Raw genomic sequence first — 144179 nt, 5'->3', positions numbered from 1 at the left:
TGGCTAAGTAGCAGTTCTACAGAAAAGGACCTGGGGATTATAGTGGATGAGAAGCTGGATATGAGTCTACAGTGTGCCCTTGCAGCCAAGAAGGCTAATGGAATATTAGGGTGCATTAGGAGGAGCATTGCCAGCAGATCCAGAGAAGTGATTATTCCCCTTTATTCGGCTCTGATGAGGCCACATCTGGAGTATTGTGTCTAGTTCTGGGCCCCCCACTATAGAAAGGATGTGGACGCATTGGAGAGAGTCTAGCAGAGGGTGACCAAAATGATTAGGGGGCTGGAGCACATGACCCATGAGGAGAGGCTGAGGGATTTGGGTTTGTTTAGTCTGCAGAAGAGAAGAGTCAGGGGGGATTTGATAGCAGCCTTCAACTTCCGGAAGGGAGGTTCCAAAGAGGATGGAGAAAGGCTGTTCACAGTAGTGATGGATGGCAGAACAAGGAGCAAAAACTATTTCACTAGGAGGGTGTTGAAGTACTGGAATGGGTTACCTAGGAATGTGGTGGAATCTCCATCCCTAGAAGTTTTTAAGTCTTGGCTTGACAAAGCCCTGGCTGGGTTGATTTAGTTGGGATTGGTCCTGCTTTGGGCAGGGGGCTAGACTTGATGACCTTCTGAGGTCTCTTCCAGTTCTATGATAAGGAGTTTCTTGCCAGACAAAATGGTATTACACTAAGATTTCTCTACCTATCTTGAGTTCTGTTTCTTTATCTGGTGATAGTGGTTACCATTAGGACAGGAGCTTCTAAACAAAAAGTATTATGATATTTTGATGCAATTTAGATAGAATGTATGTGATTCCCTGCTTTACAGCTGATGGTTGCTGCTCTTTCAGTCTGGCTGCAGATGAAGGCCATAGGCTTTAAGCCTTCCAGTATGGTTACAGAAAAAAGCCGTGTCCTTACATTGTGAGGATAAAGATTGTGTGTCACTCAGATATTACATTAATGAGGGCCATACAAGTACATAGGACAGACAAATAAGAATTGATGTTTATACTTGTGAGGGGGTGCACTCACCACCGTAACCCCCCTGCCATCTGTCCTCAGGAATTGGCTCCCTCGGCGGGTAGGGTGCCTTCTCTGGGGTGATGTCTCCCCTCTTTACTCCCGGCTGCGGCGTCCTCTTCGCCACACTGCCCTCCGGCAGTGCCCAAGTCTGTCTCTGAGCCCCCCTTCCGGGGGTTGATGTTCCTTCATCGGGCCTTCTTTCAAGCCCTGCAGTCTGAGGATTTGCGGGCCAGAGCTCCCCTAGCCCTGCCTGGCCTCCCCAGCCCTGCCCTAGCTCCAGGGAGCCTCCTCCTCCCTCAGCAGCCAGGTTCTCACTGCTTCCCCCCACAGCAGCAGCCCATTCTCTATTATAGCGCCCAGCTGGGCCCTAATGGGCTAGTACAGCCTCAGCTGGGCTAAACTCCCCGGCCCTGGTTCAGGCCGGGGTCTGCCCTTAAAGGGCCAGTGCAGGGCGAGCGCCCTGTCACAATACTAATGAAATGTGGATAAAAGCATAAATACTTTTGCTGGAAGTTTGCAAAGTACAGTAAACTTCCAATAATCTGGGAGTGCCGGATTATCAGATATGCTGGTCTATCGGAAGGGGGGGCTATGAGGGATCTGGGGTGGAGTGGGGGGGGATGCGCCCCACGGCGCTACAGGACCAACCCGGCAGCACCCCAGCTGCTCTGCCCCAGACTTCCCCAAGTCAGCCGATGCTGAAACTGACCAGCGGCTGACTTCGGGAAGCCTGGGGCAGAACAGCTGGGGTGCTGCCAGGTTGGTCCCGCAGCGCCGAGGGGCGGCACTACGGGACCAACCCGGCAGTGCCCCAGCAGCTCTGCCCCCGGCTTCCCTGAGTCAGCCGCTGGTCAGTTTCAGCAGTGGCTGAATCGGGGAAGCCGGGGGCAGAGCAGCTCCAATTGTCCAGCTGCCTGGAGCACTTCTGGGTTCCAGATGGTGCCGGACCATCAGGAGTGCTGGACCATTGCATGCCGGACCACTGGAGTTTTACTGTATAAAAAAAATAAAATAAAATAACAAAAATGGACATTATGTAACAATGACCTTGTAATATGCTGACAACTAAAATAAACAGTAATCGCTGTAATAAGAAGCAAATTCTTTTGTACTATGGGGAAGAAAACAATCATAATAAATCAGCACTGAGCTGAGTGAGGCTGGAAAAGGTGCCATGTTTTAAAACATGGTACAGTAGTCTTCCGATTATCCGGCACCTTTTGGACCCAGGTGGTGCCGGATTATCAGATTTGCCAGAGGATCAGGAGGCCCAGTACAGCTGCACGGCTTAGCAGCTGGCCAGGATACAATCTCCCTCCCTTTCCCCTCCCCTTTTCTCTTTGGTCTCCTCCATGCTGAAACCTGATTCTCCTCCCTCTCCCCTCCCCTTTCCCCTTCCCTTAAGCAAAATGCTCTTCTCCATACTGTAACACAATCCCCCTCTCTCTCCCCCCAACCTTATGCTCTATCTGATTTACAGCCAGCCTGTGTGCTGAGCAGCAGGTTTTTTAATCAGCTGGTCAGGAGCGCTTGGCATTTTGATGCCGGAGTATCGGGAGTGCCGAACAGTTGGATGCCAGACTATTGGAGTTTTACTGTAACATTACTTTATTTCTTCGAATTCAGCACACACAAACCCCCCAAACATACAGAAACAAAGCAGGCTGCTCTCTAAACAGAAGCACAACTAACATCACCTTCTGTACACTGCAAACTGACTCTGCTAGGCCCCTTGCATAGAGCCTCTTAGTCTGTAAAGGATGAGGCATTATAGTGGCAGCATGTCATATTTTTACAGTATTCAATACACCCTACAATTACCATAATCTACCTAGACAGATGGGGAAGAGTCTGAGATTGTTGCCATGGTTTACAGCCTTCTAAAATTGAAGACGTTCTTGCTGTTTATAGCTGGCTACTTCTTACAATTAAATAATTGCAACAGATGTGGCAAATGTATCATTCTTTCAAGCACCAGACTTGTAGAAATTTTCTTATTTAGTGCTTTATTTCTTTTTTATTCAAATGTTTGTTCAAACACAGTTATAGTAGGATAATCAAAGGAGCTCAATATGACAGCAGTAGACTCCAGAATGAATTTTTAGTGAACAAAACCTCAGTACTGCCACTGAGTCATCAGCTTTCCTTTCCACTGTGATGTTAGCTCAGTCTGTAAATATGAATCTCGAGGTTGCCATTGTTTACTTGGTCTGTGATCTATTGAATAAACTGGATTATACAATCAATATGAGTTCCACAGTTGAACTTTAATAAATACTGAGCTATTCATCATCACAAATATGGTAAAATAATATATGATGTTGAAAATCGTATGCATATGTGATGGCAATACATATGCATAAGACAAAGACTGAGTACCCAGTCAACAAGCCTAGCTTTTTAGTCTGAGAACTCAGTTTCCTCATATATTCCACCCTGCTCCCATAGCACAGTCTTATTGTGGGCTTCTGCTGCCTGGACCAAATCCCCTCCTCCCAGTGAGGACACTGCTTAGCACCAGCTGAAGAGGTGACTCTATGCTGTTAATGTAGTTTTAATGGAAATCAATGGGATGATCAAGGAAGGAGCATTATACAGATAAACCCTCCCCTTTTATCTATGCAATAATGCTAATGTCATGAACAGAGACATTTCTGAGAATTTAGTCCCTTTATTTTTTAGTTTCATAAATCTAATTTATGTTGGCGTATATTTGATTCAAATTGGCTTTTAAAAAAAGGTGTTTCAAGACAGGCAAATCCTGCATGCTCTCAATTAATACAAGTGTACATTTAAATCAACTCCACTAACTCCTCTCAAATGAAAGCATAATCGTTACATTCACACAAAGAAGTTAGATAAAAGAATAACTTACCTGGGCACTCATTAATGGATCTCAAAGTTTCAATATTATCACAAGCCAATTTTAAAAAACAGCTTGAAAGGGAAGCTGCAGAGCTTAATTTCATTTACAAGTTTGATACCTACAACAGAGGTTTAAACAAAGACCTTAATTGAATTACCCGCTATATTCCACATCCTAATGACATAAAAAACCAAACACTGGGTTCTTAAGATCACTTCGTACCAACTCCGCCAGCTTCATCTAGCATGAACACTCTAATTGACAATATTCCCCCCCCCCTTTTTTCCTTCTTCTTCCTCCCCCCCATCCCTTCTCTTTCTCTGCTATTTATTTGGAAACTGGATCTCTTAACTCCATTCATCTGAAGAAGTGGTTTGTGCCCACAAAAGCTCATGATACCATCTACATTTTTGTTAGTCTCTAAAGTTCTTCAAGACTATTTGTTAGTTTTCAAGTTTTTTTAGCTAAAAGAATTAATCTCTTACTGGAAGGTTGCAATATCACACTACTTTATTTATTAAAATTCAGAAAAATAACACACAAAGACCCCCCCCAAGGAGAGAAAGAGAGACAAAGAGACTGATCCCTAAAACAGATAAGCACAACATATCCCACCTTACTCTAAGCTGGCTATCTCCAGACTGACTCTTATCTCTTATCTCTGCCGCGTCCAGTGAACGCATCCGCTTTTTCAGAACAGTTTCTGAAAAAGTGGGCACATTCTTTCAGCATCTCTGTATTCCTCATTTTATGAGGAATAAGGGATCCTCCGAAAGAGGAGGTTTTACGGACATTTGTAGCTGGGCCAAATGTCAGAAAAGCCTCTTCTGAAAAAAACAAATAGAAAAAAACCTGCAGTGTAGACATACTAGTCTGCAAGCAAAATCAGGATACCCTTTACAAATTAAAGTATCAGCCTACAATTCATTTTTCAAATTCACCACAACAATCTGGCACCTTACCTTGAAATGTAGTTATCTCGATCCAGGGTCTTAGCATGTGATTTCAAAAGAAGAAAGGCTTTTATTTTTGTTTTAAATTCTGGTGCACTGAAATTCCATATGATGAAACTAATAAAGGAAAAAACAAACAAGGCAGTTGGATTTTTAGCTGTAATTTTACAGAAGATAGTTATGTGGAATGTAATATCTGTTAGATAATGTGCATTGTCCCCAAAGCATTGCTCTCTCTGGAGGTAAAAGGGGAGACTTAGAGTAAGTCTACACAGCAATGTTATTTTGAAATAACTTAGTCTGTGTCTACATAGCTGGCAGTTATTTTGACATAATGTTGACATAAGCTGGAGGACTTCTTACTCTGTCTTCAATAACCCTCATTTTATGAGGAGTGAGGGAAGTTGGAGGAAGAGTGCTCTATTTCGAAGTAAGTGCTGTGTGGACAGCATCAAAACTTGAAATAAGCTATGCAATTGATGTAGCTCAATTTGCATAGCTCATTTCTAGTTAATCCCTGCAGTGTGGTCATGTGAAATCTAGCACTCTTCCCCTGACTTCCCTTACGTCTCATACAGTGAGGTTTATAGGAGTTGGAGTAATTACAAATTTATTTCAAAATAACAGGCTTGCTGTGTAGACATGCACTATGTTATCATATATATATTGGCCCGATGTCTGTGACTCTCTAATGCTGAAATGCTGGCTGTTCCCTCTGGGCGGCACTATTGCCTCCCGCCATGGCACTCAGCTGACTTCTGCACCGCTCAGCTTGGCTGCTGCGGGGGAGCAAGCAGCGCAAGCGGCCATTTGGGCCCCGCAGCGGCCCGGCTGAGCGGTGCGGAAGTTAGCCGAGCGCCCCGGTGAGAGGCAAATGGGGGCAGGGCGGGGACATGCAGTGTGACAGTGGCTCCAGGCCCCACCCCCTGGCTGTGAACGTCACTGCCTCGCTCCCCTTCGCCTTCCGTCGTGGTGCTCGGCTGACTTCTGCTCCACTCAATCGGGCCACCACGTGGGAGGAAGAGATGCAAGTGGCCGTTTGGGCTCAGCGCTTCTTATGCAGCACAGGGAGTGTGGTGCCCAAACAGCCAGTTGCGCCGTTTGCTTCTGCACAGGGAGCACAGAGCCCAAACGGCCACTTGCGCTGCTTGTTCCCGCATGGGGAGTGCGGAGCCCAAACCGCCATTTGGGCTCCGTGGTGCCCCGGATGAGAGGCAGGAGGGGGAGGAGAAGAGAAAGAGAGATGGATAGAGAGGCAGGAGGCAGAGGAGAGCTGAGAGAGAGAGGGGGAGGCAGTAGGAGGAGGAGAGAGAGAGAGAGAGAGAGAGACATGGAGGAGAGACCCGAAAATCCCATCTTATGATGGGCTATTGGCTAGTTATGAAATAATACTGCTGTGTAGACATACCCTAAGGTGCCACAGGACTAGTCACTGTTTTTAAAGTTACAGACTAACACTTTCATTTAATCAGTTCTTTTTGCTGTGCCTCCTTAACATTTTTCATCTCCAGTAGGATTGCTAGACAAATCGAAGTGGTGCTATCACTCTTCTAAATCTGTTTCTCAATCTATTCCTCACAGGACTGGTATCCCTGGAACACGTGGCAGAAAAAAATCCATTATTATACTGAGGAACAGCTTATCATATACATTTAATAACTTGAAAAGAAGAGACAGGAAGATTACATTTTACCTCCTTTGGTGGAATCCATGCTAAAAATCAAGCACTAAACCATCTGTAAGGAAATCAAAAAAGATCCTTCCAGGCAGATCAATATCTTCCCTTCACATTGTCATCCTTACTGACTGGAAGCAGATCTCATACACTGTGCATGACAATTGCATCCATTCAGGGGGCCTGCACAAGGGCCTATCCATAATTTAAATCCGCTTGAATTATAAAAATAGGGTTTAAATGGGATTTAGTTCATATATAAAACTTGTGCTGGCCATTGTCTCAGGGGTGAATTTCACTTTCAATGAGGAACCAAATTATTACTTGTTTTTCATATATAACACAATATCATCATCTTACAGGCTATCTGGATTCAATATTGACTATTTGACAGAAAACAGCAGGATGAAAACTTGGCTCTATTAAAGTCAATAGGAAAAATTCCAGTGACTCCACTGAGGCCAGTATCTTGCACCTAGTGTTGTTATCTATTTTTTAAAGTGAAACATCAAAGCCCCACTTAATCCAGAGTTTATGCTTTCCCTTAGAAGGAAAAAGTTGGGGACAATTTTAAAGTAACTCCTGATTTCAGGAAAGAACATTTAATGAAGAGTTTTATTACTTAGCATTGAGGGATTGGATACCCCTTCATGCTGGTTAATAGTTGCAGAATATCATTTAGATGATATAGTACCATGATTTCACAACTAATAATAAATAATCCATTAATAGTTCAGAACAGCAAAGCCCTATCAATACCCTGTTAACTGGCATTAGAAACAGTGTTAAGGCATAATATTCTTATATGATGGGAAGCATTTTCATAGTAGCATATGTCAAAATCCCTTAGATAAACAACATGTATTGCTTTGATCTTTTCCCTTAATCCCTACCTGTAGCATCCAGTGAATGTTTTAATCACTAATCCTATAGTGACTAGATTTACATGAAAAATTAGTTTCAAATATGGTCAAATAAATCTCCACAGAATACATCCAGTGTGTGTAGCAGCTTTTAAGAAAATTACATTATTATCTCAGACCAATCCATCGTATTAGAAAATATAGTGAGGTGGAAATTTAATTGTATGTTCTGTGTTAAAATGTTAATTTTATCTTTCCTCTCTAAAATTTTACTGCACATGCATCATTTTGCAAGACAGATATTTATTTAGAAGGCCTCACTCAAATTTTCTCATGCTAGTTTTGCCAATCCAGAATACTTAAAGGTGCCATGAACATGCTTTTAAAAATGTGATGACCATGCAATCAAATGCAGAATGTCTCAAGTAACAAAGATAAAAGGGGCATTAGCACAAAAATTATTTTAAATGGAATGGTTTCTCTGGCTATCTTATGTCCTTTGAAATCATTGCTGGCTAGCTCACGCCTATCCTGCTGTGAAGTTGCAGTTAGCGGGAGTCAGCCTGTAATGTGACATCTTTTATTATAGATAGATAAGCGTATTTTTTGTGTTAAACATGCAGTTCAGTTTTGTAAATATTTTATTATTGACATAGAAGTTCATAGGAAATGTCCTGTGTGCGCCGGGATGCATTAGTTTGAACCAAACTCCTTGGTTCGAACTAATGTATTCTGATGTGCACTTTCACTTTCGAAACAGCTGTTGATCGGAGTAACACGCTGGCGAGATCGTGCTAATGAAGTGTGGGATATTTAAATCCCCACTTCATTGACTATTTCGAATGCCTACATTTGCATCCCTAGTTCGAACTAGGGTGCAAGTGTAGACATACCCATAGTGATAATGAGATACCATTGTGTTTTCCTGTACTTACATTAGGAGATAAATGCAATGTGGTGGTTGTAGTAAACAGTGGATATTCAGTCATAATCTCTGTAAGTGAGGGTGTGGAGTATTATTCTTATGGAGATGAGAGACTGATTGAGGTATTCAAACAGCAGGGCAAAGTGATGGAAAGGACTGTGGGAATCATAGAGAAAGACTAAAACTTCGAGTATTTTTTCAAGAAATTAAACTAGGGCAGAGGGAAACTGGGAAGGACAATGGAGTTGTCATGGGTAAAAAGGCAGACGAGGTGGATGAAAAGAAAAGATGATAAATCAGTTTGAAAGTACTGAATTTCAAGATGGCAGCAGAATAGCTGATTAAAAATGATCGAGGCTAGTTCTCCAGATGTCTCTATGGTTTGTTTTCCTATGCCTATCCCCTCACATACCACAAACTAAGCAGGGTCTGCCTTCCTTTTTACTGTCTGAGAGCCCTCCCTGAAACAGGAAGTGATTTGTGAGGTAATGGCCAGTGATTTGCCATTTCCTCAAATTTGGATGTCCAACTTGACATATTTTAATGAGGCATAGTTTTCAGAGGACAAGTGCTCAGCACTTACTGAATAGCAGGCTCCTTTAACTGTACCTTAAATTGGGCATCCAGAATTATTAATCACTTTGAACATACTGATTGTGGTATTTTGAATTAGATTTCAAACCAAAGTCCTGATAATTTGTGATCATTAAAAGTCCTACAGGACTTTTAATAAGAATAAAGTTGTTCCCTCTGATCTTTGTCAACGTCCACTATGACTAGAGCTAATGCACTGCAGGGTAGGGATAGGGTCCAGAGTGACCTGCACAAATTGGAGGTTTGAACACTGTGAGGTTCAGCAAGTCCTGCACTTAGGATAGAAGAATCCCAGGCTGGGGACTGACTGGCTAAACAGCAATTCTGTAAAAAGGTTCTGAGGATTACAGTAGATGAAAAGCAGGGTATGAGTCAACAGTGTGCCCTTGTAACTAAAGAAGGGTAAGGGAATATTGGGCTACATTGAGAGGAGCATTCCAGCAGATCGAGGGAAGTGATTATTCCCCTCTATTCAGCACTAGTGAAGTGGTATCTGGAGTATTGCATCCAGTTTTGGGCCCCAGCATGATACACAGGGGACAGGGAAAGAACCGGGGGTAATACAGAGGTTCTGATAACAGGTATTCTGTCTCTGTGCTCTGGTAAAATGATAACTATTGTCCACCTTTACATTACCTACATTTCAGTAGTGGATGAAGTATCTTTTGCACAATTTGTAGATAAGTTTAAGATTGAAAATTGTCTTTGGAGCAAATAAACAGAACATAATATCTGCTGTAAAACCCCTGGGATCATTTTATCTGCCAAAGGCCATTTCCTCCACTGGAGTAAATTAACTGAGGCAAAGTTTCCCTAGCTGAGGGTCTAACCCTTAACTTTCTGATGTCAGAGAAATTTTCATTGGTTTCAGTTTTATGCTTTTAGATTAATAATTACACACATTTAGCTTGAGTGCTACAGTTAGACTAGTGGTATTTTGTAGCGTGTTTAGGATGCAGTTTTATACCTTGTAGATTTTCTGAGTCATTCAGTTAGTTGGTGTACTTTATTTTTAGCAGGAATCTAAAATTGATCTAAGAGTAAAACAAAAACCGTCTCTGGCTGGAATACAATGGTAGCAGTTACAGCTCTAGTCCCTTGGAGGTGTTTTTAAAAGCTAGGTAGAAATCATGTAGTGTGAGAGCTCCATGATATTTATGTCTACAATTTCAAGACAACCATCAAGTCATATCACAAATCAGTATCTGGCATACTGTGCCTTATGAAATAAATATACTACATAGTAGTTTTAATATGAAGCCATGCATTTTAACATGTACCGTGCCAATGGAACATTTTGCTCTAAACAATCTATTAGCTTTTTATGTTAATTGGAAGTCAGGTGAATTTCCACAGATGATATTTATAATATGGGAATAACAAATTTGAGCTACATCTATATCTGTATATCTATCTATGCAACACGCTTTCTAAACTCTTACTCTTAAGAACGGATACATTAAAAATAACAGTTTTGAGAGTTCAGAAAATGAACTTAGCAAGAATGCTCATGTTTTTTGTTAAAAATATTAATTTGCAAATTTATGAGCATTTGGAAAGTTAATTAAACTCACTAAATACTTTCTTTCATCTTTATTTCTGTTGTTAGTATCCTGAAAAGGAACAAAAATTGAGCTGTAATAGGACATATAGCTAATCACATTGCTTACTAAAACAAACCAGGCTGCTTATTACTAGCTGATGGCTTGTGGATTAGTCCCATAGAATTTTAAAGACAGTAATAACTTTACTATTGTTTTGTTGGTACTATCTTCAGAATTCAATAGAATTTTATGTCCCTGCTATAGAATTCCATAACACAGTTCAAAACTCTATAAAAAGAGATTGCTTTTTGTTAAAGATTTTGAAGTAATTTCTATAGAACTGTATGTGCCAGTTATGGAAATTTTCTGTAGTATCCTTGAAAAAACTTTTGGAATTAAGTTAAAGTAGATTTGGTGTTCAATGTATTAAAATGCAAGACTTATGTATAATTCTGGAGCTGTATATTCATTTTTCAGGGAAGAGATGTGACCTAAGTAAATCTAGGAAGTATTATAAGTTTCAAAGAGCTATTTGAAACATTGTGACATAGAAAAATGAACTTTTGAGATAAAGTGGGTTTCCCAGGAAATCTGGAGGGCGAGGTAATGCAGTTTTGTTCCCCTTTGGCTTTGCAAAACCCCAGCCTTTGGTAGTTATGCCATGAGAAAAGATTTTTTTTGCATATTACCAGTTACATGAGGACAAGATCAAAAGCTGAAGTTGTGTAACAGAAAGAATGAATTGTTCATGGTTGTTCTTGTTTTGAGGTAAAGTGGCTAAGCATTTGTAGTCACAGAAAAACTCATACATAATTTGAAGGATTGGCCACTTACCGGAGTCCTTGCTGGAACAAGAGTAATCTTTGGTTAAATGATTAGCATGTGTATTTTATTGTTTTAAATATATTTTTCTAGAATGCTTTCACCTTAAAAAGAAATGTGCTTTCTCAGAAGGAACTAAGTTTTATCTTATAATTGAGCAGAATAACAAATGTTCATAACCTTTGAGGAGAAAGTAAAGTACAGACACTGGACTATTTAGGCAATCTAGCCTGTTGGGGAACTCACAGTGTAGGCGGGGAAGTGTGGAGCCTGGAAAAAAACCTAGACAGGAGGCAGAGAGGTGAGGATGTCTGTTCAAGGGAGGTGAATCCCTTAATGAGGGTGCCCTTGCTGAAACACAGAGGGGAAAATGCAGGTGCAGATGCCATGAAATGTGAGACATTATTTTTTGCATAAACTATTTGGATTCACTCCTACTTCATTTCATAGGACTTTCTCATATTGGGTAGTGAACGGAGGACTGATCTCACAAGTCAAATGACCTGGTGGTCATAGTGCAGTTCCAACTGGGCCATATCACTGAAGTCACCATTCCACTTAGCACAAATTGCCTCTGTATCATTCTGGAACTGTATATAAATTTTGTAGGGAAGAGATGTGACTAAAGTAAACCTAGGAAGTATTATAAAGTACCTTAATGGGGCAACCTGGGAAAGCATGTGCTGCTTATGCCTCCGGTATACCTGAAGAATTAGCTTCCTCCAAAGCCCTGTGCTTCTTGGGAATGAGCTACTACTGAGATCAGGAGATCATTAGACCTTGCCAGAAAGTCAACAATTTCCTATACAAAAATTACCTGAAAACTAGTTATATGGAGTGTACATTTTGAAGGCTGTTTTCAAAGGCTTATTATATTTTTGTTTGATTGGGGTTGATAAGTTTTAACCCAAAACCCTAGTTATGATGGAATTTTCATGTTTACAGTATTACCTTATACTATAAACATCACTTATAACAGTGACGTGGACTCTGATGCTTCCAGCATTTTGAATACCAAGAGCTTCATTCAAAGAAGCAAGCAAATACAGATAACACTTACTTGTTCCTAAAATTACACAGAATTTTATGGATGAAAGCTATTTTACAACCTGGGAAAGGCTGGTTCCATTCATGTGTAAATCTCAGCAGAATAGCTTGTTGCAACTCTGGATTATATCTTGGTGGAGAGTAGAAATTCTTTGGATTCTACTGTTGAAGATGTTCAAGTGCTCTTACTTTTAAAAGTATTGCAGTGTTGTGATTTGTCACCCTGCAGCCACTGTACCCCTCATGCACACAAATAAAGTGAATTTGTTGTGCACTGCCTTCCCTGGTAAACTCAGTCATGAAACATATATTTTACACAGACAAGTCAAATATGCTGTTGCCAAGAAACACATATAGCTTTTTCACTCTGCTATTTCTAACTTTATAAAAATTAGACAAGAACTGATTAAATTTATCATTAAAACAAATTAATTATCAAAGTTTCAATTAAGAAATGGTACTGATCTTTATAAAGAGGTATTTATTTCAAGCATTTTGAATCCAATCCAAAGATCACAGAAGTCAGATTCTTGTTCACTTTCATGGGCTTTGGATCAGGCATTTGAAGAGCAAAAGTTTTGTCCCAGATTGCTTTGCTTGCCACTGGTAAATTCTTCTCTTCAATTCTTCCATAATGTATAGGATAACTACTCATCCTAAACACGTTCAATGGGCCTTCATAAAGTGGGTCCTGTGGGAACTTTTTAAAAGATCCTATTTATTTTGCACACATAAAGCAAAAACATTGAATTACTTGCCTATAAACTGTTTAGAAATTTGTATCTGAGATTGTAGGTATACGATGCCTAGTTTTTCAAATGTGGAAGCATTATTACTACATTCCTTTGACTTTAAATATTAGTAATACTGTTCAAAGGTGCTTTTTATCCACTGACCCTAAGCACTTTACAAAGGAAGGAATCAATATTTCCACTTTGCAGATCTTAGTGGAAAATCCTGGCAGGTGGGTGGGCACAAGCCCACCCACTTCTCAAGGCCCCTCCCCCAGAGAGATGAAGGATATATATATATATATATATATATTGCTTATCCACATTGTGCTTTCATTTTTAACAGGATTCAGAGGATAGCAAGCTCTCTGCTGGGGTCAGGGATTCAGCTTATCTCTGACAGAACTCACAAGGGGAAACAAGACATCTCAGGTTCACCTGGGACTAATTAACTCAGTGAGTAACTGGGAGGCAGTAGTCAGAGAAGCTCTTAGACATGATAAAAGGAAGATACTTTGACTAAGGTGAGGCTAGAGAACAGTTTCTCTTGGATGAGTGGAACAGGCTCCAGAACACAGTAAGGAAAATCTCCAAAGGGGAAAGCTTGCACTGAGGTGACAGAGGACCTAGAAAGGAAGCTAAGGAAGAGTGCTGTTAGGTAAGGGAGGCTCTCAAAGAAGGCTCTACGAATGTTAAGTTTCAGCAAAACCTGGCCACTGTGAAAGGCCTTCACCAGGTAAGAGCAGAAGCCCTCAATTAGAGAATTGTATGTTGTTCTATAGAAGGCTTGTTGTGGTTGATCCAAGAGGGAAGGGAGATCCTTTCCCATGTGATAAGAGGCTGTGGCTTCAGCAGAAGGTTACAGATCAAGAAAGCCTTGTTAGCAAGTGACCTGGATATAAGTGGGTTTGATAGACTAAGATTAATGTAGCACCCTGTCCTTCCTCCTAGAGATGCTGGGGTGGAGGCCTATGTGTATAAGGTACTGCCTTTGAGTTAAATAAACTAATGCCTTGAAGGGGCACTGTTCAATATATATATGCTTTATTGAAAGCCACCTGAGGAAACTGAGGCAGAGATGTAATTGCGATTCTGGGTTGGGCTGCCAGGAGGTGCACCAGAAGTAAGAACACATTAGTGGTATGGTAACATGACTATTTGAACTTTGTCTTATATATGCTGACTTCTTTATCTAATTTAATTTCATTCTGAAGAAACAAATGTTAAATTCTTTGTTCTAATTATCCTAAAATGGTTGTTGATTTTAAACAAAAAAAGATGTGGCATGATGGGGTGACTAAACAGACTTGTAAAGGGATATGTAGTCTTTTTCATGTCTATAGTGTTGACCTGAGCTAGACCATATTGCTACTGACTTGACAGTAGCAAGTGCCTCATGCCTGTTTGGTGGTCTATAGGAAGTGAAACTTTGGATCTAGTCTATTTCCTAGTGGATAGGGAACACCATCACAAACTAACTGACATCCTATCTTAATAGAGGCCAAGGTTTGAATGTGTATAGAGACTAAATTACTGTGCCACAATGCAGTAATTTAGTGGGATAATAAAGAGAAGCATGACCTATTGTTGGCTGTGCTATACCTCTTTTGTGACTAAATAGAACTCCAGACTCCAGGTATGAATTACGGACAAAGGCATGGGTCTATACCAGTTTCATTAGTTCTAAATTGCTTTTAGTGGCTTCACAACACATCTATTTATCTTAAAGTTTAATGGCTGCCTATCACCATAGTATCTGAGTACTTTCTGCAAAATTGTCATAGCAAGGCCCACAATGGAATTCATTGGCTCTCTTCAGTTACAGGAAACTGTGATTAGGATGGATTCTCTTTTGGGGAGAGTGGGAGACACTTTTTGTAAGTGGGAATTTGCTAACTCTTTCCCCTCAAAATCCGAAGAAGGTCTTTTAGAAGAAGGCCTTTTAGGGGGCCCTAAATATGGTGATATAACCCACACACCTTCTGGGTGTGGTGTACTGTCCCATCCAGTGACCCTGAGACCAGTTATGGACAGAATGACGAGTCTGCTCTACAGCCTTAGCTTCCAGACAGCTGGCTTTTAGCTCATGGAATAGAGGGGGAGGTCCCAGGTTTGGTTCTGCCTGCAGATGAACAGTGTCTGTCCACATTACAGTAAGACTTCACTTTAATCTGCTCTCCCTATACCCTTCATCTGAGAATTAGTTTTTGACAGCTCTCAAGTGTGTCCTCTGAGTCTTTACAATCTGAATGATCTCGGGGAAGTGCAATTACATTAGTGTTTCACAGAGAGAGGAAATCTTAAATGTAGCTGGGATGTGTCACATTACTGGTCTCATTTTGGTACTCCCTGGAATCTGAGCATTTAAAAAGTTTCAGTAGAACACTTTTAAATACAGTTGTCTTACTGTACTAGGGCTTTTTGTGCTAGAACATGTATATCTTTACTGACATCTAATCCTCTCTGCCTAATTTTTTAAAGACCTTTAGATTTTTTTGGTCAGCAGCTGTCTTGATCTATGTGGGAAAGTTATGAAAGCTGTATTTGTACAATCAAGTTACAAATTTTTTTTGACAATTTAGTAACAAGGGTTTGGCAGTGCCTTAATCTGTGAAAGCAGTAGAATAATGTACTGCTGTCTCTGATTATCCACTTATGTTAAAAGGGACACTGTTGACCACTCATTTTAGCGTGTATGGAGAATATCTGACTATGACTTCTAGTCAGGAAAATAATTGTCACTTGTACTCTTCAGTCCTCTTGGTAGTACTCTTCAGCTGACCTCTCATAAGAGGGAACTGTAAAATTAATACTGTGAATGAGGAAAAGTTATGGTCTAGTAGCAGCACTGCATTCAGATTCATTCTTGATCCTGCTATAGGGTGACTAAGGTAAAGTCACTTTACCTATTTTCACATTTGTAACATAGGAATGGTACTACTGACTGTTGCAAAGCAGGCTTTTTCTGACCATGGCCTTCGCGTATAGCCCATCCTGGGCTCCTCACAGAAAACCCAGACCGCGAGATACTCAGAGGAGCATGGGAAGCACAATGCAGCTTTCTGTAAACGGAATTTAACCTTACAGGCATCCTGGGACTTACAGGCTCAGAAAAATAGGGAGGTGAGCATGAAAAGAGAAAACACAGCTGCAAGAAATAGTTAAGACTCTCTTGACCGGTCCTTTAAGGTAGGGAGGTAGGCATAGGAAGATAAGACGCAACTGCCATGCACATTGACCATGCCCGCACCCGGCACTGTCCATGGGGCCATCAGGTGGGCATCATGAAAAATCCTATAGGGCAATATTGCACATTACCTCTTTACCAGCCTATAAGGCCCGGCCAGGGAACAAATCCTAATAAGGTACCGGATATCAGGTTATGTTATAAAAGACCCTCGACCCCTTTGTTCAGCAAGGTTCCAAGTGTTGAGGGCACGTGTCTTTTTTTGCCCAGCTGAAGGATTGATCACCCTGAGGATGCCTCCCCACCCGTCAAGTCAAAGATAGGGGTGCGCGAGTCCTGAGCATGCTCCTAGTTCTAGTGTGTCTTTACGCTATTATTGTTGCTGGATTTGTAAGTATTGCTTAAATATATTAGTTATTGGTTTAGTTAACAGTTGAATCGTGTTAATTTCACTGTGTAATTCTGTAAAGTGTAACTGAGTTCTATTAACCACACTGTGTAAATTGTATAATCTTGTGTTGTGTAGTGGTGTTGTATTTAGGCTAAGTAAAAGTGTTAGAAATAATAACCCAGGAGTTGTTAAGTTGTAGAGGTAGATTAATAACTAACTCCACCAGCTGCCTAAAATAACCATAGAGGGGCTGGCTGTGGACGAAGTTTTTATTATCATTATATTGTCTTTGTTTCTGTATTTTTTGCTTTCATGCTGCGCTGCCTTAAGAGAATTAGAAACAGTAATTTGGTATAGTTGAATTGTAATCAAAGAAGTTTGTAATTAGCTAAGTTTCCACCCTGTATAAACATTAGGTAATTGCTTGTTTTTAAAAATTATTTTGAAAGTTATTTGGTTTTGATAAAAGAATAATTCCATTTAATAAAAAAACATTTGTTTCACCATCATCCAGTAGTTTTCTCTGGGTAGTCGGCTTTAACACTTGAGGCTCCCACCACATCACTGAACCAAGGTGTAACATTGACCTCCTTTGTAAAGCACTTGACTTTACTACTGAAATGTGCTATGTGTGAACTAGATGGTGTTACAGAAATGTATTATGTTCTCCAAATGGATTTCTTCCGCAGATCCAAACTGACCCACCCTTCTCCCTGCAGCATTAGAGATCTTAAAAAGGAGGTGAGGGGCAATTAAAACTCCCCCAAAGCAGCACTGATTTGCACCAATGGAACAATGGTATGTCCAATTCCTCCGACAGGTTAAGTAATCCAATCAGGACTAGATGTTGAGGTTGTATTTAAACCCGTGCAGAAAAGGCAATCTTTAGTCCCCTGAGCCCAGTGTATCTTTTCAGAGGGGAACTATGGTGTGTAGTATCCAGGAGAGAGGTAGGAACATGTCCTTGGCAGGACTGCTTTTTATTTTTAGAAGTGGCAGCCCCTTGAAAATGCCATGTGATTTGGAATTCTAGAGTGTCCCAGTGAGAGATGGACTGAGTGTAGGTGTGGAGTTCAAAGCTGAGTGATAAATTGCATTTTTTTCCTTGGCTGTTACATTCATTGTAGCTATTATCACATGGTTCTGTAATTTATCCTGTAGCTATAACCACCAAATACCTGTACATAGTTCTCTCTCTATGTTTGTAACATATGAGAGAGAGCTCTTTATCTCTAATGTATAAAGGAAGAATACTAGACATTCTTATTTCAGGGCTCTGAATCCTACTGTTTGCTGAATCTATTTTGGAAGACAAGATACTGGCTGATTGTTCTGACCCAGCATGACTGTTCTTTTTTCTTCTATCCTAACAAAGTATTGAATGCTTCCTATAATGGGACTGACAACTAAGTACATTTGATATTACTATGGGTACTGTTCTTCAGTTTTCATGCTGCTAGTCAGAACAAATCTGCGTGTTCAGAACTTTCTAGCTAGCCTGTTGTAAATAATGTAAATGTAATTACTAGAATTTCAAAATTATTTCATATTTATGTCGTTAGCTGCTGGAAGACACTTTAAGTCATCTTTAAGACTGAGTTTTCTGGATTATTAGGCTATGTCTATACTACAGGCTTCTTGTGCAAGAAGCCTTTTGTGATAGATTATTTGTGCAAAAGCTTCTTGTGAAAAAGCATGTCCACATATCAAAACACCTCACTTTTGCGAGGCGTTTTTGCACAAGAGAGTGTCCACACTATTGAATGCTCTCCCGCATATAAAAGCCACCCAGAACTACTTCTAGCCAGACTAGAGGTCACCAGTTGCTCTTGAGTACTGTTGCCGGAGTCCTCCAGAGATGCACGCTTAAAGGGACCCCCCCTGGACAGCCGTGTCTCTGTCTCTGCTGCCTCCAGCAGTGCCTGCTGTGTTTGTCCTTTGCTCTTTGGGAACCACACAGCTTTCCACTACTCTGCCCTGTGCTATGGAGCTGGAGCTGCCTCTGGGCATGCCACAGACCCCCAGGGCCAGGCTGCACTCCCTGCAGTGCCTGCTTCAAGCAGGGACTCTCTTCCTCATGGAGGTAGACCCTGAGATCTTCCTCCTTAACCTCAGTCTGGCTGAGGGTGCTCCACTATGGGTGCCCCAGCCTACCATACCCAAAAGAATTTGGAGGCTGGACACCAGCTCGGAGTGGTGGGACCAGCTGGTCATGGAGCAGTGGGACAACCAGCAAATGGGTGTAGAACTTCCCCATGTGGAAGGCCACCTTTCAGGAGTTCTGTACCTGGCTGGCACCCGCCTTTCCACGACGTGACACCCACCTGCGGCCCGTCATCCCACTCCAAAAGCAGGTTGCCATCACCACCTGGAACCTGGCCACCCCTGACAGCTACCGCTCGGTGCACACCAGTTTGGGGTGGGGAGGTCCACCATCAGGGCTGTCCTTTTGCAGGTAAGGACATCACTGGATGCAGCCTCCGCATGGAAGAGGGGGATGTTGTATAAGGGGGACCCTCAGGACGGGGTGGGTGGAAAGCCTTGACCCTGCAAGCTGGTGCCTTCTCACCCTCACACTGGCCTGGTCGGGGTGGGGAGTGGGGGCACGGGCAAATGGGGGGGCTCCTGTGGGGTGGAGGCCAATGGGGGGGCAGGCACACAGGTCCTCTCTCAATCTCTGTTGTATGGGTTCCCATCTCTCCTTCTGCAGGTCATCCGGGCCATCAACTCCCTGCTGTTGTGCAAAGTCATCTTGCTCCAGGTCCTGGACGCCACCATGGATGGGATTCCTCAACTACGAGGGAGCAATTGATGGCGCGCACATCTCTATCCAGGCCCCGGAACATCGAGCGGCTCAGTTTGTCAACCGAAAAATCTACTTCTCCGTTGTTCTGTAGGTACTGGTGGACCACCAGGGTCACTTCACAAACATTTATGTGGGGTAGTCGAACAGGGCTCATGATGCCCGAGTTTTCCGCAATTCCAGCCTGTGTGCCAAGCTGGAGGCGGGCACCTTTTTCCCCTGACAGGAGTTCCCTGTGGGCGACCAGACTATACAGTGTACGTAGTGGGGGACATGGCATACCCACTTATGCCCTGGCTAATATGTCCCTATGCCAGCCACCTGGAACGCACAAAGGACATTTTCAATGCCCATCTGAACACAGCCTGTTTCCAGGTAGCGTGCACCTTTGAACGTTTGAAAGGACGGTTCCGCTGCCTCCTCACCCGCCTGGATGTTGGGGAGTAGAATATCCCTGAGATGGTGGCAGCCTGCTGTGTGCTCCACAACTTGGTGGAGGGCAAGGGGGAGGCCTTCCTCCCAGTGTGGGTGGCAGAGGCCACCCATGAGGGCCGAGGCTTTGAGCAGTCCCGCACAACTGTGACCCGCCAGGCCCATGAGGCTGGGGTGCGCATCCCGGAGGCCCTGAAAGAAGGTTCTCGGAGGAACCACTGTAAATCTCCCCAGGGCCTCAACCCTTCCTCCTCTCTCCCTTCCCCCTTTCACCCTCAACCCTTGACCCTACCCCGACCTCCCAATAAACACACCTGTTTGGTCTTTTTTTTGTTTAATAAACATGAGGGTGGTCAGGGGGAGGGGGGCTGTGTGAAATGGGAGGGGGGATTATCATTGGGAGGGGGCATGAGGACTGGGAGGAGTAGTGGGGTGGATAGCTGAGCCCCCTCGTGTGGAGGCATGTTGTCGGGGTTGGGTGGCTCTGGGGGCTCCAATGTGCTGGGCAGGGGAGTGGCTAGAATGAGGCCAGGGTCAGTGGGGGGGGGGGGGGTCAGGAGGAGGAGGAGCCATAGGAGGGGCCATAGGCATGACTGGGGGAGGAGCCATGGGGAATGGAGGGAGGGCATGGCATGGTGGGCCATGGAGATAGGAAGGGGGGCAGGAGGGTGGAAGGCAGGAGCAGTGGTAGCAGTCACCTGTTTCCGCTGGGTAGGACAAGATGTCCAGCAGGGTGTCACAGCGAGCCACCCGGTCACTCCATGCCTGCTGCGGACAGCCCAGGTGGTGCGACAGGGTGGCATGTATGTTGCGCATCACCCCGATGTGCTGGCACATCAGCTCCTCCCCAGGCCTGGCTCATCTGCGGCTTGTCCAGACTCTGGGTGGTGGCTGCAGTGGTGGTGTGGCTAGGCCCCCCATCCCGGTTGCTCCAGCTGTGGAGAAGACACAAGAAAGAGAAGTGGTCAGTCCACCCTGCACACACATTCCCTGAGGCTGTGCCCTCCTTTATGAGTGGCAGGTGCAAGGCCATGTGTGGCATGCACAGCACACCCTGTGTCACAGGGGCTTCAAGGTGGCCAGAGGTCCATACTGCCCGTCCCGCCTCCCCACACACACACGGCCAGGCAGGCAAGGGTAGTGCCCTGGGGTCCTGCAGGGAGTCCTCCTCACTCCACAATTCGAGTGAGGGCTGAGACTGTGTGTAGATCTTGGTTAGTGACAAGATTTCCAGATTGGAGCCCTGAGTAGTAGACAGATCTAGATTCCTTTAGCCACAGAGCAAGTGGCACAGATTGGAAATTGCAGAAGATGACCTGGGGCAGTGTTTGGACAGCTGGTCCAGAGGGACTATGTTACCCTAGAAGACTAGAACTATGTCATGATTTGTCTGGGTGGCTAAGGCATGGAGAGAGAAACCTGGAGTCTTGGAGAGCAAGAAGGGCTGCGAGTGCTGGAAGGAGGTGCTAGACTGGATGAGAGCTGATTCTCAAATGCAGCCACAAGTGGGTGCTCCCAGAGGTGAGCAAATCCTTAGAAGACGCAAGACACAGGTAATGGAACTTAGTTAGATTTCCTTTTGAGAGGCATACGTGCATCTGTCAATGATTGGGAGACAGAGCAATTCATAAATAGAAGAATAGCAGCTCCAAGATAAAATCTTTACAGCTAAATTTTAGAGCAAATGAGAGAGAACCCGGAGAGTGTCTCTAATATATCCTCCCTAACCAATTATTGAATGGCAAATTTCTAATGGCAATAATAGCTTTTAAAAAAATGTTGGAATGGCTTTCTTGGAGAGATACTTTGGACTTCTCAGGGTTACATTATTTTTTCTGAAGACCCCTTTTTTTTACCTCCCCCTTCTGCATTTCAGGTTCATTGGGACAGGGAATTTTTAATATTATGTGATTCCAATGAGATACTACTGCCAGAGAGCTGGGGTGGGAGGACTATCAAGGGCCAGAGTTAGTTTAGTAGCACATGGGTTTCTCATGAGTTGCCCTACTGACATGGAGATGGCAGAATATTATTTTGGATTGAGTTCTGTGGTCTTTCACCAAAGTGCAACAGGACAGTGACCGGAGAATAACTCTCTGATGGAATCATTACTGAGACTTCCTGCACTATGACCTCTCCTGAGGGACTGAACACAATTGTGGAGCCAGTTTTGAGGGAGGCTATTTGGTCTGGCCCTTACAAGGCCCATGCAATGTTAAGGAAGGGTCCATCTTCCCTTCTGTCCCCTTGTGATAAACCCCAGGTATGATGTGGCTCCTGTCCATAGTGTATTGAAGTCAATAATCTCTCACTGATCATTACTATAAAATATGTTAACCTGGAGAAGCTATGCTTATGCCATCTAAAGGATTTTGGTTAAAATACCTTTGATCACACTCCCAATCCTTGTTTGAAATTACATTCCGGTTTCTAAGCCTCTTGATTACTTTGTCAGCCTCTGAAGTTATCCTTCTCCACCATTGGATTCTTTGATCAAGATGTAGATGTGTTGTCAGCAGTCAGTAAACTTATAGAACTGCCTGTCACTATAGAATTTGTCAATGAATAGAAAGATGGATGCTAGGAATCTTGTTCTATGCCTCTATTTTTAACAGGAAACTTAATAAAGATTAATATAAAAATCCTGTCAGTCCTCATGATAGAAAACTTATTCGTGTGAAATGGGCCAGGGAAAATAACCCATTCAAAGAGCAGTTCTTATAGAATCCATCATGTATGACCTTGAGCAGAAGTGGCTTAAATGAAACCTCTTCTCGAAGCACTAAAGCCCTGATTGTCAGATACCTAGATATTTTTAACTTTGATTTCAGTGGAAATGAGGACTTTGAATACTAATTGAGAATATGGACCTTAGAAGAGGTTTGAATCAGCAAGTTTCTAGTCAGTGTCATATACTGCAGTACTTAACCCATTAAACAGTTAATTCTCCATCTTCTTTGGTCCACTTCACACACACGCACAGATCTTCAAAGGTATTTAGGGTCCTGACTTCCACTGCAACCAACCTGTTAGAAGCCTAAATACCTTTTGATCTGAGCATAAATGTATCAGCAATTTTTAAATTTAAATCTATAATCTGTTCTACAAGCCCTACTATGAGCACGTTAGGCAGTGCAACCGGTGTGAGTCCTTCCCAAGGGTGCATCTAGACTACATTTCTCTTTCGAAAGAGACCAAGTCTAGCCTGCTTTTAAAAAACACTTTTTTCAAAAAAGCGATCGTACGTGGTTATGCAAATGAAACATGAGACTTGTAAATTTGTGCTTCATTTGCATTTTTGACTTCCCTCATTTGCATTCCTCTTTCAAAAAAGGAATGTAGTTTAGACACACCTTATGTATAGTTTTGGAGGTGCAGAAGGGAAAGAACTAGTAGATCTGCAACTACTCTGATTAAAGATAAAGGTCCTAAGACACAGACCTTGCTGAGAAATCATTGCTATCTGAAATGGCTGCTTTTTTTTTTTCCCCTGAGTTGATAAATCTGTTCAAGCCTTCATACATGAAGGACAATTAGGCTGTGTCTATACTGTAGCCTTTTTGCGCAAAAACATACACAAATGAGACGAAGCATGGAATATCGTTGCACCTCATTTGCATGATTAATGAGTTTTTACACAAGAGGCTTTTGTGCAAAAACATCCTCTTGCATAAGAGCCGTTCTTCCGTATTTTTTTTCCTGAAGAATGGCTCTTGCGCAAAAGGGGGGGTTTGTGCAAAAAGGAGCCATGTAGACAGCTCCTTTTTGCCCAAAAGCCTCTTGCGCAAAAACGAGCACTCATTTATTATGCTAATGAGGTGGGGTGATATGCCTCGCTTTGCCTCATTTGCACATGTTTTTGCATAAAAAGGCGATAGTATAGACGTAGCCTTAATGTTACCAGTCTGTGCTTCAATTCCAGACGGACTGCTTTTTTTTGTTTGACTTGTCCTTTGCTGTATTTTTTCTAAGTACATACATTTTTCTGTCCTTTTGATGTAAAATTTCCTGACTGGTAACTGTGCAGTTTGAATCTTTCTCTGGAAACCACTGTGGGTAGGAATGGGGAGGATAATATATATTTTTTAAACATAAATAATAACTTAAAGGAACAAATTCAGATAGAGACCGTTACTAATAGTAACGTAAGTCAAAGAATTAGTTCCCTCTTTTTTTTTTTTTTTTTTTTAAATCAACAGGCTTGAGTCCCATCTAGGTAAGCAGCCTGTGACTGTACATACAAACACTACACTGACCAGGAAGCTACTGAAGAGCCGCTAGGGGCTCAAGCAGCCCTGCCCTTCTGCACCTACAAGGCATGTGCAGGCCTGGAGGCAGAGCTTTATGGAGGGAAAGGCTGGCTCAGTGTGGAGTGGTACTAGGAGGAGAACAGACATGTCCTCCGCCTTCTTTTCTCTCTGGGAACATAGACTATTTGCCTGACTTTGGCCCAGTTGCACCTCCTGAGTAAAAGGTGGGCCAGACCTTGAGTATTTGCTTTGAACTACTGTGGGTTCTGAACTCTTGGATGCTTGTGGGTCAGAAAGAGGGACTTCCTATGGTTAGCTACCATATACAGTATACTTGTTCATGGCAAAATGCTATGACCCTTTTATAAGCTGACCCTACAGTTCAGCGGTTTGTAAACTTCAATTCCCAGACTGTCAGGGTGAGCTGCTGGCACGCCAGAGGTTTTGTTTTTTCTGGACCATCTGTAGGCAAGGAGTGCCTCAGCTCCCAGTGTCTGTGATTCTCTATTCCTGGCCAACAGGAGTGGCAGCCAGCACATCCCTTGGCCTGCATTACTTCCTACTGCTCCCACTGGCTGGAAATGATGAATCACAGCCACTGGAAACTGAGGTAATCCATGCCTGCAGATGCTCTAGATAAGCTAAAACTCTTGGTGTGCCAGCAGCTTAACCCGACGGGCTGGGAACAGAAGTTTTCTTTAACCTTTTTGTAGATCATCGATGATGGAACATCAATTCTGGTCTCACTACTTTTAAAAAATGTGTTAAAATGTTATTGTTGAAATTGTATCTGCATGAAATGTGACCCTTCCATTTAACAAAATGCTAGACTCTACAAGTCAGTCAGAAAAACACAGTGAATGATAGTACTATAGTCCTGGTGTCAATCTGCTATTGTGTAATATGATCTCTTCATGCATGTTGACCGCTGGACCTTGTAGGTCGCTAGCCAATCTGAAAATATAAAATGCCGAATCAACTAAATTGGTATTAAAATTAAATAGCCTGTTGTTACTATAGACGTGTCAACCTACAAGGCTGCTTTGAAAAAACAAAGAACGAGTATAATTTGACAGTGATAAAGCAGGTGGCATTCCTCTCACAGTGGTTCTCAAACTGGTCTGCAGACCACTAATGGGCTGCAGCTCAAGGCTCAGCTCCTCACACCCCCAGCAGGGAGCCCTGTGCTGGCACTCCAGCCCCATGTCCCTCCCCCTTGCAAACCAGCACCAGCGCCAGCTTCCTGCTTGGGGGGTGGAGAGAAGAAGCCGCAGCTGCTGGATCTGGCTCGCAGTAGGGGAACAAGTGGCTCTGTGAGCTGCTGCTACCTCTCCGGCCGGCTGGAGGAATGGCAGTGCATGGACGAGCTGCCTGGAGGTTTTCCCTGCTGCTTCCATTGTTCAGAAACATAGCCAATGCGAGCAGCAGGAGAAAGTGCATGGAAGCAGTGGGGGGAAATGGAGGGAGTACAAATCTTGGTAAGCACCCTGTGACAGGCCGAAGGTGGGCCGCATGGAGGAGCACGAAGGGGGGCTGGGAGAGGCAGCGCCCCCGACTGCGGCGCTCGGCTATTGGCAGCCGGCGCGCGGCAGACATTGGCTGTAGGAGCTCCCCCCACGGCTTAGAAGCTGAGCCGTGGCCAGCCCATCTCCCGGCGCATGTCCGCCAAGGGCGGGCACTAGGGTTGCCGAGTTGGATGAGGCAGGAGCGCGCGCGCCGATGCAGGAGGGGAGGCGCGCCGGAAGCACGTCATCTCTGGCAGGCCATTTGAAAAGGGCCCGCCAGCAGCGCGGGAGGGGGCTGTTTCTGAGGCCGGCTCCCGAAGGGTCTGGGGCCGGGTGTGGGGCAACGCCACCCCCAGGAAGCCCGGAGCCCTGACACAGGCCCCCGGAGATGGGAGGCCAAAGACCACCACAGCCGCGGGCTACCGACGGTTCCGGATCCTGCTACGGAGGGCGGACTCCTCCTACACCGAGGGACCGAGGCATGGTAGGCTACGGCGACCTCACGGGAAGGGTAGCGGGATACGTGAGGGGGAGGAAGCAGCCCGGGGCGGGGCCCTTCTGGCGACCGTGGGTGGACGTGTTTCGGGAGTGCATCCCACGTCTACTGCACAGGGAGCAAGCAGAACCCTGTGCTTAGGGCCCCGGGCTGGGACCCGGTGGAGAGGGTGGGCCCGGGTCTCCCTCCCCTCCCGCCACCACAGGGAGTTGAGTTGCTCCAGCGCCGGTGAGCGGGAACCTCCAGCTAAGACCGTGGGGGAAAGCCCCGCGCAAAGGGACAGGCGACCCCTGGGTTCGCAGATCCCCCAGACTCGACTGAACGGGGTGATCGCACCCAAAGACGCTAATCCGGATTAGACTTTGGGACCAACAGGCCAGAATCCAACGACTGGGTCCGCTGAACCCCCCTTCCGGGTGGAAGGGGGTGATCGTACCCCTCGATGCGGTCACACACCCCCTCCACCGAGAGCTTGCACCCCCAGCCTGCTCCTGCATCCTCCCTCTGGCCAGACATCCCACCCCCCAGCCTGTACCCCCATGTACACCCATTCCTATCTCATTCCTTGGCAGCTCTCTCCCACACAACGAACCCCTTATTATTGGCTTTACCCCAAAGCCTAGGGGGGCCTCACAATCTATCAACCCTGGGATCCCAGAATAGTTAATCTGGCCTCTGAACCTTGGCCCTCCCTGCTCCCCTTCTCCCATGGGGGCAGGAACACCAGGGGAGTGAGATGTCTCAGTTGGGAATTGCATCAACAGGGACTGCAGGTTTTTTTGGGGGAGGGAGGTGCCTTTCACTTTTGTGTTCAGTGGTCCCTGACCAAATAAAGGTTCCCCACCCATAGCATAAATTAAGACAATATTGAAACCTTTTTTTATGACATGCATTAATATTTTACTTTATTTAAAACATGATAAAGCTAACATGATAAAGTTAAAGCACTAAATTTGTTTACTTTGATTTTAATTAATATTTCCTTTCTTACTGATTCTATTTCCCCCTTATGTTGTAGCATCAGTAACCTACTATTAATAATTTAGTATTTATTTAGAGATAAGCAAAGGCATATTACTGTCATGGATGGTTGTCTGGTGGTCCACAGAAAGGTTTGTGTTGAGTAGGATGGGCCACAGGTCAAAAAGTTTGAGAACCACTGGTCTATAAAATCCTACAAAATCTATACATTATTTTCATACTAGTATTTAAAACAAACAATGAAATCAAAAGAGAACTTTCTGCTTATGATACAGTTTTCAATCTTACAGTTGTTGAATATGCAGAAGCAAATAATAATTGTGCTACTGCTAGTGATTTCTGTGGCTATGAGAAACAGGTAAGAGAAAGGCAAAAAAAGGCCAGGAAGCAAGATATAATGTGCTTCATTTCCTGGGCTGGAGAAAGATAGCAAAGATTGGGTTGTTGAAAGTTGACAAAATGAATACCTACTCACTAGAACTGGAATTTGTCTGTGTGCTCTGGAAATGTTGAAAGACAACAAATACAAGCCAGTGAAGTCATCAATATTTGTCACAACTGTGGGTTGGTGTACTTGCTTGATGAAACATCATAGTCTTGGTCTTCGTCAGCGAGCAAAGATTTCCCTAAAGCTGCTGAAAGACTTTGAAGAAAAAATTGAATCTTTCCAAAGGTTTATTATAAAACATCAAAAGGAATATGCATTTGAGCTGTCACAAATAGGAAATATGGATGAGCAACTGATGACATTTGATTTCCTAAGCAACAGAACAGTAACTAGTGTTGGTGAAAAGACAATCTTAATTAAAACTGCTGACCATGAGAGAATCCATTTTACAGTGATTTTTATCACATTTAGCCAATGGATCAAAGCTCTCTCCTGTTACTTTTTTAAAGGAAAAACCTTGCCTAAAACCCCAGTTTCCATTGGGTGTCATTGTATGCACATATGAAAAAAGATGGCAGAAAGTGGGACTATTGAATGGCTGGAAAAAGTGTGGCAGAAGAGACCAGGAGCTTCTTAAGAAATCTTGTATGCTTGTTTGGAACATATTCAGGCACACAAGACAGACGAGGTGAAGCATGTGGAGAAAGTGAAAAGTAATTTGCCTGTAATACCCGGAGGCCTAACTTCTGTCTGCAACTGCTTGATGTCTGCCTGAACAAACCCATTAATGACAGGCTACACAAAATGTGGTCCGTCTGGATGTTCTTAGACATGGTGAAGTTGACAAAAGTTTTGAAATCCCACAATCAAATGGTCAAAGACGCATGGGAGTCCATTCCCTTGGAAATGATGAAAGAATCATTCTGGAAATTCTGTATTTAGAAGATGTCACCATATTTGCTGATGACATGATGGAGACTGGTAAAGTGTCTAAGGACAACACTGACTTTTGCGATGATGCAGATGCAGCTATGACTGAAGCTGAGTTTAATGAACTGTTTGGTGAATTGGAGACTGATTTGGACTTTGAAGTATTTTAAGACTTTTAAAATAAATGCATTAAAATGATGAGACTTTAAAACATGCACTGTAATTTTGAAGGTATGTGAATATATATTCAGTATTACAGGTTTTTGTTGGATTACATTACAATAAAGTTAGTAAAACTTTTGCTTTTTTTCTTGTGATTCCAACTTTTAAACAACAGCAGGGTCAGCAAGCTTCAGTTCCCACCCCAATAGGATAAGCCACTGGCGTGTCAGGACATAATGTACTTGGACCATCCACAGGCACAGAGCCCCTCTGCTCCCAGTGGCTGCGGTTCACCATTCCCAGCCAGAGGGAGCTGTGGGAAGCTGTACAGGCCGAGAGATGTGCTGGCTGTCACTTCCCATTGACCACGAATAGTGAACTGCAGCCACTGAGAGATGGGGGAGAGGAACTCTGTGCCTGCAGATGATCCATGTACACTAGATGTCTTGGCACGCCAGCGGCTTACTATGACTGGCTGAAAACTGAAGTTTGCCAACACTTAGTCTATAATGACAATGTAGACCCATTGAAAAGCCAAATCTTGGTCTTTGATGCATTACTTCTTTTTTTTAAACCAAAAAACTTCTGCTTATGAATGAGTATATACAGCAGTTTTCTTTCTTTTGCCATTTTGTCCAAGCCCATGTAAGCCAGATGGCTTAGTCCTGTGTTCGGGCCAATCAATAAACCTCCGATAGCCTGACCCTGCGTACAGGGCAGGGAAAGCAAACAAGCGCCATTCAACAGTGTAGGTAGGCCCAGGCCTTGGTGCAGGGTGGGGCAGGTAAATAAACAGAAGTTAACTTGCAGGAGAGGGGGAGACTGCCAGCCAGGGTATGGGGTACCAGGGGGGGACGCAGGCCCTCCTTACTCCACTGTGTCCCAGCCCAGGGCCCTGGCAGTGGCAGGACTGTCTGCCACTGGGGTCAGCAGGGATCCAGCCTGCTGACTCACTTGACTATAGTGAAATCAGCCTGACAGTCATTGGCTTCCTCTAGGCCACTTCCAAACTCCGCCTTAGAGTATACCTGGTGTCACAGCAGGTTCTCCGGTTCATTGGGGTCTGGACCCTCAAGCACAGCCATCAGGGTTTCCTCGTCAGTCTGGGGGCCCAGTGGGCCAGGTCTCAGTCTCTGTGGAGCCCGCAGCAGCCTCCCAATTCGGGGCCTCAGGGTAGGCCTCTGCTTCAGGCAGCTGGAGCTCCCCTTAGCTCCTGGCCTGGGTTTTTATACAGCTTGCCCTGAGCCCTTGGCTTCCAGGGAGTTAAAGGGGTAGGGCCAGGCTCAGCCCACCAGAGTGCAGAGAGAGGTTCTTACCCTTCTGGGTCAGTGAGCGGCCACCTCAGCTCACTACAGCCCCCTGTAATTGCTTGTCTCCATAGAAGGATCTTACTCTCCATTTTGACTGCCTCAGACACTTTGATATATTGACTGAAAGAAGTAACCAGTTGTTTGACTACACACTGACAGAATACATCTCTCTATGCACACCCTATACTATTGTAATCATGTTTTCAAGGACCTTACAAGGCATATTTTGTACCAAATCATTTGCTGAGTAGTATTGTCCTGATGATAACTTAAAATACAATGTTGCTACACATTACCGTGTGTTCCCAACCCCACAGTCCCACCCAATGAAACTGGCAAACAAAGGAATGTATGCTCTACTTAATTTGCATTTAAGCAGTAAAGATTAATCAAGGAGGAAGGTAGTGTGCTTGTCAAATGAGTGATGTTCCTTTGAACATGGCACTCTTCAATCTGGTCAGTATCTGTTATTCGAGAAATATTGCTTCATAGAATCCACTGTATTAGCTTTGAAGCACAATTATTCTTTTGCAAGAGTAAAGTGATTTAAGCCCTTTTGACAATGCTCTGCACATTTTTAATGGCTCTGTAGAGGTGGTTAGGAAATCTTCAGAAAATTTCTTCTTTCTTTGGAGTGCCTATAGTAATTTCATGTCTTCAGGGAGATGGCATTTAAGGGATGAGTGTTCCTACATAGATGAGGGATTGAAGGTTGAGTGGTGGCCTTTCGGTTCCATGCTAATTACCTTGCTTGTGAGCAGGGACATTTTATTTTAAAGCACTGATTCTGCTCTGCTGGAGAATGTCGGCTTATGTTTATCTTCCATCATTGCATCTAATGCAAGAGAGAGTCAATGAGACACAGCAGAAATAGAAGGGATTGAGAGAAGCAAGAAATATTAGATATGGAAATACTTCAGTCTGAAGAATTTGAAATGACTATCTCATGGAAAAGATGAAGGGAAGACGATAGAGGAATACAAAATGAGCAACTTGAGTATCCTTGTGATCAAAAACAAGCGACTTTCTAGATTGACTGAAGGTCACATCAAATTTAATAGTATATCGATTATATTCTTACATAGCACATACTTAACACGCTGCACTCACTACCAGTAGGTAATATTGATGCAAATAGCTTAGTAAGATTAAAAAAGGGATTAGACACTTACTAATAATGAGAACAGCAACATTAAATCATTCTTCTAGAGAAAGTCAATTAGCCAACTGGACCATCGAAAAAAATTGCCCTCTGGCAGCAGGTTATATGACAATTGTAGTAATGCAATAATCCAGGAGGCTTATTGTATCTTCTGAAGTACCTAATACTGGCTGCTGTCAGAGATGGGATACTGGAATAGATGAACCTCTGCTTTGATTTGGTGTGGCTCTTGCTATGTTTCCATTTCCATAATGCACTAATATTTAATGCTAGCATAAAATTCTATTTGACCTCTTCCCACGAGCAACAAGTAGATATAAAATCAGAACAGAATAAACTTGTCAAATACAAAGTACTAATCTAAATTTTAAAAGTTCTAAATCCAAGTTCTTCTAGAGCCTCATTCCTGCATGTCTAGAGCAAGGGGAGATTAGGCCTTTTGAAATAGGCTATATTAACAGTTTGTGTTACTTGTCTAGACACATGAAAATGAAATATAAAACATACATTTTCTCCATTCATCTTTTAGATTTTGACATGTAGATATATACCAAAAATAGAACCCATTGCACACACAATTTTGTGAGATGTGAGTCTCCAGGGTTTCTCTTTAAAGGCCCCCAACTCATCACTCCAGCTAAAAAGGGCTTAACATGCCTCTTAAAAATTGTTAATGGTGCATCTCCTGGGTCAGGAGGGTGGTTCAAGATCCCAGGGCAAGGTTTTCCCTGCATTCTGGAACTAAATATGCTGTCTTTGTGGCACTTCTATCCCCTGTCAAACCAAAGAGTAAAAGACTAAGTTTAAACAATCCTCCCAGTCTATTGGGCTGGCCCTATAGCTGGTCTTCTAGTTAAATTTTCCTGAGATGGACTGAAACATGAAAGTTAGCTTCTCAAGTTTAACTAGAGAACTTTGTTTTATTTCAGCATGCACTGTTGAGAACTGTAGCATCTGTATTTCACTTATAACAACAATGCCTAATGTTTTACTACAGACGTGCTAGGTCAGCTGCCTTTTTTTGCTTTCCTGCTCCCAATATTCTATGTATTGCTGCTGGTTTGTTACATTAGCAGGTAGCTTGTATGTGTTAGAATGTAGTTAAGCTAGCAAGCAAGATGTTTCAACAAGAAAAAAAATCTTGATTTCAAAAGCTTCAGCACACTGACTTGGACTGAGTGAACTTATGCATCATGCACTGGAAGATCAAATCAATAGATTCCCAAGGGTGCGCTACACTGTGCAATCACTAACACAACTTGTAAAAATCTCCGACTAAACAGAAAATATCTTCATGCCAACCTCACTCCAGTGAGACACAAAATATTTGGTTCATTTTAGCAACAAGTTCATTGAGGTACAGGTTTATTCTGTAAATGAAGCAAAGATATAGCCAAGATCTGCCTAGATTCATAGGTAGTCTAGGTTGTGGCTTGATCCAACTCCAAGTAAAATCAATGGAAAGACTCGTAAGTGGAGCTTTATGATATAGCTCATTCCCTGGATTAGCCTGAATCTCTGGCATCTCCATAGTGCATAGAGAAATGGTCGATTCAGGTATTCATTGACTTGATGTATAGAAATATGAAGGAGAGGGGTCATAGCCAATGATGTAGTTCAGACTTCTGTAAAGTAAAACTGCCCTTCTTCACAATTAGATACTATGTTTTAATAAACAACCTTTTATCCTTGAGTCTCATTAATAAATAAAATCTAGGGGACTTCGCTGAAAACATGTGGTGGATATTTTTGTTTTTAATTTCTGCTATTCCCTTTGCTGGAGTTTCTCATGAATAAATAACAACATTATTATCAAGTTACTGATTTTTCCGTGTTCAGTATTTTTGGTGTAATTTAGTCCATGTTTTTGTTACAAATTTGCAAGTAGGATTCGACAGCATTGACTCCACCCAAGGCATAGATTGATCTGAGCTTGCTATTTTCCTATGTTACTTCCATGTCACATGAAGAGAGCAAAGTGTCTGAGGAAGTGTCTTTTCAATAATCTTGGCAGCTTTAATTGCCACGTAGTTATTTTCAGCATTTCTTAAATTGGAAATCTAAGATGCAGTCTAGTTGGCAATCTAGCCTGATGTCTAAATAGAGAAGCCCCAAATTAGAAAAGGATTAAGATCTGAAGTTATGGAAGTATATTAGTTTAAGGGAACTTCAAAACTTGCAGTTCTATAAGCTGGAATGGAACCAGCTTATAGGGTGAAATCCTGAACATGGAACAAGTCCTACATCAAAGAGCTCTTGACTCAAAAATCCCAGGACTGAGGGAATGGAATCCTCTTCTCCAAACTGCATTAGTGGCCTTGGAGGAGCTCTGACTGCTGCTATTGAGCATGGAGAAAAATGGTGGGTGGTGTTCAATGATTATTCCTCTGGTTGGATATAGGATCAATGGACAAACAGTGTTCACCTACATAGTTGCTATGCACTATCACTTTCCAAGTTACACTCAGTCACACCCCTGCCACAGTTTAGCAGAGCCGGCCCAAGCTACGGGCTGACCGGGCTTCTGCCCAGGGTGCCCCATTGTAGGGGGTGCCGCGCGGGACTGCTGGACTGGGTGAGGGCAGGGCTGCGCATGTGCCGGTACCCTGGGGGGGGGCATGCATGCACCAGGCATCTGGGGCGGGGGGAGGGAGCACCTGGCGCGCACGAATGGCTTGGGCTGGCCCTGCAGTTTAGCCAGCATGTTTCCCTTTCTGTGAATCTGAGTTAGCACTCAAAAGATGGGGTGGGGAATAAGGAAAAAAATCTAGAAAGCATTCCATACAAACTTGTAATGAATACCCTTCCTTTTTGAAATATACAGCATGAAGTTTTCAATACTTCTAAAATTTAACAAAATATCTTTACCACTTTTTGATTAGCTCCTAGTAAATACAGTACCTAGACGCAACTTATGAGCAGAAAAAGATGGTAATATCTCATATAATTTTATATAGTGGGTGAGTAACCAAATGAACTCATCAAAGGAGGCATTTTTCTGTTTGGGCATGCCATTATTATAATTAACACCACTTTTAAGTCTTGAACTTCTCTGTTATAAAAGAATATACTTTAACTATATCTAATGGCTTACAATTTTTTTGGTTTTCATTTACAGACCCTTATATTTGAAATGGAGGTTCAAACCCATAGGCATTGTTGGACATAGTCTGCAGACCTCTGGGATCCATGGATCACCAACTGAAAATCACTGTTCTATAACAAGGGGTCAGTGACATTTTTTTCATTCCCTTAGTCTAATGGGATTCTGTATTGATAATCATGCAGTGTTTGAATGCTACACTGTGCATGCAGCACTTTGCCTGGCCAACATTTGACTTTAAAACAGTTTGCACTAGGTGGGGGAGGAGGGAAATATTAAGTGTTATTTCTATAACTACCATTTTGAGTTCTCACTTTTAGAAAGATAGTCCCTTGATTGCTGTAAAGTTGATAAGGGGAACTCACAGCAGAGGCATTAGCTGAAATGTATTTAAATGGAGTTTCTTTGAATTTGTGTACCTTTCAGAAACATATTTTTAAATAGCGTGTCTCTTTTCTTTGACTGTGAGGGATTGTGGGTTGGATACCTGCCAAAAACGGGAATCAGACAAATGTCATCTGGACTAACTATTTTCCGTTTTTATTTGTATGTGGCTGTAGCAGGCTGGCAATCAGAGTACCCGTCATCTGGCCAAGTGTGTTTGCTGTACTGCCTCTTTAAAACCCTTTTGGCTACTCAGTCCTCTGGCTGAGTCACACTCCTGTGAGATACTCAAAACCCTTCCAGAGTGCACACCTAACAGGGGCCCATCTCAGTACCCTCTGCTGGTGTCCCCCTCAGCCTCTTTCCCCGCTCAGAGAGAGTGGCATTTCCAGGGCTTCCCCTCCTGAAGGCAACATCCTCAGTCAGCCAGGTAGTCTGCTCACCTCAAGCTCTGCTCCCACACTGAGGCTACGTCTAGACTGGCATGATTTTCTGGAAATGCTTTTAACAGAAAAGTTTTCCATTAAAAGCATTTTCGGAAAAGAGCATCTAGATTGGCACGGATGCTTTTCCGCAAAAAGAAAAGCGTCCGTGCCAATCTACACGCGCTTTTCTGCAAAAAAGCCCCGATCGCGATTTTTGTGATTGGGGCTTTTTTGCGGAAAACAAATCTGAGCTGTCTACACTGGCCCTTTTGCGCAAAAGGACTTTTGCCCAAACGGGAGCAGCATAGTATTTCCGCAAAAACACTGACAATCTTACATGAGATTGTCAGTGCTTTTGCGGAAATTCAAGCGGCCAGTGTAGACGGCTGGCAAATTTTTCCGGAAAAGCGGCTGATTTTCTGGAAAAACTGACCAGTCTAGAAACAGCCTGAGGGTGTGTCTACACAGCAGGGCTTAGCTCAATTTGCGTAGCTTATTTCAAGGTAAGTCAATTGCATAGCTTATTTCGAAATAGCTGATTTTGACATTCGGAGCGTCTACACAGCACTTATTTTTAAATAGAACACTCTTCCTCCAACTTCCCTTACTCCTCCTACAATGAGGGTTACAGGAGTCAGAGTAAGAAGTCCTCCAACTTGACAGTATTTTGAAATAACTGCTTGCTGTGTAGACGCGGACTAAGTAATTTCGAAATAACGCTAGTTATTTCAAAATAATGGTGCTGTATAGACGTACCCTGACTCCTGCTGAGCTTTGCAGCTCCTTTTGTAGGCCTCCTGATTGGCCAGTTTCTCTAAAGCCTCTCTATCCTCTTGGAGGACTTGTCTATGGCTGTTTCTGGGCTTGTCACACGGACTCGCTATGCTGCTTGTCATTAAATCCAATTTGTTTTTGACAATTGAGGACAATCTCTAAGGGTTTGTCTAGATTACGCTGTTTTTTCAAAAAAACTTCACCTGCATCTAGACTACAGCTGCGTTCTTTCAACAGTAAATTAAAAGAACGCAGCAGTTTTGTTGACAGCGGTAAGCCTCGTTTTACAAGAAATAATGCCTTTTTCGACAGAGAGCTGTCAAAAAAAGGCGTTTGTGGATGCGGGGTGGGTTTTTTTGTTTGTTTGTTTGTTTTTTGAAAAAACAGACCTCCAGGAAAAAGCCCTAGTGAACACTCCATCTGCAGGAAAAACCTCTATTATTCCTGTCTGTAGCCATGTCTTAAAGGCACAGACACCATTGTGTCAGGAAGGCAGCCAGAGGAAGCCTTTGACCACACAGCTCTCCCTGCCTGTCTGCCAAAGAAGCATGGCACAAGCCCAAGACACCTGTGGCCCCCAAGGACCTTCCAGGGAGCCATCCCACGAGGCTTCTAGGGGCACCAAGAGGCGAGCACCAGCCTGGTCAGGGCCAGAGGCCCTGACACTTTTAGAACTTTGGGGAGAGGAGGAATCGCTGCAGGCTCTGCATTACTGATGCTGGAATGCAGACACTTACGCCCACACGACTGAGGGGCTGGCCAAAAAAGGACACCACCCCAGAACCTTGGACCAGGTGTGGGCCAAGGTAAAGGAATTGAGGCAGGACTATGCCAGGGTCTGCGAGCGCAGCTCCACCTTGTGGGAAGCGCTTCACCACTGTGCGTATTTCCAGGAGAAATTCCTACCTTTACCTCAGGCTGCAGGCAGGAACATTTTTCCCACAGCAAAACTTTGCTGTTGGGGACATGGAGATGCCAATGTGCATTGTGGCTGATGCAGCGTACACCCTCATGCTCTGGCTCATGAAGCCATACACTGGGCATGCTCACATTCAGATGGCCAGTGTATGGCTTCATGAGCCAGTTTCGCTGTGGGAAGAATGTTCTGAAGAGCCAAGCATCATGTGCCTGGCCTGACCACCCCACACAAATGTCAGTGAATTGTCCACGGTGGTGAAGCAGGGCCTGCAGCAACATGGAGAAGTAGCCTTTTCTGTAGATATACTGGGCTGATCGATGGGGCGGTGAGTTCCATCGAGCGCTCCTCCACAGTTTGGGGATCCCAGCCCAGCAAAGCTGGCCATGATGGTGTCCAGGTCTCCAAGGAGAACAATCCTGTTTAGCAGCTCTGAGTTGATGGCCCTCACCAACTGCAGAAATAGACACATACAAACACACAGAATAGGGGTATGTCTACACTACAGCACTAATTCGAACTAACTTAATTTGAATTAGTTAATTTGAACTAAGCTAATTCAAATTAGCGTTTTGCTAATTCGAAATAGCACGTCCGCATTGAGTGGACCCTGAACCGAAGTTAGGGTGGCCAGAAGCAGTGCTGGCAGGGTATCAGGTTAGGACTTAGAATGTGGAGCTGCTGCCTCAGGCTAGCCGAGGGCTGTGCTTAAAGGGACCCGACCCCCACCCCGGACAGACAGTTCTCAGGGTTCCCCACTTTCTTGTCTAACTTGGTGAGGGACAGCAAAGCAGTCCTGTCTTGGAGTGCCCTGAGTGCCCACACTCGGCACATCACAGCACTCGGCTATCAGCCCGGCTTCACTTGCCACGGGCTGCCATCTGGGGGGGGTCTATCAGGGGGCTGTCAGAATTCAGGAGGCCCTGCAGGAGAGCTTCCACCCTGAAGAGCCCACAGAGCCACCCCAGTCCTTCCCATCGGGGGCTCGTGCACCATTCCTCCCTCACCTTCTTCCACTTACCCTCCCTAATCCCCTTTCCTGATGTAAAAAATAAAGGACACGTGTGTTCAAAAATAGAAACTCTCTTTATTTAACAAAACTGTGTGTGGGGGGGATTAACCTCTGGGGAGACTGGGAAAAGGAGGTGGGAGCGGGGAAGAGAGAGGGTGGGAAAGGGGAGGGTGAAACCTGGGAGGAGGGAGCTGGAAGGGGGAAGCCAGGGGAAGGAGGAGGGGAAGTATAAAACTATGATACGCCATATCTTCAGTACAGCGTACAGACATGGTCTCCTCACCTTGGAAAGGGTTCAGAAAAGGGCAACTAAAATGATTAGGGGTTTGGAACAGGTCCCATATGAAGAGAGGCTAAAGAGACTGGGACTTTTCAGCTTAGAAAAGAGGAGACGGGGGGATATGATAGAGGTCTATAAAATCATGAGTGGTGTGGAGAGGGTGCATTGTGGAAGAAAACATTATCCTCACTCTGCATTTGTAAGCAACAAGTAGCCAGAGGCAGTTTTATTACAAGCTGCAGCAAGGGAAAAACTGGTTCGGATGGGGGGGGGGGAAGCCCTCCCTCCGAGGCAGATCTTCGAATACAAGTAATTATGAAGCAGTTTATATACTGTCCATTAGATATAATAACAATAACAATTAGTCTCCTTCCCATTACAAACACCAATGGCTAACAGTTATTTTAGTTCCACCCAGATGCTCCTTATCTCAAGGTCCCTGCCAGAGTCAGCATTCTATCCTTATCTCCGTATGGAGGCGAGAGGCGAAGGCAGCATCTAATTACAGATCTCGCATTGTCAGGCCACATACTTAGCCTGATTCTTGCTCTCTTGTTAACAAGACCAAGATGGCTGCACACAAATTCCCTTATTCCCTTTTCCTGCCTCCACAGCATAGTCAACCTGTGGAACTCCTTGCCACAGGAGGCTGTGAAGGCTAGAACTATAACAGAGTTTAACGAGAAGTTAGATAAATTCATGGAGGTTGGGTCCATGGTGTGCTATTAGCCAGGGGGTAGGAATGGTGTCCCTGGCCTCCATTTGTGGAAGGCTGGAGATGGATGGCACGAGACAAATTGCTTGGTCATTGTCTTTGGTCCATCCCCTCTGGGGTACCTGGTGCTGGCCGCTGTCAGCAGACAGGCTACTGGGCTAGATGGACCTTTGGTCTGACCCAGTACGGCCATTCTTATGTTCTAAGCTCAGGGTCGGGGGTCTCACTGGACCACCTTGATTTTCATGCAGACCTGCTCTTGGGTTCGCATGTGACCTTTGGTGGCCAGGCTGGCAGCTATCCTGCCCTAGATGGCCGCTTTCCTGTGCCTAGTGCGGAGATTGTGGACGTTGGAGGCCTCCCCCCAAACCTCAAAGAGGTCCATGATCTCTGCACTAGACCAGGCGGGAGCCCACCTCTCGTGGCCCCGGGTAGGCTCCTGTGAGCTTCCAGCCTGGTCCTGGGAAGAGGCGGAGGGCTGGGTGGCAGCGGGTGACTGGCTCATGCTGTGCCAGGTACAGGGCCTGCTGGCTGGGTGCTGGCAGGCTTGCAACTGGCACAAGCACTGTAGCCAGCCCGTGGCCCTTTAAGAGGTCCGGGGCTGGGAGGGGGGCAATAGAGTTTCCCTGGCTGTGCCCAGAGTGGCCACCAGGGAAAGCTGGGAAGGGCTAGCCTCCCACTAGTTCGAATTAAGTGGCTACACAGCCCTTAATTCGAACTACTTAATTCGAACTAGGCGTTAGTCCTTGTAGAATGAGGTTTACCTAGTTCGAATTAAACGCTCAGCTAGTTCGAATTAAGTTCGAACTAGCAGTTTGCATGTGTAGTGCCTATCAAAGTTAATTCGAACTAACGGCTGTTAGTTTGAATTAACTTTGTAGTGTAGACACACCCTACGAAGTTAGAGGGGTTGCCCGAGTCCTTGGGAGGTCCTCCCTCTCCTCTCCCCCCCCAGGCTCCAGGAGCCCCCCCCCAGGCGGCTGCTCCCAGCAGTAGGGCAGGGTGAGGCCAGGAGCCCTTCCCCACTCCCACTGCATTGCCTCCCCCTTTCCCTTTCCTGTTACACTCCTCCTACCCCACATGAACTGTCACCCCAGAGGGACTTACCTCCATCGACATGGCGCCAACAGTAGATCGCCCCACACCAAACTGGTGTCCCACCGATTGGTAGCTGTCGGGGTGGCCAGCTTCTAGAGGGCAATAGCCACCCTCTTCTCCAGGGGGATGGCAGGGTGCAGGTGGGTGTCCTGTTGTTGCAGGGCAGGGGTGAATCATCTGCACAGCTCCTGGAAGGTGGCCTTACGCATCCTGAAGTTTCGGAGCCAAGCCTGGTCATCCCACCGCTCCATGATGAGCTGGTCCCACCAGTCTGAATTTGTCTCCAGCCTCTAATATCACCTCTCATGGAAGAAGTTCAGTGGCAAGAACAGTGTTGCTGCAGCCTGAACGAGTGTCTGAAGGCTGGGTTTAGAATCCAGACCTGGCATGAACACTATGAAGGTCTCATGGAGTTGCAGCGGAGAGTGTAGTCTAGATGTACCCTAAGAGACCTCTTAAATAGCAAATCTAAACTACTTACTAAATATGGACAGTAGGAATTACTGTATTAACCTCTCCTCAGTCATATCCCAATGTAAACATTATACCTTCTTAAAAATGCTGCTTCTATTTTTAATTAGGTAACTATGGGTAAAGTTCCCCTGTGTAACAGCCATCTGCCTGTTAATTCATATTATCATACTTGTATTTGAAGATTCTAGAAGGGATTTTGAAAAGCGTCCTTTCAGAGGCTTAATTTATAGACTAGAAATAGCGCCACAGCTAGCCACTATATTGAATCTAGGAAGCTTTACTTTGCAGAGGCCAAATGTCACTTGCCCTCCACTCTGGGCTGGACACTGACATCTTTTTTATTAGATCTTTCATTATCTTTATCCCTTTTCCCCTAATTTGGAGTTCCAAGTGTGCGAAGGCTATTAGACAAACAGAGAAAACAGCCTTGCCCCAAGAAGCTTACTGTGTAAGCAGACAAAGGATGAAAGATGGAATGCGACAAGGTAGTGATGAGCAGCATGAATCTCAGTCCTGATCTTCTATGTTAAGATTTCACTGAAGTGGAGGAAGAGGAGGAACTGCTGCTGGGGTTAGTTTAGCTTTTGTGAAGAAATGTGAAGAAAGGGTGAAAGGGAAGACAAGCTCAGGTTTCCAGGCAGAGAGGTTCACATTTGAGCAGGTTGTCACAAGTGGTCAATTAGTTGCTTTCTTGGGACTCCCCGCAGTTAAACCGGAATGGAATTGAAAAGGGATAAGAACAGTCAGGAAGGCTGGAGGAAAATTCTTCATAGCTTTGAAAGCAAGGACAAAGGGTGGGGCCAGAATTTCACCCCTAAAGTTGGAAACTAATTAAGACAACAAAATGAAGATCACAGCACCACTCACTCAAATTTGACTTGGCTGATGGAATGGTAACAGCCCAAATTTGAGTGAGTGATGTTGCAACCTGGCATGATGGGTTGGAACGCTGAGTAGGTATGGTCTGTCATCATGCTACACCAGCAGTTGTGAGAGCAGCTGTGTGTGTGTGGGGGGGGGGAGGGCTGAAGTGTTCTGTGAAAGTGTACCATGTGCACATTGCTTAATCTGCTCTGGGGAAGCCAGAGACAGCATTTAAATGATGAGCAACAAGCAAGACATGTAATTTTGTAGGTGAGGCTGTTTAACTAAAATCCATTTTGAAAGGTCAAAAAGGCCAGCTATGCTTCTAAAAGTGTTCTGAACGCACCCTCTATGCCTCTTGGTTTTTAGCAAGAGGCAAAGCTACTGATTTTATCTGAAGTGACACTTTTAATCCAAAACCAGGATCTTGGAAATCTGACGGATTTCCAGAGCAAAGATAAGCCATGGAGGTCACAAGATGGAGCAGAGCCACACTGGCAAAATTCCATAAAGTCCCTTCCGTGAAGTGTAAGTTAGAGTACTGGTTCTCAACCAGGGGCTTCATGGGAAGGCGGGTATGTGGCAGGTTTCAGGAGAGCTTCTAAGCAAGGCCAGGATTAGACTTGCTAGGATCCAGGGCATAAAGCTGAAGCCCCACTGCACATGACTGAAGCCCATGGGCCTGAGCCCTTCCCACCTGGAGCTGAAGCCTGATCAATATAGCTTTGCAGGGACCCCTGTGGCATGGGGCTCTGGGCTATTGCCCAGCTTGCTCCTCCTAATGTCGGCCATGGATTTTGTTATATGTAGAAAACAGCTGTTGTCACACAGATGGGCTGTGGAGTTTTTATAGCCTACTGGGTGAGGTCTCAAAGAAAACGGTTGAGAACTCCCTGCATTGGAGCAGCCAAAGGAATGCCCTGCATCAGTGATACTAAGTATGGAAAGCAAAAGAGCTCATAATGGAAGATGTTGGCTTATACTGAAATGTAGTTGTAAAGCAATTTCTTTTTTATAAACAACCATATGTCTTGTAGCTATTATTTAAGATGGAATCAGTATGAGCTGGAATGTTAGAAAGCATGAGCAGAGAGAAAAACATGAGTTAGAGGGCTCATCATTACATTAAGCTATGACTGGAAATTCCAGATTCAGAATGCCAGCCATTTGGTCTGGATCCCAAGTTTACAGTGCTTTTCTTTTTGTTGATTAGCATACATCAATAGGATGATGGGCACCTACATGAAGAAAATTTAATCTTTAAGCTTGGAGGCATGTAGTAATTTCAGTAAAACATCTGTTCTAGGTTTTAAACCTCTCTCTGAAGGATATTTGAGTTTCCTGCCATTCAGTTACTGGCTTTAGTTCTTTTAATAAACTGATGTCTGGGACTTCTTGTTTGAGTCTCTAGGCAGTGGGTTTTTGCTTTGTGCTTACCATATTTTATTCCATCCGTTACTTTATATATGTTTTAATTTCTGCTCAGTTTTTGGCACTCTATCTATGAAAAGGCAGAATGTGTAGCTTTCCTTCAAATGCCTAGTGTATTCTCTGAGATTTTTCTCTTTAATTATGTTTCCATATCTCCCATTCTGTTCTTTCCCCCACTCAGAGTGTGTCTAGACTACAGGTTTTTTTTTTTTTAAAGTGACCTTTTTTCAAAAAAATTCCCCTGCATCTAGACTGCTGCCACCTTCTTTCGAAAGCAAATTGAAAGAACGCGGCAGTTTTTTCGACCATGGAAAACCTTGTTTTACAAGGAAGAACGCCTTTTTTCGAAAGCACTCTTTCGAAAAAAGGCACTATGTAATGCAACCTGTGCTTTTTCGAAAGAGAGCATCCAGACTGCCTGGGTGTTGTTTTTCAAAAAAGCAGCTTGCTTTTTCGAAAGTACTGGTTGTAGTCTAGACACTCTTTTTCAAAAGAAGCTTTTTCGAAAGAGGTTTGCAGTCTAGATGTAGCCTCAGTTATGCAGAAAATAGAATTGGGATAGGTTTGATACTTGGACATTACTAACTGAAGAATTCCTGCAAACCCAAACTAAGCAAATCTACATACTGTATATGGTAATGCAACATATATCATTAGTTCTGTTTTTAATAGTATTGATTGCATAAATATTTCATAGTAACTCAAACATTTGCACTTCTTTTGGCTACTCAGATTTGAAAAAACTTTTAAAGTGGTGCGGAATATGGCAGGGTGCCGGATTTATCATAAAAGCATTCATGCAAATCTTAAGGGCTAGATGGAGTCTATCAACTCTGCTTTATGTACAAGGGAGGTGCAGAACTATGCAAGAGTTGCACTTGAATTCTACCTCTTTTTTGACTGCGATGAAAACTCCTTGGTATAAGAACTGCTAACATGCAGTTCTTCTGAAATACAATAGAACCTCACTGACTGGGAGACCTATTGTAGATGCCTGAATTCTGTGAATTAAATCGGAATCCTTCAGTGGCTCCTTGATTCTTGAGTGGAGTCACATGCAGAACGCCATCTACTGGGCACTTATTCTTACACAAAGACCCACTTGAATCAATTGCTTCCAATACAGGCAGAAAGATCCAATCTGTAAATCTATTACAGGGCTGGAGCTGTAGGCCCCAATTCTGCAAGTAATGCTGCTAACAATCTGGGCCTACATTTATACTATATGAAGAGACGGAATGGACAATAGTCATGCTATGCAGTTTACCGGATGGCAATCTGAGTTTAGTTTTAATTACTTAGAACCATATAGAGGCAAGTGTGTGTTAATATTTGCAAAAATAATGAATTCATGGAAATCTCGGCTGGATAAAGCTGCTGGCACTTCTGAGGATTATCAAGGGTACAGAAAATAAATGCAGATTAATACAGCTCTGCTTTATTCAAAAGCAACATACATGTGTCCTGTTTTGTATAAACAGTCTGGTTAATTCACTGGGCAAGAGACAGGCAATTCCTTTCAGTTATTCCTCTTTCCAATCATGGTTTTAATTTTTCATATCAAATGACATCTCCAGGGAAGGATTTTCAGGACATTTCCAAAATAGGCTTCAGACTAATTAGTAAAATAGACTTCCTAGAACACTGTGGTTCATGTTGAACATTACACTCCATTCTGCCCTCAGTTATATCCATGCAACCTCATTACAGCCAACGACTAGACTGTTACTATGTCACCTAGCTGCCAGCAAAGCTAAGAGTTTAATCTTGGCTCATACATGGCTAAACGTATTTTCTCCTGGTTTATGCTGACCTCTAAAGTCCACAATCTAATACCCTTACTCATAGGGGTAGCCACTTACTCCACAAGAAGCCCCATAGATTTCCATAGGACTATTTGTTCTGTAAGATACTAGTCCCCTTAAATAAGGGGGAATCCATATTTGTCCCTGATTCATGTGCAGCATTGCCAATGGATATGATTAGCAACTGTTCAAATATAGTACCATTTTATGGTGCAGATGAGGGCAATGGCTAAAATGGAGCTGTATGGGTGTGCATGAGGACAGGATTTGGTGCTTGTATTGCATATGGCATGCTAATAGCCATATATTAGAAACTCTGCTCCCTATCCCAAGACTAATTTGAAAGTCTAGACCCCTGTGAAGGACTGTACCACTCCTTAATAGACAGCCTGAAGTCTACATCTGTGACAGCCTGGGGTGTAATTATGAAAACTCCCATTTCTTTCTAGCGCTGGGCTAGAGATACAGAAAGAATCTGAGCAAAAGAGGGAGTAGAAGCCCAGCAAGCTGAAGCGGGCTCTTTCCTCCTACTTTTGGACACTAGCCTAACTAGAGACCATGTGAAAAAGCTTGGGAACTTAACAAAGGCCCTGAGGTGAGACACTATATTCTAATTGCTCTTGTACTTGAAACTCTATTAAAAGGGAACATGATATTTGTAGGGTTGCCAGGTGTCCGGGATTCACCCGGACAGTCCGGTATTTTCGGCTCCTGTCTGGTAAAAAAATTCAGAGAATCACCTAAAATATCCAGTATTTTCTGAATTTTTCCGTGGCCAGGAGGCAAAAATTCTGGGCACCTGGCAACCCTACAATCACTCAGCACCCTCCCCCCCCCAACCCCTTAACACCCCCAGCCCCTCGACTCCAGCCCCCATGCTTACTTGGTTCCCCAAGGCTGCTGGCACAAAATGGTTCCTATCCCTGCACTTAAAGGGGACATGCTGATTTTTTTAAATTTTGGGGGGGGAGGGGGCTTAAGTCCTTGGAGTCTTTTTGTTTGTTTGTTTTGCTCAACAACGTTGGTCTCCCCTCCCCCCTACACTTTTTTTTCCCTTCAACAGAATTTTTTCCCTGGTGTTATTTTTTTGGGGGGGAGGGGGGGCGGTGTTCGGTGTTTTTGTTTCAACCATCTGGCAACCCTAGATATTTGTTAGTGTGTTGGCTTCTCCTAGCCATGGGCTGTTGATGTGAACCTATTGTTTCCCCATGGATGTTGAGGTGGGAGTCTCCTCTATTGCCATGCTGAGCCACAAGGGTGCATGTAGGAACTACCCACATCTTTACAATCCCAAAGATGAAGAAAATCCAGACAACAAAGTTGCATAGATGTTTGTGGACCAGGTTTGCCCTCATGCATGTTTATAGAAATGTAACTCTGGCACATGACAGACTAATTGAAGATTGGAAAGTGAAAGTTAAGGACAATATTAATCTTGACCCCTTTGGAAAGGGGAAATAATCCCCAACAGTTTAGTACAGAATGTTTCAACTGTCACTTTGAATGTTTAAATAACTTACAAAAGCCAGAAAAATCTAAATATGAAAGTACCTACCTAGAATGTTTCACAAAATCTTCTTTGTGAAAATACTCCATCTTTACTTCCTTAAATAATGCATAATTATACAGTTTTTATAATTGTCTGATATTCTGAATCTCATTCAGAGTGGAATGAAGACCCCTCTGAACTAATGGTAACAAACCAGGTAACTGCATAACCATCAGGGATAAATGAAAGAGTTGGGATTAAAATATGAACTACCTTTAACAAACTTCAAAATAAATGAACATGAATTTCCCTTTGAAAATTAAAAACCTTAAGAAAAGGAACTCTAAATTTTCAGTTGCATTTTGCTATTGCTAGTTGCAGATATACATGAAGTGATACCTCCTCTCTTGGGGGCCAATGCTGGAGGCTGCCCTAGACTTTGCTGAGGGCCCAAATCACCCTTTCTTGGATTAGAGGCAGAAAGAAAAGGGCATAAAGGTAGTAAAAACTAACCTTTCATTTAGCTTCCTGGTTTATCTTCCAGTTCTGGGCTGAGCGCACTGAACTGTCTTGGAGAAGCTAATCCAACATGTCTTAATTCAATTTCTATTTTTGGGTCCCCTAAATTTAATTTTTCTAGTAAGCTTTAACAATATAATGGGCTTTTATTTGCACAGCGCATGCAACAATGTAAAATCCACCTAATTTGTTCCATGGTCTCTCAAATCAGCAGGATTAAACAAAGCAATAACCCTCATCTTTTTAAATGAAAATGGTCTGAAATTGAATCCCCTTGTTTATACATCGTTCAGTGATTTAGATAATGGCAGAGAGAGTACGCTTTAAAAAAAGTTGATTGACATCAAGTTGTGAGGGGTTCAAGTGCCTTTGGGGATAGGATCATAATTCAAAAATGATCTAGAAAAACTAGAGAAATGGTCTGAGGTAAATAGGATGAAATAAGGACAAATACAAAGTACTCACTTAGGAGGGAACAATCAGTTGCATACATGAAAATTGGGAAATGACTGTCTAGGAAAGAGTACTGCAGTAACGGATCCAGGGGGGTCATGGTGGACCACAAGCTACACAAGAGTCAACAGTGTGACACTATTGCAGGGGAGCAGACAACCACGCCATGCCCCAGGCACGGTGGTGGGAAGCCCAGTTCCATGCTCCCAGAACAGGTGAGGCCTTAGGAGGAAGGGGTGAGTCTGAGGGCACCAGCCTTTGGTGCTGTCTGACTTACAGCTCTCCCCCTCCTCCAGCACAGCCTGGAGCATGCTGTGTGGTGCTCCTGCACCTTTGGGCACCCCTAAGAGCCACCTAGAGTGCTCTGCACAGTTCTCTAGTGGTGATTTAAAGGGCTCTGAGCTCCAGGCCTCTTTGAATCACAAGGCTATGGGGCACTTGCTCTCTTTGCACCCCTCTTCCCATCAGCGGACCTGTACTATTACAAAAAGAATTCTGGAATGTATAAACAGGAATGTTGTAAACAAGACACAAACTATAATTCGTCCACTCTATTCTGCATTGAGCCTCACCTGGATTATTGTGTCCAGTTCTGGGCACCGTATTTTATGAAAGATGTGGACAAATTGGAAAAAGTCCAGAGAAAAACAATAAAAGATCTAGGAAACATGACCCATGAGGGAAGATTGAAAGGAGTGGTTTTGTTTAGTCTGAAGAAAAAAGAAGACTGAGAGGGGACATAACAGCTTTCAAATATCTAAAAGGTTGTTACAAGGGATGGGAGGATTATTTAATATCTGATGATAGGACAAGAAGCAATGGGCTTAAAATGCAGCAAGGTAGATACAGGTTGGACAGTGGGGAAAACTTCCAAACTGCCAGAATGGTTAAACACTGGAATAAATAGTCTAGGGAGGGTGTGGAATCTCTATCACTGGAGACTTTTAAGAGCAGGTTAGAGAAACCTCTGTAAGGGTGGACTAAATGGTGCGTGGTCCTGCCATTAACACAGGGGACTGGACTTGATAATCTTTTTAGGTTCCTTCCAGTTCCAATTCTACCAAATACAGAAAACTATGAATGAACACTATCAGAGGGGTAGGTGTGTTAGTCTGAAATCTGCATAAACAGATTTATGTGGCACTTTATAGACTAACAGATTTATTGGAGCATAAGCTTTCATGGGCAAAGACCCACTTTGTCAGATAAATGATGAAGTGGGTCTTTGTCCACGAAAGCTTATGCTCCAATAAATCTGTTAGTCTGTAACAGGGGTGGCCAACCCACTCTGGGCAAAGAGCCAATATAGCAGTGCAAACAGCACAAAGAGCTGGGGCAGTTATTGAAGAAAAAAAAAAAAAATAAGAAGAGGACTGCCCCTTTAAAAAGAGCCCCAGTTGTGTTTGCTTGAACAACAACAACAAAAAGCTCTAAAAAAAAAAAAAAGAGGCTCTGCCCCTTGAAAAAACTGCAGTTAAAGGCGTTTTGAGGCTTTTTAGACACAGCAGGCTCCCACTGCCTGCCGCCATCTTTATTTCTTGCAGCTTTCATGGCTGCGTCGGATGGCTCCCCTGCCCAAGTCAGCACTGGTAGCCAGGAGGAGAGGGACATTTTTGGAGGCGTGGGGGCAGCTTCACAAGCCTCGGGAATTCAACATATGGCATACATAGCTATGTAATGACTTTGATATTTCAAATTAGAAATAAACAGATCCATTTCAGATCAGGAGTATTTGTATGGCTCAAGTGTGTCTACTTTGGTTCAGCATAGGAAATTTATTCAGTAGGCAATCAGACACACATACAAGTCTAACTTTAAGGACATTAGAAAATAAACTTTAGTTGCTGCAGGTGATAACTATGACTCCAGTTTTCATAAGCAACTTCAGCAAATTCTGATTTACCAGAAGAAATTCAGGTTGGCCATTTAAAAAAAAAAAACCTGTGTGGACAAAATTATGAACTAATCATTGTTAAATGTTTGTTTAAAGCATCAGAAATCCCCAAATCAGGGAGAATCTCTTCCTTCTACACACATGAATAGAATAGCTGAAGCAATTCATTTTCACTTGCTTTCAGATTCTTTTTCATACTGAAGGATTTTACTTTTATGGCTGAGTAACCCAGCTGGAAAATGGGGTTAATAATTAAAATGCTAGCAAAACGCTTAACTATACTGCAGTTGATGTGACACTATTATAATAAAATGGAAGTTTTATTCATTTTTTTTAATCTGCAACAGACCTTATCACAGAATTCAGCTGAGTCTCAATGCATGTTTGTAATTGACTTGTGGATTGATCTTAATAAATAACTTCAAATTTCCTCAAATACAATTATTCATAAACATAGACCAATATCTGGCACATTATCAATTTTGTTAGCGTTGCACCTAGTTTAGTTCTTCTTTGAAACAGACAAACTTAATTGAATTCCCACAATGTACAAATATTCATCACTGTGATATGTCTCCCTTACCAGCTCGTTAAATATTTGAGTTCTTGCCTCCCTTTCATCTTCCTTCACAAAACTCCTGAAATACAAGCTTAGTTTGGGAAAAAGAGTCTAATGAATCTGCCAAAATATACATCAATTTAAGATGAAGCAAAAAAAATAACAAGAACAGGAACATTTCTGTTTTCTTAACAATGCATGACAGCTAATGTTTTAAAATAAATGACATGCCTGAAGTACACAACTTGGAGTAGGCTGTACAAGCATGCTTTCTTTCAGTATCAGGCATTTTATTATGTAACTTCATTACTACAGCACCGACAGTCCTAAATCTGGCTCCCACCTTGCAATTAATAGTACAGACACAACAGAAACAGGTTTGCTGCCCCAAATAGCCAATAAAGGTGGATAGGGAAATACAAATACATAAGAACGGCCATACTGGGTCAGGCCAATGGTCCATCCAGCCTAGTATCTTGTCTTGCCGACAGTGGCCAATACCAGATGCCCTAGAGGGAGGGAACACAACAGGTAATCCTCATGTGATCCCTCCTCTGTCACCCGCCTCCAGAGGAAATGTTGGTCAGCAAGATAGGCTCTGATCTGAGTACATCAGTGGCTGAACTATTTTCTACTCTTTTTTTGTGGGCATTGCAGTAAATTGTTGAAGGAGGATAAGGCAAGGTGCTTACCTGAAACATCCATATTGATATCTCGGGTGTGGTGTAGTACAGGACACAGCACAAAAGTGCTTGTTTGAAAATGTAATGAGTGAGCAATAGAGGCTGATTAGAGATGGGTGTTGTCATTTCAGCAGTGAATGAAAGATGGCAAGTAGGATGGTGCTACATCATAAGGTTCTTCACTTTCAGTAACCATAAGCATAAGATGCTTGGAGAGGGATTTGGGTAGTGGGACGAAAGTGGGCTGTCCAGTCAAAGCCATGGTTTAGGTAAATGGTCTCTGAGTCCTGTCCTTTTTCAATGACATTGATGTATCTTTTGCATTGAGGTGCTGTGGAAGGAGTCTTACAGGACTGTGATTCTGCAACCCTTTTCTCCTTTCTAGTTTAAACTGAATGCACAGCTGTGCATCAAATCAGCCCATTGTTGCAGATACTTTATTTTGCTTCCCTTTTGAAATGTAAATACAATATTAAATACTGGAACTGATTTCTCCTTTAAAGTTCCTATTTGTGAAAAGGTGGTAGCAATGTAAAATACTGGATACAAATGAGCAGTCATTACTTGTGATAAAAATATGGTGGCATTGTGTCTAAAAACCACAGAATCTTTCAGATAACAGCTAACTGACAGTTTGGTGGACTGAAGTTCCCTATCCACAACATGTAGCAGAAGCAATAGCGTGAAATCTCACATTATCAAGGAAGGGGAAGAGCACATTTGGATACAAGTGGCTAACCTATTGAGAATGGCTTTAAATGAGGTTGAAGAGGGTCAGGTGATAGAAACTCACAAGTAAGCCAAAACCATGGAGACCTGAGAAAAGGCTCTACATTTGAGGGTGCATGGGCCATTCTAGCAGGGATAAGAGAGAGACAAGAGAACATTGTGGGGGAGGGAGGGAAATCAGATCAGTATCTTAGATGTCTGTCTATTAATGTGAGAAGTAGGAGGAATAAGGCAGAACTAGACATGCTAGAAAATAAACACAATTCTGACATAGTTTGCATCAGAGACTTGGTGGGATAATACAAATGGCTGGAATATTGTTAAAGAAGGGTACAGCTTGCTCAGAAAGGTCAGGTGAGGGGAAAAGGGAGGAAGTGTTGTCTTTTTTTATATATATAAAATTATATATACACTTAGATTGAGGATGAGATGGAAATAAGAGACACTAATTGAAGTCTCTGGGTAAGGATAAAAAGGTAAAAACCCAAAGGAGATGTCACAATAGGGTCTGCTACAGACCATCTAACATGAAGAGATGGATGAGGTGCTTTTTTTAACTTAAAAAAAATCCAAAGCACAGGACTTGGTGGTGATGGGAGACATCAAATACTGAGACATCTGTTGGTGGGGAGTGGGGGAATATGGTAGAGCACACGTTATCAAGTTCTTGGATTATATTGGAGACAATTTTTTATTTCAGAGGGTGGAGAAATCTTCTAGAGGAGAGGCTGTTCTAGATTTGATTGATTTGATTTTTGACAAATAGGGAGAAACTGGTTGATAAGCTGCCTTCTACTTACAAAATAGGTGACCATGATCACAAAATGGTAGTTTGTGATTCTAAGGAATGGTCAGAGAGAAAATGGCACAATAAGATAATGGATATCAACATGGTAGACTTTACCAAACTGAGGAGTTGGCAGGTAAATTTCCCTAGGAAGCAAGTCTAAGGGGAAAAATTGAGAGAGTTGGCAGTGTTTCAGGGTATGTCTACACTACCCTCCTAGTTCGAACTAGGAGGGTAATGTAGGCATACCGCACTTGCAAATGAAGCCCGGGATTTGAATTTCCCGGGCTTCATTTGCATAAGCGGGGCTCCACCATTTTTAAATCCCCGCTCGTTCGAACCCCGTGCCGCGCGGCTACACGCGGCACGAACTAGGTAGTTCAAACTAGGCTTCCTAGTTTGAACTACCGTTACTCCTTGTGGAATGAGGAGTAACGGTAGTTCGAACTAGGAAGCCTAGTTCAAACTACCTAGTTCGTGCCGCGTGTAGCCGCGCGGCACGGGGTTCGAACGAGCGGGGATTCAAAAATGGCGACGCCCCGCTTATGCAAATGAAGCCCGGGAAATTCATATCCCGGGCTTCATTTGCAATTGTGGTATGCCCATTACCCCGCTAGTTCGAACTAGCGGGGTAGTGTAGACATACCCTCAGAGACACGGAGCTTCAGAGGGTAGCCGAGTTAGTCTATTAGGGTATGTCTACATTAGTTCATTAGTTCGAGCTAGGTAGGCAAATGAGGGCAACCGGAGTTGCAAATGAAGCCTGGGATTTAAATATCCTGGGCTTTATTTGCATGTTCCCGGGCACTGCCCACTTCTTCAGATGACCCGAGTTATGAGTTGGGGATATTATACATAATGGCTTAAAGGTGAAAAACCCACTACAATCTACATACCCCACAGATTACAGCCAGAGATTATACCACACCGTCACAAAAAAACCTAAGGAATCACTTTATCATCATTCTTTACAACAAACAGAAGAAAATCAAGGAGGAACTCTCTACATTAGGAACTATCATAAAAAATCAAGCCTCCACACACATTTCACCTCTTCAAGAATTTACTACTATTCAACAGACCACTTACAAGGATCATTTCATCTCCCTTCAGAAGAAAAAGGACAATAAACTGTCCAAACTGCTACATGCCTCAGGATCTCTCATAACAGATACTTTCAACTCACCCAACAACATCATCAACCTATCTAATCACTCGCTCTGTCCAGCAGAAGAATCTGTCCTATCCCGTGGACTCTCTTTCTGCCCCATCACTCCCACAAATATAATTTAGTTCTGTGGAGATCTGGAATCCTATTTTTGCCGCCTCTACCTGAAGGAATATTTCTAACACACCGATATACAGCAAACTGACCTCACTGCTTCCCACCGCCAATCCCACAAGAAGATTGTGTTGACCCCCACCAACGGACATAATGAAAGTCTGGATTTCTACATCGACTGCTTCTGCAAATGCGCTCGAGCTGACATTATCAGCAAACAACAACATATAACTTACAACCTCAGTCATGCAGAATGCCATGCTATTCACAGCCTCAAAACCAATCCTAACATCATAATCCAAGAAGCTGACAAAGGAGACGCTGTAGTCATCATGAACAGGACAGATTATGAACAGGAGGCGAACAGACAACTCACCAATACCAGATTCTACAGGCCTCTCTCCTGTGACCACACTAAGCAATACCAAAAAACATGAAAAAACTGCTCATGAAACTCTCTGATGCTACTCAGGAACAAATTTATGCTAACACCCTCCTTAGTGCCCAACCTGGAACTTTCTATCTACTACCCAAAATATACAAACCTGGTAATCTCGGATGGCCCATCATCTCCAGCATTGGCACACTTACCACAGGATTATCTGGCTATCTCGACTCCCTCCTCAGACCCTATGTCACCAGCACTCCTAGCTACTTCCGCGACACCACTGACTTCCTGAGGTAACTCCAAAACATTAATAATCTTCCTGAAAATACCATCCTAGCTACCATGAATATAGACGCACTTTACACCAACATTCCACACAAAGATGGATTACAGGCCATCAGGAACACTATCCCTAATAATAACACTGCACACCTGATTACAGAGCTCTGCGACTTCGTCCTCACCCACAACTACTTCCAATTCAGAAACAATTTCTATCTCCAAATCAGCGGCACAGCCATGGGCACTCGCATGGCACCACAATATGCCAATATCTTTATGGCTGACCTTGAACTACTTTTCTTCAGTTCTCGTCCCCTAAAACACCTACTTTACTTACGCTACATCGATGACATCATCATATGGTCCCACAGTAAAGAGACTTGAAGAATTCCACAAGGATTTCAACAACTTCCACCCTACTATCAATCTCAGCCTGGGCCAGTCCACAAGGGAAATCCACTTCCTGGACACTACAGTACAGTTAAATAATGTATAAATTTCCACCACCCTATATCGGAAACCTACCAACCACTACACTTACCTTCATGCTTCCAGCTTCCATCCCAGACACATTTTTCAGTCAATTGTATACAGCCAAGCCCTACGATAGAACCGGAATTGCTCCGACCCCACAGACAGAGACAGTCACCTATAGAATCTTTACAGAGCATTCCTAAAACTGAAATACCTATCTGGGGAAGTGAAAAAACAAATTGGAAGAACCCAAAAAATACCCAGACATGAACTACTTCAAGACCGACCCAAAAGAGTTCTGGAAGCAAGAACTCCTCTTGTTGTTACCTACAGTCCACAACTCAGACCCCTCTAACGCATTATACACAATCTTCAACCCATCTTGGAAAATGATCCCTCACTCTCAGAGGCCTTAGGAGAAAAAGCTATTCTTGCTAACAGACAACCCCCTAACCTGAAACGTATTCTTTCTGATAACCATGCCACACAACCATATCATAAACCTCCAGGAACCCAGCCCTGCAACCAAAAAAGATGTCAACTCTTCCCACATATCTACACTGGTGAATTCATCACTGGAACAAACAACATAAGTCACAAAATCAAAGGGTCATTTGACTGTACATCCAGTAATTTGATCTATGCCATCAAATGCCAGCAGTGCCCCTCTGCTATATATATTGGACAAACTGGACGGTCTCTGCGGGAAAGAATCAATGGACACAAATCGGATATACATAAAGGGAATATAAAGAAGCCTGTTGGTGAGCATTTCAGCTTGCCTAACCACAGTCTGACAGACCTGCAAGTAGCTGTCTTGTCACAAACCAACTCTACAAGACAAATACACAGAGAAGCCCTTGAATCCCAGTTCATCCACAAATTCAATTCACATGCTAATGGACTCAATCTTGATTTGGGCTGGTAGAGACTCTACCTACTTAATAACCACTAACAGCTCCCTGAGTGGTATCCTTCCTGGTTTAGGAATCTATCTATTGACTTTGATTTTTATCTGCTTAGGTTTAAGAACCCATTCTCCAGATACTTAATGGCTATGTCTAGATTACATCCCTTTTTCGTAAAAGGAATGCAAATTAGATGTATCGCAATTGCTAATGAAGCGGGGATTTAAATCTCCCCCGCTTCATTAGCATAAAAATGGCTGCCGCTTTTTTTCGGCACGGAGCTTTGCCGGAAAAAAGCACCAGTCTAGACATGGATCTTTCGGAAAATAAAGCTTTTTCCGAAAGATCCCTTATCCCTTATTTTAAGAGGGATAAGGGATCTTTTAGAAAAGGCTTTATTTTCCGAAAGATCCGCATCTAGACTGGCACTTTTTTCCGGCAAAGCTCAGTGCCGAAAAAAAGCGGCAGCCATTTTTATGCTAATGAAGCGGGGGAGATTTAAATCACCGCTTCATTAGCAATTGCGATACGTCTAATTTGCATCCCTTTTACAAAAAAGGGATGCAATCTAGACGTAGCCAATGATGCTCTGTCTCCCACCCGTCCCTTTTTCTTTCTCTCCCCTCTCCTCTTCCCCTCTCCTATTTATTTATAGTTTTCATATCTCCAACTCATTACTCCAGTCATCTGAAGTTGGCTGTGCCCACGAAAGCTCATGATACCATCTATATGTTTCGTTAGTCTATAAAGTGCTACCAGACCATTTGTTGGTTTTTTTCAGAGACACCTTATAGATACAAGAGCAAGCTATTCCTTGCACAGGAAAGATAGGAAGTATGGTATCAGGAAGCCAAATGAGTAGCAATGCTCAGCACCTCTGATCCTCACCTGAATGGTTTTAGGTTGCAACTGGTGCTTGCATTTGATAAATCTGGCCCAAATATTTAAATGTGGTTATCTGAAATCAGGGCTGTTCAGGGAAAAAATTTAACCTACTTAATGCAGTAGAGCTGCCTCTCTTACTCCATATTTTATATCTATCTGTTGAACACTACACTTGCTTGGAGAATTTTGATAGAATCTGATTACAAACATTTCAGTTGTGTGTGGAATCAGTGTCTTGGTTTGGTTGTGGCTGTCATGTATGCTAGTGACTTACCAGGAAAAAAAAATCTACTTTCACTCATGTCCAAGGTGCATTTCTTGTGATCTGTCTCCTTTAGCTAGAAGGCAACATTTCCCTTTTTGTCTGCCCTGGACTTGTCAATTTTGACATTGCATTTTATTTTAGCAGGACACTTTGCAGCAAAGTGATTACATGCATGAAGACACCTCAGTTAATATACCAGTGTGAAGAAGTGACCTTTAGTTCTTTGTTCTCTATTGCAAATGTCCTGAAAAACAGGCCTGTTTGTAGCTCCCTTTTGAGGATAAATGCTTGCCTCAAGCTCAAATTTGCATGAAACAAACCAAAATGATCCTGATTGCAGTCTTTCAGACATGCAACCCATCTTTATCATTTCCCGTCTCATGATTTGTGCATGATGGTAGTGCTTAGAGGCCCCAGTCAAGATCAAAGCCCCATTGTGCTGGGTGCTGTACAAACTCACAGTAACAGAATCCCTGCCTTGATGAGATTTAAATGTAAATAGAGAAGACAGCATGTAAGGGGCAAAATTGAGTCAATGTTTCCTGTGCATGGGAAACTGAGGCACAAACAGACTAAGGGCTGTATCCACCTGGAGGACTTGGGGCTATTGATTCCATTATACTATAAAGCTGAGCATAAGTTAGGCACCTGTACAAGGCTTGGGAAGGGAAATGGGATCTGAAAAAGCCAGCAAGGTGAGGGGGTACAACCTAAGCTAGTCAATAGACAATGCCAAGATGAAGTATGGCTTATGCCCTGCCCCTCAAAGAAGAGTAAGATTGACGCTCCCAGAGTACCATACAACCCCAGTGACTTGGGCATTCCCCTGAGGGGTGGGAGATATGAGTTCAAATCCGATATAAGGAGGGATTTGAATTTAATATCCTGAGCTAGATATTAATTGAATTTAATATCATACTGGGTCTGACTAAAGGTCCATCTAGCCCAGTATTCTGTCTTCCAACAGTGGCCAGTGCTTGGTGTCCTAAAGGGAATGAGCAGAACAGGTAATTATCAAGTGAACCCTTCCCTGTCACCCATTCTCAGCCTCTGACAAACAGAAACTAGGGACATCATTCCTACTCACCTTAGCTAAAATGGCAATGCTGTGGCCAAAAGGACTAAAGCAATCCTTTATATAAAGGCCTGCTTAAGATTTATTTTTTAAAGTTAGAGGTAAAATAACCTCAACTCGCATGTGTGTGACTATTGGTAGAATACTGAGCCCAGGAGGGGAGTAAAGGATTCAAGAAGGTTGATGATGATGATGATGATAGAGTGGAGAAGGTTCAGAGAAGAGCTAAGAGAACAAAAAGAATTAGAAAACAAGCCTTATTGTGATTGAGCTCCTTGAATATATTTATTTATTTAGCTTAATAGTGAAAGCTAAATGTGAGTTCTATAGAGCTTAGAAGTACTATTTGGGGAAAAATATTTTAATAATGGGCTCTTCAGTGTATCAAAGAAAGATGCAAAACATGATCCAGTGCCTGGAAGTTGAAAGCTAGACAATCAGAGCCTAGAATGACAGCATATTTTTAAACAGCAAGAAATCATCGGAACAACTTGCCATCGGTTGTGGTAGAATCTTCACCACGGATTAATTTTCTAAAAAACAAGCTCTAAGAATTGTTTTGGGGGCAATTCCATGGTTAGGGTTAAACAGGAGGTTAGCACAGTTGATTACAATGGTCCTTTCCAGCCTTGGAATTTATGATCCCTCTTTGAGTGAGCACCCATGTGCAGGGGTGGCCCGTGGATGCAGGCAACCTCGGCAGTTGCCTAGGGCGCCACGTTGAATGACTTCACGCCATTGAGGGCTATGAAGGTGGGGGCGCCGATCGTGCATTCCTCCTAGAGTGCCAGCTGTCGGCAGCTCACTTTGAGCCACTCCTGCCCATGTGGGACCAGTCATATTTGCAGTTCGTGGAGCATACAGCAAATAGTTACCATTTCATAGTAGGACTCTCTGGTATACTAACAGCTCTGTCCCTCTTATATAATCCAGTAGAAGGGAAGATGGGGCCATGCCACCTCTCTCAGGCACACGACTGGTTAGCTAGAGAGAAGCATAAGCAGTAGGTCCCCCCCCCCCCTCTGCTAGATAGGTTGCTCTAGGAAGAATTGACTATTTGGTGGTGTAAACTCTTACAATGTCATTGAGTCTTGTGATTTAGCTTCCCCCATTTAAGGGACAGCTGTTGCAACCACAATATTGCATGAGCATTTTAGCTTTTATTAAAAAATGTTGTGTTTCTAGCCCTCATGACTGAAGAGAAATGCTTGAAAATATGGAGCACGTGCACTCTAAAGACTCAAACCAGACGGCAACTAAAGAAGCCAACATCTATTGCTTAAAAACTCACATAGGCGCTGGGAACAGTAATGACTAGTAATAGCTCAAACACATGACTTCTGCTTTCAGCACTTCCATCATATAAATTGTTCTAGCATCTCTGAAATATTATTTTAAAGCCATACTACAGTTTGAGGGAGGCATGCTCATTTTTAATCTTTAGGGCTACAGAGTCTCCTTGAGGCACAATTGGATAAATGTCTCATCATATACAAAATAGCATAGACTTGATAACTGTACTATTAGAGCTGCATATAATATTTAGAAAACAAATTAAAATGGAATTAAGAAGGATGGTATAGCATTTCATTGTCCTGCTTATGTCCAGCTTATCAAAGGGAACACTTGTATGACTGTGGTCAGACCAGTTTTAAAATTAGATGATCAGGGCATTTTAGGGCAGTGGTGGGCAATAACTGGGCCATGGGATGGATGTGGTTCACCAGAGTTAGCCCTTGGTGGGCTGTTGCTGCTTTATTTACCTGTGCCTCACGTATAGCTCCCATTGGCCATGGATTGCTGTTCACAAAGCTCCTGTTGTCCAGGAAGTGGTGTCCTGGTCTGCACCACTTCCTGCAGCTCCCATTGGCCAGGAATGATGATCTGCGGCCAATGGGAGCTGCAAGCACCTGTATCTGTGGTGGCTTAAGTAAATACAGTGATAGCAGTCTGCCAGGAGTTAATCCTGGTGAACTGCCTCCATCTTTTTGCCCTCCCCTGCTCTAAGTCTTCTAGTCCAATGATTCTCAACATTTCCATACTATTGCACTCTTTTCACAAGTCTGTCTTCCATATCCCAAGTTTCACCTCACTTAACTACTGGCTTACTAAATCAAACTTAAAAATACGAAAGTGTCACAGCAATATTGATGAAAAATTGCTCACAGTCTTATTTAACCTTATAAAATAAATTGATTGGAATATAAATATTTTACTTACATTTCTCTGTATAGAGCAGTTTAAACAAAAGTCATTGTATGAAATTTTTAGTTTGTTCTGACTAGTGCTTTTTATGTAGTCTGTTGCAAAACCAGGCAAATAGCTAGATGAGCTGAGGTATTCTGAGAACTGCAGCGCTCATGTATCCAAAACTTAGTGTGGGGTAGATATTAAACTGCACGAAGCATAGTTTCATCGATACATATATTAATAAAAAATGGAGGCTATTGATTTAGCAGAAACTAAAGCTAAAAATAGGAAGCAGTCCGCTTTTGGGCCTGACAGGATGCCTGTTAATTTTTTCTTTCATACTTACATGCTTTATTTCATTTTTGAATGGCTGAGAAACCTTTCATGAATGTTTCAACGAAAATTGATTTTTTTTGTCTTGCTGTGTTTTGGCTCACAATGACTTCATCAAAGGTTTAATAGGTACAAAAAAGCAATTGACAGCTGTATATATGCATCCGGTTTGGCACAAGAGAGGAGATTATGCCAAAAGTGATGATTTGATGACAGACTGTTCAGGAGAGATGGGTTATCTCTATTCACTAAAAGAAAAGTGATCATGCTATAGCAAGTTGTCCTTCTGAAATGTTCAGCCACTTTTACATTTTGATTTGATTGATAGGAGGGGATAAATAAGGTGGAACTGCCATTTTTGTCAATCAAGTGCCAACTTGGTTATGTAGACCTATGGAAGAGCTGAAACCATTTTAATAAGCATTCCCTTAGTATTAAGGAACATAAAACAAAATGTAGAAAATGATTGGCATATAGAAGAATAGTATTAAATAAAAATAATCAATCTTAACTGGAAAATGTGTTTTGGTGTGGTGATATCTTGCATAGATGGGATGAGATTATAGTCTGCTCTGAGATTTCTAATATGTTCCTAAAGCTGTCCTGGAAAAAAACAGATGGAGTAGAAACCAACTTATTTCTATTTCATTCAGGGAAAAGTTTAGTTTTAGTCTATTCCTCTCTGCATGTTGTAGTTGTTGGTAAAACATGGTAGACTATAGTCAGAGGAAAGAGGGCTTTTCTGCAAAGTTTTTTTTTTAGACTTTTTATTCTATAATTGATCTTGAGTTGTAATAACTGTGTTATATGTATATTTGTGGCATCTTTGAAACTTCCAGATCAAGTTATTTATAAACATAAATTAAATCTTACAATGCGCACAAGAAGTTGGCAAATATACCGTTTTGAGCAAGTCAGTATCAGATCCAGTAATTAGAGCCCAAGAGTTCTGACATTTAAGAGCCAAACCTACAGAAACGCTGCATCCCATCAACCAGTAAGTGGACACAGATGTTCTCAGCTAGTGCCAACACTATAGGCCATAAGCATTTGACTTCTGTTAGAAGAACAAGGAGATCCTTATTTATCTGATTATCAGTCTCAGCACAAGGCAGCTAACTTTTTTCCCAGGCAGATTATAAAGTCCCAAGATTGAAATTCTGGCTCCATTGAAGTCAATGGGAATGTTGCCACTGACTTCAGTGAGGCCAGAATTTCACTTTGTGAATTAAATAGCCATGAGTCACTGAATATTTGATTCAAACACATTTCCTAGTTCAAATATCAATATTTTGATGGAGATTTACTGCTCTCTTTGATTGTTCGAAGAAATACAGTATGTGCAGGTTGCCAGCTTTCTAATCCTATCCTGAATGTTCCTGCCCCACCTCCACTCGTTTCATGAGCAAAAGTTGTTACAATGTAGCTGTCTGCTTGAAGGTTTTCTGTCCTTGCAATAATCATTTGTTGAACAGGATTGGCATTGCAAAAACACAGGCACTCAAAGGCATTAAACGTTCACATAACCATATTCTAGAAGGGTAGGACCAGAACATCCTGATACATAGTTAAGGTGTAGACACACCCTCTCTGAAAATGACACAGGGACCTCTCCTAAACCTAAGCTCAGGATAAGAGAGTGTTGTATAGAAATGTTCTGATCAAACCAATAGGTACAAGGTAAAGGGAGGTAATGACTCACATCACAGGGGCAACACGTAACTTGCTTGTATCACTGTATAAAAGAGGAGTCATGTGGAAGGAGAAATCTGGTGTAAAGAGGAGCAGAAAGTCCTGCTACTGCCTGAGCTGGTCCATAGTAACATGCGTTCATGTGTTAGTGGCTCCATAGATACTGGAACTGTACTTTAATAATAAACCTGGCCAAACACCTTCATCACTGAGCAGCTTATGGCTGTCTTATAGTCTGTCTGCTGTAGCCGCTACCTTTGCAGAGCTGGTGTAGCAGTCGGAACATGTGCCGCCTCCTCCTAATATCTGCAAAATGCCTCCAGCCATTAATACTTCGGTATGATGCACCTACTCCTCAGAAATGTGTCTGGCTGGACAAGCACATTCTATATTGAATTTATAATAGCCATCTTTTTCCAGACCGCTCTGTGCATTTATTAGCATCTGCACCAAGGCTGGATTAAGAAAGGGGCTTTGGAGGCTGCCACTTCAGACACCACTAAAAGATCTTTGGGCAGCCAAAAGTGCAGATTTTTTTTTGCAAGGCCCTCTTAGCCCAGGGCCCTGGGATACAGGCCCAAAAGTCTCAGTGTATTATATGGCCCTGCCTGTCCTGGGAGCAGGAAGGTGGCTTTGCATGCTCCAACCCTATTTCTGGTCTGGAGCCACATCTCCACGAGCTCCAGGGGAAGCTCCATTCCCCATGCTGCCCCTGAAGCTCCCATTGGATGGGAATCCTGACTAATTAGCCATGGAACATGGCAATCACAGTGCCTGCAGGGCCGCATGGCCAGCACTGAGCCCCCTGCTTCTTCTACCCCCCTCCACACCAAAGGAGAGTTGCCCAAGGCAAGTGCCCTGCACCTCAACCCCTCTACTTCAGTCCTGAGCCCTGTCCCACACCTTAACTTCCTCCTAGGCCCCCACACTCCAACCCCAACCTCCTGTCCTATGCCCTCTCCTGCACTCCAAATGTCTTATCCCTAGCCCAGCCCGGAACCCTTCTCCCAATCAGAGCCCTGCCCACCTCTTGTCCCACCCTCCTGCTGCCACCCTCAGTTCCTTCCCGCACTCTGAACCATTCATTTTTGGTTCCACCCAGAGCCTGGGGAGCCCCACAAAATCTAAGTCTTGGGTTCCCAGGAGAGTTAATTCTATTCTGCTCAGTAATCCTGCCAGCAATATTAATCACTACTTGTCATGTCATTCCTCATCTTGCCTACCTTTGCATAAGAGCAATGCTTTTCATTTCATGATTATTCTATTTACCGCTGCTACTCCCAATCTTCCTTACAATACTCAAGTTGGTGCCACATGCCATAGGTTAGTATTAGCCTTTGGTGAACCTGATCCATGTCAATTAATTAATTGCCAAGTAAACAAAGATGAGTTCCTTAAGAGTATTTACTTGTCAACTTTTATGACACCCATTATTAGGTTTTTATCCATAAGTAAATATCTGTTGTTTTTTTCCACTTAGCATGCATTGCTGAGTGGGCCTCCTGTTGTCAATGTAAGCCCCCCCCCCACCTCCTGATGGGATATAATTTCTTCATCCCTGCCAGGTGGAGGGAATATTACCAAATGTAATGAAAAACAAAGTCTAAATGACTGAGGCCAAAACACACACACACATTTTCAGGAGTACAAACCTGTATCCTGTTCAAAAACAAATGACTTGACTCTAAATATTTCAATGTAAATTACTTGTACTGCACCATTACTGCATAATGATATAAAAAGGAAATACTATTAGGCTGCTTATAGTACAACAGAAATAAAAATATTCTTTATCTGGAAGGACTTTAGAAAATTATTAACTCAGTGGTGAATCAGGATTTTAGATTTATTATATGTTGTCAGAACTTTGATAATTTATGATGCACAGGACCAGAAGTTATTTATCACTTATAGCCTCCTATTTTTCCTCTGCTACAATGAGTGTGCTGATTCCCTAACTTGACCATGAACTCATAACTTGTCTGAGCAGATCACATTTTTATCTAAGTTATGTTTGTTGCTTGGAATTTAAAATCTCTGAGCCATTTATTTGCAAGTCTTATTGACTTCAGGAAGATAAGCAGCCACTTCATAAAAGGTTATTTGCAGAGCTCTCTACATGGGCATCTTTTTTTGGAAACCTTTATTTTTGTGGCTCTTTAGTTGTTAAACTGAAAATACACTAAACAAATTATACTTTAATAAAAGATGACCCAAACTTTGTCATGGATCTTATTGATGCTTGGATTTTCAGTTGCTACAAACATACTTTGTTCAGGAGAAGACATCAGCAGTGGTCACTGTCCCAAATAGTTTTTGTCAGGCTTGTAACATAGATGGTACCACAGTCTTTTAAGGGTTCTGTTGTTTTAAGTACAGCACTTCTTGTCAGAAATACTTGCTATCAGTAAGCTGGGTATGTTTGAATATTCTGTCTGAGATGCCAAGTTTTCAGCGTCCATTTTGTTCCTGTAAAAAATATTAACATATTTACAAAACAGGAAATCATTATTTTAATTAATACCAGAATAATAAAGTGACTGGTCGACTATATATCTTGCTTGGAACCACAGGTATACAATCAAGCAGCAGAGAACTCCATTCCCCCAACGTAGCAAGTAAAGCAAAGTACTATGTAAATTACTAAAAAAAAACCCCAGTTTTTTAAAATTATGGGACAAGGTAAGGAACCTTTCTATGCTACTTAAAAGCAGCATATTTTTTCCTTCATAGTAAACTTTCAAAGCTGTGTTAAGTCAATATTCATTTGTTATGGATAGTCTCTTAAAGTTTACATTTTGTTTAGAGTTATGAACGTTTTTGTGATGAACAACCTCCATTCCTAAGGTGCTCCTAATTCTGAGGTTCTACTATACACACTAAAATGGCTTCTATGTGCAGACCACTGTTATGGGAAACTACAGACTGTTTATTGAAGGAAGTGCAAACTGGGATGTATGAACTAAACAAAGGGGCTGCGTCTAGACTGGCAAGTTTTTCCGCAGAAGCGGCCGCTTTTGCGGAAAAACTTGCCAGCTGTCCACTGGCCACTTGAATTTGTGCAAGAACACTGACGATCTCATGTAAGATTGTCAGTGTTCTTCCGCAAATACTATGATGCTCCTGTTCAGGAAAAAGCCCTCTTGTGCAAATGTATTTGCACAAGAGGGCCAGTGTAGACAGCTCAGGACTGTTTTGAGCAAAAAAAGCCCCGATGACGAAAATGGCGATCGGGGCTTTCTTGCGCAAAACCGCGTCTAGATTGGTACGGACACTTATCCGCAAAAAGTGCTTTTGCGCAAAAGCGTCCATGCCAATCTAGACGCTCTTTTCCGCAAATGCTTTTAATGGAAAAGCATTTGCGGAAAATCATGCCAGTCTAGACGTAGCCAGGCACTTTGGAAATCATGGCTGACTTTCATAGCTACTAAGCACCTTCTACTGATTGGAATTCATAGGAGCCTATAGCCAGGTGTGCTGACGGGGGCGGGGAGAAGCAAAGGGAGCAATTCCCTGGGGCCTGACAATTCTAAAGAGCCCAGAGCTCCCAGCTGCCACCACCACTATTGCAAGAGCAGCGGCGCCTGGACATCGGGGCCCTTTAATTTGTTGCAGGAGAGCCGCACCGTGTGCTCCAGAACCATGTACTCTGAGCAGCTCAGAGTGCCAGTGGGAGGAGGGTTGGCATGCTACGGTCTGGGCAGTGCTGGGGTCTGGCTGCCCCAGACCTGCCCCCCTCCCATACTGCCCTGGGGCCCAGCAATCCTGTTGACACCCCTTGCCTATAGCACTGATATTTGTAGCTTTTTCCCGCTTTTTAGGTGGTATCCAGCTGGACTTGCAATTTTTAATGATTACATACCTGCTTAATTTGGTTTCCTTTTAGAATCCAGGCTGAGATGAAAAATTGAGAGGAAGCTACCTGATGTGAATAAGTATCACTTTGTACATTGGTGAGCCTTTTCACTGAATCTCTTTAGCAGATGAGAAAGTTCTGAGCACAGGGTAGAACATGAAGGTATAGATTTCACAGCTCAGCAAAGAGCCACAAATTCCATTTCAGAACCTGGTATGTCTGGCTTGTATTCTGCCTTCCTGATAAACATTCAAACGCAGTAGGTTAAATATTTGCAGAATAAATGGCTTGGTGCAGTGCTTCTGCAAGCTGGAATTACATTTTAAAAGCTAGGAAATCTTACTTCTAGCTAGTTTAAGTGGCAAAAATTTCAAGTCAGACTTTATCACACATACTTTGAGTAGTCCTTTACTAAGTCTATTACCTTACAACAGGGATAAGGGTGACAGAATCAGACTCTTACTTGTCCCATTTACTCTTAAAGGGTTAGAACACCATTACACATGTTTAAGTGCTTTAGGGTGCATCTACACTGCACCATAGGTCAAAATAAACTATGATGTTATTTCAAAATAGATTATCTTATTTCAAAGTTATTTCAAAATAGCTTATTTCGAAATTTGGCATTGTCTACACAGCACTAATGTAGAAATAAATTGCTATTCTGAAACATCTCTTACTCCTCGTGGAATGAGGTTTACAGGGATGTCAGACTAGCAAGCTCCTTATATTTCAAAATAACGGGTGTGCTCAAAAGATGTGGAATAGCTATTTTGGGATACCACTGTGCTGCAGTGTAGGCATAGCCTTAGTGAATAAAAATCTTTTCTTGAATTGGTGCCCGCATGCACTATATCTATTTTACCTACGCATATTTTATTGATGCTGTATGACTTGTGTGTGCAATGAACCAAGTATTATGTATACACATTTCTATTGCTACAACTTGTCCATAAAATGGTGTTTCTCAAATTTCTGGGAACAAGCATATATCAGTGAAATGTTTCTTTTCTTAGCAGTAAGATAAAGGTTTGAAATCAGTGTAATTTTGTTCAGTCTTTAGTATAATTTTGATTATATTTGTCTATTTTTCTACAAAATGACTTGCATTGGAATTATTTCTCTTTCCTGTCACACTTTCTAGAACAGTAAAATTATATAAATGCAATTTTTCCCACTCAGTGTTTGCAGCAGCAACACTAGACTCTCTTACAGCTCAGTGACAGCAGACCTCTGCAGCATCTCACAGGAGAAGGCATTTTGCTACAGAAACACTATTATTGTTATTGATATTAAGCAGGCTTAAGTGCCTGGGGGGCACTTGAATACCCAATTTCAAATCTCCTGTGATATGCGGTGGTAACATAAACTTGAGGGACTGTATTGCTATTCGGATGTTTCAGTGTAATAGACTTATCTGAACAAAAAGGCACCGCTTGTTTTGTTCCTGTAGTAAATCTCAAATCAAATTAGTCAGAACCCACACACACTAATTAGCCACATGACCACTCAACACCATATTGATGTTAATATAGGTTATAATTACCACAGTGTCAGTTCTGTATGCTAAAGCTATGACTTAGGAGTCTGATCCTGCAAAGTCCTATGTGCATTCTGGGATATATTGACCACCTGTCACCAGGGCCGGACCGAGCTATTCCGGCACCCCGGGCAGACAGTTTAATTGTGCCCCGGGTTGGGAGAGGGCGCATGCGTGGCCCCGCCCCCACCCGGCATGTGGGGGAGGGTGCACGGAGCTGGTGGCAGCAGGACGCACGTGCCTGGCCCGGCCCAGCCCAGCCCGGATACCGCTGCTGGTGTGCAGCCCGGGGCGGGCCGAGCCTGGCTGTGCAGGGCCCCGTGGCTGTGGGGTTAACGTGGCCCTCACCCCGGGTGGCCGCTGCATGGTGGCCGCTGGGACCTGCTGCAGCCCGCGATCCGGGAGCCAGGCGCCCCACATAGGTTGGCACCCTGGGCAGCTGCCCGGCTAGCCCATGCCTTAATCCGGCCCTGCCTGTAACCTCTAGTGATGACAGCAGACATTCTAAGTGCCTAGTACTTTCTTAGGAGGTGGTCCAAACCAGTCAGTTGTAAAACATCAGGGTATGTCTACACTGCGGTTAGACACCCACAGCTGGCCTGTGCCAGCTGGCTTAGGCTTGGTCTGGAGCTGGAGCCCAGACTGTAGGATCCTGGAAGGTAAATAAATGTGCGTGGTTTCCAGCTGGATTCCAATCATCTACAACACACTTAGCTCCTTAGGGTCATGGGGCTTAAGCTAAAGGGCTAATTTTGTGGCTAAACTTATTTGAAAACATTTATCCATGCATAACTAATCCCAGAAACATGCCAACTTGCTGTTGGGATTACTACTGAATATAGGAAACCACTAAACAATAATTTAACCATAAACTCCTGTATTAAATCCAAAGACCAAATGGTATGTATACAGTTGCTTTAAACATACCTTAAAAAGTCTAACTGTTAAGACATGTACTACATTCCAATGCTAACAAGCATTTGATCAGGATATTTGCAAATGGGCTAAACACGGGTGTTTTGACCCATACAGGTCAGCTCCAGCATGGTCAAGCACATGGTGGCAATTAGCTCTTTAGAGCTTTACTTTTATACCCTGTAACAAACAGGTGATGTCATTGCCAGGTACTGACTTCATCTAAGAACCAATTTGAGACATTACCCCCTCATTTCCAGTCTTAATCCAGACAAAGATTTATAACTGTTTTTCTTCCCAAGGCCTTTTCTCTCTTCCTTCTTTATTTCCAACACTATCTCCACTGCACCTGTGTTCATGTAGGATTTATCATTGGCATGGGGAAGGGTCGTATTGGCTCATTTTTAAGACAGATTCTCTTTGCAGATGGTTTTAAATAACACTGTCACTACTACTGGTCACAGGCCTCCTTTTCCAAAATTCCCCTTATGTCTTTAAGAACAACGATAAGTCCTGTGGCACCTTATAGGCTAACAGATATATAGGAGCATAAGCTTTTGTGGGCAAAGACCCACTTTGTCAGATGCATGCCTTATGTCTTTAGTTATTCTTTGTCAGATATCATGCCTATTTATTTATTTATTCTGGCCTTATCACTTATTATTTTCAAAGCCTTCTTTCTACTTGTTAGGGACTTTTTTTGCAACACATATATATTTCCTTAATTTATCCTACATCCTATGTTTCATTTTCTTCCTCCCATCCCCATTTAATCCTCTTCGCTTGTCCCCTTCCCAGTTCTATCCTCTGGCTGTGTCTACACTGCACCCCTTTTCCGGAAAAGGGATGCAGATTAGACCAGTTGGAATTGCAAATCCGCGGGGGATTTAAATATCCCCCGCGGCATTTGCATTTACATGGCTGCCGCTTTTTTCCGGCTTGGGGATAAGCCGGAGAAAAGCGCTAGTCTAGACGTGCTTCTCCGGAAAATAAGCCCTTTTCTGGAGGATTTCTTATTCCTACTTGAAAGGGCTTATTTTCCGGAGAATCACGTCTAGACTGGCGCTTTTCTCCGGCTTATCCCCAAGCCGGAAAAAAGCGGCAGCCATGTAAATGCAAATGCCGCAGGGGATATTTAAATCCCCCGCAGATTTGCAATTGCGATGTGTCTCATTAGCATCCCTTTTCCGGAAAGGGATGCCAATGTAGACACAGCCTCTGTGTTTTAATGAGAATAAGGGTCTGTCTACACTACAGTGCTATTTCGAATTAACTTAATTCGAAATAGTTAATTCGAATTAAGCTAATTCAAAATAATGCATTTATACACAAAAACTATTTCGAAATAGCAGACTCAAGATCAGGTTTAGAGCTCCACGAATATTTATTGGCTATGAGTCTAACATCCTCTTGCATCCCTGTGCTGCCTGGAAGGAATCCTAATCTGGTCCTAAATAGTAATGCTAACATTTAGGGTACGTCTAAACTACATGGCTCCATCGACGGAGCCATGTAGATTTGTTGTTTTGGCAAAGTCAAATGAAGCCGCGATTTAAATGATCACGGCTTCATTTAAATTTACATGGCTGCCGCGCTGAGCCTACAAACAGCTGATCAGCTGTTTGTCCGCTCAGCGCACTAGTCTGGACGCTCCCCTGTCGACATCAAAGCCCTTTGTCGGCAGCCCCGGTAAACCTCATCCCACGAGGAATAATGGGGCTGCCAACAAAGGGCTTTGATGTCGACAGGGGAGCGTCCAAACTAGCGTGCTGAGCGGACAAACAGCTGATCAGCTGTTTGTCGGCTCAGCGTGGCAGCCATGTAAATTTAAATGAAGCCGCGATCATTTAAATCACGGCTTCATTTGACTTTCCCTATGTGTCTAATCTACATGCCTCTGACGACAGAGGCATGTAGTCTAGACACAGCCTTAGATATTTTCTTATGCAAAGATGTGTGTCCTTGGACCAATCACATTCCTTTGCTGCACTATGACACTAGAGCAGGTTTTCTTCCCCCTGATTCTAAAGAGACCGCCAGTGGGGAAAATAGAAGTAATTATGATTCATTGCACATCTGAGTTGAGATTCCCAGCTGTGAAAAGCTAATACAGAATATGTATCTGCCAACAGCACCAGCCCTGGATCTGTCAGCATCTAAGGATTCATTTAAACTTTAGCAGATGGATTCTGTATTAGTATATTATATTACACCTTACTCATAATGAAGTTGGTATAAAAGGAACATGCACTCCTGGCAACTAATAAAATTTATTTATTGGATTTATTCAGCCAGTTCTCTTTAATTTTCTTTAACAGAAAATTCATTAACATTTCTGAGTCAGGGAAGTTAGCTCTAGGACAAGAAGTTTTCAATAGAGTAGATTAATGAAAAGCATATTCTTCCTGTTAGAGTGCTACTACTCGGAACATGCACATTACAAACCTTATTAATATCTGACATCTTTTAAATTATAAAGAACAAGCACTATCCATGTCAAGTACTATAACTGTGAATAATAATATTTTCTCCAATCCTGAGAGGTGCTGAGCATCTTCAACTCACATTGGCTCAAATTCTCAGTCCTTACTCAGGTAAGTTCCAACTGTGTTTACCTTTCAGGATTTGTCTTTCCACTAAATATCTTCCATCCTATACAAAATAGCTGCCTCTTTTAATAAATGCAGTAAAAGAATGTTTATTTTAGATATTATGTATAAGATTGATTGGTAATGCTTACAATAAGCAGGACACCTAGAATACTCTGGTTATACTGTTAGTACTAGCCACTGTGGAGCCAGTTTTGTCTCCTTAAACATCCCCCTTCTTCCAGCTCTCCTTCTTAGTTTGAAATACCGTAGACTTCAGAAGCTGCACATTAAAAAATTGCAGCAGGCAGCTAATAGCTGAGATCTACTGGGTGAAACTTGGCGCTCACTCCTGGCGATTGCCATCTCCTGCTTCTGGCAGCTTTCCAATTCTGAGTCTCTTCGTAGGAGTGAAAACAAGATGGGGAAATATTTATAAAAGTCAACCACTTTAATTTCATTGATCCCATTGTTTCACAGAGATGGAAGAAAAATATAACTGGAAACTTTTTTTTGGAAATTGACTTTTCTGTGTGGCCAATTCTGTTTCTGTGGGAATAGTTAAACAGGTTGGACCTCCTTGGTCTGGAACCCTCAGAACCTGAGTAGTTCTGAACTAGGGAATTTTCCAGACCAGGGGAAGTCAAGGCTACCCTCCCAGCCCTCAGCCCTGCTCTCAGGCACCCAGCCATAGGGCTCCACTCCAGGCCCTGGCTGGAGCTGCGCTCCTGGCCTCTGGCCCTGCTGCTGCCAGCCAACGCTGTGCTTCTGACCCTGGTTGTTTCTTACTCCCAGCTGGGCTCTCTGTTCTAGCAATACCTGTAGTCCTGCCAGACCAGAGAGCACCAGATTTTAGAGTTTCAACCTGTAGTAGATACATTAAACTCTTCTTTTTTAATACCAGAGGATATGTCTACACTACAATGTTAGTTCGAACTAACGGACGTTAGTTCGAACTAACAGACGTTAGTTCGAACTAACATTCATAGCCGCTACACTAGCGCTCCGCTAGTTCGAATTTGAATCGAACTAGCGGAGCGCTTAGTTTGAACTAGGAAAACCTCATTTTACGAGGATTAAGCCTAGTTCGAACTTACTAGTTCGAATTAAGGGGTGTGTAGCCCCTTAATTCGAACTAGTGGGAGGCTAGCCCTCCCCAGGTTTCCCTGGTGGCCACTCTGGCCAACACCAGGGAAACTCTATGCCCCCCTCCCGGCCCCGGCCCCCTTAAAGGGGCACGGGCTGGCTACGGTGCCCGTGCCAGGTGCAAGCCTGCCAGCACCCAGCCAGCAGACCCTGCACCTGGCACGGCACAGAGCCACCCACCCGATGTCCCCCAGCCCACCCCCTCTTCCCGGGACCAGGCTGGCGGCTCCCGGGAGCTTGCCCGGGACCGCAAGAGGCGGGCACCTTCCTGTGCTAGTGCGGACATCATGGACCTCGTCCACGATCTCCGCACTAGGCACAGGAAAGTGGCCGGCTAGGGCAGGAGAGCTGCCAGCCTGGCCACCCAGGAGCAGGTGTGCATGAAAATCAAGGGGGTCCACTGAGACCCCCGACCCTCAGCCCTGAGCTTACAATGGCCGTCCTGGGTCAGACCAAAGGTCCATCTAGCCCAGTAGCCTGTCTGCCGACAGCGGCCAACCCTAGGGACCCTGGAGGGGATGGACCGAAGACAGTGACCAAGCCATTTGTCTCGTGCCATCCCTCTCCAGCCTTCCACAAACTTTGGGTAGGGACACCACTCCTACCCCCTGGCTAAGACTACTCCATGGACCCAACCTCCATGACTTGATCTCACTTCCCTTTCAACTCTGTTCTAGTTGTAGCCTTCACAGCCTCCTGCAGCAAGGAGTTCCACAGGTTAACTATTTGCTTTGTGAAGAACAACTTTCTCTTACTAGTTTGAAGCCTGCTACCCATTCCTTTCCTTTGGTATCCTCTAGTCCTTCTTTATGGGAACTCATGAAGAACTTTTCTGTATGCACCCTCTCCACCCAACCCCTGCTTTTAGAGACCTCTATCCTGTCCCCGCTCCATCTCCTCTTTTCTAAGCTGAACAGTCCCAGTCTCTGTAGCCTCTCTTCATCTGGGACCTGTTCCCAGCCCCTGATCATGTTAGTTGCCCTCCCCTCTCCCAGCCTTTCTCTTCCCCTCTCCCACCTCCTTTTCCCAGTCTCCCCCAGTTTTGTTCAATAAAGACAGAGTCAATGTTGGAAGAAACGTTATCTTTATTTTGTACATCAATAAGAAGGGGGGCTAGGGAAGGGTAAGTGGAAGGAGGTGAGGGAGGAATGGGGTACGAGCCCCCGATGGGGAGGACTGGGCTGGCTCTTCGGGCTTCTGGGGGTGGAAGCTCTCCTGCAGCCCCCCGATTGCCCCCTCTCCCCAGATGGCAGCCTGCGGCAAGTGCAGCCGGGCTGATGGCCGAGTGGTGTGATGTGCCCAGTGTGGGTACTCCGGGCAATCCAAGCCAGGACTGCTTTGCAAGCGGGGCACCCCTTAGAACTGTTTGTCCGGGGTGGGGGTCGGGTCCCTTTAAGCACAGCCCTCGGCTAGCCTGAGACAGCATCTCCACGCTTTAAGTCTTCCTCTGATGCCCTGCCGGCACTGCTTCCGGCCATCCTTAAGCCCTGTTCAGGGTCCACTCAATGTGGACTTGCTAGTTTGAATTAGCAAAACGCTAATTCGAACTAGTTTTTAGTTCTAGACGCGTTAGTTCGAATTAGCTTAGTTCGAATTAACTAATTCGAACTAAGTTAGTTCGAATTAACGTTGTAGTGTAGACATACCCAGACTTTAATTTTTCCCCCTCTGATCCAATTTCAGCAAGCTGGATAGTTGCTATTACCAGCAGACTCCAAAGAGAGGAAGTGAGAACACAAATTTATACATTTCAGTTGCTATCTCACTTTAAGAATGAAAGACAGGGTTTGTAAATTAATATCAACAGGCACATGCTGCTTAGATACCAGCATGAGAGGTGTCATATAAATATCATGAATTACACAGGATGGAGTCTTAAATTAAATAATAGAATCATAGAATACTAGGACTGGAAGGGACCTCGAGAGGTCATCGAGTCTAGTCCCCTGCCCTCATGGCAGGACCAGGTATGATAGGATAAATTGGACAGGCTAGATTAGATAAAATAGGAGAGTAGATTTAGATAATATTAGATTCAATAGGAACTGTCGATTTAGAAACAGTAGGTGAAACTTGAGGGCTTGTAATGTCTAAAGAAAATGTTTTTGCTGTATATTAATAGCAATGTAGATGTCATTTATTTAATATCATATGCTTTATACGTTTTCTTACAGTAATTGCTTCTCTTCTGAAACGTAGCAACAGAGTGGGAATAGGGGAAAGTTTTCCTTACAAAAAGTACCGCAGGGTCTTTAGCATCCACACACAAAGCTGAGGCTATACCTGAAGGACCCTCTGCACTCTAAACTGTATGGAATTTTATTGATCACATGGCTCCCCTCTTGGAAGGATCCTACTGTATAATTCTAGGGGGTTTATATTGCTGCCATTCTAAATCTTATATCACCATCCTGCCCTGCTATCTTCTCTGATGATTCAAAACATGGTTTTGTATGTATGCCAAGAATAAACAAGGCTTCTTTACGTTTGATGATGGTTCATCCTTTTTACTTTATTTATGGACTCTTGAACAATATGTGGTAGTGTCTTTTCAGGGCAATCCAGAATATCAGTCTGGAATTTTCCTCTTAGAGCATATATTTGCTCTTAGCAATGCCAGGATGGGAGCAGCTTAATCTCCCTAGATTTTTAACAAACATCTATTAACTGAAGGTTTTGTGGCAGGGGACCATCTCTGGCATTACTCTAAAGACAAAGGGGCTATTAAGCTGTCTTAGTTGAGCAACTGAAGATTCATCCTCTATGGAGGAAACTGGCTGGGGAGAGCCAGCCATGTGTTCCACCCATTTCTCTCCCTAATCAGGCGTAGGACTTGGGTGGAGGACGCATGCTTGGGGAAGATGGCAAGAGTGCCAATGTGCCCTGCAAAACCCCAGCTGGCATGGCAGCCCCATGGGAATTTGAAATCTCCAGAAGTCAAAGAAGGACAATTTAACACAGTTCTCCACAGCATAACACTTAGTTTGCTTGTGTTCCAGCTTGCAACAGCTTGCTGAAACTCTCACTGGAGAGGAGAGGGAAGAGCAGGAGAAAAGTATACCTTCACTTAAGAAAGTGTCAGTAATTTCAGGTACTTTTTAGTATCCTGGCTAAAGACACCCTTCTAGTGCCTTTTAAAATAACAATATATCAGTTAGTATTATACGTTCGATTCATGGCCGGTAAGTCCTCTTTTGTGCCATTTCCCTTATGAAAAGCTGCTTGAGCCTATCATTTTAAAATCCTGACTCCATTGAAATATAAAGCAAAACTCCCCTGGACTTCAGCAGGGCTAGAATTTCACCCACTTATATGGATGTGGTATGCTAATAGAGGACCTCCCCGACAGCATGGGGTAATGGATGTGTGTGATCCTTGTGCATAGCAAACCTGGACGCTGGTACTGTCCTTTTTGGATGCTGTTTGGCAGCTAGTGGTGAAAGCAGCCCTGAAGTTGCTCTAGTCTCTGCTCTGGACGGGGCTAGCATAAAACCAGACTCTCTCAATTGAACCACAAATGGCTACTGTGTGCCCAAGCCCCAACTATGTCTAGTGGGCCATGGCACAGTTAAGATTCTGGTCCCCTCAGATTACCCTCTAAATAAAGGTTGCTCTTTCCATTGATAGGTTGTGGCTGGAAAGTAGGGAGTCCATGGAGCTGCTTCTCCTCCCATCTGGCTTATTGCTTTTTATCTCTGACTTTCCTCTCATAGGGTATGTCTACACTACCCCGCTAGTTCGAACTAGCGGGGTAATGTAGGCATACCGCACTTGCAAATGAAGCCCGGGATTTGAATTTCCCGGGCTTCATTTGCATAAGCGAGGAGCTGCCATTTTTAAATCCCCGCTGCTTCGAACCCCGTGCAGCGCGGCTACACGGGGCTCGAACTAGGTAGTTCGGACTAGGGTGCCTATTCCGAACTACCGGTACACCTCATTTCACGAGGAGTAACGGTAGTTCGGAATAGGAACCTAGTCCGAACTACCTAGTTCGAGCCCCGTGTAGCCGCGCTGCACGGGGTTCGAAGCAGCGGGGATTTAAAAATGGCGGCTCCCCGCTTATGCAAATGAAGCCCGGGAAATTCAAATCCCGGGCTTCATTTGCAAGTGCGGTATGCCTACATTACCCTCCTAGTTCGAACTAGGAGGGTAGTGTAGATATACCCATAGAGACCAGACAGGTATATGTTTGCATGGACGTTAGCTCTTAAAGAGCCAGTGGCGTGGCATTCAGTGCTCCCCACAGTTACAGTCTTGCTGGCAGAAGCAGGAAAGAGTTCTGGAGTGCTGTATGCATATCATAATGGGAACCTCATTTTGCAGTCAATTCTATTTCATAGTTTTCCCTGCGGCTGTATATAAGCAACCACAATCTTCTGGTGACAACTGAGAGATCCATCCCAGGCATGAAAACCCCCAGGCACAGCTGAATGATAATCACACTGATCAGGAGGCAACATTTTAATCTGTGGAAAAAACAAGAGCATGACTTGACACCTATGATAGACAGAGAATTTATCATAAACCTGAGAGTATTGTTCATATAATCACCTTACATCCTATGCACCACTCATAATAATGTGGAAAACGAGAATAAAAATCCGCTTGTCTGTCTTGCTTCGCATTTGCACTTTCCTGGCCCATAAACCTCTAAAATAGGCCCTATGTCCTTGGGACTTGTGTACACTCAGACACATTTAACAGTCTGTTAAGCTACATCCTGCGGAGCCAGAACCCCATTTGGCATATATCGGCACAGCTTCTCTGACGTCAGTGAAGATGCATTGATTTACACCAACTCAGAATCCAGCCCTGTGTCCTCAGACCACTGCACAGTGATGAATTAGAATGTCTTCCTTACTATGTACCTTTGATTAATTAATATAGATAGAAATTCAGTAAATGACTCATTTGTTATAGCTATGTCCAGAAAACACAGCTAAAATATTTGCACTGTACCCTGTGATGTGCCTTCTGAGCTATTTCTAGCGATGCAACTACATGTCCTGCTTCCTTCATCCATTGCCGGAAATATTTGGGCATTAACAATTAAGGCCACATATACTGATACTGTTTTTAACATCTGTTGTAACTTTCTGGTGCCTCTCTCCTAGGATTTACTTCACCAACTTAAAATAATCACATTGCCAATGGCCACAGCCCGCAAATAAGGAAACAGAGAAATACATATTCTCAGAGACGCTGCTCAAAATGCAGAGGGAGAGAGTGGGGTGGGGAGGGAACTGGATCTAAACTACCTGTATATTCAGACTGCCCATTTTACTGAGACGGGCAGTAAATATAGAAAGATAAAAATTGGTAGCAGAAGCCACCAATTTTATGAGATTACAGTTATTGAAGAGTCTAGAATATTTTTCTTCTTACATTCATATTTATAGATACCCTAAATTAATTAGTGATAAGGAGAAACAACCATGACGAGTTAAGAACAGGACTTCAAATTTCAATGTTAAGATTTTTAGCATAATCTGTTTATTTAGAAAAGAATGCACACACATTGCTTCATTTTTAACAAAACCTACATTAATCTTTACTACTATCATTCCCAGGATCCCAAGTCATGGACTAGAAGTCCAGCAAGACAATGGGAGAGTGCTGAGGATATTGACTGGGAGTTCCTTCCCAACCTGACGGGCAACATGCAAGACAGCACAAAGGTGCATGTTTGAAAATGTGGACGATGGCATCAAGGGTGGATAATACCTCTTGATGGTGAATGAGAGATGATAGGTTGTGAAAGAGACAAGCAGCTTTTGTTTAATGCAACAGAGAGCAGGGACCCAGTGAAGGCATGTGAAGAGAAAGAGACGATAGTCTAATGAAGGATCTTTGCAGCACATTCTGAATGGATATGAGGTGATTTGTCAAGACCAGAACAAGGAACCCTACAAGGGTGTTGTAGGAATAGAGATGCAAGATGATGAGAGCCTGCAGAGAGTCTTAGCCATGTTGATAGACAGAAAAAGCCTTATCTTAAATAGATTTATATAAAGCTAGATCTAGACATAGCTAAACATGTAATTTGGTGTATTGAAAGCTCTACTGAAATTGTAAGTTGTTAGTTTAAATGTTGAGGGTTTTTGCTGGTCCTGCTCTGTAAATAAGTGTGCAATCTGGGCCTACCAACAATCATTCAGCAGATAGCCCATATTAATCTAGGCTAAGTTGTTTTAGGAAGAATCCTGCTTTCAAGTAGGAATAAGAAATCCTCCGGAAAAGGGCTTATTTTCCGGAGAAGCGCGTCTAGACTGGCGCTTTTCTCCGGTTTATCCCCAAGCTGGAAAAAAGCAGCAGCCATGTAAATGCAAATGCCACGGGGGATATTTAAATCCCCCACGGATTTGCAATTCCGACTCGTCACATTAGCATTCCTTTTCCGGAAAGGGATGCCAATGTAGACGTAGCCGAGATGTTTGAGGATGGAATTGTAGGAGTGGGCTGCCTGAGATGGTAAACAGTGTATTCAATGAGCTTAGGGATGGAAGGGAAAGGAGCAATGGTTGGAGAGGCAAATGGAGTCAAGCATTTCTCCGTAGCACTTACAGCAAGTAATCTTGCTAGGCAGCTAGAGTGCATTGCCCCACTCTACTAAATTCATTATGTTGTTAAAATGTTTCCAGTAAATGTCCAACTGCAAATATATCTGTCTTAAAAAGGCTACTTCTCCATCCTCCCATGAAGGAAAGTAAGTGGAAGGGTGTATAACAGCACTACTCAGCCATACTTTCCCTTAGCTCTAGATATGATATATTACTCAAATAGCTTTAAAAGGCTTTAGAATATCCTTTTTTCAAAAATGTTGAATGGTCTTTTTTGTTGTTCTGGCCACTTAATATTTGCACTGATCTCTGAATATATTTTTGATTGATCCCATGTTACCCATTTCACTGAGGGTATGTCTACACTACCCTCCTAGTTCGAACTAGGAGGGTAATGTAGGCATACCGCACTTGCAAATGAAGCCCGGGATTTGAATTTCCCGGGCTTCATTTGCATAAGCGGGGCGCTGCCATTTTTAAAACCCCACTCGTTCGAACCCCGTGCAGCGCGGCTACACGGGGCACGAACTAGGTAGTTCGAACTAGGCTTCCTAGTTCGAACTACCGTTACTCCTCATTCCACGAGGAGTAACGGTAGTTCGAACTAGGAAGCCTAGTTCGAACTACCTAGTTCGTGCCCCGTGTAGCCGCGCTGCACGGGGTTCGAACGAGCGGGGTTTTAAAAATGGCGGAGCCCCGCTTATGCAAATGAAGCCCGGGAAATTCAAATCCCGGGCTTCATTTGCAAGTGCAGTATGCCTACATTACCCCGCTAGTTCGAACTAGCGGAGTAGTGTAGACATACCCCGAGTGACTACAATTGTGACTTGGTAAATGAGACGTTAGTACAGTAGACTTCCGATAATCCGGAACCTATGGAACCTAGGTGGTGCCAGGTTATCAGATATGCCGGACTATCAGGAGGTACTATAAGATGATTATATATATATACTGTATACATTATATACTGTATATAAAGTGTTCTTAACCCTTTTTTATTGTACATACTGTATACAGTATACTGTAATGTTTTAGTTTCTTTAAGCCTTTTTTACCCTTTTTGCTCAGTTCAGCTGCTGCTGCTGTTACCTTGTGACTCATTTTTTGCCGAAGCTCACTCACTAGGCTCTTTCCATTTTGATGCCGGACTATCAGGAGTGCCGGACTATTGGATGCCGGACTATTGGAGTTTTACTGTATTATGTATTCTAAAGTTGGGTTTGCAAATGAATCATGCAGTTTTGCTATATGATTATTATCCCAGACTCTATTTTTGACAAGTCTTTAATAGTATGTTAATTCTAAAGTATTATACTATGAAAAATATTATGGCATAAATTTCCACGAATTATGCTAATTCTTTGTATAGAGAGAATGGGTTTATTTGACAATTCAGTAACCTAAAGGGGAGAGAACATTTTACAATTACAACAAATCAGATATGCTTAAATAAATATTACTCTATATAGCATCTGGAAAGAGGAAAATTCAGTATGAATTAGAGCATTTGTTTAACACAAGGGTGGGCAATAATTTTTGATGGGGTGGGGGCAAACCTAGAACTTGGTAAGTGGTCAAGGGCTGTACTCTTCCATGATATTAATGGAGGAGGTGCAGAGTCTGGTATGGAGGTTGGATGCAGGAGAGGGTGTGGGGTCTGGGAGGAGGTATGGGTACAGGAGAAGATTCTGAGCTGCAGGAGGGTGTAGGAGGCGGTGCAAAGTCTGGGAGAGATTTGTGACCTGGAGTAAGGGTGCGGGGGTTTGGATTGTGACCTGGGGCAGGGGTACAGGAGGGATAGCCAAAGGCTGAGGGGAAGGAATGAATGAGGTACCAGTGCAGGCTCTGGCTAGGAGGCACTTCCCTGTGTGGCTCCAGGCCAGCAGCATCTTGATGTAGGCTCCCTGCCTTTCACACCACTGTATGCCCTCAAAGTGGCTGGCTGTGGGGGCCTTGTGTTCTCTGAGTGTCATGAGCCCCTGGGGAGGCGGGCATTGCAAGCATGGTCCAGCCAGCTCCCATTGGTCAGAAACCAGCCAACAGGAGCTGCAAGACTGTGCTGGGAGCAGTGGCTCATCGTGCACAGAGAACACATGGTCCCCATAGTCAGCCCCTTTGAGTCATGTGTGGGGACATGGAAAGCAGAGAGCCTGCCTGAGGCTCTTACTGGGCCACAGGATGGTGGCAGCAGGCAGGATCCAGTGGTGTGGCGAGCTGGATGCAGCCTATGGGTCATATTTTGCCTGCTCTTGACTTATTATGTTGCACCTTTGCTGTTGATAATGTGGTAGCTATGGGCAACAAATGTAATACTTCACAAATCTAGAAACTGATCTCTGAAAGTAGACATGGCAGTCTTGTTAGCAACTATTGATTTCCCTGAAAGTCTGAGAGGCAAAGATCATGATCTATTGTTTAGAACTAGTCATGTGGCACTTCTCGGAGGGTACGTCTACACAACCGGGCTAAAGCTGAATTAAGATGCACAACTTCAGCTACATCAATTGTATAACTTAAGTTGAAATAGCTTAAATTGGCTTTTGGTGCTGGCTATACAGCAGGAAGTTGAAGAACATTTCATTAGGAATAAGGGAAGTTGAAGGAAGAGTGAAGGTTACCATGAGTCAGAGTAAGAAGTCCTCTAGCTCAACATTATTTTGAAATGAAGGCTTGTAGACATGAACTATGTTATTTCAGATTAACATCAGTTATTCTGAAATAACACTGCTGTGTAGATGTACCCAGAGTTGCAAAGAGTTCCTTCCTTACTGTGCTTTGCAGGAATTTGCTATAAACTCCATATGTGTATTTATACGTATATCTTCAATGCCAGTTGGTTATTTGCTTAAATAAAGAGACCTTGAGAACAGGATTCCTAGAAGTGGGAGAACAAAATTTATTAAATTTACTTTCCTTGCAATGTTTGTACATTTCCTCTTCCCTTTTTGCAACAGCTGACTCTTCACTTTTAAAATCTGTTGGGTGCAGGGGCCGTATTTTTGTTATAGTTGTACAGTGCCTACCAAAATAAGCCTGAATCGTAAATGCAACTGTAATACACATAAATAATATCATTGTGAGAGAGACTGTACTTACATTGTTAACTTTTCCCTCCATCTTTTTAAGGTGGGCTGGTGTAGGCCCCAGCACCCCCTACAGGAGGCTAGTGGCCTTGCTGCACCCCATCCCAGCAGGAGGAGCGGAGAAGAGGTCTTCCAGATGCTATAGAGTGGCTGTCTCTGTGGCAGCCAATCAGGACCCAGCAGAGAGGTATAAAACAAGCTTCAGGGCTGGGGCTTGGCAGTTTCCTTTAGGAGCTTGCCCCAGCCAGATTTATACCCTGACTGGGAGATCAGCACTATGCCTAGCTCCCAGTGTGAGCTTAGCCCAGACCCATTGGCCAAAGACCAGCCACAAGCAGAGACTTACTAGCACTGTGGACAGGGCTAGTCAGGCCCTGGTTTCAGGACTTTGAGGGTGACTGGACAACCAGGCAAGGACCCTGCACAGCGCCAGTTGGCCACAGTGGGGTGCTCACCAGCTGTTGGACCCGTTATACTTTTCTTTTTAATTATTTTGCTGCATCTCCCCAAGTAGCCCAAATATAGTTGCTTGAGCACATTAAAATTACTCATAAACTCATGCATCTAGAAGCTATGGTGTTTGCTGATCTTCTATGGCACCTTTAATTTAAAGATTTCCCAAATCCTTTCAAGCACCAGATAATCCTCATAAAGCTGCTGTGAGCCTAGAATAGACTCCAGAGCACATGGGCTGTGTCTACATTGGCAAGATTTTGCACAAAAGCAGCCACTTTTGCGCAAAATCTTGCCGCCTGTCTACACTGGCCGCGAGTATTTGCGCAAGAACGCTGACTTTGTAATGTACACAATCAGTGGTTCTTACGCAAATACTCTGATGCTCCCGCTCAGGGATAAGCCCTCTTGCGCAAGTATTCTTGCACAAGAGGGCCAGTGTAGACAGCAACGTTAATTTCTTGCGTAAGAAAGACCGATGGCTAAAATGGCCATCGGAGCTTTCTTGTGCAAGAGAGCGTCCACACTGGCACGGATGTTTTTGTTCAAAAGCAAATCTTTTGTGCAAAGGCACATGCCAGTATAGATGCTCTCTTGTGCAAATCCTTTAACGGAAAAACTTTTCCATTAAAAGTATTTGCGCTAAATCATGCCAGTGTAGACGCAGCCATGATGTCCAGTCGTGTTAAGTGTTGGAAAAAACCTACTTCTCTCTTGGTTACTGTAGAGAGATCTTATATCTCACAAGGAGAGAAGGATAGTGATTTAGTTTTGCAGCTTTTTTTGGAATGTGGCTGACTGCTTTTGGTTGTTGTGGTCACTCTTCCCTGCTTCAGGAGTGCTATGAAATACCTCAATGTGGTCAAGTTGCTCAATTAGCTTTATGCATCTTGCTTGATATAGTGGTATTACATGTTGGTTTGAGGCTATTAGAGGGACAAGGTAGAAGAGTTGGTATCTTTATTTTGACCAACTTCTGTTTGGTCAAGTTTACACACAGCTTTTCTTCAGGTCTGGGAAAGATCATGCATCTTGTTTAATTACTCCACTTCATATTCCTTCTGCCCCATGTGAAATGAGCTTCACTGGTCTATTAGGGTGTGTCTAGACTACATTCCTCTTTCAAAAGGAATGTAAATGAAGGAAATAGAAAATGCACATGAAGTTCAGATTTACAGATCTCACACTTCATTTGCATAATTGTGTCTGATCACTTTTTCATAAAAGGTTTTTCGAAAAAAAAAGCAGAAAAAACCCTTTTTCGAAAGAACCCTGTAAGCCTCATTTTCTCAGGAATAAGCGTTCTTTAGAAAAAGGTTTTTTTTCTGAAAGAATCGTGTCTAGACTGCTTTTTTTTTAAAATCCTTTTTCAAAAAAGCAATCGGACATGATTATGCAAATGAAGTGTGAGATTTGTAAATCTGCGCTTCATTTGCATTTTTTATTTCCTTCATTTACATTCCACTTTCAAAAGAGGAATGGAGTCTAGATGGACCCTTAGGGTAGTTAAATCCATAAATCTAAAAGCTCACAGATGACGATTCCTTACCATTTCTATCTTTCCAATGCAGTGCGATAGCATTAAGGACACAAGAGCAATCTCTGGAAAAACAACCCAAATCTTGAACTGATTTTGCCTCTTACACTTGCTTCCCTTTGGAACTTTCTTACAAATTTCCTGAATTTGCTAAAGACTGCTTTCTTGAAATCCTTTATTTTTATTGTGCTGTTTTTCATCCTACCATTCTTTGAAATCATGAACACTACCACTTCACAATCCCTTTCAACTAAGCTGTCTTCTGCTTTCAGAGTCTCAACCTGTGCCTTCCTCTGTCAAAATCAAATCTAGAATAGCCCCTCCCCAGTAGCTTTCTCCATCTTCTGAAATACAAAATTGTCTCCAATACATTCCAAGAACTTGTTGGACAATCTGTGCCCTGCTGTGGTTATTTTCCCCCCACAGATGTATGGATAGTTGATGTCCTCCATCACCACCGTGTCTTGTGCTTTTGGGTGATTTTGTTAGCTGAGAAGAAAAAGAAGCTTCATTTACTTTTTCCCTTGTTAGGTGATCTGTAATAGAGCCCTACCATCACATCATCCTTGTGTTTTTTGCCCCTTTACTCCCTGAAGAATCTTCAAGAAAACAAACTGTTCATAGGTCACCAGATTTCCCTACCGCTAGTCACAAATAGTGTCATTTTTGTGCTGGTTTGTTTGTCCTGAGGAATAGATTAATTAGTGCTAAATGAAGTTAAAAAGACATTGAAATATTTCAACTATGTAACAGTGGAGTGGGAAAATATCACACCATGTGACATTTTAGAATTCTGAACTGAGCAAAATAGTTTTCCTAGACTTTCATGGGAGCTAATTATAAAAATGGTCTCAGCTTTGCCGCTGTTTTTCAGCTGCTATTTTTCCACTTTCAAATAACAGAATCTAATCTAATTTTTCCCTCAACAATTTTTGCAAGTGTCAATTCCATCACAAACATCTTGCTAACCGATCTATAGGCACAATCAGGTGAGAGGTATGAACAATCTGTGCATGCAAGCAAAATTAACTGCAGAAGCAATTTATTGTGGGAGCAAAATTACACCCACAAATATGGGCTGCTTTTTATAAAATCAATCCCATAAATATACATACATCTATTAAGGTTAAGAAATTGCAGTGAAAGGCACAATTTGATTACTAGTGATACTTGGCTTCCTCACAAAGCCATGCACAAGATTACATGGAAATCACCAGATGGCCAAACCAAAAAAGCAGACTCAGTATCAGTAAAAAGCATAGAAGATGGTCACTATTAAATGTTAGTCTATAGAGGGGCCACATGATAGTGATTATGATCTACAAATGCAAAAGATTAAGATTAAAGTGCAACTGGAGACAAATTTGATCATGATAAATTAAAGGTAGGAATACAAAGTGATCCCTGGAGAACATTTCAGTCCATTGATTTGTGACACCATATTACAGATCAGCTAGAAAATATTTATGGAAGGAATACAAAACACAGTGGAGGAACTTTTTGGAGGGGGTAAATTAAAAAAAAAAGAAAAGCTGAACGAGCATTGAAACAAGGTTCCTACAGAAGAGGTATAAATAAACCAAGACTGCTGGGAAAGTAGAAGTAGTAAAATCATTGGCTGTGTCTAGACTGCATCCCTTTTTCGTAAAATGGATGCAAATTAGACACATCGCAATTGCAAATCCCTTATCCATTTTAAGGGATAAGGGATCTCTCGGAAAAAGCTTTATTTTCCGAAAGATCCGCGTCTAGACTGGTGCTTTTTTCCGGCAAAGCTCCGAGACGGAAAAAAGCGGCAGCCATTTTTATGCTAATGAAGCGGGGGGGGGGATTTAAATCCCCGCTTCATTTGCAATTGCGATATGTCTAATTTGCATCCCTTTTACGAAAAAGGGATGCAGTCTAGACACAGCCATTATGTAAGTCAATGAAGAAATTATAAAGACTGGGCAAGCCTTATGTAAAAAGGCTCAGCAATTAGAGGAGGTATGACAATAACAATATATAACCAATATACAAAAAGGCTAATTGAAACATAATCAGGCCAGGGATAATGGTTTTTAAAAAGGCTACCAGTGAACTGATGACAAATTCTGAAGAGAATTTTGACAAAGAGCTGAATCTTGCAGTTTATCTAGATTGTGGTGAGCAATAATTTTTGATGTGGGGCCACTCCAAGAATTTGAAAAGTGGTTGAGGCTGCACTTTTCCAAAATATGAATGGAGGAGGTGCAGGGTCTGGGATGGAGATTAGGTGCAGAAGGGAGTTTGGGGTAAGGGAAGGAGTTTGAGTGAAGGAGGCAGTTGTGACCTGGGGTACTAGACTGGAGCGCAGGGGCTTGGACTGTGACCTAGGGCAGGGAATTGGGATACAGGAGGTGGTGCAGGAGTTTGGGTTGTGAGCTATGGTAGGAGGGGACTGTGATCTGGGGGAGGGGATTGGGGTGCTGGATCTGAGAGGAGTAAGGGTGCAGACGATTTGGGTATGTAGAGTAGAGCAGCAGGAGTGGGGGGCAGAGGCTTGGGGAAGGGATGAATTGGGTGCCAGAGGCAGCCTTTGGCCAGGAGACTTACCAGCCAGCAGCTCATCCCTGAATCAGTCTCCCTGCCTGCCCTGATCCCCACCCCCACACAGGCTGCAGCCATGTGCTCTGTGAATAAGTATGAGCCCCTTGTGCTTCGTGTCTGCCTGTTATTGAAACAGGCAGCCCCCACTGGCCAGTTTCTGGCCAGAAGCTGGCCAATGGGATTGTGCTGTGGGGCAGGAGCGGCTCCTAAAACTTCCCCCTCCCCTGTAGGCTCAGTTTCTAAAGTGAAACTATGTCACAGCCGTGTTTCTGAGCAGTGTGCATGTGGGGCAAGACATGTGGGGGGCGTGCCTGCTTAGGGCTCCCCATAATTTGCGGGCTGGATCCAGTGGCTTGGTGGGCCAAATCCAGCCCATGGGCAATATTTTGCCCCGGCCTGATCTAGATTAAAGCACTTTAGACAAGCATGATGAACATGATAGCTTATATGGCACAATGGATATCAGCACTGAACCATTGTTGAAAGAATAGACACAGTAAAGCAGCTAAAAAAAGAGAGGAAAACTGCAGGAACAGCCCATATAAAAGCTGAGTTATCAGCAGTTTAAGGTCTATCAAAGCATTAGAGAAAATGTACAAGACGGTATGGGAGCAAGAGAAAGTAACAGATTATTGGTGCAACTGTGATCTTAAGTGAGTCTTCAAGGAAGAAGATTCCGTACGTTTGAATAAATTTAAAAAGGTATAAATTATAGTAAGTGCCAGGAAAAATCATGAAGAAAGTAATTGTCGACAAGTGAGGACGAGTTGCAGAGAAAGTAGTAGTCAAGGAACAGTGTGACTTCAGACATAGCTGAAGTTGTATTGACCAAATAGTCATGGTCTCTCCGTCGATTATGATGGGGGAATGAGAACTGGGATTAGAGACCTTTGCTGCTTCCATCAATTTCACAGAGACATTCAATTTGGAGGGAAGCACTATGGAAAGTAGCACAATCATATGGAAATAGATAAAATTGCCATTAGTCAAAGGAGCCATAAAATCACTTTCTTTTCATTATGTTCTTAAGTTGGATATTTAACATAGAGTTGGAGGGCATGGCATTAGATGATCTAGAGTTGACTTCCTTAGTTTATGCAGATCAGCTTCATCTAACTGGCAGACCCATTTGAATCAATTATTATACTTTTCACTACTTTGGAAAGTTGGTGTAGTCTACTTGGACTTTCAGTAAATGCCAAGATGAAGTGGTTTAATAAATTAATAGATAAGAGAGGACAGTAATGGTTTTAAATACAGAACTCATGAAGTTGTACAACAAACAGAATCTTGTGTATACCTAGGAAACTTGATCAGTGCTGTGGGTTATTTCCAGGATGAGATTAAAAGATGTTCCTTAGCTACCGTAGCTGCACAGCAGCTCATGGCAATATGGACTCAAAAACATTGGTTGATACCAAGGTGATAATTTATAAGACCAGCATCCCAATGATATTACTTTATGGTCTTGAAGCAGGTGCACTGAATGAGACAGCAGATGGCTGGAGGCCATTGAGAAGAGTTCTTGAAAAGATGGCTAGTGTTGTATAATGGAATAATTTCTAAGACAAATGAAGTTAGAGGGAGAATAGGATGTGAGTCCAGGGCAGGACTGGCTCCAAATGAAAATAATCACAATGGTGCAGAAGGCTACCACTGACTAAACAGTATAATGCACACACAGCTGTGACCAGGCTTAGCTTAATGGAGGAACAAACCCTGAACAGGAATAAATGGTGATGCTGTACTGCTCCCTGTGCCTGTGCTCTGGGAAGAAAAGAAGAATATATGTGCAGAACAGAGGGTTTTTTTTCTATTTTGCACACAATTTATCTTAAGATACAGAAAACAAGCACAAGCTAATAGATATGCAATGTCAGAACCATGACAGTAGCTAGAAACTAATGACATTTATACCATTACAGATGTTATTGCTGAATGAGGCTGTATTGTATAGGTTGTGTTGCAGCTAAGTACTGAGTAGGAGAGAAGTGATCTACACTAGAATTTGTATGCATGTGTCTATTTTTGCAAATTAACATTCTTATTTTTTAGAACAGGATGCTAAAGGGCATACTCTAGCAAATAAAGCTATTTCAATGTGTGCAAAGAAACTATATTTCCTGTATCTCGTTCTACAGTGCTGTGAACTATAATTTAATTCAAAATAAGGTATTCACAGAGAAACTCAAAGATGGACTTCATGAAAAATATAGACTTTTTCCTATTGGAAAGTTCTCAATACAATATTTTTCAAATTCTGAGGGCTATACTAAGTCTTTAAAGTTGGCACATATTTGAGTGTTTGTTGGACCTTCGTCTCCAGGGTTTCCCTCTCTCTCCTAGATGATCATTATTGGCAAACCTTTTCTTTTGGGGGACAAGCCCCCATCTCTGCTCTGGGGTGAAATCCTGGCTACATTGTCAGTGGTAAAATTTCCAATGACTTTAATGGAGCCTGAATTTCACCTCGTATTTCTTCACCACAGTTCCGTCTGCCAGTCCCCACAGACTTGATATTCTGTGTCCTACCACATAAGTGAACAAATGCTGAGTACAATGTTTTCTGCCTCAGTGGCAATAAAATTGCAACACACTTAATTTGATGTAAATTCTTATTCTTTCATTTCAGGCCTGTTCCTTGTAATACTGCATCTTGGCTGTGCATTCAAAATAAGGGCTGGGAGGAGGAGGGGGAGAGATGTGCATTTGCTATTAAATTTCATTGTTACTTGGCAATTGTTACTGGATTTCATTACAGCACATTCATTATTTAACAGGTAATAGTCCCTGAATCCTCCTTGACATTTTCTTATTTTTGTATAATTACTGTTCAAAAACAACCAGGGCAAGCCTAGAATTTTAAGGTGTGAGTTGTAACTCACTTTTGGAAGACAAAACAAGAAGAGGCTTCATGCAACAATGTCCAACATTTGTTTGGTGAAATCAACAGAAAAAGAAAGCAGCTCATCCTAAAAAAGAAATACTTTATACACAGAAGAAACACCAGCCTCACCTCAGATCTTTGATTTGTTCCCTTCACATTAAACTCAATGGAGCTTTGAAATTTACAGAACTTGTCAAAAGTGAAAGTAACTTAAATTTCTTACGGGTACTCTTCTCTCTCTCACATACATACACACACATTGTGGGAGGTATTCAGGGCAGGGAGTTGTGGTGGGTGGGATTAGGGTGAGGATGTGGGGGGAGGGTGCAAGAGTCAGGGTAGGAGCTGGGAATGTGGAGGCAAGGGAGCTATTTAGGGAGAGTGTGGGGGGCTCAAGCCTTCCCCCAATATTCTCGCTAGGATGCTGCTTTCTGTTCCCTTTCCTCACTCTCAGGGAGTGAGAGGGAAGCTCACAGCATGGGACACTCACAGCTCTGCCCCCTCCCCAGCCAGCAGAGAGAGAAACATACATCTGGGCTGCGTCAAGACTGGCATGATTTTGCGGAAATACTTTTAACGGAAAAGTTTTTCCGTTACAAGTATTTCTGCAAAAGAGCATCTAGATTGGCAAGGATGCTTTTGCGCAAAAAGTGCTTTTGTGCAAAAGCATCCGTGCCAATCTAGACGCGTTTTTGCGCAAGAAAGCTCCGATGGCCATTTTAGCCACCGGGCCTTCTTGCGCAAAAAATCAAGGTGCCTGTCTACACTGGCCCTCTTGCGCAAGTATTCTTGCGCAAGAGGGCTTATTCCTGAGCGGGAGCATGAAAGTATTTGCGCAAGAAGCACTGATTTTGTACATTACAAAGTCAGTGCTCTTGTGCAAATTCAAGCGGCCAGTGTAGACAGCTGGCAAGTTTTTGTGCAAAATCAGCCGCTTTTGCACAAAATCTTGCCAGTCTAGATGCACCCATGCTGTGTGTTTTGCAAACAGTATCCCCATATGAATCTCAGGGGGAGGGGTGCTTGAGCACCTCTCCTCTCCCCAAATGGTACCCTGGGGGCTGCCTCATGGTTGGGGCAGTCCTGGATTGGTGGAGGAGTGAACTCCCAGCGTGGTCCTTTAACTATCCTACTTGCTGCTTGGGTCCTCCTGCAGCAGAATGCCCTAACTGGCTGGCTCTTTGTCACCTGAGTAGCTTACTTTCACCTTTGGGACTTGTTCAATATTTTATTTGCTAATGATAAAGTGCTTTTTGTATCTTAACTTTGCATTTGCTTGTTTATGACTATGAGTCAGAGGGCAAAGCACTGATCATTGAAGAAATCTAAAATGCATGTACCAATGAGATGAAAGAGCACCAGCTCTTTGATCTCTCTTTGGTCCTCTTCATTCCATTCGGTTCAGGTGCTCATCTTTTTAAATAGCTAGGCTCCATCTTTTAAAACTTCTAGGAAACATAATTTCTCTTCATGTCACCCATCTCATATTAGTTACAATAAAGTCCTTTTAAATACCTAAAGAAATAAAAGCAGGCATGGAACTGTTTGAAGACCTTCTAGTTACACACAGACAAGAATATTTTATTACTTGTGAACTATTCATCAGCTGTCACTTTTCCTTATCATTCCCCTGCTATATAGCACGTTGTATATGTGATTGCAGTGAGGAATCCAGATAATGCTTTAATTGATACTACCTTCAAAAATATCAAGACTTACAGAAAATACTCTCATTTATTTAAAACTTGTAAAGCTACATGAAAGATATAAGCATTATTTATGCTGAAAATAATGAGCTACTATATATTAATGTATTGGGACAGAGTCTGATTTCAGTTACCACCAGAGTAATGTACATATTTTGAACTGTGACTAGATACTTGACTCACAGATCTTATAAACATGGATACATATTGGTTGGTTCAGGCTACTTAATCACTTCAGTGTCTATCCTTGTGTCTGAAAAAATATTTCCATTTTAGGGTATGTCTACACTGCACTGTTATTTCAAAATAACAATGTGAGTGTCTAAAGCCATTCCATTGTTTCAAAATAGTTTTGAAACAATGGAAGGCTTATTCTGAAATCTATAAACCTCATTCTGCGAGGAATAATGCCTATTCTGAAATAGCTATTTTGAAATAAGGAGTGTGTACACGCTCCATTATTGCTATTTTGAAAAAAGCCCCTCACCAGGGCCATTCTGAGTTATTCCTCCTCAGTGCCTCCTGGGGCTCTAAATCGAGATAGCACGTCCACATTAGGGAAGCCTGCCTTGGACTAATTTTGAGACTTCCCTGCAGCGTGGGATGTGCTATTTCAAAATAAGCTATTTTGGAATAACTATTCCGGAATAGTTTATTTTGAAATAACTGTGCAGTGTTGACATACCCCTACGTATGTTTAATGACACTGAAAAAAACCACCCTGGAATATAGATAATGAACAATGACATGTGTATCTGTTAATGCTATTAGTGCTATACATAAAATGATTCATAGAACTGCAACCTGTTTTGGCAGCAGCTGTTTCAGTGAAAGATGCATAATAATTTTGCCTGTCTTCATGCTTTGCTTTAAATTCCAGTGGGCTGTTGATTTGCAAGAATAAATGAAAGTGCTGCAGAAAGAGTTTCATTCTGTTTATCAAAATTCAATACAAAAATGAAAGAACTTAATTTTCTTTCCATTTGAAACATTCTGTGAATACACCACTTCAGAATTTGGCTGGTCCCTTCATGGCTTAATATGGAGAAACAACTTGGAAAGCTAGTAGATGTGTGAGGGATCATCAAAGAAGTTTTTCCTCATTATATTTCATCATTTGGTATGCCAATGAACTGTTCAGCCTTGGTAAACATTTTTTGGAGAGAAAGAAAACCAGGAAAATGCCCCATTTTGCTTTTATGTATCTGTTTGTTCCAAAGCACTTAACCTCCCCAGTCATTGTGCTTACTATGAGACATGTCTCTATTTCCCTAAACAATTAGAGATGTTCATCAAAAGAAATTTCTGGACATTTCTAACTTTTACTCATAAGCAGAGTGTTCCCAGTTACAACTGCACCTTGTCTCTTGTGTCTCTCCAGAAGACTTGACTCTTTTTAGGTGGTCTACAAAAACAAAATATGGAAACTATTAGATTAAGATGAAAAGGTAATGGGAAAAAGCCAAATTGTAACTCCTGCTTCTGCATCACCCTGTTTTTCTTGACCCTCTTCTAAACTGATCTGAGAGAAGGATCCATCTTGATAAATGAGCTTGTATTTTTTTTTAAATGCTAAGCATCCGGTGGTCCAGCATATACTGAAATCACTGATAAAATGCTGCCATTGACTTTCAAAGGCATTGGCTCATAAATAGTTGATAGAACAATCCTAGTAATAAGAGACTACTCTGTTGGAATTGTATTTGAGGAAATGTAATCAAAGAGAAGATTGCAACTTTAGCAAAGCCTGCATTTTAAACCAAGTTACTTCTAGGGGTGTTATAAAGCAATTTGTAAGTGAATGGGTCAGGTCTGGTTTCATTCTGGAACACAGCTACTAGGATAGAATATTTAAACTTCTCATGAGAAACCCTTTAACTCAGATGCAGCCATAAAACCTTTAGGGATATACCCAATTATAGAGAGTGAGTTCACACATTATCTCATTACTTTCTGGTGTTACTTTTCAAAGGATAAATTATATTATGGGACTGTCACTATTTAATGAGGAATATTCATCTACCTGTAATTAACAAACACTAACTGCCATCTAATTACATCCCTGATTTTAACATATCTGAGCCCTCTCTAGTCTTGACAGCAAAAGAATTGAAAACAAAGCAGCTTCATAAGTTAAACCTTTCATGTTTTTACTGTTGCACAGCTGTCAAATTAACATAAAAATATATTTTTCCCTATACATTTTCAGAGCACTGGGTGAAGTTTGGCTACATGACTCCAGCCAAAGTTTGTGGTGGCTGTGTGGACAATCCTAAGGCATGTCCCTGAAAATGTAGAGGTTGACATTTCATGCTACAGTAACTGAGGGAGGGAGGGGAATGGATTTCTTTGCTGTTTTTATTTGGTGTCTAACTGTTGGCTGGAAAAATACTTTCCATTTTAGGGATGCATAGTCAGTGGCTGGAAAAATAAATATATACGCAGGTACTGTAGTCATCAATAGCTGGAAGTACTAAATTAAAAAAAAGTAGGGATATTTATATGGGGCTCAGTCTAGAACTCAATGGGATGTTATGCTGGAGTAAATGGTACAGGATTAAGCACACAAAAGACTATATTCATTCCACTGAGACTGATCCTCCTGTATGCCAGGAAAACCTATTTAGGAAGCAGAAAAAACAGAATTCCAACAACTAAAGTTTCTTCTTAGTCATTCCAGGAGGAAGGAGAGATGAGCTTTGTGCCTCACCTCTTAGGGCACCATTTAGCAAGGACAGGGGCTGCAATCCCCCCTAAGTTTCTTACTATATTAGGACACTATCTCTTGACTCCCTTCTAGCCAGGAGAGAGAACAATGCAGGCTGCTTCCTTTGTTTACTCCTCTCCCCCTCTCACTCATGCTCACAGGAGTGAAAGGAATGCAGGCTCATCAAGCATAACAACAGACCCAATCAATGCAAACTGCTGCTTGGCTCCTGGCTGAAATCAGGAGCAGCTGGGTTAGAATCAGAGCTCCTGAGATACTAGTTCCAACTTGGCAAGAACAGAACTGCAGCAGCAAATGCAAAACACAAAAGGTGAGCACTCCCTTGGCTTACTCTTCTCCCTTTACCAGCCAGCCAAAAAGCCTATCTATGCTGCTGTTCCTGTCCAGGCTATCCCCCTGGGTGGCTCAGTCACACTGATTGAAAAGGCAATTCACTCTTTGCTCTACCAACAGGAATGCAGAAGTGTATCTGGCAGATCCAATAGCAGGACTGGGAGCTTCTGCAGCACTTTTTGTCAAAATCATTGGGACAAGCAGGCTCAGGGGGTGGTGGGTGGGAAAGGAAGCTCAGAGGATGATTATTGCAGATTTCATCATGATCTGGCCTCAGCCTTATAGGTTGCTGTGTTACAAAGGCTGGAAGGAACCAAGCCGTTCCTGACTCTAGTAGACACAGGGCTGCTCAGGAAAGGGGTGGGGGGGGGGGGCTGCTGCCCCATGCACATGGTTAGCCCAACTTAGGATGTTTCAGTGCTTCACTACAAAAGCGGCAGAGCTAAAAAAATGATCACCTGGGATCTTTCCCTGCAGTCAAGAAACAAACATGAGGCATCACACCACAACCATTGCTTAAATTACACTTACAACTTTCCCATTTTTTCCAGATCTCCAATCTTTGGGGGAATGGCAACACCCCAGGGTGGCTACCTATTCTTCCATTTAGTCCCACTTGCCTGTGAAAGTTCTTCCTTTGACTACAATGGGCTTTGGGTCAGGTTACCAGGTAGGGTCCATATAGCCTGCTACACACACAAATGTAGCTCCTCAGTAGGGTGGCAATTGTACTTTTTAATCTAGGACTTTTCTATTTGCATAAACCATTCAATGCACATAAATAAATGCAACCCAAGGTTTTACTTACAAAATGTGTTTGCTATAGATCTATGCTGCTAACTTCCATTATTTAATTATGCTCTTGATAGTGGTTCTTTTTAAAGGTATAGACCAATGTGGGAATAAAGAAATTGTTTAAATAAATAGATTTGGGCTACTTTTGGGCTATGATTTTGTTTAAATGACTGTGGACTGTTGATTCAGTAGAAATCTGGCAATTGTATTTTTGCTGATTTTTTCCTAACCCAGCTGAGACCACGGTGTTATCCATTGCTTTAACTCATCTGTAGTGTTGTTCATTTTTCAGTAATTTACTTTTAAACATTCCTAGAAGATAACTCTCATTCTCCTCTTCACAATTTGGACCATAAGAGATTTAAAAAATAACAATTGTAAAGCTAAGCAGATTTTATTTATCTTTACTAAATATAGTGTACAAGTTATCAAACTTGTATTGATGAGTCAATATTGGAGCTTTAAGATTTGGGATTGGAAATATCTTGCTGTTGATTGTTCTAAATTTATAAATAAACTTGAAGTATGGCTTTGATATGTTTTTTCTTTATATAAGAATTAGATACACTGTTCCTGTCAGTTAATTTCTAATATATCACCTGCAAAAAACCCAGGGCTGTGTCTAGACTGGCAAGTTTTTCCGCAAAATCATCTGCTTTTGCGGAAAAACTTGCCAGCTGTCTACACTGGCCGCTTGAATTTCTGCAAAAGCACTGGCGATCTCATGTAAGATTGTCAGTGCTTTTGCGGAAATACTATGCTGCTCCCGTTCGGGCAAAAGTCTTTTTCTGAAAAACTTTTGCGCAAAAGGGCCAGTGTAGACAGCTCAGATTTGTTTTCCGCAAAAAAGCCCCGATCGCGAAAATGGCGATCGGGGCTTTTTTGCGGTAAAGCGCATCTAGATTGGCCAGGCACGCTTTTCCGCAAAAAGTGCTTTTGCGGAAAAGCGTCCTGCCAATCTAGACGTGCTTTTCCAAAAATGCTTTTAACGGAAAACTTTTCCGTTATAAGCATTTCCGGAAAATCATGCCAGTCTAGACGTAGCTCAGGAGTTTTCAGGTGCCTAAGTAGCTTCTGGAATAGAATCATGGTAAAGCTTCCCCCCACTTCTACCAAAATCTCTGCACCTCTCCCCTGCACCTCCCCCCATCTCAAACACATGGATAGGTCAAAACAACTCTCAGATCCTGAAAACAAACTTGCTTGATAACCAAAACAAACTCACTAGTTCATAGGGGTGACTGAAAAAGTTCAGGCCTTCCACACTTGTCTCCAGGACCCTGGACTACTCCCCATCTTTGCAATACAACTTCCTCTGCAGTCACTTTCCCATTGGCTACCAAGCGTCCACCCACCAAGTGTTTCACTGTACAGAACCCCAAATCAGGAGTGCTTCCTGGATCACTATTATCGTTACCTTGTAAGGATGGCTTCTGTGGATTGGGCAGGAGTATTGCTTCAGACTGAAAGAGTGAATATTTTGCCATCCCTGATCACAGATTGTCTTCTGTTAATGGAGTGAAGAAAAAGGTCCAGTAAACATGTATTGCTTATTTCCATATGGGTACTGATTGAGAGAGAATCCACTATGGAACATAAAGTAGGTAATACAGTAATTCCTCGCTTAACGTGCCCGCTTAACATGTTTTCGCAATAGCACGATTTTTTTGGGGAACATTTTTCGAACAACACGACCCATCCCCGCAATAACACCATTTCCCCTAGGGCTGGCCAGTGGATGGCAGCAGCGCAAGGCTTCTCCTGCCTCCCTGCAAAGTGGCAGCGGTTCTCCACGTGCCGTGCTGTTCCCCGGCGACCCCCTCTGGCCGGATGCTTCGCTCCCTCTCCTCCGTCCCCCCACTTGCAGCAGGTGGCTGGGTTTCCCCAGCTCGCCGGTCACCGGCAGCTATGCGGGGCTTCGTCTGCCTCCTTACAAAGCAGCGGAGGTTCTCCACTCACCGCGCAGTTCCCCGGTGACCCCCTCTGGCCGGATGCCTTGTGTCCGTCGTCAGCCGCTGATCAGTTTAAGCAGCGGCTGACTTGGGGACACCTGAGGAAGAGTAGCTGGGGTGCTGCCCAGTTGGTCCAGTAGCGCCAAGGAGCGGCACTGCAGGACCAACTCAGCAGCCCCAGCTGCTCTACTCCAGGCGAGAAAAGCCTGGTCTGCTGGGGGGCGCACTAGCTGCGCCCCCCAGCAGACCAGGGAAATCCGGACGGCAGGACCGCGGAGATGTGCCGTGGTCCCGCCCGTATCCTCCCCAGGTTTGCTCCGTGTCTCCCTGGTCTGCTGGGGGGTCTCCAGGAAGATGAGGAGCAAAGCCCTGCAGCCCCAGCCCCTCCGTGGCTTTGCAAAGCCTGGGGGGAAGCCGGCAGCGGGACAGCCCAGGTGCGCCTGGGCTGCCCCGCTGCCCAAGCCCCTCCGCGGCTTTGCTCCGCGTCTTCTTGGTCTGCAGACCAGGGAGACGCGGAGCAGCTTTTCTCGCCCCAGAGTACACGGGCGGCGGGACCACGAGGTCTCGCAGTCCGTGTCCTCCAGGGCGAGAAAAGCCCCGTTCGTAATTGCAGATCCGACGTAAGTCGGATCCGCATAAGTCAGGGACTGCCTGTACTTAATAAAAAGCAATGTGTTAAATGCTTTCCCCAGACAGCCATATTGAAGGATTCAGCTTTATCTCTTATCAGCTAGCATACTTTCCAGTGCTTACAAACCCCACTTGAATCTCCTTATACACAGAAAGGTAAAAAGATGAACCTTTAGTTTTCTTATTGTTGGTGACTGAAGTATGTTGAGCAATTACAGCACAGAAATCTCTGTTTTCACTCTTTTGAGCCCAGCTAAACTGTCCCTTACAGGACACCATACAAACCCTTTAAAATCTAAGAACCAAATTTTCTACTAGGATAAATGGGCTTGGCTCTTCTGAACTCAGTGGCATTTCACTCATGGATGTCAGAAGAAAACTTGAATTAATAGGCTTACATCTCTGTAAATGAGGGCAGAAATTGTCCCTTCCGGTATACCTTTGAAACTCCTGTATTTCAAATCAAAGTTGGAGTTCAGTTTTAAGGATTAATTCCAGCAACTTCTTTCTGCTCTTGGATATTTTATCTGATTGGACACCATTTGAAGTCCATGCCAAATGAAAATTCAGCAAAGTAAAATCTCCATGTTTTACAGAGGGAATAAGTTCTGATAAGGTGCCTCTGCAGACTGATCAAATTATAATTACCTCTAATTAGCAGTCCTGGAAATGGTAAGAGTCTTTACCTGCACACCAGTGGCACTCTGTAGCTCAAGTTGCACTCCTGAAAGAAAATGAAAGAAATCCTTTAATAATTTTTCTTCTTACAATCCAATTCTAACTCCTCAATAAAAGCAAGGAGTATGCTCTATAGCACAAATGGGAGCTGTAGTTTGGATGATGTGCTTTGATCCTTGATTACCAAAGTGCCAGCCCATGATCAATACTTTCATTATAATTTTGCTCAAAATAGCATGAGTTAGGAGTGCTTTTCTGGCTATTTTATTAGCTTGTAATAAATCTTTACTTTATGTAGTTGTCATTTATTGTGATTGAAAGATGCCTAAGGAACATATATCTTTACCTAACTAGGGCACTGTAGTTCCAATGCAAAGAAATCTGATGCACAGCAGCAGCGTGTACTAACTAGCTCATCTCTCATAAGGACTTGAGCCTGAATTGTGCAGAAGCCCAGGTCCTGAGAAGTATTTACTGCGGCACCAAATAGGCATTAGGAATTTGGGCCTCAGAGCTTACTGAGTAGTGCTGAACTTGCTAGAGTCACATCTGTGGGGTTTAAAAACAACTTTTAAAAATGTGTAGTCCTGTAGCATCTTGGAAACCGACTATATATATATATATATATACACACAGGGCTTGACAATTAGGGCAATCTACTTGCCTGTGGCGAGTAGATTTTAGCCTGGCGTGGCCGTGTAGCACAGTCAGTGCATGCTCAGCATGCGATTTCGCGCGGCTGGCGAGCAGGGCTCACCGCTGCTTGGCAAGCCCTATATATATTGTATCATGAGCTTTTGTGTGCAAAACCCACTTATTCTCATCTGAGGAACTAGGTTTTGCCCACGAAAGCTCATGATACTATATATATATATATATATATATATATATATATATATATATTTTGTTAGTCTCTAAGATGCTACAGATCTACTTGTTTTTAAAGTTATAGACTAACATGGCTACCCCTTTGAGACATTTGTAGGGTTTCTCTTTCTTAAGCTCAAGCTGAAATTGTCTAAATGAAAATTAAAAGCAAACAAAAAACCTGCCCCTCCTGCATCCCCTGAAATGCATCCAATTGACATCAACGTGAGCCTGATCTAAAGCCTATTCAAGACCAGTGGGAATCTTTCTACTGAATACAGTGAACATCAGGTCAAGCCCTGATTGTGCTTAGATACATTCAGTAGGCACTTCGCATCTTGTAGCAGTGGGTCCTTAAATGACTAAAGCACTGAGGGCTGAAACATTGTTGTGATTTTTTTTCTTAAAATATGGGTGATTCATAGGGACTTCGAGGAATAATAACGATTTTAACCCTGCTACCTGTAAACGCTAGACTTCCTACATCTAACTTTTCCAGATGTGACTCCAACTGACTGCCTTCTTTCCTCTCATCTATCCCAGTGGGCTTTGTATGCATGCATACTGGCTGTCTCCTCTAAAGCACTCTTGTACATAGCCTGCGTGGGTACAAACAGAATAGAAACTTGCTGCCAGAATGGAGAAGAGGAAATGCTAGAAGAAGGAGGAAAGGGACAGATTTAAAACAAAACCTAACACCAGAGATTTGTTCCTCCACTTCCTAAAGTTACTGAAATGAGAAAACCTGTTAAAGATATTCAGACTCTGTTACTGCACTGCACTCTGTGACCGACCCACTACTCTAACAATAACATCTCTGCTACTTCCCATGTTGTACTCTCAAACCACTTACAAAGAGAGGCTTGTTTTATTATCCCCATTTCACAGGTGGTGACACTAAGGCACCCACGGTCAGACAGCTAGTCAGTGTCAGAGAGAGGCATAGAACAGGGAGCTTGACTCACTTCAGTCCTCCAGATGCTAGATCATACCACCTAGCACAGTGTTGTTAGGGAACGCTTGACTCCTCACTCTACTATTATAGAGGAATCCATTTTCAAAAAGTGACTGACACAGTTGTATATTTTTAGATCCTGAGGCCAGCTGGTATAAATTGGTGAAATCCTACTGACTTCAGTACAGCCCATGCTGATGATTTATACCATCTGAGAATCTGGCCCTGAATGATTAACTTTGCCTCTTAATTTTAAGTTTATCTGTGGATTATATTCAATTTAACTGTTGATATAATTTCCTTGTCTGTGTTTGTGATAGTGAATTGGAAATAGCCAATTCTTATTCATTGCCAGAGTTAATGTTCCTGTTTGTGCCCTTAATGAAATTATCCAATAATAATTTAATTGCTCTGGGAACCTCATTTATTATGCACATCTTCCTGTTTCAACAAAACATCCCTTTCAACTTAGAGTACAGGAAACACACAAATAATGAGTTGCAGGAGGCATCTTTCAAAATAAAATTAGATTTACCTCCTCAAAGCTAACATAATAGAACTTTATGATATAAACCAGAACTTTCTGAACTTGCTCACTTTAATCACTTAACATTTTAAATCTTGTGTTTAGAAATGACTAATTTTGTTTGTATTTCATATAATGGGCAGGCTCATATTCCTCTGGCCCTACTTATTGGTGCATAGGATCCTCCATGCCTGGATTTTCCGCTCCCTGCGGGTAAGGGTGGCTGAGGTGCCTGCATGGATCCTTTCCTCACCCTCCCACCCCGGATCCTGACAAGCCCTACTGGGGATTGCTGAGGAAGGACTGGCTGAGCTGGGGCTTGAGGAGATGCATATTCCCTCCTGCCTTACACAAATTACCAAGAAATAACAGCCAAAGTTTGAAATTAATGTATCTCTGAATTCCTGCCTCTACCCCTTTGCCACCTGAATATCTGAGGGCCTCTAGGGAGTTCCTAGTAAGTAAACACTAATGGGGAGGCAAAGAGGAAGCACCAGGAAGGGCAGGTCCAGTACCTCCAAAAACAACTCTCATATCCCTTGATAGGATGATATGGGCACAGTCTCCACAAGGAACCCCTTTTGGAGATTTCCTTGCAGAAAATCCATCCCATAGTTTCAATACATAGCACATGAATAACCCTATTTGAACTTGTAAAATGACATGTACATGAGTTGCATTGTGTACCTCAACTAGTGAGTCACTAATGCATGATTTGCCTCAAATTTATTTGTCAAGAAAGGGATAAATGTTCACAAATGAAGATTCCAATTTTTAAAATCAGTTTACATTGCACAGGTCAGAAATTTACCCTTGTTTGCACTTGATAACATAAATACCAATATTGCTATATTTAGAAAACTAACTCAAATCCTGGATTACTGACTGCCCAAAGTTCTGTGGCCACCACCACCAGGTTTTATAGTAACAAACAAGAGAAAACTGGGAAGTACATCTGTCACTACCAACTGGTCTCTCTCTCTGAGGATGAGTCTGCCACTTCATCCCTCCAAGCCTTCACTTTGATGTTAGAGCTGCTAGAACTCCCCTGACATAGTAGTCTATATAGCAGGAGATGTTATCTCTGAACAAAGCAAAATAGTTAAAGCTATCCCATGCAGTGGTTATTTTGAAGGATTATTTTGTTCTAGTTCAAAGAAGGGAGGCTAAATACCTCGCCATTTTGTATATACTAAAGGATAATACAGTTCTCGGTGCCCCAGAAAGCAATCTGAGGTGCAATACCTGCTTAAAGGCATGATCCGCTTCCAATTAATGAAGGGAACTATGGGCCAGATTTTTGACAGGTGTAAATTAGTGTGGCTCCATTCATAGAGCTTTAAAGGAGCTAGACTGATTTACACAAGCTGAGGGTCCGGGGCAGGATGTGACCTCAACTGTGTCTTTTCACACATGTTCAAATCTGCAAAATAAGACAGACCTACAGGGAACAGCGTATTTCAAAAAGTTAGGGGAAAATTTGCTATAGTGCTCTGAGGCATAAATGTGACTTGTGTTTATTTTATACAAGACTGGGGAAAAAAACCTCCAGGTTCTTACAGTTTTGCCATCTGCAATGGTGAATTGTTTTTACAAAACTCTTAATTCCATTTGACCTCTTTTTAAAAGAGATGATGTTTCTGTCTCCTACAAATGACGAATAATTAGTTCTATAGTCCAAGCATTACTTTCTTGGAGCCATTTCTAATCAGCAGAGGAATATTATGACAGGATATAATGACTGTAATTTTTCATGTCTCATTATTTCACCTTAGTTTTTGAAAGGAACATTCTTAAATAGTTTCAACAGCTTTTGTTATTTTGATATTGGAAGCAGCCATATAGTGGGGGAAAAAGGCATAATATGAAAGCTATTCAATTAGTTTAAAGGTATAAAACTGATTTTAGGCAAAATGGTAAAGGCATCAATCTCTCTGATACAGACAGTATCTCAATATCTCACTTCATATTCATGGCATTTTCTTGCAAAAACATTTAGTGTCAGATGTGATGTATTGTTTCCTTTAAAGTGTTCAATACATGTCACATTGCTACAGGCAGTATTTAGGGGAATGTTGCTTTAAAGCTTTTTTTCCAAGAAGGAAAAGAGGTAATAAATTCAGATAGAATGCAGGATTTTACTTTCCCCTCATCTGTTTATCCTTCCCCCCCATTTACAGGCTTCAGTTAGTTAATTTTAGCCATTTTAGCGTATTTTTCCTTTAGAGAAAATTAACAGAAGAAACATGCCTAAAATCCTATGTCCTGGATTCTTTCCTCCTCCATACTGCTTCTGTGACTAGCTGTCTTGTTTTCTGATTCAGACAAGGCCCTGGTCTACACTAGACCAGGCAGGTCTACTTAAGGTATGCCATCCAGCTTGCAAAATTGAGTAGCTGGATTCAGCTTACCTTAAGTCAAGCTGCTGTGGTGTCTACACTGCCATTGGCTTCCCTTACTCCTTGCAGATCGAGGAGTACCGGACGCAGGCAGGGACTGCCCTCAGTGTTCAATTTGGGGGAGGGGGGGAATCTATACTAGTTCCACTAAATCGAATGCTAGGAGATCAACCTTCGGAGAGTCTCTGTAGTGTAGACATGCCCAAGGTGTTTAACTGCGGTCAGGATTTTGCTGGGTTAGGTTGGCAGCTCAGTGGAACTCTTTTTTCCCACAACCATCCATAGCTTTGATGGGGGTGATTCTTTCTGTTTTGGGGGAATGTCATTCAAAATGTTTCTGTCACACCCTCCTTTTGGGGGGAGAGAGAGAGAAACACCACACCCAGGAATCCTTTCCCCTTTCAGCTGGCTGCATTGGAAGCAGTGGTTCAGACACCATTTACATCAGCTTTGAAAGCCAACAGGAGTGAGCATCCATGTTGAGCCGTGCTTTCAGGCTACAAAAATAAGGTTTTGCCTAAAAGGAGAAGCTTTATTCATATGCTCAACCACTGATTGGAATGTCTATCAATAAATTGTGTTTTATATGCTGTAATATTTCTGTACATAACAGGACTTTTGCTGATGAATTACTGCTGCCCATAGTCTCACAGGGAGAATAAAGCTTATCCAATGCTGATCATATGTTAAAACTAGTACGATTTTGACAAGAGAAACTTGTCAAACTTTGACAAGGGAATGGCAGAGGTGAAGTGAGTTCCCGGATTTTAATTCCTATCGGGATAAAGGAGTCTCTTAACTTTTCTTTTGATAAACATGAGTGGGTGTTCAAAAAAACCACCCCACTTTAGGATCATTTAATGTGCTAATCTCTAGTAACATTGGAGAGACACCAAATAGTACTTTGTCGTGACAGTCTAGTTCACAGGGTATTTAGCTAAGCTAAATTAATCTGAGGTATAAGACAATTAACTTGCATTAGGATGATTCTGGCTGCTTGGAATCACAAACAGTTGTAGTAGCTGTAAATAAGGTTGGCCTTTCAGCTAAGGGAGAACAGAAGAAATGGAAAACATAGGGGAAGCAGACAGCAGAATGTGGAGCATTATTAGTACTGTCTCTACCTAGGAAATTGATTAAATTATTGTGGTCAATAACAAAGCAATACTATCTGTATCGAAATGTTTCAAGCTGTGATTTGTCAGCTTTTAGATGTGATTTTTCCATTGTTTTGCCTTAGAGGACTAGTCAACATTTCATGGCAATTGTGTTTTTAAAATTCTAAATGTCTAACATTGCTGATCCTTCACATATTGCTCCACTGCACTATGCATTTGCCTAAAATCTTTGTCCTAAATTTAGAACCAACATTCTTATTGTCATTTCTAGTACATGCAGTCACCTGGGAAACAGAAACTCTTCTATTGAAACACATTTAACACTTTCCCCTACAAGAATGTCCTAGCTAGATAACTGAGTGAAACCCTATCATCTTAAGTCCATAGAGATTTGGAAACCGTTTTTAGGAGGTTTTAACTCATGTGAACTTGGAACTCTCCACCAGAAACTTTCATCTGTCCGTTCTCACAGACATGGGAGTTTGGTATGGTCTTTTACCTCTGCGCCTGTAGTGTACTGGCATTGGTATACCTTTCTAGTCACTTATAAACAGTGACAGTGAAACGCTCATTGCATGGCCAACTGATGAAACAACAATATTAGATGATTAAACTGTATAAAATGTGGACAAACCATAACAATAGTAACATAACAGTATCTACATAAAAAGTATCTACAAGTTGGACCTCCGAAGTCCGGCACTCTCAGGATCTGATTGGTCCTGAACCAGGAAATTTGCCAGACCAGGGGAGGGCAATGCTGGCTCCTCTGCTGCTGGCCTTCAGACTGTCCTGGGAGGCTGTCAGCCTCCCAGCTACTGAGCTCCCATCCTGGCTGTTGCCTCTGCTTTCTTGCCAACTGCCCTGCTGCCGGGTTTCCAGCCACCAGCCCAGCTCAGCTCCTGGCCCTATCCAGGCTCTTGGCCACCAGCTCTGCTCCCTACCCCAGCTGGGTTCCTGGCCACCAGCCTGGCTCTACTCCTGGCCACCAGTTCCTCTGCCACTGTCCTGGCTCCAGATTCAGCCCTTGCCACTCCTGGCTGGACTTTTCCGCTCCTAACCGCTGGAGCTCTCTGGTTTGGCAGCAACTGTGGTCTTGCCAGACCAAAGAGTCCCATATGAGAGAACTTCAGCCTGTGTTTTAAATTTGTGCTCTTCTCTCTCCCTGCATCTTGAAGAATGAATATAGCCAGCTCTTATTGCTGTTTAGAGGTTCAGATTGTATTATAATTAAACTGAAGACTACTAAAATGTATGGGTAATTATTAGCTCATCTCAGAAATGTCATATTTTAACAGGTTTGTTTCTTCTTTATGTTGACAAGATTCAGATGCTTAACTTGTATGTTCAGTGGAGTGTTTTCTGGAATTGCAAGTTTGCATTTTGAGCCGTGTACTTGATGCTTTACAAGAAACTTTCAGTATTGGAACTGGCAGCATTTCCCGAATGTCAAAAGACAAGTCTGTGCCTTGATTTTGCATCTGCACTTACAAGTCTGCTGAATAGCAAATTTAAAACAGCTAACTCTCTTCAACCAACCCACTCTCCATGTGTAATTCTGTTTTGTTAGATGACTGGAAAGAAAACTCTGGAAGCAGAAAGTATTTGCACTAAAAATGTGGCCAGCATAAAAAATGAAAGTCCAATATAAAAGAAAGAAATAGACCTCTAAAACAAAATCACACTTGATAAATCTCCTAGATCACTGTTAATTATTATGTTTTTTATTTTTTCTCCTCATTTTACCCTAAAGTGGTTTCATGTAAACTCCAAAAGAAATATATTTTAACATTCAGGCTTGTGTATATGTTACTAAACACCATTAGAAACGATCCTAGAGAGAGCTTCCCTGGCATTTTCTACTTGGTGTCTCATTTACAAGCATCACACCCCATGCATAAATAATGAATCAATATGAGAAAGATGTTTGGTAGCAGTTTATTTGGCACGATTGCCTCCAGTGCCCATACATACACAAATCATAATAGGAATGCTGTTGTAGCATTCCACAGAATATATCCAGTGGCAAAGCATACTTATCAACACGAACATGAAAAGTGAAGAGTACAAATGTAATATTAATATGGATGAAAACCTGGCTTCACTGAAATCCATGACTAATCTCCCATTGACTTCACTGGGATTGTGATTTCTCATAATTATTTTCTCTGACCAGAGAGCGTTAAACTTGTCAAACTGTTAGAATGAGGGCTGACATTTTTATCCTATTAGCCTATATGTGTGATCCTGATTCTACAGCTCTTACGTAGCTTGGCTTGGCCTACACTGTGGAGCACTTACTCCATCAAACAGTCCCATTCACTACTTCAATGAATGAAGACTGCAGAATTGAACCCAATATGGAAAGGTAGAATTATATGGCACCAAATAAATGATTGTGTCTCGTCTCCTGCACGCTTCATTCTTTAGCTTGTTTAACCTAACTGGAGTGCCTACGTTAATAAAAAATGACTCTCTGATACTACCAAGTTATTTTGAAATAAGCTATTTCAAAATAATAACTCCGGAAATAACTATTTCAAAATAGCATGTCCACACTACTGGGAAGCCTCGAAATTAGTCCGTGGCAGGCTTCTTTAATGTGGATGCATTATCTTGACTTAGAGCCCCAGGAAGAACTAGGGAATAATTACTTTGAATAATTCTGGGGAGTAATTATTTTGAAATAACAGCAGCTGAGTGTCCACACTTGCCCTATCTGAAAAAGGCATTATTCCTTGTGGAATGAGGGAATTATTATTATTATTATGATTATTTTATTTCAAAATATCAGGCTTGCTGTGTGGATGCTCATGTTGTTATTTTGAAATAACAGGAGTTATTTCAAAATAACTCTGTAGTGTAGACATGCCCTGAAAGATAGTGTGTTGCAGCTGTGGAGGCAATACATGAACTTGCATGGTGGGTACCCAGTCACATGCAACAGAGGTACAATTTTTTTGTGGGGCTTGATTCTGAAAGCTGGTGGGGCCATGTCAGCATTAGAGTGACTGGAGAATCTCTCTAGTTTCTGTCGTTAATCCACCTCCCTGAGGGGTGGAAGCTATGTCAATGGAAGAATTCTTCTTCCAACCTTGTACTGTATGCTCTTGGGATGAGGTTGTCATAAGTATGTCTTTCAGAGGTGTGGAGGTAAGCTTTCAGAGAAAGTGCTCAGCACTTCACAGGATATGGCATTTTATGGTGACTTTTTCAGGGAAGGAATCTGAATCCAAAACTGTCCGGAATCCCAAAATGAAAGGATTTGACTTTTTGTAGATCAAAGTTCACCTGGAAAAGAAAAAGGCTACCAACAGCTCAAAGCCTAATGTACCAAGTTTTAAAGAGACCTCTGCAATCTTCAGACATAGGCCTTCTCTTTTGCCGCTGCTTATCCATCTCTGAATAATTGGACACTTACTGTCCTTTGGCGGTCCATGAAATGTCCCCGAAACTACTGTGAAAGAGTACAGGCATGTCCCTGTCTTTCTCTGTAATGCTGGCAGCATCTGTGATGGTGTCTGGTTGTGTGTGACAAGGTTTTAATTCCCACTTATCAGATGCAGTGGAGAGTTAAAACTTGTCACAAGCATTGTCATCAGACATGCCTGTCACCTCATGAATTTACTCCTCCACAGTGTGAGAAACTGGGATCTAATCCTGGCAATGCTGTCCTGGTTCAGGGGATAGAAAGATGACACCTTTCCACTCCAGCTCATCTGAAGAAATGGGCTTTGCCCATGAAAGCTCATGATACTATATATCTATTTTTGTTAGTCTCTAAGGGTATTTCTAGACTACATGCCTCTGCTGACAGAGGCATGTAAAATAGGCTACCTGACATAGTCAATGAAGCGGGGATTTAAATATCCCTGGCTTCATTAAAATAAAAATGGCCACCGCGCTGTGCCGGATCAGCTGATTGTCGAAACAGTGTGGCAGTCAAGACGCGGATCAGTTGACAGGGAAAGCCTTTGTCGACTGCTCCTGTAAACCTTGTTTCACGAGGCTTCCCTTGTCGACCGATCCGCGTCTTGACTGCTGCGCTGTGCGGACAATCAGCTGATCCGGCACAGCGTGGCGGCCATTTTAATTGTAATGAAACCAAGGATATTTAAATCCCCGCTTCATTGACTATGTCAGGTAGCCAGTTTTACATGCCTCTGTCGGCAGAGGCATGTAGTCTAGACATACCCTAAGCTGCCACAAGACTACTCATTGTTTTTAAAGTTACATACTAACACCCCTCTGAGACAAAGGTAATATTGAGGGAGCTCCTAGGTCGTGTCTGGAAGAGGCCATTGGGAGGAGTATCTGAGGGAGGGTTATTTCACCTGATGGGAAAGGTGATCAATATCTACCCTGGTTTCTGAACCTTGGTGAACTAGTACAAACTGTGAGTTTAGATAGAGTCTGAATCCAACACCCTGTTAGGTAAGTTCTGGTTTCTAGCTGAACACTTCACATACTTCAAAGTTCCCTGTGGCAGCACAGGGCTTTTGGAAGCACTTATAACATTCAGAACTAAATTGTTAACATGATAGGAAGAGCTTGATATGTCACTGCAAGCCATGGGATCAAGCAGTCAGCTAAATATTTTTAATTTTGTGTGTACATGTGTCATTTCTAGTCTCCAGTCTAATAAAGAATCATCAGAAGTGGGAATGAAGACTTTAGCTATTTTTTCCCGATAAGACCGTAACAACTCTGGGGTGAAATTTGTCAGCAGATTGTTCATATTTTCATGCATAATTGAAGTATTCTGTGGTCTTAGAAAGGTCACCACAATTACACTGGTGGCTTTTGATGTAGTACACGGCAAATTAACTTCTGCCAGCACACTGAATTTTGCCATAGTAAAAGCACTATCTGTCATCAGTACTGATCAGCTTATTTCTGTATCATTAACAACTAGTCCCAGATGTGGACAAAGTACACAGAGTAAATGTCAAGCTCCCTTCTCTGTAGTGGCTCCGTATCAAGTTGTTTTTGGAAGAGCTGGCTTCCCAGTGATGCTATAAAATCTTGATAGCATTGCAGTCTATAAGAAAGACATCCTGGGTCTTAGATCATGAGTATTTGTATAGCTCTTAAATGCTTTCCAGTTGCAGAGTCTAGTAATAATTTAAAAATGAGTATAATGTGTATTAATACAAAATGAATATTGATTACAATAGTGATGTCTCAGAGATAGATAGTGGTTGATTCAACAGTGGTGCCCAGTGGATGGGAGGAGGGGCAATAACCTTTTCCCTGCACAATCTGTCTCAGTCTCTGGATAGGATGTGCAGGAGAAATTTAGGCAAACAAAGTATACTTATCCAAACTGAAATTTGGTTAGTAAACTGTGGCTGACATCTCTGACATGGAGCACAAAAATATCAAGAATTAGGCTTTACACTTCCACAACCTACACCGTTTTCTCGCTGGGCTACACACTGACCTTGGAAATACCTCATTTAGCTTTCTAATCGATTGTTGCCTATTCCTTTTTTTAAAACATGGCACCTTTTCCAGCCTCACTCGGCTCAGTGCTGATTTATTATGATTGTTTTCTTCTTATTACAGCGATTACTGTTTATTTTAGTTGTCAGCGTATTACAAGGTCATTGTTACATAATGTCAATTTTTTGTTTTTTTTGTTTTTTTATATATATCTGATTAGCTTTCTCAAAGTTGGCTTCCACTCAGTCTTCATTTGTTTCTTCTAAGTTATAAGTGCCTGTTTCACTTTGTCAACTTGTATATCAGTTAGACAGTATAATAAACTCACTTTATTTCTTCCTTACCCCAGATGATCTTAGGTTTTATGTTCCATCTTCAAGAGGCATCACTCAATCAGAAATAAAATATAAGGCTTCTGCTGTTCCTCTCCTCCCGCCCCATATACACGTTTCTTGATGCATTTTCACATTGTTCACAACTAAATCAGCCTTTATGTTAATCTTATGCCCAATTAGCAGTGCAACAGTGGTGAATATAATCATGAAATTAAAAAAAAAAATGGTGAATTTTCCTGAAGCTTATGGCTTTTCTTTTCCCATCATATCCCTTTTTCCTGCCTATTTCTTTCACCTTAATGCTTCTTTCTTCTCCCTCATCATGTTGTTTTTAATTAGCTTCTGATTTTATGAAGAGATGGGTTTTCAAACTTGGGAAGCTACTCAGACTAGAGCATGTATTGATTTCCAACAGGATAGTCAATAATGTAAAGCCTAATACTGAAAGCCTTGCCTGACAGATTCAAACTGGGCAAGAATAGCCTGCATCACTGAGCACAGAAGGCTCCAAGAGACCTTTCAGAGGTCACGAATAAAGAAGTAGCCCTTAAGATTTTAACTTGCTGAATTCGAGGAGACTAGTTGTTGGGCCCATGTCATAGAGAAAAAGCCAGAGTCTCTGGACTAACTAGAAACAGAAGAATACATTCCCTGATATGATTAGTACCTGATCTCTCATGGAAGAGGAACAAGTTTGAAATTACTCCACAGCTTTACATTATGTTTTACGTCAGACATCTTCAATGGAGGATGAGGTCCATGTCTTGGATCACTGGCTGTAGCAATTCCATCTTTCTATGAGCTTTATCTTTGCTTAACTGAGCATCAGCCAGCCGTGTTTCACCTATGAGCGTCTCTCTTTCAGGTAGTGTGAGATCAGCAACCATACTCCTGGTATCCACGGAGATTGCAAACTACAGTTCCTGTGCTACCCTCTGTACCTCACAGTCCTGTCTTTTTTTTCTCCCTTGCAGCTTTCTTCCACTCTGGAGCATGTACCTTCCCCATGTTGCATCTGATGCTCTATAGACTCCTTCTTCCTGTGTAAGTTTTGCCTTACCACCCTTTCTTTCACCCAGCTTTGCATTATTGTGCTTCATTCCAGAATTCCCCATATCTGATACCATAATATAAGAGGATTTTTAATAAAATGTGTTTTTTAAATAATGTGACAACAAAATACTACATGAAAAAGGCAAACATAGTTTCCAGAAATAGCTGATGGTGTTTTGAGCAAAATAGATTTTGCTACCTATAGTTACAAATGTTCTGTACGATAGTATGGAAAGATGTAGGAATTCTGAAATTCAGGAACATCAATTCTTGTAAAGATCTACAGTTCAAAGTCAAATGTTAAGAGCGAAATCAATCCTTGGTGTAGTCAAGAGAGTTACCCCACATAGAAATTGAATTTGGTATTCTTTTGATGTTCATTAGTTAAGTTGAGCAATTATATATATACACACAGGCAAACAAAGCATTTCCAGGCCAGCTAGTGGCTTTCCTTTACAAGCCACGACCCAGAGTTTGAAAACCCCTGGGGCAGGACCTGGGTTCTTTTACCGTATATCAAATAGTGTTTATTATAGGTAGGGTTTGATGAAAGATAGTTTTTAAAAAAGTGGATTCGATTTTTGTTTACAACAGGGATCTCAGATTCCCACTAATAAGTTGCCCACAAGAACAATATAAGCTCTAGGCTTTAAAGGAAAATCAATATTGTTTTTGCAGTAGTCTGATCTAGAGGGTTCTTCAGTCTGACCATGTCTTTTCAGTGTCACCACTCTAAGGTCTCTATGGAGCCTGATTTTTTTTTTATTTTCTCTTTTTACCTTCCTAGTTTCAAGAGCTCTAGCTGAGTAGCTTTCTGATTAAAGTGATATGGTGTGGAGCCATGTCCACTTCAATGCAGAAAAGCTTTCATTACAGTGTTTTGAAAATACAGAGTAAATTTCATGCTCATGGCATTGAAAGAACATGGCCTGTGCCTACTATAGTGCACATTAGTTGCTGGGCAGTCTTTCAATTGAATCCCAGTGGGGTTGCCATACAAAACTGCGTCAAAATCTGTGGTGGGTAAACATAGTAGTCCTCATCCCACTTTTGGATCCAAATCCCCAGAGCTGGAAAGGCACCATGTTAATTCCCTGAGCAGCTTCTCTCTGTAAAAAGAAGCTTGCAAAGAGTGTTCCTTGCTTTCGTTCCATAACACGACCTTCTAGTCTTTTTACCACTTTATAAAGGACTCAAGTATCAGAAACATGAAAGTGGAAGCAAAGGAAATCTCTGATGACTATTGCTCTAAGGCTGGAGAGGTTATTTTCTATTTCTAATGTTTAAATCACTTTACTGTATGATGTTACCGAAGCAAGATGATGTGAATGTTGATGAGTTCTTTGGGTTTTTTTTGGCTGGATGACAGTGAGCGCTTAGGGGGTTGGGAGTCAGGTCAGGTATTTTTTCAAATGTAAATGCTAAGGATTCCATCCAGAGCTAGACCAAACTGTAGTGGCAGCTAAAGCGTTTGTCCGTCTACAGGGTCACCCAGAAAACCCATGAATTGATTTAGTAAATGTTTTAGATGCCATGTTTTGTACAGTTCTGGTGCTAATGTTTTCTAGAGAAAGTCCTTGTAAGTCTGAGTAAAACAAAGAGCTTCTTTCTTCCCAGATTGCTTTTTTAAAAATTTGAAAAGAGCAAAAGCTGAGCCTCTGTTCAATAGTAAATATGAATCAGTGATCTAGCAAAAAAGAAAAAAATAACAATACAGCCTGCCAAAAGGCACAGATTCACATTGGACAGACCTGTTTTGTATTTAAGTGCTGACCGTGTGCTTGGGCTATACAAAGCCAAAATAAGCATTACTTCTGTTCTGCAGAGTTTGCAATCAGTTTTCAAAGAGCAATTCACTACATACCACCTATTAAAAGCCAAGGATGACACTGGTCATTACTCCCTCTTCAGCATTTTTATATTGTGTATGAATGCTAATGTATTAAAATAAATAATATGTACTACTTCAGCTACTGAGAAATAAATGATAGCTATTCTGGAGTGATGGCTAGCTGGAAAGCTAGCATGGACCAGCTCATTAATCAGTTGTGACTTGGAGATGGTTGAAAAGAAAAGAAAAACATCTGATGGCGAAAGGACTTACAGAAAAGGGATGTTTCTTCCTCTTCATGTTGGCTTGCTTAGCCTGCACCTCTTATAAGGTTTTTAGCCGGTATTTGGGTAGTCTTTAATTTACATGTAATAGATGGTTATGAATTTATACTTATTTTGACTTGGATGACTGACAGAATGGTGAAGAGACAAAGGATGAAGAGGTATTATGGTCTCGCTTTTTGAGTGTCAGGCTAGTCCATCCAGCAACAGCACTCTTAAACCTTCAAATGCTACAGAGAGATGACAGAATAGTACTCAGGCCCAGCCAAAGTTTGCGGGGCTCAAGGCAGGATGGCTGAGCTGCACCACTGTATGGCTCCCAGTCAGAGCAGTGAGTGAGCGGCCGGGTGGGTGGGCCTGGAGCTGGGCAGTGTGGGGCCCTGAATGCACAGAGCTTCAGGGCCCTGAATACGCAGGGCCCAAGGCAATCGCCTCGCTTGCCTGGTGTTTTCTGAGCTCAAGATGCATTTATATCAATTAAAAAGCCTATAAAAATAAGCTATAAAAGAAATCCCTGCTTGGTGACTGAATCAGGCATTTATTATGCACCCTGCATTTTCCAGAATGAAACTATGCTGTGTCATTATCCTCTAGAGACGGTTCCTTTTAGGGCAGACTGACCTGTTTTACTTCATTGCGTTCAGAAGTGCTTTTATCTGCTCAGCCACACCAGAAATGATCCTTGAAGTGCCTGAATAGCAGGAAAAAATCTAAATTCTTCCTAGAGTTCAATTCCTCACAGTTTCTCACACCATCATGTATGACTATTATAAACTATGTATTTTGGAGGGAGCAAAAAGGGAAAGAATGAATGTACTCTGTACTCAATTTATGGCAAACAAGAACTTAAATTCCAATTAGTATAAATAATATTTGCTTTCCCACTCCCAAGGCAATGTTGGAAAGTTTGTAAGCCATTTGGTTACACCATCTGGAAGAAGAGTGAACTGTTATATAACATTCAGTGTCTATAATATTTTTTTATCATTACTATGGTGACTAGTGTGGAGAGAGAATCCTTGGTAAATTGCCATTCTCACTATGTTTGGCACATGCAAGCCACAATGATGTTACATTAGAAAAGACTTATTTATTCGGTTGGGAGAAATCGCACCCAGATATAGCTGGGGTTGAGGTGAGTCATTAAGCATTCTTCTGGCTATGCTGTTGAATAATTCCTTTAAAACCACTGTTGGGTAGGAGGATGAAAGATGCGAAGGGACTCCATTGTGCAACTTGTGCTCAGGTGAATAGTTCTGTTTGAAATCAGTGGGGCCACTGGCAGAAGTACAGGGTGCAGAATTGACTTCTTGAGCGTGTGGCTCAGATTGATAAAAATGGTTTTCAAATATGCCACTGAATCCCAGATATTCTTCAGCCTGGGACTGCAGAAAACTTACCATGTGATTTCTTTGTACCTTCTGTGTCTGCCAATTCTTCTGAGCTACAAGCTGTAGCCTTGCTGTGAAATGACAGATGTGATAGGTTCACATTGCTGGCTAGTAAGTATAGAAACACAAATGTTATTTGAATACATATTGAACCATCATAGTCTTCTTGGCTTTTTCTGTTTGAACTGGGGAATTGCAGGAATTGTTTTGTACACTATGTAGTGTGTTGCTTAATTATTTTTTCTGATTTTAAAATTCTTTAAATGTGTAAGATTTAAGTTAGAAAAGTTTGACCGTCTGATTGACTTTACCATATAAATGAAATTCTGAATAGGCCCAAACCAAGCTCTGGATCCAAATACTTCTTAACTTTAGGGAAGTTTGGTCTGGGATTCAGATCTTTGCTTTGCAGCTTGGGCCTACCATTGCTAGCTCTTCATTCAGTATAGGTTCTGAATTTAAAAAAAAAAGGAAGTTTGGAAACACTATTTACACAAATCAAATATGATTTTAGATGTTGAACAGAACAATGTGAATTTAAACAAGCTGAAACCAGGTAAAATTCACCAGTGTTGGGTTTCATTCCACAGTTGAAATGCAGACCATGTCTGAAACGGCTGGCAAAACTGTGCCTCACTTTCAAGTGAAACTAATCAGCTTGGTGATTTTTGATTGCACATTGTAATGGTGATTTTCTTGCATTTTATTTCCCTGCTTTTGATAATGAAAGAAGGTGAAGCTGGTGGGTTTTTTGTTTTGAGAATTTGTTTGTTTGGATCTAAGAGAAATGTGAATATAAATGGATTAAAACCAAAGAATTATTTTCATATGCTCCCATGAGAAGAAATCTTAGTTTTAAACAGCTCTAATCCTGCCCTTATAAAGGCTGCAAGAGGCATCACAGCTTTATTTCATTTATGATCCCATCTGTCAAAGAACCCTTAAATGCAGGGAGTCTGCATAAATCATGGCAAGTGAAGAAAATTAATTTTTAAAAACATTTTGGAAACATTAATAACGACTCCCCCCCAGTTTCTCTAATGCCCTGCAGGCCATCCCATTGCTTCAGTAAAACTCCAAGGTAGCTGAGATGATACAATAGAGGGAATGACACTTGGAAGACCCCTAGGGGACCTTTGCTAGTGGTAGCATTTAGCACATAAAAATGCATTTACTAGAACTGATTTAGTACAATTTGCAAGTCACCTTTTACAGGGAACAATATATCATCCCTATATCTTTAATGATCTCTAGCATGTATTAGGAATAGATGAACCAGTTACTGGATACAGGCAGTCCCCGGGTTACGTACAAGATAGGGACTGTAGGTTTGTTCTTAAGTTGAATCTGTATGTAAGTCAGAACTGGCGTCCAGATTCAGCCGCTGCTGAAACTGACCGCCAGTTCTGACTTACACACAGATTCAACTTAAGAACCCCAAGCTTCCCCAAGTCAGCTGCTGCTGAAACTGATGACCGCTGATTCCAGGAAGCCTGGGGCAGAGCAACTCTGCCTCGGGCTTCCTGTAGTCAGCGCTGGTCAGTTTCAGCAGCGGCTGACTTGGGGACGCCTGGGGCAGAGCAACTGGGGTGCTGCTGGGTTGCTCCAGTAGCACCCCTCGGCGCTACTGGACCAACCCAGCAGCACCCCAGCCGCTCTGCCCCAGGGGTCCTGATTCAGCCACTGCTGAAACTGACCAGCAGCGGCTGAATCAGGACCTGGGGCAGAGCAGCTGGGATGCTGCCGGGTTGGTCCAGTAGTGCCCAGAGCGGGTGCTGCAGGACCAATCCGCAGCGCCCCAGCTGCTCTGTTCCAGGGTCCAAAACAAAAGCCTGGTCTGCTGGGGGGGGGGGGGCACACTATCCGCGCCCCCCCCCCCCCAGCAGACCAGGGACACGGGGAGCAGAGCAGCAGCGGCAGCGGGGTGCCGCGCCTCTGAGGCTTTGCTCTGGCAAAGCCTCAGAAGCGCGGGAACCCGCCCGCTGCTGCCGCTTGGGTCCCAGTGCCTGTGGTCTGCTGGGGACGGTCCCCAGCAGACCACAGGCACTGGGTCTCAAGCGGCAGCAGCAGCGGTTCCCGCGCTTCTGAGGCTTTGCTCTGGTAAAGCCTCAGAAGTGCGGGAACCCGCCCGGTGCCCCTGGTCTGCTGGAGATGGTCTCCAGCAGACCAGGGGCACCGGAGCAGCTTACGAACGGGGCTTTCTCGCCCCGGAGCTCGCAGGTAGCAATCCGCTACCTCGACCTCCGGGGCGAGAAAGCCCCGTTCGTAAGTGCGGATCCGACATAAGTCGGATCCGCATAAGTCGGGGACTGCCTGTAATTGACTCCAACCTTCATCACAAAACATAATCTGTTATTGAATGTAGATTTACTGCTAATTTTTGTTTCTGGGTTGTAATCTTCCACACTGCTTGATTTCTGCCATGGTGGGAAACAAATATTGCTGACCTAGGTTGAGGAAAGCTATTCTTGAGGCATTTCTGACCCAAATAAAACCTGGCAATCTCATTAAAATGCAGCGCTTCGTGAGATGTCTTGTGCTATGTCTAGACTTGAAGAGGTTCAATTTTCACTGCAGAGCCCAATATATATTTGAGCTTGGGAGGAGGGGAACGGATCTAATATATCTCACATACTGCACACCTGAATTGACAAGTGTTTAGGATTACTGAAGAAGTCTAAGACTAAGCTTCAGAGCATTTTAGCAGGACAGCGATGCTGTAAAGATTTTTTAGAAATGTACTACTTAGGAGCAAGCTATGTTCAACACAACATGTCATTAAGAGATAACACAAAAGGACTTTCATTTTTACATACACACATGTATTTGCGCACATACCCCTTTGGCTCTGAAAAGCAATGAATGTACTTCTCATTCTATTAATTTAAATTTGTTGCTTTCCTCATTATTCCACGAGTTTCCCACTTTAGAGGATGCATTTTTGAGTCATGCCTGCAGCTTATAATGGTGGTATCACATGAGATGGACTTGTAGATTTGGAAGGAGAAGTCTGTCGCCTAAAAGGGTTGTTATAAAGGGGATGGTGATCATTCACTCTTCAGATGCACTAACGGTAGGAGAAGTAGTAATTGGCTTAGTCTTCAATAAATTAGATTTTGGAGAAAATATTTAAACTATGGGTGGGGAACCTAAGGCATGGGGGCCAGATATGGCCTCCGACGCTCAGGGCTCCCCACCCCAGAACTGGGGCACCTGCGCTGGTGCTGAAGTCCCTCAGCCACCTCCCCACAGGGCTGGAGCACACAAAATCTACTAGCTAGGCACCACTAGACTCTGGTGTGTGAGGGGAATGTGGGGAGTGTCTTTCTCCTTCTTCGTCAGGAGCCACGTTAGTGAGGATTTTCTTTTTTTGTTGGGTGGGGGTTTTTTTGTTTTGGTTTCTCACTTTGGTTTCTCTCTCAACTGATTTTTTTGTGTGGCCCCCAGTCCCAAAAATGTTCCCCACTCCTGATTTAAACTATCAGAATAACTAAGAAGAGGAGTAGGCTTCCAAGGGACAGTGTGGAATCTCTATCACTGGAGGTTTTTAAGAATAGCTGTAAACAATTGACCTACTGCAGGTTACATTTGGGAATGCTGAGTAATATAGTTAACAAGAATCCTTCTCCAAGGCTCGTATATTAGCATGGCTTCCATGCATGTCTCATGTTTTTCCAGTCATTGTGCTTCCTTCGGAGAAAATTGGATCTCAGTTATGAAGTTGTCAATCCTGAATAACTCTATTGACTTGACTTCAAGATTTAAACTAGTTTAATTCAGAGGAAAATCTGTCCCCATACGTCTCCTTCTAGCACCAATCCACTCACTGTTGTTATATCTCTTCCTCTTTCATCCTTACTAAATTCACCAAGACTTTTCACTAGGCATACTTAAGTAAGAAAAAGGGAAAGGTGAGAGGGGGAAAAAAGAGATGAAAAACTTTTTTTAAAAGCTAGTGAAACCTCATTTATTGAAAAAGGGAGGCAAAGCAAGACTTTCAAATTCTGCCTCTAGCATGTCAATAGCTTGTAATCAGCTAGTGCATTATGCAGTGGAGAAAAAGAAACATATATACTAACTAAGGGTTATTTGGGGATTTTTATGTGTGAATTGTAAGGGCAATCGATTGCTTCATGTCTGTCTTCCCTGACATATACATATTTTAATAAGGTGTTATGTGAAAGGAGTTTAATGGTTTTACATCCTCATTTTCTCTATTGTAGATTGAGGGTCTTTAAAATTAAGTCCAGAATGTAACAATGGTTAAAATACAGATTTGTGTATCTTTTGGTTATCATGGCAGCATCCAGACTGCTCAATTAACCATGTATCTTTCAAGTGTTGTACAGTTAACTGTCTGCATCAAGGTTGATTTCATGCATATCTGAAAGTACTACCACTGCAGCATCAGAAGGAAAAACCAATAACAGTATGGCTACGTCTACACTGGCCCCTCTTCCGGAAGGGGCATGTAAATTTCACGAGTCGTCGTAGGGAAATCCGCGGGGGATTTAAATATCCCCCGCGGCATTTAAATAAAAATGTCCGCCGCTTTTTTCCGGCTTTTAAAAAAGCCGGAAAAGAGCGTCTAGACTGGCCCCGATCCTCCGGAAAAAGTGCCCTTTTCCGGAGGCTCTTATTCTTACTTCAAAGTAAGAATAAGAGCCTCCGGAAAAGGGCACTTTTTCCGGAGGATCGGGGCCAGTCTAGACGCTCTTTTCCGGCTTTTTTAAAAGCCGGAAAAAAGCGGCGGACATTTTTATTTAAATGCCGCGGGGGATATTTAAATCCCCCGCGGATTTCCCTACGACGACTCGTGAAATTTACATGCCCCTTCCGGAAGAGGGGCCAGTGTAGACGTAGCCTAGCAGAAAGAGAGGAGTCACTCAGGCAGGGTTATTGAGCTCATAGAGGTATTGTAGCATGATTCTTTCTTACATTTACTAAATACAGCAGAATACTTGGAAAAGTGACAAGGAATCTTGTGGCACCTTATAGACTAACAGATGTATTGGAGCATAAGCTTTCGTGGGCAAAGACCCACTTCATCAGATGCATGTACTGGATATTTCCACTACATGCATCTGACGAAGTGGGTCTTAGCCCACGAAAGCTTATGCTCCAATATATCTGTTAGTCTATAAGGTGGCACAGGATTCCTTGTCGCTTTTGCAGATCTAGACTAACACGGCTACCCCTCTGATACAGAATACTTGGGTGGCTCTGGCAAGATGATTAGGGTTGGCAGAAACCTCAGGAGGTCATCTAGTCCAACCCGTGGCTCAAACCAGGACCAATCTCAAATAAATCATCTCAGCCAGGGCTTTGTGAAGCCTGGCCTTAAAAACCATGAAGGATGGAGATTCCACCACCTCCCTAGGTAACCCATTCCAGTGCTTCACCACATACATAGTGAAAGAGTTTTTCCTAACATCAAACCTAGACCTCCCCCACTGCAACTTGAGACTATTGCTCCTTGTTCTGTCACCTGCCACCATAGGTGTCAACTTCATGGGTGCTCAAAAAATAATAGCATGTGCTTAGCACCCATGGGCAGCCAGTTCTGCTCAGTGCTTTCCATTGATTAATTCCTCCTTTCCCTCTCAGCGTGTTCCATCTGCCATAATCAGTAGTTTTGTAGCATGCAGGAGACTGTGGAAAGAAGGGGGGAGAGTGGGCTTGGGAAGAGGTGAGATGGGAGCTTGAGGAAGCAGACAGGTGGGAGGTTGAACATCCCTGGGCCTGGAAGAAGCCAGTGCTTATGTCTGTCACCACTGAGAATAGCCTAGCTCCATCCTTTTTGAAACTCTCTAGCAGGTCATAGAATCATAGAATCATAGAATAATAGGACTGGAAGGGACCTCAAGAGGTCATCGAGTCCAGCCCCCCGCCCTCAAGGCAGGACCAAGCTCCGTCTACACCATCCCTGACAGATGTCTATCCAACCTATCCAAGGTAGTTGAAGGTAGTCTATCCAAGGTAGTTGAAGGCTGCTATCAAATCCCCCATCACTCATCTCTTCTGCAGACTAAATAAGCCCAGTTCCTCCAGCTTTATGCAGCTTCCAAAACTGGACACAGGACTTCAAATGTGGCGTCATCAGTATCAAATAGAAGGGAATAATCACTTCCCTCCATGTTCCTACTAATGCAGCCCACTATGCCATTAGCCTTCTTGGCAATAAGGGCACACCGTTGAATCATATCCAGTTTCTCATCCATTGTAATCCTCAGGTCTTTTTTTGCAGAACTGCCACTTAGCCAATCAGTTCCCAGCCTGTAGCAGTACATGGAATTCTTCACTTTTCCTCTGCACTTTTCCTTGTGGAATCTCATCCGATTTCTTTTAACCCAACCCTCTTATCTGTCTAGGTCACTCTGGACCCTATCCCTGCCTTACAACATATCTACCTCTCCCCACATCTTAGTATCATCCATGAACTTGCTGAGGGTGCAATCTATCCTATTAGACACATTATTAATGAAGATGTTGAACAAAACAAGACTGAGAACCAGACCCCTGGGGCATGCCACTTGATACCAACTATTGACTATTTGATTAATCTATAAGGGCACATCCACCTTTGAATTGTAGCAAGAGCCCTGACAAACTCCCTCGCTGGTCCCATGCTCCCTGTGGCACCTGAGTCTTTGAAATGTACAAGAGACCTGGCGGGGCTCTTGTACATTTCAAGAGGAAGCCCCGCAAGAAGCATGGAGCCACTGGAGAATCCCCCACTAACCCCACGCTCCCTGCAGGGCTTCTGCTTTTGACATGTACAAGAGCCCTGCTGGGGTTCTTGTACATTTCAGAAGCAAAATCGCAGCAGAAGCGGTGCAAGCAGAGACTATTTCAGTCCCTGCTTGCACCATTTCTGGTGTGCCTTCACCTCCCCTGCCTCCCACGGAGATGGGAGCTCCTGCTTCCCCCCCTTGCTGCCTTTCTCTGATAGAGGCAGCCAGGGGAGAGAGGAAGCGATTAGTCACATCACTATTGGACTATCTGATAAGCTTCTGCATATCAGATAGTCGACTAGTCTCTTAGGGTATGTCTACACTATCTCGTTAGTTCGAGCTAGGTAGGGTAATTAGGACAACCAGAGTTGCAAATGAAGCCCGGGATTTAAATATCCCGGGCTTCATTTGCATGTTCCCGGGCGCCGTCATTTTTAAATCCCCCTTAGTCCGAACTCCGTGCCCGCGGCTACATGCGGCACGGAGTAGGTAGTCCGAATTAAAGATCCTAATTCGAACTACTGTTATTCCTCATTCCCCCATGAGGAATAACAGTAGTTCGAATTAGGATCTTTAATTCGGACTACCTACTCCGTGCCGCATGTAGCCGCGGGCACGGAGTTCGGACTAGGGGGGATTTAAAAATGACGGCGCCCGGGAACATGCAAATGAAGCCCGGGATATTTAAATCCCGGGCTTCATTTGCAACTCCGGTTGCCCTAATTACCCTACCTAGCTCAAAGTAACAAGCTAGTGAAGACATACCCGTACATCCCTACATTGACCCAATGATTTAGTCAATTTTCTATCCACCTTATAATCCATTCATACAAGCCATACTTCTTTAACATGCTGGCAAGAATACTGTGGGGGACTGTATCAAAAGCTTTGCTAAAGTCATGGTATGTCATGTCCACTGCTTTCCAGTGCTGGCCAGTGTAGTAGTCTGGGAGCTGACCTTGTCTGTGAAGACCAAGACAAAAAAAGCATTGAGTACTTCAGCCTTATCCACATCATCTGTCACTAGTTATTCATTATGATGTATTCACAAATTTGTTTTTACTTCTTCCTTTACTTCCTGACTCATTCCTTCAGAATCAAATCAATCCTCTCAAAAGTCTTTGCCCATTTGATTGGAATGATTTTGTTTTGTCTCCAAGAAACTAATCCGGATGATCTGATAGAAATATAGAATTGTTTGTTAGCCACATCATCAATGATTAGTAACCATCATCTTTAGTTTTATGACAAGACCATTAGAGAAAGGAAATCAGTTCACTTTAAGAGATTTTCTCAAAGATGGATGCACAGTTTGCTCTGTGGTGCCACAATGTATGCTGTACAATGTGTTCCAATGCACATTCTCTGCTCACTTGAGAGTAAAAGTTCTAGTGTTTCATTCTTACATGATGTCTTGGTTACCAGACTAACAAATATTAAAATAAGAAGTCAGTAGAGGGATTTAAGCTATACTGGTAAGAATCATTTATAAATCCTAATCAGTCCTAACCTTTATTTAGTTTATTTACTTCAGCAACTTAAATGTAGTGTCCTGTTTGCAAGTAAAGTCCTGTATTTACAGAAACAAAACAATTTTAACCATTATTTAATTTTGAAAATAACAGATTGTTCAGATGAGACAGCCAGGTGCAGAACATTTTATTTGCATTGTAAAAATTATTGTAATTGTTTCTGCTGCAACTTTCAAAATTCTGTAAGTGAACTGCATTTTATAGAATGTAGAGAGACTGTATGTCTGGGCTTTCCCAAAGCAAGTGTAAGTAATTTCCAAATGCAATACGGTTTATTGTCATTCATTTGGCAGTGTGCTAAAGCAAATCCTTTCATGAAAATAACAATGCAATGAAATTAGATAATAAATATAGCAGAACAGTTTTCATAAGCATTAAGGATTGCAAAATTGTAGAGAAAGATTGTAAAAATGTTTCTGTAATTCAGCAAGGAGTACCAAATATGGCCTGATCTAAGACCCACTAAAGTAGTGTTTCCCAAACTTTTCAGCATCACACCCCCTTTTTGATTTTTGAGAAACCCTCACGTCTCCCGACCTCTTCTTTACCATTATCCAATAAACACAAAATCTTGGTATAAAAAAATTTAAAATTAAAAATGAGCACAAATAGTTTTTCTTGGCACAAAAATGTAATAAAAATGTAATTTAACATAAGAAATAGCAGAAACAAAATGAATTTAATGTGAAGGATGATGCTACATTTTCTTCACAAGCTGGGAAATCCTAGGTTTGAAAGATAAAAGTGCATAACGCAAATTGGTTCGACATCCAGTCAATTTCTTTGTTTTGTTTTTAATGTGACTAAACTTGAAAAGCTTAGGTGCAAGTTCTGGGAGGGATGCTGGCTCAGGCAGGAGGCTCCAGGCTGGAGAGTGTTGGGGTCAGGTGGAGGGTTGGGGTGCCGAACACAGGCTTGTGGACGTGAGGGTGCAGGAGTTCAGGTTGGGGTATATGATGGGCTCAGGGCAGTGGGGTGGGAGTATGATGGGCTCAGGGCACAGATTTGCAGTGTGTGGATGGTGCAGTAGTATTGTGGCAGAAGACTGGGGATGTGAGAGGCTCAGGACAAGGGGTCCTAGTGTATGATGGGCTCAAGGTTCGGGTGTGTGTGGAGATGCAGGAGTGTTACGATTCTGCGGCCAGATGGGGGTTTGGCCCCAACTGGGGGCTTGTTGGCCAGGCTTCATTTTTAAATAAAATATGTCCAGCACAAACATTTCAGCATTGTCTTTATTTATGGGAGGGGCAGGGAACCTGTTTTGGCTCAGGGGTCACTGACTCACAGAAAAATCAGTCAAGGACCACACAAGTGAGATGCAAAAAAAACAACCCCTCCAAGCCCCCCAAGCCTCACTGATATGGCCCCAACTGAGACACCTCCCTCCCCTGGCACTCCAGCCCCATGAGGGGGAGAAGGGAGGGTAAGTAGGACTGAGATTCAAGGCCTCAGGCCAGATTAGCTCTTCTGGAGTTCCAGGGTTAGTGGAATTTGTGGGCCCCTCTATACTCTGAGGTGGGGCCAACAATGAGGGATCCAGTGTGCGGGACAGGAGATCCAGTGAGTGGGATAGGGATGGGATGCAGAATCTGGGTGGAAAATAGGGTACAGGAGCAAGCTGCGGGTAGGTATCTAACCAAGAGTGAGGGGGCAGGAGCAGGGTGCTGGTGGGTATCTAGCTAGAAGGCAGGGGCATAGTGCTGGTGGGTGTCTGGCCCCAGGGCAGGGTGCTGGTGGTGTCTGGGCAGGGTGCTGGATGGAGTCTGTCCAGGGGGCAGGATCAGGGGGCAGGTGGGGCCCTGGGCAGGGAGCAGGGTGCTGGTGGGGGCAAAGGCAGGAGGCAGGGTGCTAGTGGGGGCCTGGCAGGATGCAAGTGGGAATCTGGACAGGGAGCAAGGTGCTGGTGGGGCCTGGCACAGGTTGTGGCGGGGGTCTGGGCAGAGTACTCGTGGAGGGTCTGGGTGGGGGGCGGGGTACTCATGGGAGTCTTGGCAGGGGGGGCAGGATACTCGTGTGGGGTCTGGGTGGGAAGAGGGGACAGGGACAGCTCGGCTGCTACTTGGGGTCCCACAGCTGCGCGCCAGGTCCAGGTCTCAGGAAGTGCGTGCGCTGCTTTCCTCCTCCCCCAACAGCTGGCACATTTCCTAAGCATCTGGGTCTGTCATGCTGCTGGGGACTTCCTTCCCCTGCTGCCTCCCTGCACAGGAGGGGCGGGGGGGAGTAGGAATCCCGGGACTGCGCCAGCTCCAACTGTTCAGGAAGCGCGTGCCCTGCTCCTCCGCTACCCATGGCAGCCTTGCGCTGCCTGAGCAGCTGGAGCTGGCACGGTCCCGAGACTCCTACTCCCTCTGCCACCCTACTGCACAGGCAGGAAGCAGGGGGAAGGAAGTCCTCGGTGGCATGCCAAATCCAGCATTTCAGGAAATGCGCCGGCTGTTTGGGGGAGGGGAAGCAGCGCACATGCTTCCTGAGATACCGGCTCTGGCATGCAGCTGCGGGACTCCTCCCCCCCCCCCGATGCCACAGGAAGCCGGCGCTACCTCTATTTTCACAGGAGGTAGCGCCAGCGTGGGCTCTTTCTTGATGTGGGGGAGAGGAATGATGGGGGGAGGGGCTGGGTTGCCTCGCACCCCCCCCTTGGAATTTCTTCATGCCCCCCAGTTTTAGAACCCATGCTCTAAAGCAATTGCAAATACTACCAAAAACTTGTGTGGCTTTTGGATCAAAGCTCTATATGTGAGATACTATTCTATACTTCTAAAAGGATCCACCCAGAACTCTTAGCCCAGGTGTGGGGACTAAAGAAGATTGAAATCTTCAGATTATGGGGTTCTCTGGGATTTAGAGAGAAGTGACACCCAGAATTTCTATAACAGTGTGTACTGTGGCTTCTTTCATCATGCCAGACTATGTTTATCATTCCTTCAGCCTACTCATTATACCAGAATTTGGGAAGGTGTGTATTTCTCATTGCCTGTGCTGGGAAAAATTCTCTCAAACTGGATCTGGGGCTTTTAGAGTCCATTTCATGCTGCTCTGAGCCTGATACCTAGCGCACAGTGGTCAACATGGGGGTGAGACTCTTACCCTAGTTTTATCTATAGTTAGTAATTTGCTCTGATGCTAGCTATTGATGGCCAGCTATTAATGCAGCTGTACTAATGAAAACACCAACTCTGGACAAGGAAAGCCATTAATTGCATGAGAGAAGTTCAATGCTACTTGGAACGGGGAAAACTCTACCTGTAGAAATAAAGACTTTCCTTGTCTACGCTGGTGTTGCTATGCTGGTTGCTAAAATTGAGACAAATTGCTATGTAGGCAAGAGCTAGATGCTTTTTTTGGTGCAGGAAAAATATTTGTCAAAGAAAGGTTAGATGCCCTATCTGTTCATTTTTCCTATCCTATCCTATCCTACAAAAATGAGATTTGTTTTTTAATTAGGCACTTTGGTCCAAGCATCTGGAGACAATGTGGACCAGCTTGTTTGGAAATCAGGAGACCTCTGTTCTATTCCAAGTTTGGCTGCTGATCTGCTGTGTGTGACCTGGCTGAGTCACTTCTCTTCTCAGAGCTTCTGTCTTGTTTATTTAGTTTGCAAGCTCTTTGTGGACACAGACTGTCTCTTACTATGTGAATGTATAAGTTCACTATAGCCCTTGACATGATGAGTCCCCAGTCTCACTTGGATTTCTAGGTACTATCATGAAAGAGAAGGATAAGTATATTCAGTAAAACACCTATATCTAGCACCTTGCTAATGTGTTATGCAGATTATAAAATTAATAGTATTCCATCACCTTTCTGCAAAGAGTTAATGGCCAGAATCTCTCATGAAATCTTGTATCACTAAGACTTCATTATCATTTCAAAATAATTTACAAAATGAGTGAACAAAGAACATTATGTGATGCGCTAAGCTTGCTTTTTAAGTGGCTTCTTTGCATATTCACTAATTTGCAAAATTAAGTGACTTACAGTGAGTCATTCAGTCATTAGTGTGAGTAAGTGAGAATTTGATCTGTTATAATTTATATCAATATACTGGAATTAGTACTTGTGCTTACTGCATAGATTTTCTTTGATGCTCTGTAATTATGCCCTCATGATATAACAACTACATTATAAAGAAGCCCACCCAGAGAAGACAATTTGCTAGTAAAAGGCAATATTATACAGGAATGAAGAAGTGAGCAACTTTTCTTGACTCGAGCTAAAAATCAATAATATCAGAGTGTGATATTTTTGGCTAATTTCAGAGGGTAACTCTCTGCTGATAAAGTTAATTTATCATCAGTATTATGTATCACTTGTTTGATTAGCCTCTAAATTACAGTAATTTATGTGACAGCCACCAGTTTCCTTTCTTGTTTTATCTATAGCTGGCTTTTGATTTTATTTGTCATGTCAAAAACTGGCAATGTTCACTGCTTGAGCAACAAAAATTGTTACAACATGCCTATTTGTATGTCTTAATGAATATTGAAGTAGTGAACCTTTCCAGAAACTGAAGCATTAAGATTGCCGAGACAAAGGAAAGAGCTGTTAAAAAAGCGTTAAAAGTGTTAAAAAATATTTGGTTCAAGTGGATTAATTGTATGAAAAAATTAAGTGATATGGTTTATAGTATAAGTGTATAAGACAGGGATGTAGGGAAAATGCTCATCTATATCTGAAAGGGAAGAACTACAAAAATACGGTAAAAATTGACCTTCAAACCACTTGATGATTTTAGCTAAGCAACTGAAATTTTATGATGGCTACAATCTGGAAATGATATCGGTGCATTGCTGTCAGATGCAAATGAAATGATCATGTATATTAATGTAGTAATTACACATAAGGTCAAACAAATCTCTTCCCAGGGCCAATTTTGATCCAACCTTTGCATTCTACAGACACGGTAACAACAGAGCTGAAAACCAATTGCTGAGAAGTTATTTCACCTAGGGTGCAGAGCCACTAAACATATGGAGGATATAATAATATCCATCCATTTACTAATGTAAAGTTCCCAGTGCAAACATTAGCACTTGGAACACGGTATGATTTGCTATGCAGTATTGAGAGTTTTAGTCCATAAATATTTTTGACAACTTTACTTAGGAGATATTATTTTCTTGTCACATACTTTATTTCATGCTAGTAAGAGTTTTTATATACAGTTCCTACATCCCAGTACTCCAAAACTGCAAAATGTAAGTAGCACCAATTCTGGAAGAACCACAATTTGTGCAATTTTTTAAATGGTTGATAAAATACAGTACACACACTTTTTTTTCCTGTCCACACTTGTCTGTGACTTGACCTCATTTTTCTGAGCAGGATTTTGTAGTAATGTGTTCCATTAATTTTAGATATTTAGTTTTAGTAGATAGTCTTCCAGCTTATATTTTGTGTAAATTATAAATCAGTAAAACCAAAATATGTAAAGTAAAGTTCCAAAATCTACCTGTAATGAGAACCGTGGGTACTCAGCCCCTCTGAAGAAATCAAGCATTTTCAAAATGAATTTAAATGCTTAACTTTGTCAACATAATTTAGTCTAAGATCCTTCGGTGGCAAGAGCATCATGGATGTATTGTTTTAAAGCAGACTATGATTGATTACTGAAAACTAATGTAGTTCCAAACATCTTGGGTTAACATCTATTCTGTTATGCTCATGCAACTCCCTGGTATTCAGTGGAGTTGCATGAACAGAGTACAACTAATCAGGAAATTTGTCTCTTTGGATGAAATTCTCACTCCCATTCTGGCTCCCTATACAGCCAGAAGAGGAACTGAGGTGGCATAAAGGGGCTTAAAAGCTGGGATCTAACCCAGGGTGAATTTTCCCTCCACAATCCCTAGTACAAGGGATATGCAAGAGAAAGGCTGGGGCTGGAGGGGCCCATTGTGGGGCAGGAAAGGGTGGAGACAGCAAATAGAACCAAAGGTATTCTCAAGACCACCTTATCACTTCACCACCATCTGGACTACTAGTTCTGTGCTGTGCCTCTTTGCGGCTCACTACAGAATCTTACCCTTTGTGTTTAAGGAAGAAGAATATTAGGATACTACTTTGACTTCTCTTTTAGTAGAATGCAAGCTGGCATTCTGAAACATTATTAAATGCAATAGAGAGTCATGTTTAGGTAAGACATGCAGTTATCCTGCAATCAGCCAAACATAGAACTTCTGAATTGAACCAGTCTAGAAGGCTATGTCTACACTGGACACTTGTTTCAAAATTACTCATCTTATTTTGAAATAGCATAGTGCATGTCTACATAGCAAGCCCGTTATTTTGAAATAATTTCAAAATAATGGGCTTCTTACTCTGACTTCTGTAACCCTCATTTCAGGAAGTGTAAGAGAAGTTGAAGGAAGAGTCCTCTGCCTTTGACTTCCGGCTGTGTAGACAGCACCAATAGCTGAGTTAAGCTACTTTGAATTCAGCTACGCAATTAACGTAGCTGAAGATGCACAGCTTAATTCGATTTTAGCCCACAGTACTTCAAGAAAGCACAGCACAACCAGAGCCTTGAAAAGGTGTTTTGCTATTTTGCTGCAACCAATCTTTACTTTTTCAATTTTGCCTATTGCTTCTCTCTTCCCAGTATCTTACAAATTTTTGATCCAGTTTATACCTTTCATTTCAATGGGAGCTGGGTGCCGTATTCCCTGTCGATGGACTGTATCCTGATATTGTTTTTTGTGATGTTATTGCTTTACAAACTTGAAAAATAATTCTATTTTTTTCCTATTCATATCTGTCTGCTTTCTGGTGTCTCTTTATCTTCTTTCACATATTTGTCAAGCCAGTATACTGATTGGTGGAAGAACCCAATGAGTATACTGGTTTAGAGTTTTGCAAAACTTCCAGTATTTTTGCCATACCTTTCACAAAACCTTGGTGAAATTTGAGCCATCTTATGTGTATAATTTTAGAGTTTAAGGGAATCTAGACACAGCCTGTGTTATTTAAATGAGAGTTTTTTTAAAAACATCAGCATGCAAGCTCCTAAGAGCATGCACAAACTAGCATCAATGTTATAAAAATACCAGCATCACATGCTGAGATAAGTCCTGATACATCTCATCTGGAAGCCAATAGAAAGACTCCTGTAGATTTTGATGGGAATTAGATCATGTTCCTATAGCTCAGTTCAGGGCTGTCAACAGACTTCACTGGGTCCTGGGGAAGTGGGAGCTTCTGGTCTCTGGAAGGGGTGGGGCTTCAGGTGGAAGGGGTGGGGCTAATCTCCCCCAGCCAGCCTTTCAGCGCTGCATGTGTAATCCACACAAGTAGTGTGGTTACCACAGCAACAGTTAAATCCAAGAGACCTCTACAGCATGGGCTGGAAGCCAGCTGGCTTTTAGCTCAGAGGGTAGAGGCTCCTATGTCGTTTCAGAGGTTTCAGGTTCAAATCCACCTGGGGGTGGTTACACATGGACTCCAGTGGCAATTTAAAAGGACCAAGGCTCTGGACACTCCAACTACAGACTTGGGGCAGCTGCCTCCTTTGCCCTCCTTGTTGGCAGCCGTGGCACAATCCTACAAGGTTTTGAATATCCTGGCACAATCCTACAAGGTTTTGAATATCCTCGTTTCTGTGGTGGTCAGGATTTTGCAGGATTGGCCTGTGCCTTGCAAGACTGAGCCCTGAATTTGCTTCTCCCTATGATGCTGACAAACCAAGTTGTCAGCAACTTGATGAGCCTGACAAGCCAATATTTGTGTTCCCTCTTGCCATGAGCAGCTGTATTGTGAGCCTCTGTGACTGCGTGAATGGCCACACAGGAGTGGGACATTAGTGTGCAGGGCTGCTCCTCTCCAGAAATTGCTTTACTCCTCCTAAAAAAGGTGACTCTTCATAGAAGTGTAGGACTTGGAAGGGACCTTAATAGGCCATCTAGTCCAGTCCTTTGCATTCAAGGCGGGACTAGGTACTAACCAGATCAGCTGTTCTCAAACTATAGGGTGGGCATGGAAATGTGTCAAGAGGGTCACAAGCTGTGTACTTCTGTTTTTTTTTTACAGAGTTCTGGCTGTCAGCCCCAGGTGACTGGGGCTCCTGCAGAAGGGCCCTGTCACCCAGGCTCAAGCTCTTCCCCCTCTTCACAAAATCCCTTACCTGGAAGTGGTGGGGTGTCTACCATCAGCCATGGCATGACAGCAATAGGAGTGACAGAAGCTCCCTACAAGGGAGGGCTACTGGAACTTGAACCATGATCATAGCCTGCATATTGTCCCTTCCCTTCTGAGGCCTTGTCTTCCACTTACTCTGCTTCTTCCCCCTAGTGTTTGCCCTTTGACTGATGAAAAATTGGAAGGGCATAGCTGTCCCACTTTTTAAAAGGGATGGTGCCTTGGCCCTCTAGGTCCCTCATTCCACTCTCCGCCCAGGCAGCTCTGCTGTCAGAGCTGGGTGGCAGTATAGGAAATTGGGGGATATGACAAATGACTACAGATACAAAGAAAGGGGGACCCCAATCTAATACATTTGAGGACAACTAAATTAGATCATTCCTGACAGGTTTTTAAGCACAGGAGTTACCACATCCTCCCCAGGCAATTATTTCTGGTATTTAACTATTCTGACAGTTAGGAAGCTTTTCCTAATTTCCAACCTAAATCACCTTTGCTGCAATTGAAGCCCATTGCTTCTTGGTCCTGTCCTCATAGATTAACAAGAGCAATTCTTCACTTTCCCCCTTGTAACAACCTTTTATGTACTTGAAAACTGTTCATGTTCCTTCTTTCTCTTCCCGTGCCCTGGTTAATATATAATTAAAGTAGAACACTTCACAGTACTAGGTCACACTGCCACTCATTTCTTAAAAGGAGAAAAGGGATTTGACCCAGCACCTCCTTGCCTTTTTACCCAAAGCAGAGAACTACAGAGGGAGTCACAAGGACTCAGTAGCCTAATTTTCATTTCATATTTACTGAACGTGGCCAGCCATCAACAGAAGAACCTGAAGGAGCACCCATCTCCTACCTGCTAGGCCAGCACTTACACCATGCTTTGGAGAAGCAAGAGATCAACATTCAAATCCCTTCTTAGGGAGCATAAACAGGATTTGAACCAGCATTGGCACTGCTCTACAAGCAAGCACACAGACCCTGGACTACAGGAAAGCACACAAGGCAATTGTGGCTAATGACTAATTATTTAATGACAGTGGGCCATCCTCAAAAGTAAACATTGAGGCTATGTCTACATTGCAGGCTTCTTGTGCAAGAACTGTTTTGTGCAAGAGTTATTGTGCAAAAGGTCTTGCGCAAGAGTGTGTCCACACTGGCATATGCCTCTCATGTGCGAGAAGCCCTGTTTTCTGACGCTTAACTGTAAATTTACTTGCGCAAGAACATGTGTGCGGTGTAGACACTCTGCAAGTTTTTGCATAAGAACTGCTGCTCTTGCGCAAAAAGCCTGCAATGTAGACGTAGCCTGAGGAGGTCAACACATTGAAATACCTCCTAGCCCAGCTCTTCACTTGAGAAGTAAGAGACCAACAAACAAGAAGGGGAACTGAATCCCAACTTCCCACCTGCTGGGCAGACACCCAACCAGTAAGCTACACAGGGCTGTTTGTTGGTGCTTTGGCCCAATAAATAGGTACTGAAAGTGGAGCAGCTTCAGCAAAAAAAAGAGCAAGGGAGGCTCCAGGTCAGAATAGTGTCTAGTCCAGCACTTAGGCCATTCTCTTGTGAGGTAAGAGATTAAGGTTTGAATCCCATCTCAGTAAGCATAAATGGGGATTTGAACCCCAAGCTACCAGACCCAGCCTCCAGAGACCACCTCTTAGCACAGCAGCCAAATTTTCAAAACCCTAAACCTCAGACTGCCAACTGCTGGGCGTAGCTGACATAGGACAGCTCACCTGATAATTGCTGTCTTCTGTCCATTGCCTTTGAAGCATCTTGCATTGGCCACTGCTAGATGATGGGCGACTGGGCTAGCAGGATCATTGGTCTGACGCTGCCTGGCTATTCATACTGTGTTAATTTCCCCCTTGCCTCATGAGAAGGGACTTGAAGAGGGCTCATCTGCTGCCCAGGTGAATGTCCTAATCATTGGGTCATGGCTACCGTGATGAGGATCCCACAGTGTTACCTGTTGAAGCTGTTTCACTTTCATTAACTAGTATTCGAGTGAGGTGGGCCATGAGTGGCCCTTTCTAGGCCAGTGATGGGGCTTATCTGGTGTGTTAGGGGAGCTGCTGGGTCAAATCCACTTTCTGCTCCCTGAAAAGGGCACGTGGGTAGAGGGATGTGCTGCAGCCCATGTGTGTGCCTGAGTTCTACAGCTAGCGATGGTGATGGAGGGTGAGGACCTCTTGCCTGTTGAAGCTGTTACACTTTAGTTAAATATGATTTGGGCAGCACCACTAACTCTGCACTTGGTACTCCAGCAGTTAGACTGTCTACCTTGCTTAGTGATGCTGTGGGTTTGAATTCCCTCTGCCTGCCTTAAGAAGGGCTTCAGAAGGGTTTCATACACAGTTGTGCTGCATATGCCCTGGGCAATGTGGGGCTTGCTTCCCTCTTATCTGTGGAAGCTGTTTAATTAATGTGGGTCAGGCCAGGTGTTGTTTCTGACTTCCTCTGTAGCCCAGAGGTTTGGCTTGGGGTTTGGTCTGTCCTAGTACCTGCCTCTGCCCTTTAACAGGCTTGGGCTTGCTACTGTCTTGTCTGTTAAAGCTGCTCTGCTTGAGTTAAATGTGTTTTGGGACAGGTTCACAGCTACCCTCACTCTCCAGTCTGATCGCTTAAACAAGACAGCCAGAGACTGGAGGCATTTCACATGCGCTGCAAACAGTGACTGATGGGCATTTTTATCAATAATATGGATATACTATTGAGAACTGGCCTCAAGAGGATTGATGTGCTCATTGGTCACTACCAGCTGGAACTCTTTGGTCTTATAACCTGCCTCAGAGATAAAGTCCCTTCACATTGAGCCCTGAAGATTGGACTTAAGGTCATGGACAGGTGGCAGCCCTGTGGTCCTCCAGGATTAATTTGGCTGTACTAGATCAGCAACAACTTTGTGGAGCTTTTAAATGCCTGGAATCAAGTCATGCAATGTGGCTATGGACATTCAGCACTATGGACCCACACTGCCGAGCATGTTGTTAAGAAAGAGCCCTCAGGTACACTGACAGATTCACAGCACTTTCAAGCAAGTGCTTTCAAGCAAAGCATGAGTTGTTTTAAGGCTTTGCATGAGAAACCCCCCCATTTCCAGACAGTTTCAAACTTTCATCTGTTGTGGTTTGATAGTGTGGATTCATTATAACATGAAATGTAAGGTAGAGATGTTAGTGTAAAGTCTGTATCAGAGTCAGCAAGGGGAGGTGGGAGCCAGTGCCTATGGGGAGCAATTCTCACATAACAAATTCCTTGAGTCAGCAGCTTACAGGGATAGGGAGGCGGTCTCTAACCAGGATTATATTTCAGAATGAGTGGGAAAGGATGGGGAAAAGGGAAGATAACATGGAGTTATACACAGTGGCATTCATTAGAAGTTACATTTTTGGTGCAACTGCATGTTTATCTATCCCAAGAAGGGAGGAAGAAAACATGTGAATAAATAAATAGGGGCAGTGTCTGCCCATGCTGTACCCCCATCATGCCTATCCCTGACTTAAAAGGACAACATCTCTTTTCTTCAGCTAAAGAAACTCATTTGTCCAGCTTTCTTTACTCCTGACTATTTGGTGAACTAGTTTTAAGATGACCTTTTACAAAAATCAATACCTCAGTAAAATATAAAATGCTTTCTTATGCCTAATATAGTTGGAAACATATTTTTAACAGAACCATATGGTGAAATTTTATGAACATGTCAATTGTTATGGAGATCACACACAATAAATTAATGTTCCCGTTTTCTAAAAGCAATGAACATTGTTCTGAGTGAACTAAACCTTTCTGACTGATAACTTAAAATGTCTTTGTTTCAGTGCATAAAACATGTAGTAATCTGGAATGTTTGCTTTATGAAGGTTTAAGAATATATTTAAAATACGATCAGTGTTTCTAAGCTGATTTTAAGCAAATGTAAAACAGAGACGAGCTGCATCATGTTTTCCATAATATTTAAAGTTGTAGTCAGCAGGACAATGGACTTCCCCTTACTATCAAGTATTTGCAAATAAATCTCTGACAAAGGACAGGGCATATCAACTGTAGTGCTTTTAATTAGGTACCTTCTGCATATCCAGTCTTCACAATCAGACATGGAGTGAAAAAATTGCTCCATTTTCTCTAGAAAGAAATTGTAGAAGAGTTGTTTTTTTTTTATCAAATGTCATTTGGTTTCAGGGCTTTGACTGGAAGGGAGTGAGCAGAAAGAGGCAGGGAAAAGAGGCGGGAAACTGTGGGTGGGGGCAGGGCCTGGGATGAGTGGGCTGAGGCCTTGGGCAGAAGGGGGTGAAGTATGGGCTGATTGTATTTTACACCAATTGTTATAATCAAGCTAATGAAATGTTCATATTTGGCAACTTATTATTTTAAGCAGATGTTGTTGTTTATCACATGAGCTTTCAGTGGTGTTAATTATCATGAGATCAGAATGAAGTCAAAACAACAAATTGATTATGCAAAAGGTAGCTAAGGGATAAAATGTTATTTTAAAGAACTTGAATTGTGAATACTGTTTAAACACTTGCTAGCAGTGAATTGCTTGTGAAAAATCAAATGAGAGGTTGGGTCTTAATATATTTTGATTACAACATTTTATCCTGATATTAAAATTAATTAAGATTCAGCTTGTATTATCTGGACACTAGACTAATGAAAGAATTTACATTTAGCGAAGCTCATTTTGCCTTTTCTGCATGCTTAACCACTATGTTTTCAATTGAATTGAGCTGCAAGAGCTATTAATTTCATTTATTGCATATGCCTTGTGTTCTCATGCTATGCAAATAACATTTTTATCTTTTTGATGGCTTAAACTAGCATGCTTCTGAATCTGTGGTGAGTACTTCTGAAATAATAGGGCTATGATATTAATTACATGAATAAGAAAGTGGCCTAGATTATATTATGCATAATTTACATGTTTACAAATATTGGAATACAAAATAGGACAGGTTTTGCTCCTTCTTTCTTATCTGTTTGAAATTAGGTGATGTGTACAGTAGTGTTATTTTTTAATAGTGTTACAGATTAGTTTTCTCCCCCACTCTCCAGTGTTCTCAAATTATGGGAAAGTCAGATCTTCTCAACATCCAGCTTCTTCATGTTTGACCAAAACAAACCCAGACTATTAAAGAAATTTTTGACATTTCTTTGTATGTATTGGCATCACAGGGTGAAATGCTTTAGACAGGAACCAGCTTCAAAGCTGGTAATAAAACTAAACTTGATATAGCTGGAAAAAGGGATGCCTTATTTTTGCCTGCAGCCCATGTATATGAATTTGATCTCCGACTTCAAAGATACTTAGGGATATGTTGCCAATATTAAAGACTGAGGTTATAAGAAAGAGAGAGAGAGTCTGAGATTGAAGTTACAGTGAATGGTAGCAATAATATAAAGCTTGTAGAAATTACTGATAAATAAATATTCAGCTTTATTACTGTAAGGATTATTGGTTCATTGAAATCCTCTTAGCCAGTCTAAAGATAATTGTTATATGCTAATCTGCCTGGTGTCTAGCTATGACTGAGTTAACTGTTCCTTATTTCTCCTTTTACCTGCCTTTTTTTTTCTTTTGAGTGTTTTGCCACTAAAGGGAGTAGTTTAAAAAGAAACACAAAAAGTTTTGGGGATTTTATTTGGAAAAACTGAAACATTATGAAAAAACTAAGTTTAGGCAGAAAATGGTCTTTGTGAAAAACAGAATATTTCTAATAAAAGTACTTTATTTTGCTCTAATACTCATCAGCTTTCACACAACAGGTTTTAAATAACAATTAATGAATCTAATGTCTTAGAAATATACTTGCTACACCTTATTTAAAACAATGCTTTTTTAAAAAATGGGTGATAGGAAATATTTGACTTTTCTTTCGATTCTACTTCTACATCTTCCCTGCTACTCAGTACTGTTTTGTACTTCTATATCACCTTGCATTCTTTATTTTGACATTTTCCTAGGATAAGTAACTGGCTGCAAGAGTAGATAGTCTTCATTTGGTAGTTAATTCTTCCGGAAAAGCCCTGGGCCAAGGTACTTAATACCATTATCATCTTTTTTTTTAATGCAGCTCCCAAAATAATCTTTTATTAGTTTCCTTAGGTGCTGTGTTTCCCACACAATGTTAGGAGGACAATCTAGTTTCAATGATGCTCCTGTCATATAGGCCATTTTTAGAGAATTAAACCCTTATGTAACAGTAATTTATTACTACTTTCTGTGTGTAAAATTCTTTCGTGGTTATTAGGCCTTTAATTTTCTACCTCTTAATTAATGGCTTTTATCTTACACTGTTCATTACTGTTGTTTATTTTTAGTACTTTCTGAATTATTTTTCCAGTACAACTGGTATTCATGTCATTGGTTTTCTCTTGGCAAACTTGACCAGTTTTATAATATCAGCAGGAAGAATATATTTTCAGGGGTGTGCGTGCGTGCACATTCATACATGTGACTGCATATACAGACACATTGGAGTAGATGCATAAGGATATTGTCAATGTTTTTTGAAAGATGGTGGATTGACATTTCTAGACTTTTGTCTAGAGATTGCAAATTGTGCCTATAGGGTTTTTTTTTTTTAGGGGGAGGGGGGAGAGGAGGAACAATTAGCTAGGAAATGGACTGAGACCACCAATTTATTGCACATTGACTGCACTGCTGTTGTGCTAACAAGTTTAGTCAACTACCAACCAAATCCAGATTTGAATCTGTAACCCAGAAGTGGATGGCCACACATCCCATTATATTTAGAGACATACAGTCATGGCTTATTGATGACATTAGAAAACAGGAGCTTCAGGGGGTAGCCGAGTTAGTCTGTTACAAAACAAAACAGTAAGCAAATGGTCTGGTAGCACTTTATAGACTAACAAAATGTGTAGATGGTATCATGAGCTTTCGTGGGCACAGCCCACTTCTTCAGATGACCGGAGGAAACTCGAAATAAATAGAAGGGGGGGGGGGGGGCGGGAGGAGAAAGATGTTCTGTCGCCCACCCCCCTATCTCTATGCATAAAGTATCAGGAGAAAGGGTGTTAAACCTGAGTAGATAAAGATCAAAGTCAGAGGATGGATACGTTTCTTCTCAGATATTTTCAGCAATACCAGACAAATGTAAGAAATAATCTTTTAGCCTCTTCTGTTCTCCCTCTCTAGGGTTTCTTAGGGTTTTCTCTGTGGCTTTTAATTTACTTCTCTGTCACAAAGAAAAGATTTCTGATGATTTCCTGGTCCATTTCTCTGAGACTCAGGAGAAGCAAAAAGAGAAAACAGAATAAAAAGCAGACACAGTTCAAAACCTCAGTAAGAAAAGCCAGGAAACCAATAACACTAGGACATATAACAACCACTTTATAATTAAGACTGTTTTGAAGCACTCATGACATATCTACTCTGAACTTATTTCATTATCCCTAGTAAAGGTGTCATTTCACTAACTGAAGCTTTTTCAGAAGTAATGGCTACTTGCACTTCATTAGAGTACAGACGTAAATGTTACAATTCAATATAGGTAGTTATTTCTCATTATGAGAAGTGGAATCAGCAGCTCAAAAATTGACAATCTAGTGAGGCCATCACGCAAGAGACCCTAGCAACAAAACTATTTTCTGCTATGCATCTTTATTTGCTATTTTCCTTCTATTTTCTCCTTTATTAACCTCAGTTTTCACTGACTTATTTTCTTGTATTTATGGCATGTCATTAACACACACTGTACATAAGAAAAATCATGTTGCATCTTGAACAGCTTGAAAAAAATGCCTTCTAATCAGCAACCTATTTCACTGCCTCAAAAGCAGCACAATCAGAGAGAGAGGTTGGGGTCAGGGAAAAAAATGTTAGATGTACGTGAAAAAAATGTTTCTGTACATGACAGCCCTGAAATCATTTGATGGAGAGAAAGCAATTACCAGGGTGAGATACATGTAAACTTTTAAGAATGCTCATTCTTATCTAAACTGTACAGGACATGTGGTTAATCTGAATGTTAATCTAGAGGGGAAAAGGTTAATTGTGAAGAATGCTTATACATTTTGAAGGAGTAATTAAAAGCTAAATTATTATAGATTTTTGATAAAGACACTGCTTTTCATCATCAGAGCTTTGTCTGCAGTCAACAGAAGACACAGTCACAAAGGTCAGGTAGAGAGCAGGAGGCAAATATCGGAATTGCCCTGTATGAATTCTAGAGGATATCATTGTTAAACAGTAGTTTCCTCTGTCAGTACAAAGACAAACAATGGTAGCAGTAGAAGAACAAGGCTGAAAATGCTGTAAAATCCATCTTTACAGAGTCACAGCTTCATGTATGGCTTAGTTGTGCAGGACACTGAGTGCTACTAGAAGGATAAGACAAAGTAGAAATGCCCATGCACAGCATATAAGCCTGACTGAGACCCTCCATGGGGATTTTACTCCTCTTGTTCTGTTGCATGTGAGTTCTACTGTCCTGTAGTAACCTTGTGTGTGTGCCTCAGTTTCCTGGGCACTGCATAAATACCCAGATTGTGATGAGAATTTCGGTGTAACAGCTTCTCTCAGGTACAAAATAGCTGTTGCTTTTTGTGAGCTGAGCCGACAGGGGTGTGTGACCAGGTGACACCTTTGCCTAGAAAGGAGGACAAAGGCTGGAGGAGGGGCTGTCTGCCGAGCTGGGACCAGGCTGCTGGGTGTGTGAGTGAGTCTCCCCTGATATGGTGTGCAGGGAGAGGGTCAAGGCAACTTTGACTTTGGTGACAGTTGTATGGGACACGGAGTGCAAGTAGAAGGAGCACACAAAGTAGAAATGTCAGTGTACTATATATAAGCCTGACTGAGACTCTCAGTCAACACTGGTGAGCATGTGAGTGGTCTCGCTGACTTCTGTGGGATGTCTCCTGTGAGAAAGTGCTTGCCATTGTGAGTCTCTGTTGCACAATGCCCCTTAGTGGTTATTTAATGGTCATTGACGTCTATGGCTTTTATTCCTGTCATATGAGACTCAGGCCCCTGGGTGGCAGCGGTAGAAGTTACTGAAAACCCTAAATATGTCCAGTATGGATGATGATTGTATTGAATGACAGAACTTAACTAGCTATGCCCTGGCTACACCCCTACCCCATTCCCACTACATGCTGGTGTTCAACTCTGTGCAAAGGGGATTGATCATATTGCTGAATACTGTGTATATGTGTCTTTATTCAGAAAACCTCTTTGCATGAGTAAGTGCTAAGGGCCTGATCCAAAGCTCAATGGAAAGTCTCCCACTGAAGCGGGCTTCGGATTAAGCTCTGAAGAGCCTACTTTCCAAAGCTGTTTTAGTATTTAAAGATGCAGACAGGCATCTACTGGGATTTTCAAAAGGCATCTAAATACCTTTAAAAATCTGTCCCTTGATACTAGAACATGTCTTTCTGTACTCCTTCCTGCACTCAACAACCTGCAGGACTGAGGACTAAGGGTATGTCTAGACTGCATCCCTCTGTCAGCAGAGGGATGCAGATTAGGCAGGTCGACATTGCAAATGAGGCAGGGATTTAAATATCCCATGCCTAATTTTCATAAAAATGGCTCTGGCCAACCTGTGATTCTCTGTTTGTTTGTCTCCTTCTACAGGTGGTGCAGGCCATCAACACCATTTTGCTGAACAGGGTCATCAACCTCGGCGATGTGGACACCATCTCCACTGGCTTTGCCGATATAGGTTTCCCCAACTATGGGGGAGAGCGGGGGCTATTAACAGCACCCACATCTCCATCCAGGCCCCGGATCACTGAGCTTCTGTCTACATCAACTGGAAGGAATACTTCTTGATGGTCCTGCGAGCAGTCATTGACCACCAGAGCCAGTTTACAGACATCTATGTTGGGTGATTGGGGAAGGTGCACAACACCCATTTCTTCCGCAACTCAAGCTTGTTCCAGAAGCTGCATGTTGGAACTTTGTTCCCTGACTGCATCATCAGGGTCAGGGATGTGGCCATGCTCACGTGCGTGGTGGGAGATGCGGCCTACCCTCTTTTGCCCTGGCTCATGAAGCCTCACACTGGCCACCTTGACCACTCCAGGGAACAGTACACCACCAGGATCAGAAGGACCTGGTCATTGAGGGCGCCTTTAGGCATCTGAAGACGTGATGCCTCCTCACCCAGCTGGACCTCAGGGAGCAGAACATCCCATAAGTGGTGGCTGTGTGTTGTGTGCTCCACAATATTTAGGAGTGGAAAGGGAGGCATTCCTGCCAGGGTGGGGGGGCAGAGGCTGACTATCAGCAGGGCCTTTGAGCAGTTGCACATGGCTGCCATCCAGCAAGCCCCTCAAGGGGCTGTGCGCATCCAGGAGGCCCTGAAGGAGAGTTTCTTAGAAGGATCCCAGTGACACCCTCTCCTGGGCCTCCTCACTAGGGGCTGGTGCATCACCCCTCTTTGCCTTTCCTCCAACACCCCTTCCTTTTCCCCCTCCCCTGCAGACACAATGAAACAGGCTTTTGTTTGGAAAAAATAAACTCTGTGTTGTTTTTATTTGGGGTGAAAGTAACTGGGAAGGGACTGAGGAAAGAACCTAGGAGAGGAGAGGGAGGAAAGAGAGAAGGGGGGGGATGAGAATCCTGGAGTGGGGAAGAGGGAGGGGGGAGGAAGGGTGAGGAAAGGCTCAGGGTTAGGGCTCGGACTGGCACCTGGCTCTGGGGATCCAACTGCCATGGCTGTGGGGGGCCTTAGTGGCCATGGGAGGAGGGGTTGGGGGTGAAGTGGCAGGAGCAGGAGTGGAGGCAGGAGAAGGCAGCATGCTGGAGACCAGGAATTGCACAGCCGCACACGTGGTGCAATCCTGATCCAGTATCTCCCGCCAGGAGTCTCACCGCAATGTGCTCCCTCTGGAATTCATCCATGGGTCTTCGGCATCTGCAGGTCCCTCGGATTCGGGAGGCTGCCCCAGGTGGTGTCATCTCACAGTTGGTCTGGCTGTGGAGAATAAAGAGAGATGGTCAGTTGTCCCAGGCAACACTGTGCTGGAAGCCTAGCCCTCATCTCTGAGCTGAGAGCAAGAGTTCTCGGCTCAGACGAAGGCAATGTACTTGGAGCAAGGCCATGTGTGCTCTAGCCAGTGAGCCCCTGCCTGCAGGGACCCAGTTGTCCCCGGAGTGGGGGTGGGGGGGAGGAGCCTCACTACCTCCTCCCCCGTCCTGGGGACAAGCAGGCATGTGAAGGTGCCAGTCAGGCAGGGATCCTGCGGGCGGGGGGCGGGGGCTGGGCTTCCCTCCATGCCATGTGCCCGCTGGGTCCAGCAGTGGCAGCATCCTGCAGGGAGAGTACTTGTATCCCTGCCTGCTGGGGGAGGGAGGGACAGGATGTTGGGGGGAGAGGTGTGTGTGAGTGGCAGATGCTCTTGTGCCTCAGCCACGCTGTTCCCAGGAAAGGATGCTGCCCCGTGACTGCTGAGGGTGTGTGTGTGTGTGTGTGTGTGAGGTGTGTGTGTGTGTGTGTGTGTGTGTGTGTGTGTGTGTGTGTGTGTGTGTGTGTCCGTCCATCCGTCCATGACCCAGCATCCTCTTAGTGGTGGCTTGTGGAGGGAAGATGTCCCAGGCTATGTCTAGGTTACACTGATCTATCGGAAAAAGGTACGCAAATCCCATCTACACTGGGCCAAATTTTGGAAAATCCTCCTCTTTCGGAAGATCCCTTCTTCCTCCTGGGAAGAAGAAGAAGACAGGGCCTCCAAAAGAGCGCGTCTGCTCTTCTGCAAAAAAAGTAGATCTAATACTAAGAAACAGCTGGAAGAACAAGAGGAAATATAAAAAAGAAATAATCCCGAGCATCTTGCATCCAACCATTGTGACTGAGGAGAGGGAGTCTGAGCATGTTTAAAAATGTTCATCAAGACATTTTGAAGAGAGACAGGTACATTAGTGTGTGTGTGTGTGTGCGCGCACGCGCGCACACACACACACACACACACACACACACTAGAGGCAGACGTTAGTTTCACTTATATAAGTTTGAAGTAGTTTCACTTTCAGAATTTTGGTCCAGTATATAAGATATTTCCATTTGTATGTCTGACAAGCATTGAAGTTAACTACCTACAGAGAGGTTTTCGCCTGCAAATGCTTGGGCTGTGTCTACACTACAAAGAGAAGTCCGAAAAAGATATAAGCAAATTGTAGTTCACAATTTGCATGTATCTTTTTCTGCTTTTCTTCTGAAAGAGGCTTTTCTGACATTTGGCCTGTCTACACGGGGCCAGATGATGGAAAAAAACCCTCTTTTGGAACATTCCTTCTTTCTTGTGAAACAAGGTTTATAGGGACGCTGACAAAACATGTCTGCTTTTCCAACTTTTTTTTGTAAAAGTGGACTCGTTCCTCTGGTATCCCGGAAAAGCTCTATAGTCTAGAGACGTATCCTCATTCACATATACATTATGGCTACGTCTAGACTGGCATGATTTTCCAGAAATGCTTTTAACGGAAAAGTTTTCCGTTAAAAGCATTTTCGGAAAAGAGCGTCTAGATTGGCAGGACACTTTTCCGCAAAAGCACTTTTTGCGGAAAAGTGTCCATGGCCAATCTAGACGCGCTTTTCCGCAAAAAAGCCCCAATTGCCATTTTCGCGATCGGGGCTTTTTTGCGAAAAAGAAATCTCTGCTGTCTACACTGGCCCTTTTGCGCAAAAGTCTTTCGGAAAAAGACGTTTGCCCAAATGGGAGCAGCATAGTATTTCCGCAAAAAGCACTGATTTCTTACAGTAGGAAGTCAGTGCTTTTGCGGAAATTCAAGCGGCCAGTGTAGACAGCTGGCAACTTTTTCCGGAAAAGCGGCTGATTTTCCAGAAAAACTGGCCAGTCTAGACACAGCCTTAGTGTACAAGCTCAATCTAGCACAGCTATGTCCCCTCTGACGAAAGGTACAGCTCCTGCTTGAAATGTAGCTACAACTCTTAATGGGATCATTATGTGTTAATCATGATTATCAAATGTGAGGGTTTATGAAAAGGAAACCATGTTTGAATAACTGGATGAATTGCAAGAATAGCTGGGCTAGGCATGGTGTGCAGGATTAGGCATCTGTGTGTTTTAAATGAAACAACAAGTTTAAAGAGCAGAATAAAGATTACTAAAATACCTGCAAGAATAACATGCTGGGTAGGCTTCCTGGTACTATCGTTCAAAAAAAGACTAAAGTTAAGTGGCAGCTTAGAGACTGTTTTATTTCATAAATAGCTCCGGCACTCTGAAAAAGAGAAAAAAATCCTGGGAAGCAGCTCAGCCAAATGTTTAATGTCATCCCATCCTGCCCACAGGAGAAAAGCTATGTAAGGGAAGCTCAGTGCTGTAGTATTTGATTGGCATCTCTTTCCTAACTATTACATGGGGGATATTTCTATATAAAAAGAGCTGTGTGATTATGGGGATTTCTGATTATCCTAGCCTGGCAAAGATTCACTGGGCCCCTCTGACAACTTGCTCTTACAGTTTGTTCTGGCATGCATTGTGGTGCACTCTTTTTATATGATCTAAGATGTAATCACTGTTTTAATATGAAAGCTGCACTTTGCAATAATTCAGGCTGATGATTTTATCTCATGCGCTTTTCAATCAATGAACAGTTTGCACACAGCTTGCACAATTGAAATTTGTGCTGACATATTCTAGATCAATTTCCTCCTTCCTTTTGCCCACAGTTATAATGGTTCCACAACTATTAAATGTGTTGTTAGTAATACATTACTTTTCTTCTGAAACAAATAAATCAATCACACAGGTATTACAGATCAATAAAAGGTTATTAAAAAGCAGATCAATCGCTATATTGTACTGACAGTACTAATATTGAGGTTGGTTCACTATTTCCATTATAAACTCCATTTTAGGCTGTTCTAATTCAACTGTAAAAATCCGTTCTAAGTATAAACTTGGCAGAAAACATCTCAGAAATGGAGTGAGTTCTGTGCATGTAAGGGCACATCTCCATACCAGGATTAAACTCGAAATAAGCTACGCAACTTGAGCTACGCTAATTGTGTAGCTTAACTCAAAATAGTTTATTTTGACTTTTGGCACTGTCTACACAGAAGTTATTTTGAAATAGAGCACTCTTCCCCCAACTTCCCTTACTCTTCATACAATGAGGGTTACAGAAGTCAGAGTAAGAAGCCCGTTATTTCAAATTTATTTTGAAATAACGGGCTTGCTGGGTAGACATGCACTACGTTATTTTGGAATAAATGACATCATTCCAAAATAATGTTGCTGGGTAGACAGCATAACTGAGTTTAGTGTTTCAAAACAAACAACTTGTGGTTGGACTATGCCTGCTCACAATTTACTATCTATTTGAGAGAGAGACTCTGTGTGTGTGGCCATCCATGAGTCTGTTCAAGAACTCCTCCTAAATAAGAGCTAGTGTGTAGCTTCCTCTTTTCAGAACTGAAAGCA

General features: G+C 42.8%; 1 long non-coding RNA gene across 1 annotated transcript; it reads left to right on the top strand.

Annotated features, from left to right (window-relative positions):
* Positions 1-24898: 24898 nt before the first annotated feature.
* On the top strand, positions 24899-140334 carry LOC112545227 (uncharacterized). The gene is made up of 4 exons (XR_012904176.2): positions 24899-26087; positions 34151-34260; positions 80932-81075; positions 139363-140334. It is a non-coding gene; the product is annotated as an uncharacterized LOC112545227 (long non-coding RNA).
* The last annotated feature ends 3845 nt before the right edge of the window (positions 140335-144179 follow it).

This window comes from Pelodiscus sinensis, chromosome 4, assembly GCF_052426305.1.
Source record: "Pelodiscus sinensis isolate ZL-2025 chromosome 4, ASM5242630v1, whole genome shotgun sequence".
NCBI lineage: Eukaryota > Metazoa > Chordata > Testudines > Trionychidae > Pelodiscus > Pelodiscus sinensis.
This window is presented reverse-complemented; position numbering and strand designations above follow the sequence as displayed.